The sequence below is a fragment of the Magnolia sinica genome, unplaced genomic scaffold, assembly GCF_029962835.1.
Source record: "Magnolia sinica isolate HGM2019 unplaced genomic scaffold, MsV1 ctg236, whole genome shotgun sequence".
Taxonomy (NCBI): Eukaryota; Viridiplantae; Streptophyta; class Magnoliopsida; order Magnoliales; family Magnoliaceae; genus Magnolia; species Magnolia sinica.
Genome location: NW_026682787.1, coordinates 4,389 through 148,567, shown reverse-complemented (window position 1 = coordinate 148,567; position 144,179 = coordinate 4,389). Strand labels below are relative to the sequence as shown.

At 43.5% G+C, this 144,179-nt stretch overlaps 6 protein-coding genes and 1 long non-coding RNA gene across 9 annotated transcripts in view; 6 read left to right on the top strand and 1 right to left on the bottom strand.

Annotated features, from left to right (window-relative positions):
* Positions 1-13,780, top strand: part of LOC131236121 (uncharacterized) — a 29,949-nt gene extending 16,169 nt beyond the window's left edge. For both annotated transcript variants that reach the window (XM_058233254.1, XM_058233255.1), the window contains 11 exons: positions 151-225; positions 2,024-2,115; positions 2,995-3,124; positions 4,580-4,669; positions 5,299-5,364; positions 7,204-7,295; positions 9,881-9,946; positions 10,057-10,123; positions 11,642-11,730; positions 12,287-12,413; positions 13,150-13,780. In XM_058233254.1, coding sequence (XP_058089237.1) covers positions 151-225; positions 2,024-2,115; positions 2,995-3,124; positions 4,580-4,669; positions 5,299-5,364; positions 7,204-7,295; positions 9,881-9,946; positions 10,057-10,123; positions 11,642-11,730; positions 12,287-12,413; positions 13,150-13,233 — 978 coding nt within the window. In that variant the 3' untranslated portion in view covers positions 13,234-13,780. The remainder of the gene's footprint in view (positions 1-150; positions 226-2,023; positions 2,116-2,994; positions 3,125-4,579; positions 4,670-5,298; positions 5,365-7,203; positions 7,296-9,880; positions 9,947-10,056; positions 10,124-11,641; positions 11,731-12,286; positions 12,414-13,149) is intronic.
* An 18,618-nt stretch (positions 13,781-32,398) lies between these two features.
* On the top strand, positions 32,399-104,664 carry LOC131236123 (cytochrome P450 93A3-like). Of its 2 annotated transcripts, XR_009166546.1 has the most exons (3): positions 32,399-33,453; positions 35,425-36,167; positions 104,462-104,664. XR_009166546.1 is itself a non-coding variant. In XM_058233257.1 (2 exons), the coding sequence occupies exons 1-2, from the start codon at positions 32,545-32,547 to the stop codon at positions 36,067-36,069; spliced, it is 1,554 nt and encodes a 517-aa protein (XP_058089240.1). In that variant the 5' UTR covers positions 32,399-32,544; the 3' UTR covers positions 36,070-36,443. The 2 variants fall into 2 exon arrangements, 1 of the variants encoding a protein (XP_058089240.1); XM_058233257.1 differs by lacking the exon at positions 104,462-104,664 and having other exon boundaries at positions 35,425-36,443.
* Positions 42,271-53,559, top strand: LOC131236124 (cytochrome P450 93A3-like). Its single transcript, XM_058233258.1, has 2 exons — positions 42,271-43,365; positions 52,536-53,559. Exons 1-2 carry the CDS (start codon positions 42,457-42,459, stop codon positions 53,175-53,177), a joined length of 1,551 nt encoding a protein of 516 aa, XP_058089241.1. The 5' UTR covers positions 42,271-42,456; the 3' UTR covers positions 53,178-53,559.
* Positions 100,742-104,452, top strand: LOC131236122 (cytochrome P450 93A3-like). Its single transcript, XM_058233256.1, has 2 exons — positions 100,742-101,808; positions 103,741-104,452. Exons 1-2 carry the CDS (start codon positions 100,900-100,902, stop codon positions 104,383-104,385), a joined length of 1,554 nt encoding a protein of 517 aa, XP_058089239.1. The 5' UTR covers positions 100,742-100,899; the 3' UTR covers positions 104,386-104,452.
* Positions 104,665-116,056: 11,392 nt separating the features above from the next.
* LOC131236125 (uncharacterized) lies at positions 116,057-126,938 on the bottom strand. The gene is made up of 3 exons (XR_009166547.1): positions 126,712-126,938; positions 125,195-125,256; positions 116,057-116,408 (listed from the first exon to the last, which is right to left on the bottom strand). It is a non-coding gene; the product is annotated as an uncharacterized LOC131236125 (long non-coding RNA).
* A 4,838-nt stretch (positions 126,939-131,776) lies between these two features.
* LOC131236120 (cytochrome P450 93A3-like) lies at positions 131,777-134,219 on the top strand. Its single transcript, XM_058233253.1, has 2 exons — positions 131,777-132,749; positions 133,575-134,219. Exons 1-2 carry the CDS (start codon positions 131,841-131,843, stop codon positions 134,217-134,219), a joined length of 1,554 nt encoding a protein of 517 aa, XP_058089236.1. The 5' UTR covers positions 131,777-131,840.
* Positions 134,220-140,873: 6,654 nt separating this feature from the next.
* Positions 140,874-142,676, top strand: LOC131236119 (3,9-dihydroxypterocarpan 6A-monooxygenase-like). Its single transcript, XM_058233251.1, has 2 exons — positions 140,874-140,924; positions 142,122-142,676. The coding sequence occupies exons 1-2, from the start codon at positions 140,874-140,876 to the stop codon at positions 142,674-142,676; spliced, it is 606 nt and encodes a 201-aa protein (XP_058089234.1).
* The last annotated feature ends 1,503 nt before the right edge of the window (positions 142,677-144,179 follow it).

The window sequence follows — 144,179 nt, the reverse complement described above, 5'->3', positions numbered from 1 at the left end:
TTGTCTTAAGAATGATTGCCTATCAAATTTGGTTTTGTTGATTTGATTGAGGTGTGCCCGGTTTAGGCATGTTAGTGTGACTTGATGGTTAAATAGTTTTATTTCTAGAATTTCAAGCCCTACTTATTACTTAGTTGTTTACTTCTGCAGGTTGCTTGCGCCTCTATGCAAAGTAACAAAATTCTTCTGTTTGATATTGGTTATATCTCTTCCGAACCAGTTGAAGTAAGTCATGCTGTTATTTTACACTCATAAATTGTGATACTTGCCCACTGTGCCATTAAGTTTGACGTTGTTAAACCTGTTCTCTATCCCTTTCCCCAATCAGTTTCTTCAATTGATGCTTGGGAATTACTTTCATGTTTTCCAAACTTCTAGACTCTAGTTCATTAAGTTGGTTACCCTATTCAATGCTTAAAACCATGTCCATTTTCATTGTTATGTGAGCGAAACTCATTCACAGACCTGGTCAGAAGATGCTAACACTTTTCATGCATAAAAATAGCTAAAGCTCATGACTGACTTGAACAGATGATATGAAAACTAATTGACTTGTTTGACTTCGTAAATTTAAATTAGGGTGCTTTTAGTTGCACTAAATATCATGATACTTTGAACCAAATTAGACTGATTAATCATGAAATATGCTGACGTTTCATGATACTTGGTGCGACCAAATGCGCCCTTGGTCAATTCTTAAGTTCTGCTTACTATTTGGTTGGGCACAATCATCATGATATTTTCCATCTAACATTTGGAAAGTTCTCCGCACAGAATTTGTCCTGTTCTTGTGCTGCACTGATCATGCATGGAAATTCCTTAACCCAACATACATCATCAGCATGTAAACCTTATCCAAACTAATTGGGGTCAGCTGCATGAATCTTGTTCTGCCGCTTCATGCGATCAAAGGCCGTAACTTCAATTAGACCATAGGTCATCAAGTCTTTTCTTACTACCTCCAGATCATCCACCCTTGTCTTTTGAGCCCCCCGCCCTTTTAGAGCCTACAACTTGCACCAACTCATTCCTAACCGGCGCAATTCTTAGTCTCTGTTGCACATGACCAAGCCATCTAAGTCTACTTCCCTTAACCATCTTATTACCCATTGGTGCTACTCCTAAGTAGTAAGTTCCCTCAAATGCATTCATTTTTAATTTTATCATTCTTCGTCTTGCCACTCATCCAGCTCAACATCCTCATTTCAGCTACACTCATCCTATGAACATGTTGTTCCTTATACTGCCCAACACAGTGTCCAATAAAGTACGGCTGGTCTTATAGCTATCCTATAAAATTTCCCCTTTAGTTTGAGTGGTGAATGGCAATCACATAAAACTCTCGAGGCACATCTCCGGTTCTCCGATCCAGCCTGAATTCTATGGGCAACATGCTTCTCAATCTTTCCATCTTCATGAGGTATTGAGCCAAGATATCACATGGAAATTCCTTAAGCCCAACATCCATGGAATTTTTTTTCTGAATTTCAGAGGTTTTCTTGGTCCATTATGGGACTCATAAAAATTGGCATGTGACAAAGTACTCGAATCTTACAATGAAAGTTAAGTACTCGAATCTTACAATGAAAGTTACTGTAAGTCAATCATGGTAAGAGAAATGAGTGTTCTAGAAGCTATTTCAAACTACAGAGAAATCAAGAGTGTTGTAATAACTGTTCCAATCTATAGAGAAATCAAGAGGAATCTCCATTCCCTACACCATACAGGAGACATCAGTTAAGATGTTTTTCTGCGAACTCTCTATATCAAATAAGGTGAACTACTAGAATTTGGTCATTGTTCTTTACACACACACACACACACACACACACACACACACACACACTGCAGTAGAAGAACGAATATATTCCACCTCTATGTAATCTGTTTTTACCAAGTTTCCATGCCCACGTCTTAATTTGTCAAGTTCTCAATATTAAGGTTGCCTTGTAGTTTGACCATAATAGTCTCGTTTTTATTCTCACTTTTGTGATGATTCCCTTTTGATTTTGCACTAATGCAGGTACTGAAAACAAGGCCTACCTTCACAGTGCATGGTTCTGAAGTATACAATGGTTTATCTGACATTGCTTTTATTTCATCTGACAAGTCAAGGTTGGTATCTCATCCTTAGATTGGATTATCAGCTCAAGACTAACTGGTTTTCCATTGAATGAAACTAGAAAAGTTCAGCACCTAAAAAGTTGTGAATATCCATTTCCATTGTGCCCTCTATCAAAAATTGAGTTTTGATTTGTATTAACAATTTGGGTAATGAAAATCACTAATATGATTATAATCGACTTATTTTGTTAAGATGCCAACTAGTAATTAAGCTCCCCGTTTCGGTAAGGGTCAATGCAGCATCCTTCACTACCGGAAACCACTTGCATGCTGAAGGTCATCATAGCCAGCATACATGCATTTTGACAATCCAATTCATCGGCCCCATTATGGATGGAGCGTAGCCTTAAAATTGCCATAATTAAATAATCTTAACTTTCTGATTTTGCCCATTGACTTTGGTTGGCTGATAGAACTTCTTCCAACTATACATTTGATAATAGCAGGTTGGATGGTTAGAATCATCCAATCGGTGCCTTTTGAGGCTAGCTCCATCAACAACGTGCTCGCTAGAGTGGTCTATATCAGGATGCATGTATTCCATGTTTAACATAGATGTGTCTCAGCACCATAATGAGGTGTGTCTTGTTGGATATCAGCTATTTGTTTTTCGTAGTGAAAATGTACCTACATAATCAGCTTGCTGTCCAATTAAGAGTTTTTGCCAAGCATGCATATGCTCTTCCATTATTGGCACCTACTGCTAAATTGGCATCTGCACTGCCCATATAACCTAGCAACATTTTACTTTCTAACTTTTAATGAAATGGAAATATTTGTTTTCCATGTTGTCATTCAAAAAAACTAAAAATAAATAAAAATTCCATGTTCTTTTGGGATAATTAAATGACTTCTCTGATTATTTTGTAGGTTGCTTGCATCGGATTTATACGGTGTTATTTATGTATGGGACAGGCGGATGAGTGACCATCCATGCCTAGAGCTTACCACAAATTTACGAAGCACACTCAATAGTATCCAATTAAATGTGGAAGATCGGGTTAGTAGTGTATACTGTAACCTTCTTTTACTCGGACGTGTGAACTTTGCCATGTGCAATGGTGATGGGGTTAGTAGTGTTTTAGTTTCATGCTGCCCTTACGGTGACTGAACTATCTAAATTTGCTCTTCATCATTTTATCTCCTTTTGGAACTTCTCCTAGGCTTCATCAGACGAGCTTATTCTTTATCATGAGTAGGCATCATAAAAATTATATAAAAAAAAGTTTGAAGAACAGTGCTTAACATTTTCTATCTTACCCAATCTGAGTAATATTTATTTATTGTGTTGTAGAGATGGATGTCTCCCGATCAAGAGGATTATAATTAAGAATGTGCTTATCCAAAGCAGCATAGGAGTTGGCACATTAGGAGATAAAATGATAGAGAGCATCTTGAGATGGTTTTGTATGTGCAACAAAGATATGAGGTGGCTCCAGTAAGGAGGGGAACATTGATTTGGGTTGAAAGGCCTGGAAAGTGGATGAAAAGAAGACCCAGTGGTCAAAGTCTCAGTACCACACTGTATTGCACCCTTGGAATATAGAAATTTTGTAGGAAACATTGCGAAATATTGCATGCATTGGATAATATACCGTAATTTGTGGAAAATTGGGAAAACTGAGAAAATGGTTGAATATTTTAGTGAAACTTCAGGAGATGTTCATAGTCACATGATTATTCACTTAAAACATTACCAAAAAAAAAAAAAAAGAATGAAAGAAAGAAAAGAACAGAAAAGAAAAGAAAAGAAAAAGAAAAAAAAACTATGCACACTAGTTTTCCCATTGCTTAGGGGACAATACCATCCGCTCTTGAATATAACTGATGTCATTATATAACTGAGTTAATATCATTCAAATCACCTCCTGCAATGCTCCTTCAATCCCGTCACTCCACAGCAAATATGATTGTGATAGTTACATGGAGTCATGGACCTGCATCTGTTTCCCCCCCAATCCACTTTCCATGTTGCCAACCGATGGCAGATTGCCATCTCCCGACATTTTAGACTAGTAGAACAAGAGAAGACTACAGGCATTGGAAATAACAATTAATATGGTTTTTCAAATTTTCGTATTTAAAAAATAATTTGTTTAATTAAATATTTTCAAATAATTAATATTTTTAATAATGCATATGTATAATGGTCTCCCCATTACATATTTGTTATATTGTAATCAGTAAATTTTGTTATTTTCTTTTTCAAAATTTTATTATTTTGTTAACGAACTAATTTCTTTGGAAAATAATAACATACAATTAATTAATAGAAATATGCAAGGGGTCACCTACTGCATATCTCCATTGTTCTTTTAAATATTTTTAGTTGTTTTGCAGGACGCCTGAAGTTATAATTTAATGAAGCATCTAACTCTTGCACTTTCCTCTCGACATTTGTATATTATCTTGTATATAAATTTAAAAAAAAACCTCACTACTTCTTGATTCGTAGATAGTTTATGGAGCAAGTAAACAAGGGATCATCTATGCCTGGGATCTTCGTGGCGGGAGAACATCTATTGCTTTTCAAAGTCACAAAGAGGTATACAAGAATGGACATATATGTTTTCTTCAACATCCAATTATGTGCTTGCAAAAAGTGGCTTTGTTCTATGTTCATGACAATGTGAACATGGCAATGACGTTATTATTCCAAGAGCCTAAGAGTCCAGGATGCCTAGAAACCTCTACCAACTCATGTGTAACAAGTGAATGCACTTGTAATTTAGTGAAATTAAACACATTTAGTGTCTAGGAATTCATTGAAAGGGATTAATAACATTCATGATTTAAATATTTAGTGGTCAAGTCATGCTCAATGAATCTCTAAGTCAAAGGGTCTTGGTCAGTTACTCTTCGAGTCAATAGATATTTCTTGGGTCTGTGCCAAAAAAAAAAAAAAAAAAAGAGTTAGAAGAATCCATAGGAAGGGGAAAATACGAAGTGAATTTGTGCACACAAAAGAGAAACTAAACTTGCCATATTTTCTTTAAATCGAACCGGCAGGATAATGTGTCAACTGTCAACCAATATGAACCTTGAAGATGAATTGGTAACATCTACAATCCAAGAACCTAAGTTATGATCATATATATGTCAAATTGCCTATTTGAATCTAGTTTACAGTTTCAGTCATTCATTGTATTTATGTCGGTTGGGCTTTTGGACCAGGTATATTATCCACCTGTAACATCTGTGAAGCTAGCACAGATGCTAGAGAAAATCACATCCTTGAAGGTATGCAAAACTAATCACAATTTATTCAGCTATTTGATTTATATTTTTGTATTGATTCCTGTATTTGACATCCACATCTTATGGTAATATGTTAAATATCTTCATGCAAGCACTTCAAAGTTGTTTGTAGTCTCTTTGCATTCACATCTCATTTTAATTCTAAGACTTTGGGCATGTATATGTGAAAAGATACATCCAAATTGATTAAAACAATTCCATGTCCATTAAAACAATATTCTGATTTTGTTTTGTCCATGAAATTTGGGACTTGCTTTTTGGCTGGGTATGGTGATGTGGTGGTACTCTGTAAAGCTTTGTGATAAATGGTTAAGGAAAAATAATACCAAATAATCAGTCATAAAGATGTATTCTCCTAATTCAGGCACCCAACCAAAAATCGGATTGCTGCTTAACCAAATGAACCAACAAAGGAACACATGAGATTGTTCTGTAGCCAATGCAGGAAAAGATTTAACAGGTGAGTTGAAATTTTAGGTTTTGGGTTATATGAGGCCTAGAATTAGTCGAATAAGAGTGGAGAGATTTTTGTGGTGGTCGATAATGAGAAAGAGAAGTAGAAAGAATGATAATTGGATGAGTCAACTTAGATGAATTCAAGATTGGAGTCACACCAATCAATTACATACATCGGACCTCTGAAGGGGGTTGATGGACTCACATTAGCAAGGAAGTAAGTGCTGGAAAATTTTGTTTCATCCATTCATGCTCAAAAGAGAACTAGTACATGGCTTTTTATAGAAGAGAAAACTTGCTAAAGAAGCTAATGGTCAATTTAGGAAATCTGCTACTTTATATTTACTACCTAATTGATTCATCTTCCTGGGAAACTAGATTAATTCCAATGCAACTTTGTTGTTTGAAAACCACATTCAAAAGTTCCTATGCATTTCGCCTTCTTAGTCACCCTCTTTTAATGACTTAAATATCTAACGGTCCCTAGGCACTTGGGCTTGCATGCAAGTTATGGGCATGGCCTATTCTTGGTTCTTGGGTTGGCTTTGGGCTGTTGCCGTCAGTAGCAATGCTTTGTAAATAACCACTAAAAAGGAAGAAAATCAGTACTTAGCAAGTAATTTATGCTACTGGATTAGTAAAGTTTTGTTTACAAAACCCTGAAGCTTGTCTCATCCATTTTTGAATTATTCTTGCACAATTCATTTCTCCTCACACTAGTTTACAAATGCAGCCATAGAGATTTCCTGTGCTCTGGGACCTCTTTGTTTTGTTGATAATTACTTTTTAGCACCCATGCTCTTGAGCTGGTCATGCAGCCCCACTAGAAAATATTTCACGTGGTTGAAAGTTATTTTTGTCATTCTAATAATCAAACTCTAGCAGCAGTAACATTTCTCTTATCCCAAGAAACATAAAAATATTCATAAATATTCATTTCAAGCTTGGAGGCTCTACTTTTGTTAACAAAGGTTCTGTTCTGAAAATAGGGTGCAACATAATTACAGAAATTTCAACATATGGTGACAGAAAATGTTTGCCCTTTCACTGGTTGCTTTACACTTTCTTTACAGATTGGTTTATTCTATTTAGTTCTACAGCATTGTAACTGAATCTATTTCTGATCAATGTTTATAGCAACATCAGTTACACACATCTTTGCAATTCTTTTGGTTAGGCAATTTTCTTTGATTCTCTTCCTTGTTTCCTTTTTTTTATTAGCTGAACCTGGAAAAGCACTTACTGAATGTTTTTAGTCTACCAAACGAAATGAAATAAAATAATTCAGAAAAAAAAAGAGTAAGCTTTGCAAATTACATGTTACCAAAACTTTAGTTGTACCAAATGTTTCTTGATATCTTGCAGGCACAGTCTGATATTTACTCAAAGGAAATACACTCAATTGACCTTGATCCATCTTGTCCATATCAGTTGGCATTCCATCTTGACGATGGTTGGTAGGTTGAGGAGATAATTCAATTTTCTCTCTATTCACAGCATCTTTGCTTGTTATTAAATGTTTTCTGGATAATCACAGATATGGCACGATTGCTGATGCTGGCCTTGAGATACGTGCTTTGGCTATCATGTTTAACTATATCCCATTTCATTAGGTGCATTCTATACATTCTGAAATTCAACATGCTAATATTGACAGCGTTCTGGCATGACTAACTCTATACTAAAGATAAGTGGGAGGCTGATATTTGGCCTTCTACTTGTTTGACTTCAGAACTGATAGTAAGCGGGAACTATTGGTTGTTGGTCGGTGAGCGGTGCATGCTTTTCAGACAAACATGCCGTATGGGATATCTACCAAGTTAGTAATGTCCCTCTGCATGTGCTGTAAAATTGATATGAAAAAGGCCACAAATTTCACTATTGTGCTGTGGATATGTTATTTGATGAGAGAGTCTGATGGTACACCCCTTATGGTAGTTAATTACCTGAGGGAGACTAATGCAAACCTAATAATAGGATCCAGATGCCTCTCCACCATAGTTACCCTATGCAATCCCTTGCAGTTCCTATGCACACAGTGCTTCCCTGCAAGCTTCGTTCTGCTCCTACATTTGCAAATGGCATCCTGTGAGCTTGAGATTGCAAGTTGCAATCATCAAGGGCATGACTTTTGCCTTCAAATATACCCCATCAGAGCAATAAACCATTGCTGTAATGTTTGACTGGATCGGGTTCAAGGGCTTTCTTACATGAATTGTTTAGCTTCAACTCGGTGCTCATATTGGGTATGTATCATTTACTCTTATATGTATAGATGTCTTGTGGCTGCTCCCTACATGTTCATATACTCTCTTCTGTGTCTTACATGCACATTGGTTTGTAAACTTGGCCAGAAACTCCCCTTTTAGGTTCATAGGTTTTGGGGAGAAATTTTGTCGCAAATACTATGTTGGGGGGGGAAATTTTGTTTACCTGAACCTTGTTTCCATTCCATAATCACCTTCCCATACCATGGTTCAAATCCAACCCCCATGTCCTTAACACAAATTCGGATATGCATCATGATGTCTATATCACAGTAACATTGACATACGAGTATAGATGATTGTCATCTGGGAGAGCTAGTAAGTTAATAATTGGGACTAATTATTGAATGAAACTTCTGCAGATAATGTCGCTTCCGCTTCAGAATCTCGTGATCGATCATATAATTAGCCCATTTATGCTTTTTTCACTGTTTCCTTCTGCAGCTGCTGCACTTCTTGTAAATGTTTTAGCAGTTGTCACCATCTTAGTTGCAAATCAGTGGCTCCTGTATGTGACAAGTGCAATGTCACATACAGGAGCTCATTTATGCTTTTTTCACTGTTTCCTTCTGCAGCTGCTGCAGTTCTTGTAAATGTTTTAGCAGTTGTCACCATCTTAGTTGCATATCAGTGGCTCCTGTATGTGACAAGTGCAATGTCAGGCCTGGCGACCAATTCTGTGAACAAATTAGTTAGTTGTCACCATCTTAGTTGAAAATTGTTCTCTGTACTCCTCTAAAGTTTAACTCATCTAATACCTTAATTTCAATCATTTTCCGTTATGCTTTGGCATTTTGGAGGAACTGACAAGATGTCAGTGATTGAAAATGTTGCCTGAGGACTTAACCTCTTCAAAGTAGGCATCTCCCATTTATTCCCATGTTATCAAAGAACTGAGTTCAAAGGTTGAATAAATGGAATTTATTTATTTTTGGTTACTTCACCCTCTTTAAAATTTCCAAGTATCTCATCATCATCTAAACCTTATCCCAATTAATTTGGGTCAGCTAGAAGTTAAAATTTCCAAATATCTACTATGTTGAAAAGATTGTATGGCTGGTGCATTGGTGGTTTTTTCGATTTATGCCTGTTATGCAGTGCATGGTTCTTCTGATGTAGCCTGTGGTTAGTGCTTGGAATTGTGAAGATCAAACACGTGAGGTTATGAGAGTCTTTTGTCGGAGATGACATCGACAAACTAACTTTTGACGTCATATTCCTTCAGGCTTTTCATATTCCATAAGATAATCAGTTTTTAATTGTTAGATAATCAGTTACAAATCTTTCTTCCTCATATATAATGCATGTGCATGGATCAGATTCTGATTGAGCAAATCTTATACGATCATCTTGAAAATTTGTTGTTTGCTGTATGTTGTTTTACATAGCTTGGTTGTAATAGAAGAGCCAGTGAAATTACTTGCAACATGAGCAATATCTAACCTTGGGTCTTCTCACAAATTTTGAGATGGGGCGTCAAGTGTCAACGTTTCCTAATTTGCAGTGTTGATTTGAATGTCATTGCCTTTATTATGCACTCTGATCTTTTGCACACTGATCAAAATCAGGTTTGATTTTTCATGATATGTATGAGTCTTACTGCAGTTTTGAAGTGCCACAAATCATAGCTATCTGATTATTGTAGTGATTCAAGCCATTCATGATACTTCCATTTTTTTTGAGTTTTTCACAAGATTGTATATAAATCCAAGTATGATTCCTTTGACACATCTGTTTGATCTTTAATTCATATTCTATCTACATTGTTTGTGTAGGTCTGGAGTTCTGAATATTTATAATTTTCAAGTGACACACATGCACTGCCCACCCCCTGCTTGGTTGTAAGTGAAGTTGATCTATGTACTTTCATATGACATGATATTTTAGAGGTCAGGCCAATTATCTGTCCTCTCCCATTAACCTTTTCTTCTCTTTGATTTGTGGGAATTAGGCACGGCAAAGACATGTCAACCAATTCTTTGCACTTGCGAAAACCAGCATGGTTAGGAACTTGTTCGGTAGGATTCAATCCGATAATTTTACCTGATTTTTATTTCTAATTTAGTTATTGAACTGTCGTGTTTCCCCCTTTAATACCCATTGGTGTCCATTGCCCTTAGAGCTCACATTGAAACCTTTGTTAGAAAGGACCTTCATTTTGGCATAAACTCATCTGCCACCTCTACTGCTAATCCCTCTCATCGTTTGAAGTATCTTTGATATCATCGAAATATCCTAGATATTATCCCTATCTCCAGCTCAGTGATATTGATAACAGCGGTAGTGATACTGATAACATTGGTAGTATAAGAAATTCCAGGTATGGGTTATGTATTGCTAAGTATCGCCAATGCATCGATATCGCCAATAATTTTGACCGTGCAAATTCTAGGTGTCACTTGTATTGCCAATGTATCGCCAATATTTTTTACTGTGTAAATTCCAGGTGTTGCTTGCATCGCCAGTGTATCGGCGATATTTTGATAATATTGCCAGTGTATCAATATCGCTAAAAATCTATTTTTATTTTATTTTATTTTATTTTTCATTTCAATTTTTTTTCTTCATGGGTGCATGGTTGCGTGCGGTGTTCAATTTGTCAGCAATAATGTCAATAATATCGTGCTATTATCATTATTGCAATATGGGCAATATCGAGACCACAATCTTCTATTTTCTTTCCAGTTGTTGACGATTTCTTGGTGAAATGTCATGTGTTGTCGATATTCTGAAATACTGATGGATGTTTGGATGGATAGATGGGACGGATGGGATGGTTGGACTGATTTCTTACGACTACACATGCTTTTAGGTCCCCCATTAAATGGAAACTTATTATGTATGCATTCTTTTTGTAATTTTTATTCCTAAATAAACAACTACGTGTATTTTAGCATCTCCTGAAGTTTCACTGAGAAATTCCACCATTTTCCCCATGTTTCCCGCACTACCGGTTATCGGCAATATTATTGGTGATATCGACATTGTTTCCGTATCCTCGGCCAATGAAATTTATTGCGATACCGATATTTCGAGCACTGGTCCTTCTACAGATACCAACCGAACCTTAAGCATCAGAATCAGTATGACTAGAATTAGGTTTATTATCTTTGCTTTTGCCGGACTGTAGGTCCTTACTATGTTTGACACAGCAGAAAGTTGTGACATAATTTGAGGTCATTGTGAGGCCTGGCACCAGTCTTTTATTGCTCTCTGAGTATCATTCTTTCAAGGTTATGAGCTTATAAAGTTCCAAATATAAGTATGTTTTGCATTAGCTTAAATGAAGGTTTTGTTGATTTTTACAACAATACTGTAGCATGCCAAAAGGAAGTTATTTGTCTATTTATTTTTGTGCACAAATGATGAATGACCAAAGTTAGCAACCTACGCATGTATATGAATATTGTGATTAGAGCTACACTCAGCAAGCCATGACCTTATGTGTTTGTGGTTTTCTTAGAACTATAGCAATAATTAACCATGGGATTCAGTTATAGCAAAAATATCTTGTAATGTCTTGTCTTCTTGTGCAGATATATGCAGTTGGGTCTTCATCTGATGATGGGATTCATCTGCTAGACTTCTACCCAGACTCCACCTCAGCATGCCATGTGGATTTCAAGTGAGCAATATCCAAATCTAGTTATCTACAATTATGAAGTTATACAAGCAATTGATCCCACCATGAGTATCACATTTTGAAAATCAGGACGATCCACCCATTAGATGGGCCACACCTGTATATTGAGTCAGAACATCGCTTATCTATCTGTTTTGATGGTGTGACCTGCTTGATGAGTGGATCAACTGATTTTTGCTTCAGGTGACTTTCATGATGGGGCCTACCATTTGCATGCTTGAATGTCCCACAGGTGACTCATTAGCAGGAAAGATGGAGCTGCATGCTAAGCTAGCATATAGCTGGCTGTAGGTGATCAGTTTTCTTTTAGTTGTGGAAGATAGTACAATTTATTGTTTCTGAATATTTGAGTTGAGAAATTTAATTTTTACGAGGGTACAGTTTTTATTTTTTATTTTTTATTTTAAGGTTTTAAATTTTTTTGGGCATCTGTGCGTTTGTGTGAAAGCCTTTTTGTAATATGTAAATATCTTTGAACAGTGTTGTTGTTAACTTGGAATTTTTTTTTCCATGTTGATTGTTCTCTTTGTTTCTTCAGCGAGGAAACTAAGAGCATTTCTGAGGAAGAGAATCAAAGAGTGCTTAACAAATTCATTCCGTTATCTAAAGGTGTTACTGCTTGTGCTGCACATCCACTCAATGGTACAATCATAGCTGGAACCAAGGTTTGTTTTTTTTTGGTTCTTCCCCTGCCAATGAGGATTAAATTTCTCTTAGAAATAAAGTAAAGAAAAAAATCACGATAGTATACCTATATACTGATTTCCATCAACTTTGCTGTCAAATTGCTTACTACAAGTCTTTTTCAAGTCCCTATGCTTTCCTTTGTTGAGGGCATCTGCATTGTTTTCATTGGTCGTTTCCTGGATTGAGTTTTGGCATTTGACACGCAATATGTATTATACATCGGATGAACAATCTGGAATTATGGAGTGGGGTATTTTCTACGAAGGGTTTGTCTTTCATAAATATCGCCAAGTAGGGTACTTCTTTGGTGGATCAACAGTGAAATTTCTACCCTTCAAACAAATGTTCAAATAGTCAACTGTCATTTTCTTTTCTTTTCTTTTTACCCCTTCCAAAGATTTCTTTGTCATTTGTTTTAGAGGTTCTTTTGATAAGAGTCGGGCTACTAAAAGAGATTTCTTCAAACTCCTATTGGTTGAAGAAATGTGGCCCACCTATTCTTATTTGGACTCCTTATTCAATGCATAGGTGGCTCCCATCATTTCGGGGTGGGTGACCCAACTGGCAATGGGATGCCCCATCTTCATTTCCTCTCTCCAGTAACGTGGCCCACCTTTCTTGTCATGTTTGATTGGTTGGGTCGTACTGCATTATCAAGTTGTAATTCAGTAAACTAGTCTCTCAAGCTAACGGTTTTTGTATGTTTGGCTATAGCAATCTTCCTTGGTTATGGTTTCTCAAAGGCATCAGTCCTGTAGCGATATTGAAGAATGCAGCTCAAGTGACAAGATATTCTGACAAAATCCAGCAGCAATCTTCTAAGATACAGCATGACATGTAAAAGCCTAAGAAGCAACTGCAACCTTGTTATTTCCTTCTACAAAGCCAGCTTCAGGAAAGATAAATGGGTGATGTCTGAATGCAAATACAGGGTCTGAGCTCCAAGTCAACAGACGAAAATGGAGAGTTACTATGTGGAAGGATCTCCATTGTGGGGGTTGATCAGACAGCTTGGCTTGAATTGGGAGCACCCGCAGCACATTGCAAGGGAAGTGGAAATTGGTTCGTGCAGATGCTGTATAGTATTTTTAAGTGAAATGCCGATTCGAATGCATGGGTCTGGTCCCAATCACGTTTCTACCATTGCTTTGTGGTCATGCAGTGCAGAAGCTACAAGTGCTGCTTCCTGCATGCCTTCCAAAAAAAAAACAGTGCTGCTTCCTGTTTGGGTTCTGGATTATTATCAAACCTACCATTTTGGGGTAATGTCTGAAAATTTTTAATTAATTTCTGGAAAATTGAAATATAGAAGATAGAAAATCATGGAGAACACCTTCACAGCGCCCATCCCATCTTTCTTGCTTTTCCCTTTTCTTTTTTTTTCTCTAATGTGTTCTTCCGACCTCATCTTTTCAAACACCTACCTTTGCAATCCTTTATTTATTGGAAAGATTTGCCTCCAGTTAGTCCCGTGGATAAAAAGGAGTGATTGTCATCCCTACCTCACGAGGTTGGTGGGGCGGTGGCCGGGCGGTCCTTCTCGTGGTCCTAGTCATGGATGGCCTGCCATTCAAAATTGGTCAAAACTGACTATGCTTTCAATACAAATAGCGGTCATCGAGTGGGTGGTAAAAATGGAAATTGTTGCCAGCCAACATACCCCATGTACATGTCTTGGACCATCATAAAATGTGATTTCAGTTGTAAGCGTCAACTTGACCTGCCAGATGGGAATGATCAAAGGCTTGAATGCAAATTCAATTCTGTTTTTTTTTTTGTCACTGTGTATGGGGTCTCGAGTCACTCATCAAGTGATCTACACTACAGTCTAGATAATTTGATCATTAACTGGCTCAAGCATGTTGGATTTGTTTGGTATTAGGACAATTTACACTGGTGAGATCATTTGCAACAAAGGTGTTATTATTACATCTTTTTCCATTTACTCTGCAGGGAGAAAACGGTACATAAATAAATGAATCCCGGATCCTTGCTCTTGCTTGGGAGGTAGACTCTTGGGAGTTTCAACACCCGGTCAAGGGTTCGAGTATCCATAGGTGGTGAAAACCCACTACGGCGTGGGTGTGTAAAAAAAAATAAAAAAATAAAAACAAATCCCAAATTTATTAGAATTCTTTAAGATCATATTTTGATTGTTAAAGACAGAAATGGAGTTGTAATATATTGTTAATTACTCTTAATTGAAACTGTCTTTTGTACCTAACTTGTTTATAATGTCAGCATAGTTTTTAGTGACGAACGCTAATCACCTGCTCATCAACAGATGTAACATTTACGTACGTGCAAGGTTTCATACGGTGCATATGAGGCACTCCCACTTGGCCATTTCAAACCTTTGATCATTGGATTATTTTCCTTGGATCAAGTGGGCTACACAAAGGTAAAAAGTTTGGAGGGTGAGTGTTGTCTTGTACACTGTTTGGAATCATGTGGTCCACTTAAATTACAGACGAGGCTGTACACTTTCGAATAGTGTAGTCCACCTGAATCATAAATGGGGCTGATTTCTAAGCCCTGAGCTTAACATTGGGTGACACACTTGGTGGTTTGGTGGATTTCACCTAAACACAGTAGGGCCTATCTCAGCCACCAACCCCTTTAGCAAGTGTGAAATAAATCCCATCTCCATGTCGCTATTTGCTAGCCGGTTGAACTCGAGAGTTCCTCACTCTGATTTATATAGAGGCATGCTCACCTGAGGCGTGTGTACCTTTGCACACGTGTCATGGGCGTCTAATCCAAACAGTCCATGTGATGCGGCATCCCATGAAATTCATGAGAACCAATTTTCACCCTGATATAAAACTCTGGTGGGCCATAGAAAAGAGATGCAAATCAAGGGAGGAAACTGTTTTCTTTTTCTATGGCCCACCAAAGTTTTGGATCAAAGTAAAAGTTGGGCCCGGAGAGTTTCATCAGGTGTTGCTTCATGTGGATCGTCCAGATTTTGGAGTCACATCATGTATGATGAGGTCTCCAAAACGTTTGCACGTTCTGTACGAACTAGTTTGCACGTCCAGATTTAGGAGTCACATCATGTCCGCGCGCGCGCGCGCACACACTAATCGCAAGGTGCTATTTGCACACCTAATTTTTTAGATTTTGGATTATTTTTAGTGGTTAAAATTGGGAGTTACTTTTGGAGTTAAAAAAGAACAAAAATACTCGGGTGTGAAAGCTCATGGAATCATATATATATATAAAATCTCACATGCACCAACCGCAAGGTGCTATTTGTGCACCTAATTTTTCAGATTTTGGATCAGTTTTAGTGGTTAAAATTGGAAGTTACTTTTGGAGTTAAAAAAGAACAAAGATACTCGGGTGCAAAAGCTCATGGAATTATATATATATATATATATGAGAAAGAGATATGATCTTGTTGAGGTCAAAATCTGGACCACTCTCCACTCAATGCGGCGAACCTCAAGCAAACTTTGGTCCTGCACAAAGGGGTGAGCAAAAGAGACCCTGGCTCAGCCGAGGGACCCTTTGATGCCTAAGTCATGCTAGGGAATCTGGGTCTAAATCGTGTAACGTAGAGAGAGTGTGCGAGATCTTTCATACCTGTGGCAATAGGATCTCCTGGTATTTATACCTGTGAGCAGAGAGGATCGCGTCCATTAATCTCGGCACGATTTACTCAATCACGTGGATATTGTAATCGTGGAGATATTATCAGCAATCTTTGGGTCATGTGGCATATCGTGTCTTAATGACATGTATCCTTGGGCGAGATCTTCGGTCACGTCCACATTTAGGCTAGTCTCCCGACTCGGCACTCGGAGTATCCTCACTTGGGCTCGGCCTCATCTTATCCAGACCTGAGGCCAAGTACTAGCACTCGGAATCAATCGAATAATTCACCTCGGGCTCAGATATACATGTAGTTCGACTGTTCATTAAATGCCGTATTCAGATGATGAGAACGAAGATGAGAGCTCGTCTCCGCCCGCTTATAGTCGTAATCCAGAGGTCGAATTGCACTCTCCTTCCGAGGCCTTAATAATTGATTTGGATAGCACAGGACGATCTTGATTGTCCTTATTCAGATTTCCCCATAATAGATCTCATGCGCACTGATCGTAGGGTGCTATTTTGTGCACCTAAATTTTAAGATTTTGGATTATTTTTAGAGGTTAAAATTGGAAGTTACTTTTGGAGTTAAAAAAGAACAAAGATCCGGTGTGAAAGCTCATGTAATTGGCTGGTGGGCTGACGTCACCAAGTTCTGTGTACCTCATTATGATACTCGTGTCATATCCACACTACACATCATTTTGAGATATCATTTTAGAGTATGGGCCCAAAAAAAGTGCTTTAGATCCAAATCTTAGGTGGACCACACCACTAAAAGCAGTGGGGACAATGATACCCACAGTTGATAAGCTTTCACAACCTGGATTAAGGGAAGTAATGAATATTTTGCGAGATCAAACCAAAACTTTTGTGGCCCGAGAAGTTTTCAATGGTAGGTAATCAATCTCACTTTTTTTTTTTTTTTTTGGTTTGATCCACGTGAGATTTAGATCTGCCTCATTTTGGGCTAAGCCCTTAACTGATCTCACCAAATGGATGAACTGGTTTGGATATACATATACAGGTCTACAGAACACTCCGTTTCCTCTGGTCACTGTTCTTCCCGAGGGAGCCGATTTGGTGAGACCACGGCCTAACCCAAGACTGTGCGGCCCTTACGTTAGGGCCCACATTGATGTATCTATTCGGTATCCATGCCGTTCATCTGTTTTTCTGGATCATTTTATGACATTATCCCAAAAATGAAGAATATCCAAATCTCATGCGGACCATACTCGAGGAAACAGTAGTGATTGAATGTCCTACCATTAAAAACTTCTCAGGGCGCACCTGGGTGACGGAAAAAAAATACAAATATCATCTTAATCCAAAACTTTTGTAGTACATTAATGGTCAATCACCACTGTTTCCCATGTTATAGTCCACTTGATAATTGGATTTGCTTTGTTTTTGGAATCATGCAGTTGGTAAAAAAGATGGACCGCATAGATACAAAATAGATATATCAAGGTGGGCCACATGGTAAGGGAAGCACCTTTTTAGGTGAGGCTGGGTTCTCACCAATCGCTCGCCCCTCCCTGTCTCACGCTGGCAGCTGATTGCCTGCCAGAGTCTTTTGCACGAACTTTCTGCGGGAACTAAGGTGGGCTCCACCGTGATGTCGGTGAGAAATCCATCCCCTCCATCTCTTTTTCCGGATAATGTTAGGATATTGGTCTAAAAATGAGGTAGGTCCAAAACTCAAGTAATCCACACCACACACGAAACAGTGACAATTGAACATCCACTGTTAAAAATTTTGTGGGGCCACATAAGTTTTGGATCAGGCTAATGATTCCGTTTCAGTTCATCCCAGTAAGAACGACCTTACGGATGGCATGGATGGCATGTAAACATCATGGTGGACTCAGTGAGATTTCAACAGCAGGCATTTCCCGGTCCACTTTTTCATACAGTGCAGCCGGTTTGAGTTTTGGATATAACTCATTTTTAGGCCAATATACTAAAATAATCTGGCAAAAAAAAAAAAAAAAAACCATCCATCCATTTGAAGAGATCAGTTTAAGTTTAAGGCATGAGTTAAAAAATGAGGCAGATTAAAATACGAAGGATCCTTGCTCTTGCTCCAGTGGTAGTGACTATCGGGAGTTTCAACACTCGATCAAGGGTTCAAGCATCCATAGGTGGTGAAATCCCACTACGGTGTGAGTGTATGGCGGTGTGTGTGTGTGTAAAAAAAAAAAAAGATTAAAATCTCAAGTGAACCATTAAAAAAAAAAAAAAAAAGGAAAGTAGGGGTTGCGCACCTACCATTGAAAACTTCTTTGAGTTCAAAGATGTTTTGGATCAATCCTATATATATATTTCTTCTCTTAATCTACATCCGTGACACTTTATGAACGGGTTTGATGGCAAACAAACATCATGGTGGGTCCTAGTAAGTTTTCACCGGTGACATCATCATCCCCACTGCTTTCAATCGTGTGGTCCACTTGAGATTTGGATCTACATCATGAGCCCAAAAATGATCTCTCCAAATGGATGAGTGGTGTAGATATGAAACATGCATCATAGTTGGGCCACATAACTTGGTAACCGCGGCACACCATGCAGTCAACTTTCTTGAACTTCCATAAATGAGGAGGAAGCATGAGAGTCCGGCGAGTCTCTCCCACCACCAAGCGGGTCAAAAATTTAGGTGCGCAAATAACACCTTGGACATTAGTGCACGCACGTGAGATCATCTCTCTCTCTCTCTCTCTCTCTCTCTCTCTGTTCCAACTGGTTGAACCTAAATCTATAATCTACCAAGCAAATAACTTCCCTTTTAATCGTATCCTTACTCTTGCTTCAGTGGTAGACTCTCAGGAGTTTGTGATATTCCACAACGGTAACTTCCCTTTTAATAATGTATGTGTTGGACTTGAGACCTTCTCCATCTTTACATATATAAAACCATTATCATATTGATTGGTAGAGTACATTCCAACGAGAATACATCGGGAATCTAGTTTCTTAATTAATCTGGTTTCTCTTCCAACGACTCAAATTATTTATATGATGGGTCTCACTTTGTATTGTGGTTTCAAACAAATAAAACTCCTAATTTAAATCATTTTGGTACTTTACGTTTGCATGTGACGGCCATCATGACCTTCCAATGATCAAACGATCAAGAAGAGCATTCACCAGTCATGGGAAGTTTTCGGTAGAAACTGCTCGGATCAGCTAAAAATCCAAGTCTATCGGCTAAAGTCCAACGTATTGTATTGTAATTCTCAGGGATGGATTGACGCAGGCTCAACCTTTATATATCGTTTCAATCCTTTCTGGCTCACGCGGACAACTTGCAGCGCCGCTGCAGATGATTCTTATACTGCAAAGCTATGTGGATCCTATCATTACCGTTCATCCATTTTCTCAGATCAATTTAGGATCTCAACACCTCACCATTGCAAAAATGTTTTGATTGAATGACCACCGTTAAAAATCTTTTTGGAGATTGGAGAAGTTTGGATCAAGCTGATGTTTCTGTTTTTCCTTCATCCAGGTTGGAGTGACTTTATGAACATGTTGGATGGGAAACAAACATCACATGTAAGCCCTAGGAAGGTTTTAATGGTGGGCGAGCTGTTTCCTGTTATGTGATCCACCAGAAGAGCTTTTGATTTGTCTCATGTATGATCTAATGCTGAGATGACTGCGTCTATATAACACATACATCGAAGTGAGTCCCACAGAGCTTATGCTGTAGGTAGGACGTCCTTTTCTGGGGGCCTTTGAATCCCGTTCCATTCTATATATATGTATTGTATAATCGTTTCTGTTGGGGACAAAACATACAAGTCCGCAGACTCGGACTAAATGCCTCGGGCCACCAAAGGATGTGTCAAATCCGAGGAGTTATTCGCTAGACCGAGGCAAAGGTTGAGTCGGCCCCGACGGGTCGTCAGTGTCGTCAGTGTCTCGGGCATGCTTCGGGCGGACCTCTTTATCGGATCGACCGTCACAAGATGAAGCCGCACTCCGGATGTCTTGGGATAAGATTCCCGATCCCGAAGCTCACGGGATCGGATGAAGGCACGAGACGGACACGATCCTGTTTCCGTGATCCCAGGAGAAGATCCCGTGATCCCAGGAGAAGATCTCGCGCACAATATCAGGAAGAGAATCCTCGTACGATTAAATGCCCCAGCAGCTATAAAAGAAGGGGGGGCCCTCACCTTGAGAGGGACGAAAACAAATTCCTCCTAAAGACTTTTCAATACTTTAAGACCCCGAGTCCAGGCCTGACTTTGGCATCGGAGGGTCCCCTGCGCTAGCCAGGGTCTCCTTTGTCCTTTTTCTGTGCAGGCATACAAGGGTCCAGGAGGACGAACCAGATAATTGCATCAACAGTTTGGCGCCGTCTGTGGGAACGTGCAAAAAGCCATCCCGTACCTCTATACTGAGTCCAATGGTGATGACTAGAAGGACGGTCCCAGAAGAAGATTTGAATGAGAACGCGATTACAGGGCCACCCGGTCCAATCGCCGTTCCCCCAGCCCAGAACGCACCTAACAACCGCCGACGAGGGGCGACCGGAACAAGCAACAATCAGCGGGGTCGCGACGATGGGCGGTTGGACAAGGAGGTTCAAGAAATCCGTTATATGAATACGATGAAGCAGATGCTGGAACGAATTCAGCAGCAAATGCAACCACTCCCGCATCCTCGAGGGGAGACAGCGCACGACGGCGGCGCTTGATCCTCAACCTTCTGCGCCGCACTCTTTCCGGCCGAGCCAACCCCAGGCGGGTCGGGAACCATCTCCGGCAGCTCGGCCCAACGCCTCCCTCCCCGACCGATCTTCGCACGAAATAGAACGAAGAAGGCGCAATCGCCCTTCCATGGAAGGCACTGCAGGAGAACCTTGGAAAGCCGACATTCAAAATTTCAAAAAGAAGTGCGGGAAGAGATGGCAAAGAGATGGCGGACATAAAGCACGGCCGGAATATATGTCCGAAGCGAAAGCGTCCCCCTTTGTGGACTCGGTAATGAAAGCCCGATTGCCCGAGAGGTTTCGATTACCTCAAATCACTCCTTTCACCGGCAAGACTGACCAGACCGAGCATATTGAGTGCTTCAGAACCTATATGGAACTCCATGATGCCTCGGATGCAGTAATGTGTCGGGCCTTTTCTCTTACATTGACCGATGTAGCTCGACCGTGGTTCAAACAGTTGAAACCAAAATCCATCAGTTCATTCGTTGAGCTAAGCAACGCCTTCCTCACCAACTTCATCGGCGGAAAGTAGAAATTAAAGCCCCCTGCACATCTGAATAACCTAGTTCAGAAGCAGGGAGAGCTATTGAAAGATTACATCAAGCGTTTTAATTTCGAATCCCTTCAAGTTCGGAAACATTCGGAAGAAACGGCCCTCAATGCACTCATGCAAGGAGTTAGGGATAAGCCATTCCTGGCATCTCTAGACAAAACTCCGCCCGATACTCTGGCAGAGTTTATGGCACGGTCCGATAAATATGCCAACGCCGAGGAAGCGCGAATCCTGCGTGAAACTAAAACCTCGGCCAAAGAGTCGGCCAAAAAAGAAGCCGACTCGGCCGGGGGAAGGAAACGCAAAGAGGATCAAGCGCGTGACGAGCGAAGGTCAGGAAAACGGCCGGATCGAAAATTTTCCACATATACTCCCCTGAATAAGACTCGGGAAGAGGTACTGATGGAAATAAAAAATGAAGGCTTTGTTAGCTGGCCCAGTAAGCTCAGGAGTAATCCTAATCGGCGGGATAAGGATAAGTACTGCCATTATCATCGCGATCACGGGCATAACACAAGTGATTGCCGTCACTTAAAAGAAGAGATCGAAAGACTCATAAAAGACGGCCGACTCAGAGAACATATGGTCAAAGCTGGGGCATCTGAGGCGCGCCCGACCGAGAGTCAGCCTATGGAAGAAATCCGGACGATTATCGGCGGTCCACAATGTGGGGGCGACTCAAACAACGCGCGAAGGAATCACGCACGAAAACTTAGTCAGCCTCAGTCCGAGCTCATGATTATAGATCGGCCATCAAAGGAGAAGAAAAGAGAAAGATATTGCATCTCGTTCACAGAAGAAGATGCCCGAGGCATCTATCACCCCCACGATGACGCATTGATTGTCACCCTGACTATCGCTAACCGAAAGGTGTTTCGTATATTAATCGATACGGGGTCATCTGCAGACGTGTTATTTACCCAGGCGTTCGACAAAATGGGGATCGAACGATCCACACTACGCCCAGTTCGGACCCCATTGATCGGTTTTTCCGGAGGACAGGTGCTGCCTGAAGGAACTGTCTCATTACCACTCACTGCTGGCAATGCCCCACATCAGACGACGATGATGATTGACTTCCTGGTCGTCGATCAACCCTCGGTATACAATGCGATACTCGGCCGACCTTCATTGAGTCTCCTCCAGGCAGTGGTATCCACATACCATCTTACAATGAAATTCCCGAGTCAGGAGTCGGAATTGTTAAGGGAGACCAGCAAGACGCAAGGCGATGTTACATGATAGCTGTAAAAGGAGCCGCCGACAAGAATCCGACCAACATATTAACAATCGAATCGTTGGACCCTCGGGGCGAGAATTATGAACGAGGACAGCCGGTCGAAGATCTTGTCTCAATCGCCTTAGTCGAAACAGATGGATCCAAGACAGTGCGAATTGGCTCATCTCTGCAGTCCCCTTTGAGAGAAAAGCTGATCGCCCTGCTCCGAAAGTACGCCGACGTATTCGCTTGGAATCATGAAGATATGCAAGGGATCGACCCCTCCGTGGTGACTCACCGGCTTAACGTCGATCCGTCATATCGACCGATCCGACAAGCGGCGACCGCTCGGCCCTGAACGATACGCCATCATCGAGAAGAAGTCAACAAACTACTCCAGGCTAATTTCATAGAAGAAATACACTATCCAGTGGGTCGCGAATGTCGTGCTTGTGAAGAAGTCCAACGGGAAGTGGCGAGTCTGCAGTATTGATTATACCGACTTGAATAAAGCCACCCCAAAGATAGCTTTCCGCTTCCGAGGATAGACCGGCTAGTAGATAGTAGCAGGACATGAGCTCCTTAGCTTCATGGATGCTTATTCAGGATATAATCAAATTGTAATGCATCAAACAGATAAATCAAAAACTACCTTTGTCACCGACAAAGGCCTTTATTGTTACCGAGTGATGCCATTTGGTCTGAAGAATGCCGGTGCAACTTATCAAAGGTTAGTTAACAAAATCTTTGCTCGACTTATAGGCCGAACCATGGAAGTATACATCGACGACATGCTTGTCAAGAGCATACACGCGGCGGATCATGTGAATGATTTGGAAGAAATGTTTCTAATCCTGCGGAAGTTCCGGATGAAGCTAAATCCAAGTAAATGTGCTTTTGGAGTAGGCTCCGGAAAATTCCTCGGTTTCTTAGTCAGTCAGCGAGGAATAGAGGCAAACCCTGAGAAGATAAAGGCTCTGATTGATATGGAATCCCCCAAAACCATTAAGGACGTCCAAAGATTGACCGGACGAGTCGCAGCACTTAATCGATTCCTGTCCAGAGCTACGGATAAATGTCTCCCTTTCTTCAAACAATTGAAAGGAAGACAAGCGATGGGTTGGACTGAAGAGTGTGAAGCAGCATTCCAGCAATTAAAATCATATCTCGGTTCTGCACCTCTCTTATCAAAACCCGAACCAGGGGAGTCGTTGCTCCTCTACCTAGCCGTGTCCGAGGCAGCGGTTAGCTCGGCTTTGATACGAGAATCTGAAGGAAAGCAACTGCCGGTTTACTATGTCAGCAAAGCATTACTGCCGGCAGAAACGAGATACCCAAGCTTGGAGAAAGTTGCCTTGGCTTTAATAACTTCCTCTCGGCGGCTTAGGCCGTATTTCCATGCCCACACCATCATTGTAATGACCGACCTTCCGCTTCGCCAGGTACTGCAAAAACCAGAAGCTTCCGGCCGACTCACCAAATGGGCGATCGAGCTGAGTGAGTTTGATATTCAATACCGACCAAAGGCAGCAATCAAAGGGCAAGCCGTAGCTGATTTTATCGCCGAAGGAACACCTTCAACCGAACTCTCAGTGAACGATACGCCGAAGGTCGATGCAGTGCCCACCTCAACCGCTTCCCCTTGCCCTATTCCATGGAATCTGTATGTCGACGGTTCTTCCAACTCGAAGGCCAGTGGGGCTGGGGTAGTGCTGGAGACCCCCGATCACACCTATATACAGTATGCCTTACGACTTGGATTTCAAGCGTCGAACAATACGGCGGAATATGAAGCGTTGCTACTCGGCCTCCGACTCGCCGCTAGCATGGAGGTCACGCACCTAAGCGTTTTCAGCGACTCTCAGTTGGTTGTTAACCAAGTTACCGGTGTATACCAGACACGGAAAGACCGGCTAAGGGCTTACATGGAGAAAGCGAAAGAACTTATCAACAGATTTCAATTCTGTCGTGTAACTCGGATACCTCGTACGGAAAACAGCAAAGCCGATTTGCTAGCAAAGCTCGCCTCGGCCGAAGAAGACGATATACCCAGGTCCGTCCCCGTCGAATACGTCGATAAACCAAGTGTAGACGAGCCAATTAGCGAGGCCGTCAATACAATCGACTCGGAACCATCCTGGATTGATCCAATCCGCCAATTCCTTGACGAAGGAAAGTTGCCAGAGGATCGCACCGAGGCCCGACGAATTAAGATCCGAGCTTCCCGTTACACCATACTCAACGGGACCCTTTATAAGAAAGGATACTACGCCCCGTTGCTGCGGAGCCTCAAACCCAGTGAGGCAAACTATTTGTTACGGGAAATTCATGAAGTAATCTGTGGAAACCACTCTGGAGGGCGATCCCTCGCCTACAAGGTCTTACGACAGGGATACTACTGGCCCACTATCCAACACGACGCTCGTGAGCTCGTTCAAAAATGCGACAGATGCCAACGGTTTGCGGCAATTTCGAGGCAAGCGCCCGAGGCACTGACGCCGATGACTGGTCCCTGGCCTTTCGCACAATGGGGCATCGACCTCATAGGACCGCTCCCTATGGGAAAAGGGCAGACCAAGTTTGCTGTGGTAGCAGTGGACTATTTTACGAAGTGGGCCGAGGCAGAACCATTAGCCAAAATAACCGAGCGGAATAAGATCACCGAGTTTGTATGGAAAAACATTATCTGCCGATTCGGAGTACCGCGCAATTTCAGACAATGGAAGGCAATTTGATAATAGGAGCTTTCGTGAGATGTGCAAGAACCTCGGGATCAGGAATATTTATTCATCACCGCATCACCCTCAAACCAACGGACAAGTCGAGGCAGTTAACAAGATTATCAAGCAACATCTTCGGACCAAGCTTGGCCGGGCCAAAGGAGCATGGGCCGAAGAGCTCCCGAAAATCCTTTGGGCTTACCGAACTACAACCCGAACGGCCACAGGAGAAACTCCGTTTTCACTCGCTTACGGCTCGGAAGCAGTCACTCCCGTCGAAATCGGATTACCTTCGGCTCGAATCACCTTATTCAATGCGGAAGAGAATGAAGAACTCCTTGCACTCGGACTCGACCTTCTGGACGAACAAAGGGAAAGGGCGAGGCTGCGCACGGAGGCTCGACAACGACAAGTGACTCGGTTCTACAATACCCGAGTTAAGATTAGAAGATTCCGAAGGGGAGATATGGTTCTTCGGAAAGTGTTTTCCAACACTAAGGAGTTTGGGTCGGGTACACTGGGACCCAATTGGGAAGGACCCTATATCGTCTCGGGCACCATTAGACCAGGAACATATCGGTTGGAAGACTTAAACGGACAGTCATTGCCTCATCCATGGAACGCTGAACACCTCAAGGTCTACTATCCTTAGCTTGCTATTTGATGTTTAAAGACCCCGAGGAAGAGTAAGGCCGAGTCAAATGAATAAAGACATGCTTTTTCATTCGTCCGAATATGTGTAAGTACAAAAGCAACCGAATACATCGAAGCAAAAAAATATATACATATAAAAAACCAAAGTCTTCATGCGTCGGCCCCGTCCCCGGCAGTTGTGTCTTCAGCGGCGGCGTCCGGATTCTCGGACTCTGAGGCTGCCCCGCCTTCGATTTCTGAAAGGTCAAGGTCAGGAAAAGACTTCTTTATATCCTTGACGCATTCCAGATATCCGCTCTGGAACAGGCGATCCCTCTCGTCCTCAAACTCGACCGACTCAAGGAATGCTTGGACGGCCTGGTCCCTAGCCGTCTCGGCCTCCCGAGTCTTCTCCTCGGCCTGCTGAATGCGCTCCGCCGCCTCAAGCTTAGCCCGAGCTAAGTCATCCGCGCACGAAGCATGGACTGCCAGAACTCGCTGATTCTCCTCTTCGGCTTTGGAGAGTCGAACAAGTGCCTGAGCGACCTCTGCCTTCTCTTCGTCCAGGGCCCTTCTGGAAGAAGCCGCCTCTGCCCTCGCGTCTTCTGCAGCTTTCCGAGCGAGGGACGCCTCGCCTGTTAGGACGCCGACCCGGATCTCGGCCTCAGACAGAAGCGATGAGTTGAGGATAGCTCCTTGCTGGCCTTGATTAAGCAAGGAGCGAGTTCAAAAAGCATCCGGGCAGCGTGGCTGACGGTCTGCGACGACGGGGCGTTGTAGAGTTTCACGAACTCTCTTTCACACCCATGGGCCAGGGCCCAAGGAACCATCCCCGACACCACTTGCTGCAGGATTGACGGCCCCTCCTGGTTCGTCTCTTCCCCTCGGGAGGACGCAGTCCTCGTCTCTTTCTCCCCCCTTGAGGTCGTGGCCCCGGTCTCTTCTTCCCGACTCGGCACCGTCGTCTCAACGCGTGCCGAGTCAGGTGCCGCCTGAGGATCCGAAGCAGCAATCGCCGTCTCTTCCGCCCTTTCGTCCGGGTCGGGAATCACGACGACCGGAGGGGCAGAAGAGCTCGCTGGCTCTTTCTCCTTCCGCGGCACCCTTTGCCTCTTCGGTGGCCGAGGCTCTGAAAAAAAAAAATACCCCGGAGGAGCCTTCAACTTCGTGACTGGTCTAAGGGCAGGACGAGCTCCAGTCATCTCCGGTTCGGGGACAATCCTTAGGTTGGGACGAGCTTCGGGCAGATCTGCAAAAACAAAAAAAAGGAGGGGGAGAGTAAGGCGAAGTAAGTCGGTGGAAATTTAGAAAATTCAGAACTTTCGTTCTTAATTACCTGTAACTTCCGAGTCCAGACCTGCAAGGTGAAGGCGCTCCGGCTGTAGAAGCACCTTCCAAGACCTGTCCCTCGGATCCAACGACTTCAACTCTTTGATCCGAGCCGAGGCAGTGCTGCCGAGCTTCGGCTTCTTCTTCGGAATATCTGCCAGACATAAGTTCGTCAGCTTCAGGGTATTAAAAAAAAAAAAAAAAAAAAAAAAAAACCAAGTCACCTGCTCTTTGGAAAGTCCGAGGGACACGAGCCTCGTGGGACCCGGACTCATCCGTCTCCCATCGACCACATGCCCAGAACCAACGCTCTTTCCAATGTTTGTTGGAAGTAGGAGGGTCGGTTATCAGGGAACCGCCTCCGCCTCGCCAAGCAGCAAAGACGTAGAAGCCAGGGTAGTTCGGATTTACCCGCACTTGGTACAGGTGGAGAAACTCGTCGACTGTGAGCGGTGGCTGTTCCATCTCAGCCCACAACACCGCACATCCGAGTAAGTTCCTCCACCCATTCGGGACTATCTGCCCCGGGGCAATCTGTATGCGAGATAAAACTCCCCGGACGATGGTCTGAAGGGGCAGACGCAAGCCGCACTGCATCGATACTTGGTAAATTGCGACTGCCCCAGCAGGAGGGTGATCCGGCAGGTCATTCGGGCGAGGAAGATACGTGATGACCGACTCGGGGATATGATACCCGACTCGGATTCTGTCCAAGTCCGCCTCAGTCAAGACTGAAGGAACCGGACCGCTTAAATCTTCCCCCGATTCTTCCCCTTCAGACTCGGCCTGCGCCGATTCATCAGCAGGAACTGGGTCAGGGGTTCCTCCGGCGATTAAAATTTCATCTTCTTCCTCTTCATCTTCCTCCATGTCCCTTGGTAAGTTGGGCCTCCCCGGGCGGGTTAATAAGGATGACCCGCCACGGGAAGGAACGACGGAAGCAGGGCGCTCCGCCTGATCGTCGGTGACTCTCTCAGGCATACAAGCAGCGTTGGCATCCACTGCTATCTCCGTTAGTAAAGAAGGCGATTCCGCAACGTTCCAAAAACGTTGCGCTTCGCCTTCGTCTCCGGAAACTCCCCCCTGGGGGCTTTGAGAACTCCTATCCGCCATTATTATCTAATAAAGAGGAAGGAGAAACTCACCGGAGAGAAAGGAACAGTGGCGGAAAGAAGCGCCGACGGTAAAGAGAGAAGAAAGGAAGGAGATGAAAGGCTACGCAAATCCCAGAGAAAACGCAGAGCGAGAATGGCAAGAGCAGTAAAAGTTCGAAGTGCGGGCCCCCTGACGTTTTATAAGGTCGCCCTACGGCGGAGACATTAATAGGGAAATGATTCGACGCCTGCATCGATTCCCCCACTCGACACGTGGCGCACGCCGACTAGCAACAATAATAGCTTTACTACGTGTCCAATCCTCATTGGCGGGACCTGCGATTTGATGGCTGACGGCGCATACGATGTCAGAAGCTGAACCGTCCCCATCAAAGGTCTCAATGAATGCGCTTAACGACTACTTCTCGTCTCGGACTAAGTTATGAACCGACTCAGCACTCGCTACTCCTCAGTGTCATATGGAAAATTCACTTAAATTTTAGGGGGCTCTTGTTGGGGACAAAACATACAAGTCCGCAGACTCGGACTAAATGCCTCGGGCCACCAAAGGATGTGTCAAATCCGAGGAGTTATTCGCTAGACCGAGGCAAAGGTTGAGTCGGCCCCGACGGGTCGTCAGGGTCGTCAGTGTCTCGGGCATGCTTCGGGCGGACCTCTTTATCGGATCGACCGTCACAAGATGAAGCCGCACTCCGGATGTCTTGGGATAAGATTCCCGATCCCGAAGCTCACGGGATCGGATGAAGGCACGAGACGGACACGATCCTGTTTCCGTGATCCCAGGAGAAGATCCCGTGATCCCAAGAGAAGATCTCGCGCACAATATCAGGAAGAGAATCCTCGTACGATTAAATGCCCCAGCAGCTATAAAAGAAGGGGGGGCCCTCACCTTGAGAGGGACGAAAACAAATTCCTCCTAAAGACTTTTCAATACTTTAAGACCCCGAGTCCAGGCCTGACTTTGGCATCGAAGGGTCCCCTGCGCTAGCCAGGGTCTCCTTTGTCCTTTTTCTGTGCAGGCATACAAGGGTCCAGGAGGACGAACCAGATAATTGCATCAACAGTTTCGACGGAGAACAGTTCTTAGGCGGGAGGGAAGACAACCTGCCAGTAACCAGACGCGGATTGGGTACTACCCCAGCTAGTAACTAGCTAGAGACCGCCGGTCCAGTCAGGGGCTCCGTGGGACCCACAGAGGTGTAAACGTTTTATCCACGCCGTCCATTTATTTTAACAGGTCCTTTTAGGATGTGAGCTAAAAAATGAGGCTGATCGAAGGCTCAAGTGGACCACATCACAGGAAAAAACTGAGGATTGAACTCTTTATCATTGAAAACTTCTTTAAAGGCCACCGATGATATTTATTCGCAACCAATCAGTTAATAAGTTCACGTAGACGTGGATGAAAAGAAAACATAGCTACCAAGAAATTTTCAATTATAAGATCCACAAGATTTTCAGGCGAGTGTCTTCATCCACACCGTTTCATGTGGTATGGCCTTCTTGAGTTTTGATTCTACATGAGTTAAAAAATTGGATGGACGGGGTGGATATGATACATACCCCGCGGTGGGCCACGGAGTTTTGGATCAACGCAAGTCGCCTTCGGCCGGAGAGGAACATCACAAAATTTCTGTAATTGTGCAATTAATTACACATGTGCCCCTAATTAATACCTGTTTTGTCTTTTCGAATGATATGACTTTGACGTGTTCAAAATGCTTCGACGTCCTTAAAATATCTGTCAGAGAAGCCTGAGCTCGTACGCGGGGACGGAAGTGGATTGGCTAGTGTACCTCACGCCAGGTATATAGCTGCAGTATTGCCTTCAACGAGGTCCGTGGGTTTGATAAGGAGGATATGTTTTATATCCAAACCGTCTATCCATATAACGAGGTATTCTTAAGTTTTGAAACGAAAAATAAGATAGATCTAACTATCAAGTAGATCACACTCAAAAAAGCAGTGGGAGATTGAACGTCTACCATTGAAACTCATTTTGGGGTCACAAAGGTTTTGGATCAATATGAAATTTTTTTTTTCCTCTTCATTCATGTCTTTATGACCTTGTGAATGGATTGGATGGAAAATAAATGTTATGGTGAGCCCTACGAATTGTTTAACGGTGAAAATCATTATCTCTATTGCTATTTGTGGTGGGCCCCAGATGATCTTCGGATATTATTTATTTTTCGGATAATGCTTTAAAATTATCTCTAAAAATAGATAATCAGTATAGATATAATAAATACATCACTGTATGGCCCATGTCACTTTAATCTCCTTTGAACCGTTGGTACAACTCGGAGCTCGATGAGCATCGGTGCTCGTAACGTACCTACAGCAGCTATATAGCTGCTTTGTGGTACAGCAACCAATATGCTTCCTTCCGGGACGCGCATTGCAGGACGAAGGATTTCTTGCTAAAGGCTTTCGCAGGAAAAAGGCATTCATGGGAAATTCTTGCGCCGGTAACCAATGTGAGCCTGCTATGATATTTTTGATAAATTCTATAAATTCATTACGTCCATTTTTTTTTTTTTTTTAGCTCAGCTTAGGACATGAGATCAAAATTCATTTGGATCGAAGACTCAAGTGGGCCACAGCAAAGGAAAAGGTGGATAGAAAAATTCTTACCGTTGAAACCTTCCTAAGGTTGAGAGTGATGCTGCTAGTGTACCACATACCTGCTATATAACTGCAATATAACCGTTGTAGGTACGTGCTGTGCGAAAACGAGCACTGACACTCCTAGAGCTCCGAGTTGTACCAACGGTTTAAAGGAGATCAAAGTTACATGGGCCCCACACTGATGTATTTATTATATCCACATCGTTCATCTAATTTTAGAGATCATTTTAGAGCATTATTCAAAAAACAAATCATATTCAAAGATCATCTGGACCACACCAAAAATAGCAGTGGAGATAATGATTTTCACCGTTAAAAAATTTTTAGGGCCTATCATAACGTTTATTTTCCATCCAATTTGTTTATAACGTCAAAAAGACCTGAATGAAGAGGAAGAAATTTTTTTATTATATTAATCTAAAACTTTTGTGATCCTAAAAAGAGTTTCAATGATAGACGTTCAATGTCAAACTACTTTTTGTAGTGTGGTCCAATTGATAGTTAGATCTGTCTTATTTTTCGTGGTCCAATTGATAGTTAGATCTATTTTATTTTTCGTCAAAAGCCTTAAGACGAGCTTACCAAATGGGCTTACCAAATGGATGAATGCATGGTTTGGATATAACACATTACTCATGATCAATATGAGGTACACCAGCCAATCCGCTTCAATGCTTACATGCCATCTATTAGGCTCATAAAATCATTATTACTGAGATGAATATAAAACAATAATATTACATAGAATCAAAACTTATGTGGCCCTACGAATATTCCAAGTGTAGATGTTCAATTATTTCCTTTTCAGCCCACTTGAGTCTTAGATTTGGATTATTTTTGGCCTTCAGTCATAAAAAAAAACTTGCAAAATGAATGAACGAAATAGATTTATCAAAAACATCATGTTGGACCTTGCATAGGTTACCAGCTCAGAAACTTCGCGCGGAATCTGCGCCCATGTGTAATGAAACTGTCAGTTCTTGTGACGGGGTTTACTTGATTTTTTCTTTCTTTTATTCTTGACTGATCTATTTAATAGATAAAAAACATACATTACAGTGGGCCCGCATATCCCCAGCTAAGACCTTCCGTCTCTAGATGCCAGTGGCGGTAATACCCTATCCGTCATTCGCGGGCAACAAGGGCCATTGTTCGGACGCATATTTTATCCCGAGTCTAGACCCTGCCAATATGGATGTACCAATAAGTCAATGCTGTTTGCCTCACCATCACCATGATGTATGTGTTTTATCACGCGGTCTATCCATCTTTACAGTTCATTGTAAGGACATGAGGCAAAAAATGAGGTAGATCCAAATCTCAGGTGGACCACGCCACAGGAAACAGGTGATTGATCACCCAACATTAAAAACTTCTCACGCGCAACAAAAGTTTTCTCCCATTTGTTTATATTTGTTTTCTCCCTTCGTACAAGTCTGTTTGACGTTATCAGCAAAAGTTAAATGATCCTTCATTTTCACTCTCATTTCATTCCTCCTGTAAAGTCCACACACCATTCCATCTGATCACCTCTTCATTCCCATTCCTCTCCACTCTCCGCCTAACCGTCTATCACACAAACCATGGCCAGCGATCTCCATTTCTACGCCATCCTCTTCCTCATCTGGCTCATCTCCACTGTCCTTATCCGGATCATCTTCTCTAATTCCCGAACCAGGGCCCGCCACCTCCCTCCGGGCCCGATACCCCTCCCCATCATCGGACATCTCCACCTCCTCGGTCCCATCCCTCACCAAGCTTTCCACAAGCTCTCCAAGCGCTATGGCTCGTTGATCCACCTCCGCCTCGGCTCTGTCCCCGCTGTCGTCGCCTCCAACGCTGACATTGCAAGAGAAATCCTCAAGACCCATGAGACCACCTTCGCATCCCGACCTCAACCATCAGCCATCCGTTACCTCGCCTACGGCACCTCTGGTTTCGCTTTCGCTCCTTACGGCCCCTACTGGAAGTTCATGAAGAAGCTCTGCATGTCCGATCTCTTAGGTGGGCGGACGCTTGATCAGCTCCAGCCCATCCGTAGTGAAGAGATCCGGCGATTCTTGCGACTTCTACATAAGAAATCCAATGGAGGAGAAGCAGTCGATGTTAGCCGAGAGCTCGTAACGATGACGAACAACACAGTATCGAGGATGGCAATGAGCTGCATATGTTCGGACTCGGAAGGGGAGGCGGAAGAGATGAGAAAGCTGGTGCACGAAGTGGCGGTGCTGGCCGGCACGTTCAACATATCGGATTATATCGGGTTATGTCGGAATTTGGATTTGCAGGGACTGAAGAAGAGGTACAAGGACGTGCACCAGAGATTCGATGCGATGATGGAGAGGATCATCAAAGAGCATGAAGAACAGAGGAAGATGAAGATAGGGAGAGGCGATGGTGTGAAGGATATTCTCGATATTTTGCTCGAGATAACGGAAGATGAGAGCGCCGAGATGAAACTGACGAGGGACAACATCAAAGCCTTTATCCTGGTAAGCACAATTCACCTTGTCTTTTCCAGACGGCTTGGGGTGGTAAGCTTACGGTGGTAAGGGAAGATGTGTGGCCCACGTGATGTATTCATCACATCCGAACCGTACATCAGATGCGTGACCACATATTACCAAGGGTTCCGAAAATCGGATCGATACAAATCACATGGGGGCTACAGCACAGGAACAAGTTGGGTACCTGAGTTGCAAACAAACCTAAGTTTTGGGTCTGAACATTTATCCATGCCTGAAGAAATGTCCAAATCGCCCAGTTTTCATATAAACAACACGGTGGACCCCACGCAAAACAAGATTGGGCGTCCCCTCTCGACTTTTTCCCTCTGTTGTGGTCCTCCTGCTTCATGGATCAGCCTGAATTTTGGGCGTTGGTGGTAACATAGACTGTAGGATCGGATGGATGGGTTAGATTTGTATGCATGAGTGAAGTTAGTGCTACATCTTCTCCGTACTACCGTAGCTTACGATAGTACCGGTACCACTGGAATGGACCCCGTTCCGGACTGGATAGGCGTGTCAATGGGCCGGGCTCGGGCCTTAATAATCTTAAAATTTGAATAGACCTAGCAGATGGCCCGGCCCGAAACAGTTCAAAATCCGTGCCGGGGCCTACCCCAAGCCTCGCCCTTTGAATTATGATCGTCAATCTTTCTCATCGGATGATCGATCACGGCCATTCATTAGGTGGTCTCTAATGTAAACATGCCATGTAGTAAAAATGGGATATGTTGAATTTGGACCGTTGGACTTTCATTCCACGAAGGACATGGAGGATAAGTGGAACCGGCCTTTTCAATATTCATTTTGTTTTATTTCTTCGTTTCTTTCCTTGTTTTGTTTGGTTTTAATTTGTTTTTTTCCCGGTAAGGTTTACAGATTTAGACAACTGGGATAAAAAATGATAATCCTAGTAAAATGGCCATCGAAAGAGTCAATTAGCTGCTGTATCGCACACCAGCGACCTAGCCCGGGAATGTACCTGGCGCATTCAAAAGAGCCCGGAAGTGATCAAGCCTCGTAACATTACCAACCACGGAAAGTGATCAAAGTTCTGTGGCCCCATCATGATATATTTATTATATCTACACCGTCCATCCATTTTTTGAGATCATTACAAGGGCATTTTCCCAAAAAAGAGTCATATCCAAAGTTCAAGTAGACCACTTAACAAATAGCAGTGTGGATAATGATTCCCACCATTAAAACATTCGTAAGACCCACAATATTTTTTTATTCCATCCAATATGTTCATAAGGTCACACAAACATGGATGAAGAAAGAAAAAACAAATATCAGATTGATCCAAAAACCTCAAGCAGGTTTCAATGATAGACGATCAATCTCCTGCTGCTTTCTCCAGTGTGGTCCACTTGATCTTTGGATCTGTCTTATTTTTGGATTCAACCCTTATAACGGTCTGTAAAAATGTTCAGATGGTTTGGATATAACACGTACCTCATGGTAAGGCCTACAGAACTTGGCGACGTCGCGAGGTCTCTGGTGTCCGGAACACCCGCCAATCCGCTTCCAATCCCAATTGCCGGAGTAGTGGACCGCAGCATATTCAACAGTGGATTGATCGAACTGTCCTAGCCGCCTACAAAGCCCTTCTTGTTATTGTGTTGAAGTTGGACCGTTAGTGGGAAATGATACAAAGGCACTCTGTACCGTAGTAGGGTAGCTAGGCGACAATGAGGGATGGGGGCTGATGTGATTGTACTCGTCCAGTCTCGAGTCGGGGGCGAATCAGCCAGGCTTAGCCATGACGCGTCTAGTTGACTCTTGGTGTCGAACCGGATCATGTCCGAACGAGTCCAAGTCGACTCGGATGGACATTCCAGTTTCTTAAAAACACTGCCTCAGCCCAAAGTTATAATCCCAATAGCCCATCCCAGCTTATACAATATTTGATCAGATGAGTATTTGATATTCCATCTTTTGAATCTTCTGCAGGATATCTATGTGGCAGGAACCGATACGTCTGCAATCACAACGGAATGGGCCTTGGCGGAACTCATCAACCATCCCGACATGTTCAAGAAAGCAAGGGTAGAGATCGATTCAGTCGTAGGAAAGAATAGATTGGCTGAAGAATCAGACGTCCCAAATCTTCCTTATCTCCAGGCAATTGTCAAAGAAACACTCCGACTGCACCCGAGCCCTCTGCTTCATAGAGAATCCACTGAAGATTGCAAGATCGGAGGCTACGATGTACCGGCTAACACCCTAGTGTTCGTCAATGTGTGGGCCATCGGAAGGGACCCTGAGCATTGGGTTGACCCACTTGAATTTCATCCTGAGAGATTCATGCCGTCTGATGATGAGAGTGATCGGAGTCACCACGTGGACGTTAGGGGGCAGCATTTCCATTACTTGCCGTTCGGGAGTGGTCGGAGAGGCTGCCCGGGCATTTCTCTAGCGTTGCAGGTCGTACAAACGACGCTCGCTTCCATGATCCAATGCTTTGATTGGACGGTTGGGATTGACGGAGAAAGTGCAACTGTTGATATGACGGAGGGCCCAGGATTGACACTCCCTAGGGCACATCCCTTGTTGTGTTTCCCCGTCGCCCGTGCAAATCTCGTTCCTTTTAACTGACTTATATGAAACACTTAAGTTTGTGATGCCCGCATGTGTGTGAAACCACCACACATGCCAGTGTGGGACACGTGTATGAGGTCCACGCTTTCCATGAGGTGGGCTACGTTGTCTAGTCAGAATACTACTGCACATCGTGTCCCACCCGATGGAGAATGTCGAATGTGGGGAGCATGCAACTTTGGCAAGTGCTTCTTTGCTTAGCAATGTGTAGCCTGGTAGGAGCTATTCCAATAAGGCCTGCGGACCTAATGTTCGTGTGTAAGTGTTACACGTGTTTTCCCTCCATAGTCAGCTTTTTCAATAATATTCTGATAATCGGAGTTTGTGATGGGAAAGATTATTGCCACTGAAATAAATGTTTTGATTAATCAGCAAGTACGTTCAATATCATTGGAAAAGTAGAAAAGCATATAAAGTTTCCAACATCACGGGTAGTTATCTAGAAGTCTATTTGGTCCCTCATGATGTATAATGGGTCATGGGTCGCGGATAATATCATGGCCAAGATGGATAAAAAAAGGCTTGATCGAAAGTGAAAGTGATCCAGACCATCCAGACTTTAAAATAGACGTATCTTGCAAACTACAATGAGTTATCCAATGTGCCATATATGATTTTTGGGTAGGACGATTTACTTGAGCCACCCAATCTACTACGCTAGATTGCTGATGCCGAATTTGCGAAATACCATCAGATCGATGGTCGAGTTCCTATTTTAATTTCATTTTTACTATTTTTTTTTTAATAATAAAAAGGTGGACATACTTCACCAGGGTAATCCAGTTTTAATTTTATTTTCACTGTTTATAGTAAGTTTTAGTTTGAATATAACTCTTCATCACTTGGGCTTTAGGAGTTGCGCCCAACATGAAAAGTGCTTAGAATAGTTAGGGGAATATCATGGTTTGGCTAAATAGGACACTTAGTATTTTTGGCTGAAAATCAAGCACAGTAGTAGGAATCATGATAGTCTATAAATAGTAAGTTTACTATTTATAGTAAGTCTCAATTTTTAGGAGTTTTAGTTGTAGTTTAATTCCGAAACTTCTTCCAAAGGCTTGTTATCCCTATTTGAAGGGATGTAGACTTGTTTATTTCATTCATCAATCAAATTTTGAATTTTTTAAAATATTATTTCTATTTTTCATGCTTTTTTCTCGTGGATTTGAGAAGTCTATGTGAGGATTCCAGAGAAGCTTTGTGGATTCGAAGTAGTTATCCTTGAGGAGGATGGTGATTGACCTCATCATGTTTATCCCTACTTCACCTCACATCCACCGTCCATCATGTGGCGCCAACCTTTGATGTATATCATTCATTGTGTAGGACCCACCTTTAATGTGGGTTATCCATCACGTCGGCCTACATTGGTTGTGGGCCATTCATTATTAGGGGTCGACCATTAAAGTGCATAGGTCATTAGGTAGGTCCCAGCTTTGATGTTAATTATCCATAATATGGGGCCCACCATCAATGTTTTTATCCATCATATGGGGCCCACCTTCAATATACACTGCCCATTATATGGAGCTCACTGTCATGAGGACCATCCATCATGCGTGACCCCCTTGAATATGGGCCACTCATCATTTGGCTGACCTTTAATGCAAATTGTCCATCATGTGGGGCCCACCTTGATGTGAATCATCCATCTTGTGGAGCCCACCATGATTAATTACCCATCATGTGGGTCCAACCTTCAACATGAGTTGCCCATCATGTGGGGCTAGCCTTGGATGTGGGCCATTCATTATTAGAAGCGGACCTTTGATGTGGATCATCCATTATGTGGGGGCGACCTCAATATGGGCCATCATCATGTGAGGCCCACTAGATAGTCTACCCACTTATGGGATGTTTTTCCAATCTCATGAACTTAGAAAGGATTTATGGCCATAAAAAGTATATTTCCTTACATAATTTACTAAGTTACCTTGTCATAAATGAAAATGAAGGAAATAAGTTACTTTTGTAAGTTTAAAATTAATAAAAAATGACTAATAGAAATTAGTTACTTTTAAAAAAAGTTACTTATTTAAGTTTAATTAATAACCAAGCTTATTTAATTAAAAAAATTAACTTATTAACTTACATAAGTTAAAAAAGCTACTTATTGGGTAGTATCCAAGTGGGCCCTAAATTCCATCAAAATGCTCATTTTAATTCTACCCTACCCAAGCATCCTCGAAGCACTGCAGAAAGAGGGAATTTAGTAGATGTTTCATGTTTCCACTGCGGGCATAATTATGGTTGGGTTACAATCACGTTGAGCGGAGCCATTTATCGGTTGGGTCCACAATCGAGGCCCAGCCAATTGTAAAAAAAACTCCTTCTGGGCAATCTAGGCCCAGCCAAGAGTTTTAGATAAGCTGCTGTTTGTGTTTTACTTTTCCCTTTCATCCAGGTCTGTATGGCGTTATCAACCCGTTGGATGGAAAATAAACATTATGACGAGCTTTTGAAAGTTTTTAACCATGCGTGTTCAATCACTGCTGTTTCCAAAGGAATTGGTTCACTTCATATTTGGATATGCTTCATTTTTTAGGGCGTGCCCTAAAATCAGCTGGAAAAATTGATGGACGGTATGATATGCAACACATATATCAAGTTGGACCCACCGTGTAGGCAACACCCACGAGATATTGCCCGGGTAACACCTACACACTTCAATCCGAAAGGTGACCAGTAATGGACCCCACATCATGTTGTGCACATCTGTAATATTTGCAAGTTGGATTGATTCAACTGTCCTGGCCGCCATTAAAGCCCTCATTGTCATCATTGAAGTTGGGATAGTTGACTTTCTTTATAATTGAAAATGAATAAATGATGCATGCTGTTACCTAGCCTTCAGGATTAAACAAGAGGCGGATCCAAAACTCAAGTTAGCTACACGGGTGAGGATTGAACGGGCACCATTGAAACATGTAGTCTCACAAAAGTTTTCCATTAGTGTTATATTAGTGTTTACCCTCCATGAATTGAGGTAGGAATCACCTTATAAAGGGGTTGGATGGCATCTACGTATTGGGGTGGGCATTAGAAACGTTTTCAACCGTTGGTATCTATATCCACACTGTTTCCTGTGGTGTGGTCCACTTGAATTCTGAATCTCCCTCAATTTTGAGTTTGTAACTAAAATGAGCTATCGAAACCGATGGACGGAGTGGATGTAATATAAACACTATGATAGGGCCACGGAGTTTTGGGTTACATGAGAGCCGTAGCCGGTTAGAGGCAAGTACTGATGTGCCTCTAATTTGGACTATGACCCGATCCTTCTCTTTATTAACTTTCGCGTGGTCCATATGACGTACTGAGTACTGAATTTCCTGTAGCTATGTAGGGTCCACATTGAGAACAAAAGTCAACTAGATCTAAAAACTCAAGTGGAACCCACCAGAGGAAACAGTGGCTATTATGCACACACCATTGAAACAGTGGGCTCGTCTTGTGAATGGTTTGGATGGAATATAAACACCATGTGAGCCTAGATAGGAAGATTTTAATGGTAGGTATCCACATCTCCACTGTTTCGTGGTGTGGCCAACTTAAGTTGAGATCTGGCCGGCACAACCGATAGACAAACTGGATATTACACAAATATCATGATGGCCCACAAAGCTTTTTGTTACATGGGCTCCTGATGTTGTGGCCATCGGGTTTCATGCTTCTCAGTGGCAGATGCAATAGCAACTGTGGGCTGCAGTTGGTAATCCAAGTATAAACACATCGTACTTGGGTTTTCAATCTATGCCATTGGGCACTGTCGCCACGGTAGATGACTCAGTGGGTGGTCATCTTCGCTATGGCATTATGATGCAGGGAGGGGCGTGATGAGGTCAGTCACTATCTTCTTCGGCGATAACTACTCTAAATCCATGTAGCTCTTTGGACTCCTCTCAAAGCTTTTTCAAAATTTAGGAAAAATAAAATAAATTATAAATTATAATAAATTGAAAATAAATTAATTGATGATAAAAATAAAATTACAATCATTTAAATAATGAGTCTAAACCTAGGATTGGAGTTTTAGACTTAGACTCCAACTCAAACACCCTAAAAACGCAACTTATTATAAATATTAAACTTACTATTTATAGACGATCATGATTCCTACTAGACTTCATAGTTTTTGGTTGAAAATAGTAAGTGTTCAATTTGACCTAACCCCATTATTTTTCTAATTTTTCTAAACCCTTTTCATGTTGGGCTCGACTCTTAAAACTAAAAGGATCAAAAGTTGTGATCAACCTAAAACTTACTATTTATAGTAAAAATGAAAATAAAATGAACTTTTGACCATCGATACGATGGAATCTTGCAAATCAAGCTTGGGCAACCTAGTGTAGCAGATTGGTTGGCTAAAATAGCTTCTCTTACTCCAAAATCATATATGATGTGTCGGAAAACTCATTTCAATTTGCAAGATATGACTGTTTTAAGGTTCTAGTAGTCCCAATCACTTTCACCTCCAATTGGGCCTTCTTTGATCCATCTTGGCCATGTAAATATCCATGACCCACACTACATCACATTAGCATGTGATAGTCCCCATCTTTATAATCAGACCACATCTTGTTTCTCCACCCCTATAAACTCAAGGTGCAATTATCCCATGCATGCATGCATGTCTATAAAGGGTTCGGCCTTAGCAGTCTCCTAAACTTTTTTGAATGAACAGTCAGATCCCCAAGCAACAGTTGTTTTTTTTTTTTCTTCACATGCACTGACACACTCCATGTGCCCGCACACTCACACCATAATGGGTGCTCGAACCCATGACTGTTTGGATTAATGTACATGTATCTAGGTTTTCATGGACACATACTAGAGTGTGGACCGCTATACTCTACCAATATAACTGTTAGTATTTTATGATTTATAGGGGCAATAGGTTATGTTTAGGCATGGCCCAGCATCCAACACTTAAATGGTCTAGGCCCAAATCTGGAATGGGCCTAGCACTAAGAGCCCAATCTTGAGCCCATCCCGGGTCCGACCATAAAATTGATAAAACTCTTATTTTTCAGTTAAATGTTCTCAATCTATCTGTTAAGCAATGGATCAGTCTGTGCTAATAAGCTAAAATGGCTAGAGCCCAAGCATGGCCTGAAAATTAATCCGATCATGTCTCCTTCAAAGTGAAAGGAGTTTTTTTTTTTTTTTTTTTGACACACACCCACGCACGGGCCGTAGTGGGATTTCACCACCTATGGGTTTCAAACTCAAGACCTCATGTTGGAACTCCTCTAAGTCTATCACTGAGGCAAGGACGGGAACCCCAAGTGAAAGCAGATTGGCGAGAGAAGTTGGGGCCATTTGTATTATAAACGGCGGTTCATGCGTGACTGAAAAAAAAACGGCGGTTCATGCATGACTCCTCAAAGGAAATAGTAGTCCTTTGAAACACATTAAACAAATTTTTTTTTCAAAAAAACAAAAATTCCCATCGCAAAGAAAACGTATTTATGCCGAATCGGGGGAAAATCTCAGGAAATCCGCGTCCAAATCGCCTTTGCTTCCCAAGAGCCCTGGAAATTGCTAATAAATTCCGTTGGATGAGAGTTGCATTTTGGATGGATTTTCAAACAACTGGAATAAGTCAAACAGGCCTTTCAAAGTCCTTGGGATTGGAGGATGCTTAACTAGGGATGACGTTTCAGACCTGGATACTTTATCCGCTCACGTAATATGGTGAAGGCACATCATGCAATCCGCTGCCTTTTCAACCGTCCATTTTGTTGGCTCGGTTGGCCAACTGCATTAGGTGGGATTAAGGTGGATGGAATTGTAAAGGTAAAGTAATTGCATGTGAAAGGTATTGTTGTATTGGGTGTATCTCATGTTTTCTAATATCATGTTTGGAACGGATGCACTGAAAAGTTAATCTCCAAATTTTCTTTCAAATTACACTTGGACTGAACTTGGATAAAAGATAAATTCATCATCCACCGGATATGAAATCCCATCCCATCTCACACTTTCCAACACAAAGCTCATTTTCAAAAGCCTCTAAAGTTAATTTTAATCACATCTCACACTACTTCCAAATATGTCATTCTCAATTTTGAATTGGGATTAGCAATACAATCCCATTTACTACAACTTAATACCACTGGCCAAACATGCCCTTAATGTCTATAAATGTGCGGTCAAACGTAAAATGGTGAATGTTCGAGATTTGAAGGAAAATTCAGATCCTCTGGTTGGGGGTATAAGTGCATTCTTGTTATTTCTTATTCCAGCAAGGGCAATTTGGTCAGCATTCATTTTCGCACTCTCATCTCAGATCTCGTTAAGAACTCCACAGGCCATTGCGTCTGATCACCTCATCATTCCCATTCCTCTACACTCTCCACCGGACCGTCCATCACACAAACCATGGCCGACGACCTCCAATCCTACGCCATCCTCTTCCTCATCTGGCTCATTTCCACTGTCCTGATAAGGACCATCCTCTCCAATTTCCGAACCACGGTCCGCTGCCTCCCACCGGGCCCGATAGCACTCCCGATCATCGGACACCTCCACCTCCTCGGTCCCATCCCTCACCAAGCCTTCCATAAGCTCTCCAAGCGCTACGGCTCTTTGATTCACCTCCGCCTTGGCTCTGTCTCTGCTGTCGTTGCCTCCAGTGCCGATATCGCAAGAGAAATCCTCAAGACTCACGAGACCGCCTTTGCATCCCGACCTGAATCCTCAGCCGTCCGTTACCTCGACTACGGCGGCTACGGTTTCGTCTTTGCTCCCTACGGCCCCTACTGGAAGTTCATGAAGAAGCTTTGCATGTCCGAGCTCTTAGGTGGGCGCATGCTCGATCAGCTCCAGCCCATCCGCCGTGAAGAGATCCGGCGATTATTGCGACTGCTACATAAGAAATCCAACGGAAGAGAAGCAGTCAACGTTGGCCGAGAGCTCATAACGATGGTGAACAACATAGTATCGAGGATGGCGATGAGCCGGATATGTTCGGATACGGAAGGGGAAGCGGAGGAAGTGAGGAAGATGGTGCATGAGATGGCGGTGCTGGCCGGCACGTTCAACGTATCCGATTATATCGGATTATGTCGAAATTTGGATTTGCAAGGCTTGAAGAAGAGGTTCGAGGATGTTCACCGGAGATTCGATACGATGATGGAGAGGATCATCAAAGAGCATGTAGAAGGGAGGAAGACGAAGATGGAGAGAGGCGATGGTGCGAAGGATATTCTCGATATTTTGCTCGAGATATCGGAAGATGAGAGCGCCGAGATGAAACTGACGAGGGAGAACATTAAAGCCTTTATCCTGGTAAGCCCATTCACCTTGTCTTTTTCGGACGGCGTGGATAGGATACATCCGTCATGGTGGGCCCACAGAACATTATCCAGTACTGGCAGCGTCAGTAGGCAATCCGTGTCCAGCAGTCGTAAGATCCTGGTGGGAGGGAAACGGATTGGTTACTCCCCCTGCCACCAGCCCCGTGGCTGGTGTTCGGTTCTCTGTGGGCCCTACCATGATGTATGTGTTTCATTCACTTTGTTTTTCCATTTTTAAAAATTATTTTAGGGCTTTATTCCAAAAATTAGAGAGACATAAATCTAAGGTGGACCACACCACAGGAGAACAATGGTGATTGGAGATCCACTATTAAAATCATCCCAAGGCCCACTGTACTGTTTATTTGACATCCAATTTGTTTATTAGGTCATACAATCTCAGATGAAGGGAAAAAACAAAGATCAGCTTGATCCAAAACTTTTATGACCCTCAAAAAGTTTTTAATGGTCTATCGTTGATTCAACACTGTTTCTGTAATGTGGTCCAGTTGAGATTGGGATATATCTCATTTTTGGTATCATACCATAGAATGATCTATAGAAATAGATGGACATACATCATGGTGGGCCCCACAGAGCACCAACTACCAGCCATTGGCTGGTGGCAGGGGGAGTAGCCAATCCGTTCCCTGATAGGGAGAGGGTAGAGCCCACGTGATGTATTCAGATTGGATTAGGTGTTACCCATGTTACCCCTGACCTGGCAGCATCGATCTGTTGATGTCCCTCAGAGGGGGTTCGAGCGCGAACCCGACGACTTCTGAAAGTTGATGGTCCAACCTGACAGCTTCTGCGGACCAATAATATACAGCCGAAACGGACTGGCTACTCCCCCTGCCACCAGCCAATGGCTGATGGTTGGTGCTCTGTGGGCCCCACCATGGTGCATCTGTTTCATCCATGCCGTCCATATATTATTCGAGATCATTTTATGGCATGAGACAAAAAATTAGGTATATCCCAATCTTAAGTGGACCACATTACAGGAAACAGCGTTGAATGAACCTCAACCATTAAAAACTTTTTGGGGACATAAAAGTTTTGGATCAAGCTGATCTTTGTTTTTTCCTTTCATCTGGGTCTGTGTGACCTAATCAACAGATTAAATGTCAAATAAAAAGTACAATAGCCTTAGGAGGATTTTAATGGTGGATATCCAACATTATTGTTTTCCTGTGGTGTGGTCCACCTAATATTTATATACCTATCATTTTTGGTACCAAAACTTAATATAATATTTAAAAAGGGATGAAACACGTACATCATGGTGGGCCCACACAGCACCGACCAATAGATAAAAAATATGATATACAGCCTGGATATACAACACATACAACGCGCTGGGCTCCAAGTCACGGAAACACCCACCAACGTGGCACCCGGGAAACACTAAATCCACTCCCTGACACATTTCAATCGGAACGGGGAGAATGGGCCGCAGTATTAGACCCCATAACTCGCGGAGCATATCTTTAAGTTGGATAGATCCAACTGTCATAGCCGCCTCGTAATTCTTCATTTTGTTGAAGTTGGACCATTGACTTTGACTTTTTTTTAAAAGTGGGAAATAATACTGTACAGCTGCTGCGCTGCAGCGAGTCGCCATCAATTATGAAGGGCAAGTGGCATATAAAGTCACCTAAACTTTCGATCAATGGCCCTCCCCAAATCAACGGTGACGGGGATGGTCTATACTCAAAGGAAACGACTTAAATGATGCAGGGAGGGATGTGATGAGGTCGATCACTATCTTCTTCAAGGATAACTACTCCAAATTCATGGAGCTCTCTATGCTCCTTAAGAAGCTTCCTTAAATTTACGAAGAATAAAATAAAAATAAATTATAATAAATTGATTGTTGACAAAATTTAAATTATAATAATTTAAATAATGAGTCTAAACTTAGGATGGAGTTGTAAACTCAAACTCCAACTCAAACTCCTTAAAAACATGACTTGTTATAAATAGTATAAACTTATTATTTATAAACAATCATGATTCCTACTAGACTTCATCGTTTTTGGCCAAAAATAATAAGTGTTCAATTTGACCTAACCTCGCTGTTTTCCTAATTTTTCTAAGCCTTTTTCATATCGGGCACTGTCGATGACTAAATCTGGACGATTCTCCAATTCGACCCATGAACTCCAAACTGCTTCAGCGTCTTAAACCTGCACACTCACAATGAGAAAAGGAGACCCTGGTCTAAGCAGGGGACCCTTCGATGCCTAAGTCAGGTCAAGAGAATCTTGGTGAAGAGAGTGCAAGATGTTGCGTACCTGTAGCAATGTAGTCTCATTGTATTTATACCTGACTATCGGACGGTCTGGGTCCGTTAATCTCGGGACGATTCGCTCAATCAGTGGGATTTTATAATTGTAGAGATATTGCTTGTAATCTAGGGATCGTGTAGCGTATTGTGCGTATCTGCGAGCGAAACAATCGGCCATCTCTGCTTAAGGTAGTTTCTTAGTTTAAAGCATGGAGCGTCCACGTCCAAGTCTGGCTTCGGCTCGGGCCAGAGAGGTCCTTACTTTGAGCCTCGGACCTAGATTAACATACACACGGACTTTTGCCATTGAGTTATTCCAATGGAGATCACGTCCCAAATCCGAACCGAGCTCTGACTTGGGCTCGTGGTGGACCCAGCTTTGCTTGTCTGTCGAATATTCCGAAGATCTCCCCTCCAAGCTCTGAGGTGGGCGGCGGACCTATCCTGTCGAGTTAAGTGTTCCCGTAACGGGTGATACAGATGTGAGTGGTCGAGTTATTGTTTTCTGGTCGGACAATAGTGGGACGGTCTGGAGTCTCAGGTTTGAGCTCCACACCGACTATCCCGGTCTTGGATCACTCCGACCTGACTACTTGCCTTGGAACTGGAACGTGACTGTGGCCGAGCCGGGAATCTTCCCTCTTCAGTAGTATTTATCATTCTAGATCGACTCTTATGTGTCCGATCGGGTTAAGGAGATGTCGGTTCTCCTCAGAATTGAAGTGGCTCGGATCTTCCCATAACAGGCACCACTCTTAAAACTAAAAGGATCAAAAGATATGATGAATCTAAAACTTACCATTTATAATAAAAATGAAAATAAAATGAACTTTCGACCATCATATAATGGAATCTTGCAAATCTGGCTTGGGGAACCCGGTGTAGTAGATTGGTTGGCTAAAGTAGCTTCTCCTACCCCAAAATCATATATAATACGTCGGAAAACTCATTTTAGTTTGCGAGATATGACTGTTTTAAAGTTCTGATGGTCCTGATCACTTTCACCTCCAATCGGGCATTCTTTGGTCCATCTTGGCCATGTAATAAGTGTTTGGGACCCACTCTGCATCACATTAGCATGTGATAGTCCCCATCTCTATAATCAGACCACATCTTGTTTCTCCACCCCTATAAACTCAGGGTGCAATTATCCCATTCATGCATGTCTACAAAGGGTTTGGCCTTAGCAATTGTCCTAAACGTTTTTGAATGAGCAGTCAGATGCCCAATTAAAAGTTTTTGTTTTTATTTTTATTTTTATTATTCTTCACATGCACTCGTACACTACATGTGCCCGCACACTCACACCATATTAATGGGTGCTCGAACCCATGAATGTTTGGATTAATGTACATGTATCTAGGTTTACATGGACACATACTGGAGTGTGGACCGCTATACTCTACCAATGTAACTGATAGTATTTTATGATTGATAGGGGCACTGGGTTGGGTTTAGGCCTGGCCTAGCATCCAACGCTTAACCGTCTAGGCCCAAATCTGGAATGGGCCTAGCACTGACTGCCCAAGCTTGAACCCATCCTAGGCTCGACCAGAAAATTGATAAAACTCCTATTTTACCATTAAAGGTTCTTAATCTATCTGTTAAGCAATGGACCACAATGCACAAACAAATGGACATTCATGAGGAATGAAATCAACGGTCTACATTCAAGATACATGTGTTGCCTAATCAATGATTCGAATGAGTATATTTGTAGGACATAAGGCATATGTACATTTGAACTAGTTGGGTCAGGTCAGGTCAGTCCGGGCTAAGCTAAAATGCCTAGAGCCTAAGCATGGCCTGAAAATTAATCCGGTCATGTCTCCTTCAAAGTGAAGGAAGATTGTCTACTGAGAAACTCACCAGGGAGGAGGGAGGACAAGAGAAGTCGGGGGCAAATGTATTATAAATGGCGGCCCATGCGTGACTACAGGAAATAGTAATCCTTTGAAACATATTAACAAAAAAATAAAAAAACAAAACAAAAATTCCCATCGCAAAGAAAACGTATTTATGTCAAATCGGGGGAAAATCTCAGCCACCTCAGTCTTTGCTTCTTGCTCATGGATTCCGTTGGATGAGAGCTGCATTTTGGATGGGCTTTCGAACAACTGGAATAAGTCAAACAGGCCCTTCAAAGTCCTCGGGATTGGAGGATGCTTCCCTAGGGATGACGTTTCAAACATGGATACTTTATCCGCTCGAGAAATTGACCATACTAGCCTCGTAAATTTTCCTAAAGAAATTCAACCTTCCAAATTGCATGAAGGCGGCTTAAGGCTGCTTTCTGGCGACTTTTAAAAAATATTTTGGACAAAAATGCCCTTATTCTTGGATAAGCAGTTGCACCGTTTGGACTGCAAATGAAGTAAGTGTTATTTCAATTTCGAAAAAGTGATGTGGATGAAAGCCTTTTTTAACATAGGCGAGGCCTAAGTTGTAGGGCCCACATTAATGTATGTGTATAATCCATGCCACCCATCCTTTTTGCCATGTCATTTAGGGCTAAGGCCCAAATATCAGCCTGATACGATGCTGGTGTGGGCTAGATAATAGGAAATAATGGTGACAATGACATCCATTGTTAAAACTTTCTAGGCTTATTGTGATATTTGTTAGAAGTGGACACTGCCCAAGTTAAGACTTTTTAACCCCACAATGAGCTGACTGACAAGGTGGATAGAATAGATCACCCATGGTGGGCCTCGACTCCTATTATTTAAAAATAAACAAGTAGATGACAAATCCATTCGAAGGGTCATGGTTTACATGCACTATAGATCGTTGTTGTCAACCACAACCCTTTGTGGATGAAAACCACAAGCCATTTTGCATGTGAACCACAACCCTTCGAATGGATCGTGGTTGTCATGTAGCAAGGGTCGAGGTTGTCATGTTATATGGGTCGTAGTTGTCATGTTATATGGGTCGTGGTTGTCATGGATCGTAGTTGTCATGTTATATGGGTTATGGTTGTCACGTAGGTCGTGGTTATCATGTTATATGGGTCGTGGTTGTCATATTATATAGGTCGTAGTTATCATGTTATATGGGTCGAGGTTGTTACGTGATGTGTGTATTTTGTGGTTGTAACGTAATAAGGGTTGATGTTGTCATGCTATAAGGATTGTGGGTCCTGTCGTGATTTTTGTGTCGAATCCAATTCGTCCATTGGATTTAGAATTTAATTTAACGTCATGGGTTAAAAAATGAGTTACATCTAAAATATTTATGCCCTAAAAGGTTTTCAATGGTAGGCTTTCAATTTCACTGCTTTCTATGGTGTGGTCCACGTGAGCCTTTGACATGCTTCATTTTTGAGCTAATTCCTTAAAATGATCTTTTAAAATGAATGGACGACATGGATAAAATATATACATTACAGTGGGCCCAATAAGACCATTCATCTATACATATATAGGGCCATGTAAGTCGAGTAACCTGACTTACTAAAATAGCCTTCCCGAGGTTTTGGGAGTTCGGACTCCTCTAGCTAACGTGACTTACTAAAATGAGATCAAATTTACATGAGTCCCAAAATGATGTATTTATTATATCCAAACCGTTCATCAATATTTAGAGATTATTTTAGAGCATTAGCCAAAAAATGAATCATATCCAAAGCTCAAATGACCGCAATCAATGAACCCTTGATGTGCTTCCAGCGCCCACCAACAAATCAGCTTTCATAGCCATCATCATCTAACCTTCCTGTCGACATCAAGTTGAGGCGAATGTTTGGAATGTGCCTCATATCCCTGAGAACTAATGTGCAGCCCACATCAGTATTCACACAAATATCACAGACCCCTACAATCTTTGATACGTCAGAATTTCCCATCTTTACAGTCTCAAAATCACCTGACTTGTAGCCTGTGAAGAAGTCCCTACGTGGAGTCACATGAAACGAGGCTCCCGAGTCTATCACCCAGTCGGTGTCCTGACTCGTAGCCGTGAGACAAATATCATGATCTGCATAAAGAATAGATACAACGACGCCATCTGAAGCGACCACAGTGAAATCTAATTCATGTTCCTTCTCCTTTCCTTTTTCTTTTTTGTCGTTCTTATTCTTACGACATTCATGCTTATAGTGACCATTTTTCAACAATTCCCGCATTTAACATCCTTTCTGGTGCTTGACTTGCCTCTTAATTTATCTCAGACCTTCCTACCCTTTCTGTTCTTTCCTCTCCCTCATTCTTGTGTTACAAGGGCCTCTTGTTGAGTAGGCTCCTGCGACTTTCTCATTGTCTCCTCATTGAAGAGACAGCTAGTTACCTGTTCCATTAATACATTTCCGTCTGACGCAGAGTTACTTAGAGATACCACCAATGTCTCTCAACTATCAGGCAATGAGCTAACCAATAATAAAGCCTGTAATTTATCATTCAGGACCATCTTCATAGCGGAGAGTTGGTTCAAAATATTGCTGACCTCATTCATGTACTCAGCTATAGAACCACCCTATTTGAACTTGAGATTCACAAGTCGTTGTATCAGGAAAATTTTATTGCTGGCTGTCTTCCTCTCCTATAGCCCTTACAGTTTCAGCCATAAGCTAGCGACTAAGGTTTCCGTAGACACATGGTGGAATACGGAATCGTCCGACCATGGTCTAATAAACCCCACCGCCTTCTGGTCCAATTTCTTCCAATCATTATCTATCATATCCTTTGACTTTGCTGATATGCCTTGAATTGGAGAATACAAGTCCTTGCAATAAAGGGAGTTCTCCATCTTATCATTCCATATGGTCTAGTTAAAACCATTGAGGCTGATCATCCTTGATGAGCCACATTCCATAATTCAAAATCGATCCCACTCTGTTCAATGAACTTCACTCTAATACCACTTTGTTGGGGGCCTTGCACCAAACCTTAGGATTTAGCCTCCCAAAAACACCCGAATTATGGGATAATAAAGCAATAAAATAAATCAAAGCATAACCACATGACACAAGAGATTTTTACGTGCAAAAATCTCAAAGAGGTAAAAACCATGGGACCTCGTCCAGATCAACAATTCACTATGAAGTAGAACGTTACAACCGATCATAAGCACACATCGCTTGGATTAAACCTTCTTCACTCACGCAGGAGTCGATAAACAAGAAGAGAATAAAAAGAAAATGGAGAGATCTTATCGATCACCAGGACGTAGAAGCGTTGAGACGTCGATTCTCTTCCACAAGCTTCCTCTCTCTCTCTCTCTCTCTTTTTGCTTTTTCTCCTTCTCACCTTTGATAGCCCTAAATCCTTTAGCAAACTCTTGCAAAGCTTACCTAGAAAAGCCCTAGGCACCCCTATTTATAGTTTAGGAAACTCCCTTTCGTACCCCTTGTGAAAGGGCCTCAAAATTCCGCAATCCTCACAAAATTGCGGAACGAATCTGCATAACCTCGACTGGTCGAGCGGCCCACTCGAGTGGTTGAGCACTTCCCTCGACTGGTCGAGCACCCCGGAGAAAATACATCAGATGGTCGCTGAATTTTAAGTCGAGCCTCACTCGATCGGTCAAGTGTCACCCACAACCGATTGAGTGGCCCACTCGACCGGTCGAGCAACATGGTGAAACACTTCGAATTTTCAACCCACTGCACTGTCTTTCCCATAAATTGAGGAGGAAAACTCCATCAAAGTAAGTGTTATATGAGCAACATATTGGTGGGTGTTGCCTTTACCCTGGGGCCTACCTTGATGTAGTGTTGTATATCCATGTCGTGAATTAGTTTTCCAACTTATTTTAGGGCATGTTCCATTAAATAAGACAAGTATTGAATGCCCAAGGGGTAAAAACTTGTTTGGAGCTACGAAAGTTTTAGATCAAGCTGTTATTGTGGTCTATGTGACCTTATCAATAGGTTGTATGGAAAATAAACATTACAGTGAGTCTTATCAATAGGTTGTATGGAAAATAAACATTACAGTGAGTCTTAGGAAGATTTTAACGGTGGGAGTTCAATCATCACCTTTTCTTTTGGTTTCATTTGCTTGAGATTTAGATTTGCTTCATTTTTGGAACCATGCACTAAAATGAGCTAAAAAAAAAATGATAAACGGCCTGGATATACAACACATACATCAAGCTGGGCTCCACGTCACGGAAACACCCTCCAATGTGGTACCCGGAAAACACCAAATCCGCTCCCTGACATATTTCAATCAGAATAGGGAGAATGGTCCGCAGTATTAGACCCCATACCGCGCCGAGCATATCTCTAACTGTCGTAGCCGCCTCGTTATTTTTTATTTTGTTGAAGTTGGACTATTGACTTTGACTTTCTTAGCGGAAAATGATACTGGAGAGCTGTACTGTAGTTAGTCGGCATCAATTATGAAGGGCAACTGGCATATAAAGTCACCTAAACTTTCGATCAATGGCCCCCAAATCGACGGTGAAGGGGATGTTCCATGGTCAAAAGGAAACGAATTAAATGATAGAAGCCTTAAAATTTTCCAATCTAAGAGTTTTACGATTGGGTATTCCCTATCGATGGCAAAGCCATTATTACACAAGTGCCACTTGGGCACGTGTGGCTGCCTTAGACGCTCGTGTGGTAAGGATGACCCCATCAAGAATTAGGAAATGCAGAGACGGGGTTGTAAACAGTCAAGCCATTGGGCTTGTCCAGATGACTCTTGGTTTCGAATCAAATCAGGTCCGAGTCGACTCGAATGGACTTACCTGAGTCCTAAAACCATTGCTCCACCACAAAGTTGTAAGCCCAAGGCCCCAAAGATAAAATGGGCTGAACTGGGCTTGTGATTACACATTGGGCCAACCAATCGAGCATGCCCATCCTAGCTTATTTAATATTTTGATCAGATGAGTTTTTATGCTATCTTTTGAATCTTCTACAGGACAACTTTGTGGCGGGAACCGATACGACTGCAGTCACAACGGAATGGGCCTTGGCGGAGCTCATCAACCATCCTGACGTGTTCAAGAAAGCAAGGGCAGAGATCGATTCAGTTGGAAAGAATAGATTGATTGAAGAATCCGACATCCCAAATCTTCCTTTCCTCCAGGCAATTGTCAAAGAAACACTCCGACTGCATCCACCAGGCCCAGTGATTTATAGAAAATCCACCAAAGATTGCAAGATCGGAGGCTACGATGTACCAGCTAACACCCAAGTGTTCATCAATGTCTGGACTATCGGAAGGGATCCCCAGCATTGGGTCGACCCACTTGAATTCCGTCCTGAGAGATTCATGCCGTCCGATGAGAGCGACCGGAGTCATCACGTGGACGTTAGGGGTCAGCATTTCCATTTCTTGCCGTTCGGGAGCGGACAGAGAGGCTGCCCAGGCACTTCTCTAGCATTGCAGGTCGTACAAACGACACTCGCTTCTATGATCCAATGCTTCGATTGGACGGTTGGGATCGGTGGAGAGAGTGCAACTGTTGATATGACGGAGGGCCCGGGATTGACACTCCCTAGGGCACATCCCTTGGTGTGTGTCCCCGTTGCCCGTTCAAATCCCGTACCTCTCAACTGACATATGAAATACTCAAGTTTGTGATTCCCACGTGTGTGGAACCACCACACATGCCAGCATGGGACACATGTATGAGGTCCATGCTTCTCATAAAGTAGACCACATTCTCTAGATATTCCGGTCTGAAAATCAGAAGATCTACTACACATCGTGTCCCACCTAATTGAGAAGGTAGAATGTTGCCAGCGTGCCACCTTAGCATGTGCTTGTGTTCTTAGCAAGTAGAAGCCTTGTACCTAATGTTCGCACGTGCGTGTTGCACGTGTCTTTGGTATACGTGCATTTTCTGTTCAATCAGCTTTTAAAGAGTTCTTATAATTAGAGTTCGTGATGGGATGGATTATTGCGAATCAAATAAATGTTTTGCTACATGCAATTACAACTTAAGGTCCTTTTGTGGAAGGATTCGTTTCAAATTTGGGATTAAGCCTAATCCTAATTTAGGTGGGCCCCACACCTTCTACATGTCAGATTCGCTGGTCTAAAGTGGTGCTTTCCTCCACATAAATGCAGCTAGCGAGGTAATTAGTTTGGTTAGAATAACGGTCAGCCCGAGCCGTTTATCTCGGTGGGGTCCACAATCTAGGCCGAGCCAATTGTGAAAAATCTACTCCTGCGCTATCTTTTGGTTCAGGAATTTCTCAAGGTACAATGCTTTAGTTGCATTTGGGACACTTAGCTAGTTCGATTTATTGATCCAGACTGTTCATTAGGTACAATACACATTTCATGGGCTACCATGCACACATCACTCTAATCTAACAAATATTTACCATTTGATCAATGGCTTTTAATATGGATGGCCAAGATCGTTTACACAAGTTTGGGTCCAATCAACAATTTGATCCATCTACTTGTTGGGTCCCATCATGGATTAATTATGATCATGAAGTATCACTTTTGCTAGGCGATAGTAAACCATCCCATCCATGGCTCTATAGAAGGATGGTCATAGAAAATAAGGGCAAATCAAGGATGGATTTGATAGTGTGATTTTTGCATAGTAGCTCATGAAATTTGTCCAACACTTAATAAACCGTTCAGATCTGCAATGTCTAAGTGAACCAATGGAACTAGGAGCACTGTAACATATAGTGCTGGTAGCACTCGGGAATGATCACATGGTAATAGAGTCCCACCTTGATGTGGGCCACACCGTGATAGCGTGTATATACAGATGCTGCATGGAGTTGCCCCACCGGGATGTTTACATGATATCCCATCCATCCCTTAGATGCTTTCCATCACACTAGGCCCAGGTCCTAAAATCAGGCTCATCTGTGACTCAGGTGCGCTGCACCAAGGGTAACAATTGAAAGGGGGCCACCTACCCTTGGTTTTGTATAGGGCCATCAGAATATGTATACCAAATCTGGACCATTCAGCCCCTTCATTTGGCGTGGACGAAGGGTCACTCCAAGAACCATACCATGGATGGCTTAGAAATGATGCACACAGCAAGTTGGGTGGGTGAAAAACCCCGCTTAGCCCAAGGTAGTGAATTTTAGGCGAGGCCCACCTTTATTTTTGAGAAGGTCCACTATGATTTAAAGGAGATCCACTGTGACCATTAGATTTCTAATCCCATGCTAGTCCCAAGGTCAAAGGTTAAAACGTCAGGCTATTTTGTGATTAAGGTGGGCCACGCTAAAAGAAATGGTGGGCAGAGCTCCCTTGATTTTAAGAAGCCCACAGCAATGATTGTATGAAATTCACCCCAACCATTCAATGCCACACCTAATATAAGCCTGGGTCTCAAAATTTACATCCATCTCTGATTCATGTGGGCCATACTAAGGGAAATGATTTAGAGGATGATTATTTCCATTGGGCCCACCTTGATGTATTTATCCTATATCAGCATCGTCCATCCATTGTGCCAGATTATTTTAGGGCATGAACCAAAAGAAGAAGCAGATCCAAATCTCAGGTGGACCAAACTATAGGAAGCACTAGTGATTGAATGCCCCACCATTAAAAACTTCATATGGCCCACCCTAATCTTTCCTTAACGATTATTTTCCATCCAGCTTAGATAAGGTCATACAGACGTGGATAATGGGAAAATGAAATATCAGCTTGATCCAGAACTTTTGTAGCCTACGAGTGGTCAATCACCATTGTCTCTGATGATATGGATCACCTGTGATTTGGATCTATTTCATTTTCCAACTTAGGTTTTAAAATAATTTTGAAAAATAGATAGACAACATAAATATAAAATAAATAGATTAAAGGGCCCCATGGTAAGGACCAAATGGTCTTGGAGGAGGCTAGGCCGCGACTAATAGGCTCCAATGGGGAAACGGGCAACACAGTGCCATGGCATCTGAAAAACTAATAAATAAAAATAAAATAAAATTTACAAACAATTACCTAATTAATAAAAACTTTACATGGCATTATCTTTTTCAAAATGACTTTTATTAATATTATTAAGGGAAAATTTGAGCCGAGCCCTGCCAAGGTCGACTTAGAGAAGTCGACGAGCCAAGCTTCGGACTGATAGCGTCTAAACTGACTCGATTCCACATTCTTTTGTAGAGTTTTAATACCGACTTGGAACTCAGAAGAAGCCATTATATATCCGACCTGCCAGCCCTGACCAGGATCAGCTCACTCATGAAGCTCGAATGGTTGTGAGCAAGACTCGGCCCGGATGGGAATGTGGCCGAGGATTACGCTGAAGGGTTAACTCCAGTAACACACGTCCAGAGGGTTATCCGGCACACGATCTCAGGATTACGGTCAATATCAGCGTGCGCGTGTCTCCCGCTTAATGGCATAGATTGTGCCGAGATTGATGAACACGTTTACCTCAATCCAAAGGTATAAATAGAGGACATTACGACCGAAAAATGTACGCAACATACCACACCTTAAGCTTACTCTATTCCACTTAGACCTAGATTCCTAGACTGACTTTGGCATCAGAAGGTCCCCTGCTTTAGCCAGGGTCTTCTTTGTCTTCCCTTTGTGCAGGATACAGGGTTTGGTCAAAGTACTCGGAGTTCGGTAAAGGGTGAGCCAGATTTTAACATCAACATTTTGACGTCGTTTGTGGGAAACGTAACAAGAAGTCATAATAATCAAAGATGGTTCGAGGAAAGAAGAAAGCACTTCCAGTAACAGTGGCGGAACCTGAGCCTATTGGGCAACGATGCTCGTCTTCAACGATTCATGTTGAATCATCTTTGACCAGGCCGTCCCAATGGACTCGGAGTCAAGGAGACAAATATCATGCGTTGCAGAATCAAGTACAAGCATTGGTCAATGAGCTCAACCAAATGAAACAGCAGTAAGCCGAACAATAACCACCCCCTGGTCAAGAGGAGGTCACTCCGAGGGGGACAGAATAACTTGTCCTTCTAAGTTCATGGGCAGGGGCGTCCTAGAATATCTTAGCTCAAGCACCGAATCATGCACGGAATGTAGCGACTCGGGCTCCGACCTATGTGTCTGAGACCTCGGCGTTAGCCCCAATCGATCTTCGACACGAATTGGAAAAGAGAAGAAAGGGGAAAATGCCTGAGGTCGAGGTTCCTCGCGAGATCGTTGCTGAGAACAAAGATCCATGGGAGACTCAGCTTGATGAGCTTCGAAATCAGATTAAGAGCCTACAGCGGGATCACCAGACGTCGACTCCGACCACGGTGGAAGCAATGATGGAGGAGACCGAGCCTCCGTTTACCAATGATATCATGGGCGCAGCAATGCCTCTGAGGTTCAGGATGCCCCCTATCATTTAATATTTGGGTTCTGGGGACTCGACAGAGCCTATGGAGTCCTACCGTTTGTGGATGCAAATCCAGTCCGCATCAAAGGTGATGATGTGTAGAGCGTTCTCCACAACCCTCACAGGGGCCGCAAGAAGTTGGTATCAACAACTGAAGCCAAGGTCGATTAACACAATCGTCGAGCTCAGTAAAGCATTCCTGATGCAATTCATTGTCGGGAAGAAGAGTTGCAAATCGTTAACTCATCTACTCACTCTTAAGCAAAAGAGTGGAGAGTTGCTGAAAGATTATATCTCTCGCTTCAACGAGGAGGCTTTGCAGGTCGACCTCTACTCAGATAAAATGGCTCTGACTGCGATGATCAGTGGGCTCAAAGACGGAAGGTTCCTTTTTTTCAATAGGAAAGAACCCAATGACTATACTTGGAGAACTCATAAGCCGAGCTCAGAAGTATATGAATGACGAGGAGTTCTTCAGCTCGCGGAAGAATAATCAGAGCTTAGAACATTCATCCAAAGAAAAGAGGCGGAAGGAGGAAACACCGCTGCAAGCAAACAAAAGGAGGTCAGACGACAACACCTCTTTTGATCGAAAAACGAGCAGAAGACCGAAAAGCAAGTTCAATTCACATATGTAACGCCTCGTACTTTTCAGTACTCGAGTGTTCCCACGAAGACGTAGATTAGTATAAACACAAATCTAACTAAATAGAACGCTCACCTTTATTCTGATATGTAGTCAATTGTTTGGAGTAATTTTCATCCATAGACCAGGCCATCTGATCGTGAGTTATCAAATCAGACAGTCAAATCATCATTGCATTGAAAAACTGAAATTATACACAAAGTTTTACATATAACAACTCAATCTCAACAAGACTTAGCATGACACCTTATTAGGAAGGGTGAATGGTCCACTTTCAACATTAGGTCATGGATCGTCCTATTAACCGCACATCTATAAATTTGGCTCTTGATTCATAAGATCCATCGATCATTGAGTCCACAACATCCTGCATAGTAATCCACTACGTGAACACACTAATCGAATAATATAGGATTAAATCAAGCATTAAAGTCCGCTTAGGTAGTTCTTAGGACTACTAGGACCATTGGTAAATAATTTTGAGGTAAACCGACCGTTGAATTATAGAGCAAACGGTACGGTTGAGTGTACAACTATGGAGATGCACATTTGCTCAAAATAACTTAATCAAATGGTTGGATGGAGAGATGCACTGGAGCCTGTGAGTTTGATAGCTTAAGAATCATAGGAAGGTGACTATTCAGATGCACCTATACTAGTCCATGACCCCTAAAACCACTCTATGTCAAGTTAGAAGCTATCCGCCCATCGAATTGATAGAGATCAACAAATTAAAATCAATTAAATCTTTAATTTTCAAAAATCTATAATTTATTATTAAAATCTATAATAATAATAATAATAATAATAATAATAATAATACTCTGTGTGGCTAACTTAACCGTTAAAATAACTTTGAGAATTAGACGCACGACTTGTAAATTTTGATCTACCGCAAGGGCGGCTCTATTTAGAAGTAGGCCCTATAATTCTAAATTAAGATAATAATAAAGTAATAATAAAACATTAAAACTATTAATTGCTTACTAACATATGATGAGGGTCTTGAATATACATAAGGTCCATTAGTACCTTTTAACCGTCGACGATCGAATTGGAATTAATCCGACCATCGAATCATCACAATAGACATTTAAAAATCGTTTTTCAGTTGGTATGACCCACCTAAGTCTTGGATCTGCCCGACCTTTGGCTAGAGGACCTGATTGGGGGCTCCAAAGGGAATGGGTAGAGTGGGTATCAAGAAAATTCACAGTGGGCCCACCTTAGTGTGTATTTGTACTGGTGCGTGTGCACCAGCAGTGCACTGGACCAAAGAGTCCGGTCAAACAGAGCTTTACCGAGAATTTCCGAAAGAAGGAAATTCTCTTCTTTCTTTCCCGCTCCCTTTTCCTTTCAAACGATCGGACGATGTCCGTTTGCATCGATGGAGGCTCACCATATGGTCCCATCCTCACAATCTGGACCGTCCATCTGGTGCGGACGCTCCGTCTGACCAAACCCCAATTGACCCCACACCTTGGAACACGTGTGCATGCACACGATTCTCGGTGCTAACCAGCCCTACAAACACACGTTTCTAAAAACGGAAACTTTCCGTTTCTCTTACTGTGTCCAGACGGGCGATCTGTATGAGGGAGATCTGTACAATCTCAGCCCTTCCTCTTAGTTGGATCTCGACCGTGCTAGCTAGGGCTTCACTCCCTCAATACCAGAGAGAGAAAACCACGGCCGGTTTTCTGTTGCCAGCGGTATAGGGGAGCTGTTATAAAACAAACCTTATCCAGACCGGTCATCACCATCCAACGGTTTAGCAACATTAGGGCAAGCCATAAAAGGAAGGTATTTTCGAGCTAGGGCTCTCCATTCCTAACAATAGCTCAAAATGAAAGAAACAGCCGTTTTCTTCTCCATTCGAACCCATCAGCCCGGCCTCCTTTAACCTTCGAAACCCCTGTTCCTCGAGCTCCTCTAAGCCCATCTGGACCACTCAGCACCTCCAAATCAAAAGGAGCTTTCGTTTGGAATCCACCATTAGAGCCTGAATATCTTCCTTGTTCAAAACTGCACCGAGTCGCGGTCCAAGTTGGGCCAGTTCGTACCATGCTGGGGTCCCTGCAAAAGAAAGGAGAAAGGAAGATGGAGAGATGACGAGAGAATGAGAAAGAATAAAAGACGGAGAGGATTTGAGGGGTGCTGCTGTTGCACCACACTGAATCAGACCGAGTCTGTCCGAACTCGACGGCCATGCTAGATACTTCCAGCAGCAGAAAGAGAGTCCACTCCGGTCATCAGGATAGCCAAGGTGCATGTCGAGTGTGGACTGTTATCTTAGCCGTCCTTCTGTTCTTCATCCAGGTTTGTGACCCGAACGACTAGGAAGGCCTGATCCTTGTGCCATGATGCACTCTTTTTCTACCAGATGAATAGCCCAAAACCAGCCTCAGATCAAGGTTGGAATCAGCCTCCGATCAGGGCCGAAACCAGCCTCATATTCGGCTGAAATTAGACCTGGGCCGTAACCAGAAACCAGGTCCAGCTCAGCCACAAAGTCTGGGCCGAGCCAGACTACCAATGGGCATATTGGGCCGGCCCAGATTCAACTCAAGGAGCGGTAATGACTCCTTGAGCAGCTGCAACGGTGGGTGTTGTTACATTCGTCTGGTATTTTTGCCATCCATTGGCTGGGTCCCAGCCACTAAACCAGCAGTAAGGTGGGCCGAGATCAGCCCAAGTTTGGGCCGAGGGCAGCTACTAATTTAGGCCATGTGATGGGCTGAAATCAACCCTGGAACTAGGCCGAAATTAGTCCCAGAAACGGGCTGAAATCAGCCCAAGTCTAGGCCAAAAATCGGGTCAAAATCGCACAGTGGGTCTGTGCTAAGCCAGCCGCATAGTGGGCCTGGACTAGGCCCAGCCTCAGTTTGGGCCCAGTTTGCATAGGTTTGAGCCCAAGTTCATAAGTTAGGTAAATCCCTATAAGCCCACCTAGTTGTGGTTAACCATTAGTAGGTTAATTTTGCTAGCATTAGTTATTATGGATACTTGATATTAATAATTATCATTATTAATACTATTCTTATTTTGTCATTAGTAGGTTATTGACTATAAGATTAGTGTTGTTAGTATCAATAGACAATTATTATTTATTTTTACTTTATTCTAATATTATTATAAATTAATAATATGAGTTAGATTTCAAATTCTAAACCAAGGTCTAAGATTAAATTAATGGATAAAACCCTAAACCTAGGTAATCCAACCTAAGTTAAGACCTTAACCATGGATATTGTATAAAGCTTGGATATAACTGTATAACTTTACAATTTATGGTAGGATTTGATTTTAAGGAAACACGCATTCCCTAGCAATGCTGGTAGGTGATTCAAATAATAAGGTGATGATTTTTTCCCCTTAAGCTTTCCATTTTCCCATTAATTAGCTTAAGTGATAGTTTTTATTTTAATTTTGATTGTTAATTGATATCTTTAACTTATAATCACATGTGTTAATTGTTGGAATTGAATTGCCAGGTAACATGCTTAATACTTATCCTGCATATTTTCTTATGCCTGTAGATTACTTGTAGATTATTTATGGAACCTAAACTGGTACATCAGTGGGAAACTCCACTTATAAATGTACACCCATGCTTGGGATGTAACTCGATTGATTGTGATTATAATAGACCTTCGACTTAGTGGTTATTGAATGATGATTTAAATTGAATATTGATGTGGGCTTACCATCCAGGGGTTGCTGTGTCTAAGTATTTTTTTTTTTAAAGGATGGTCTTTTATCATATGGTTTTGATATTGCCCTATGTGGCTTAGATTTGATAATTGACCTATGTGGCTTAGTTTTGATATTCGCCCTAGGCAGGTTTGTTTTGGTATTTGCCCTATACAGGTTTGATGTATTATTTTGTGCAATCATGTGATGGTAAGCCCCATATACTGAAATATGATTGACCAATAGTCGAAGGGTTTCCATTAAACATCCTAAGGTGGTAATCTCATGAGCCGGGGACGGTGGTTTAGGACCTATGCCCGAGCTGTTAGCCTACACTGGGTGATGAAACCCTCGTAGTGACCTTTGAGATTTATTAAAATGGTTGGTTGTAAATTGAGTAATAATGGTTGGGTTAATCATGCATTCATAGCATTCGGGTGATGACGGGTGGCTAATTCTGGATGCTGTAGCACGTGCCTAATAGGATTTAGTTGGGGTATCGTTTCGCTAGCTCCTAGATCATCGACTATCGACCCCACGTCGATGAGTTTGACACTACGCATGTACTATGTACTTTCGCTAGTGACTAGCCACATTGCATGAGTTTAGCCCAAAAGCCAACTGAATGAGTATCTGTAACACCCCGAACTTTTCAATACCCGAGTATTGAAAGTCCTCGAGTGTTACCATAAATTTAGCTCATTATGTACACGTGTATGGTACCAATTTAGTCAACCTAACCCTACATCCATCCTCCAACATGAATCTGACCGATTATGAATGATATTCATCCATAAATTAAGTCATCCGACTATTGATCATGTGGTCTGATACATGTACCTTCCCTTGACTAAGTCGGTGAATAACTCTTTAACCATAATGATTTAGATGCAAGTTCTTTTGTAAGAATTGTTTAGAAATGTACATAGAACCAAGTAGGACCATTAGATTTCACAAAACTCTTATATCAACAATAATTACAAAAATGTCACTAACCCAGACTGCTGAATCCTTTATTATATGGTTCCTATTATCCGTTTAATGTGAAAATTTATACCATGCCTATGTATCATAAATTAACCATATACGTTAAATTTCAGCCCTTAGATCATTATAAAAGTGACCTAATCGACAGATCAACCCCTTAACCGTTGATTTTGGTGTCCATTGAGTGAAGAAACCTCATGGGTAGTTGTAGTTTGATATTTTCCTTCATAAGAACAACTTGGATTGCCCATCACATGGACCAAGGGTGAAGTATGAGGACCCCACCTTGGTAGGCCTTTTCTTAGGCGAGAAGTTATCCTTTCGAGCTTATCAACTCCTTATAAATTTAGATCTTCAGATCTAGCCACTTCCTGCCATCTATTGCAATTCAAACTTGGACCACACCTTGACCTTACATGACTACGAGGTTATACAAAATTTGGGCCACGATCTATGATCCTACACCGTTGAACGCTGAAGTTAGTTCCTTTCTTTTAACATAAAAAGTGATATTTTAGATTTAGGTTGTTCCTACCATCCATTAGCCACCAAATTTGGTCTAAAGGTTTACCTATCCTAACTACGCATTTCTTCCAAACTTTGGGCCCTGATCATCAAGTATTGACCGTTAATTCAGATCAAGTTCGTTTTGGGTACCCACTAGGGCATTTTTAAGATAAGCCCCGATCAACTCCATACTTGGGACCATGGGCCGTCACGGCATGCCGAAGTCAATGAAGAGTGTGGATCTTCTTAAATGTCATCATAGTGGACCCCACATTATATACAAAGACAACCGGTGTGCGCATCTAAACTACCCCACGTACTGAGACGTGTTGAGGGAAATTTCCTTCTCTAAATCCCTAATTCTGGAAGATCCTCTATCATATTAGTGTGACTTACCTAAATCTTAGATCAACTCCATATTTAAACACATGGGCTTACATGGTTCGATCAAGAGGATGAATGGAATGGATTGATCAAACAAACATCACAATTGGACCCCACTTGGCCCGTGACTATTTGCTAGTTGTTATAACCAACGTGAAAGGAGAAAAAAAAAAGGGAATCCCATATTCATCTCCGTCCATTCCGGCCACGGATTCGTTGGCAAAACCAATGAGGAAACTCCCTCCTCAATCTCGGCCAGGCAAACAATCTTAACCCTCTGATAACATAGGACGCCTTCTCATAGATATCAATTATGTGGGCCACCCAATACTCGGATCAACATAATATTTTGGCCATGGCCTAATGCGACCTTACAAAACAGACAAACGGCGTAAATTCCTCATAAAATACCCTTATGACCCCACATCCAAATGCATGTGCATAAGGTGTGGGTACACCCCAACACGTCGAATCGTCCAACACAGTTAGACTAGGTTAAATCCATAAAATCCCGAAGGAAAAGGAGAATTTCCTCCTCGTTTCTCACAACTTAAACGGACAACGTCCGTTTGGAGTTGTTGTGGCCCATTATCATGAACATCATTAATGATCCAAGCCGTCCATCTTGTAGACGGGTCAAAACCGACCAGACCCTAGTCCGCGCCACCTATTTCCAAGCACTCATGCACACACAGTTTCGAGTACAAACAACCGACTGTAAACGAATCCACGCCATGATGAACTATGCAGACTATCCAGAGCATGGATCCACCTCATATTTTGAGTTATGGACCGAGGCTTCTTGAGGAATCTGATGGAAGGAGTGGATTCCTCAGACATTGGAGGATGTGGACCCCACAGTTAATGCCAAAAATGGCTCGTCCGCAGCAATACGCAAAAAAACAAGAAACCCGGAACGATCCGGATTTCTCTGCGCATTGGATGACCCACCTCTAGATCCTTTGTCCAATCCAGACCATCCAAATCCTACCAAAGGGAGCTCCGACCACTCCCAAGAAATCAGGTTAGGAGGATCGAACCGATGGGCACCTCGATCTCAGTTGTTACACAAGTCATCCTCCCGGTTTTCGCTACGCAGGAAAGAGACTGTGTAAGCCAGACTGGCGAAAGCTTTCGCAAGAAGAGTCTGGAATACTCATTGATTTGTTATAAAAGGTTCCCTCGCCCAGTGATATGAGAAGCACCGTAGGAAGAAAGGAAAGAGAAGAGAAACATGAGGAGAGGGAAAGACGGCCAGCCCTCCTGCTGGACCTATCGGCAACAAAATAAGAACAGAGAGGGAAGAAAAGGGAAAAGAGAGAGAAGAAAAGAGAGAAAGAAAAGAGAGGAGGATTGTGTGGGTATGCGAGTTGCTACCCTCTAACTCCAACACAATCGAGTCAAGTAATCAATATTATTTTGTATAATTCATATTATTTAATATTAAATATTTTCAATTAATAACACACACACACACACATATATATATATATTTATTATAATTATAATCTTTAATTTTATATCATGTATGATTATTACAAATTATTCCACAATTTTAATACTTTTACATTATTTAATTTGTTATAATTTTTAAATCATATTATCAAATATTTGAATATATAATATTACTACTTTTTAGAAATCATATATAAATTGATATCATTAAGTAATAACACACACATATATAAATAATAAAATATTAATATTTATTATATTTGAATAATATATATTATTTTTCTATTGTTATAATAATTCATATGTATAATAAATATTAATATTAATATATAATATTGATAATTTAATAATATATAATTAATTATTATATCTTTATATACTAACATATTATTTGTATATCATATAATATTATTCATGATTACTCCATTTTTAATTATATATATTTATATTACTCTTATTTAAACTTATTTATATAACATTAATGATAATGGGCCACCCTTTGGACCACCTGGCTAGGTTGAACCAGGCCTAGTTCGGGCCTTGAATGTTGGGCCAATTCAGGCCTAAATTTGGAGCAAAATCTTAGGCCCAATCTGGGCCATTTGAAGAACAAAAATTTGGTGGGCCCAGCCGCTCTAAAGCGAGCCCAAGTGATTCTATTCATGGGCCTTTCAAACCTTCAATATGTTTAGAAGTTATTATCTAATGCAAGCTAATTCTTTAGGAAGCTACTCACGTAACTTGGGGCCATTAGTTGCACACGGGGATTCAAATCAAGTGCAGGATTACGATGACTCACCTTCGACATCTCATGGCTTGGTGTAACGACCTTGGAAATTTTTGTGCTAATCTTTCCTTAAGTAGTTGTTTTTGGGGTAATTAGCGCTTTACTTGATTGCTTGTGAAATTCGCATCAATCACTTTAAATTACATCTGCATGGCTCTAAACGTGTAGATTAGTGAGCGCTACGTTACTCTGAAATCTGGGATCCATCGCTAAATCCAGTTGTTCTGGGGAATTTTTGGAAGATCTGGATCGGACCTAGACCGCGCGTCGAAAGTCCGATGGCGATGATCTTAGGCTGTTGCGGTCACTGAGTTGGGCTTGGTCTTCACCTCAAAAATCAAGTCGATCTGATGTTCTGGGTCGATTTGGTTGAGTTCGGAGTGAAGAGTGTGAGAACGGTTGGAATTTAATAAGCTTTTTATGAAATCTGAGTCGTGTCGCTTGCGTGACGATTTTAAGCATTCTGACCGTTGGATTCTGACCCAATTTCACCCTCTGATCAGGATGGTTGGCCCAGGCATATCCTAGTGCTTGTGGACCTGATCGAGTTTCCGTGACCGTTGAATTGAGTGTGGTCCGCCACGGCTGATCTGAAGAGCCGGTCGGTACGAAAACTCAGCCTGACCTAGATCCATGGTCAGTGAGCTTAAGTCCGACCTTTCGTGGTTATAGGCCCACCAGAAGTGCTTCGTTGGATCGAGAAAGGCGTACTTTGGTTATAACCTAAGTATACCTTGACCCTGGGGTTATTTCCATCATTTTAAGGCCTATATATAGTCCTTAAACCCTAGCTCTCATTTCCATACGAATTTTCTCTAACCCTAGCTTGGAGAGAGAGTGGAAAAGAGAGAGTTAGTGAGAGAGATTGATTGGTGAATCATCTTGATTCTTCCTTGTTCTTCTTCACCTTTGAACCTTCACTTTGAATCGTTCCTCTGACGATTCTGAGTTCTTTTGGGGTAAGTTAACCTAACCCTAACCTGTGTTAGAGCTTAGATTAGACTTGGTGTTGTTGTATCTCATTTCTATCCTTATTTTAGGGTATTCTTGCGCCGTTGACGAAGACAACTCGTCTAAATCAGTTCGGCGGTTCTTTCTTCGCTTAAGGTGAGGACTTTAAGTGTATAGGTTATGGTTTTCAAGGCTTTCAATCCCAGTTAGTGATTTATTCTTGTTATGGATGAGATTTCACATGCCAAATGTTGTGTTTACATCGCTTTCCTGTTATGCATATGCTATATTGAGATTTGTGTATTCTAAGTGTATTTATAAAGTACCGTATACGTATAAAATACGCACTTGTGTTTGCCATGATTATTTGTCATGTATGTATGCTAGATGCATGTATGACAGCTCCTTGATAAAAGGAATTGTCTAAGTGCATGTTTTTCAACATGCGTCATGTATGTTGTTCCATGAATGCTAAGTGTTTGTAGAAATGCATGAATGATCTACGTGTAACTGATTACACTAAATGCAGGCGTTGAGAAGTGGTTCTCAATACTTCTATGGATGCGCATGATTTCCTTTATGCATTTACATTCCAAGTTATTTAAATTCAAGCATTCCTATGCTTACATTTATGTTAAGTTGATATTCTTCAGATGTGTATGCACCATGATTTGAGTGGTTGTTCCATTACTGTTTTACATTCCATATGAATACCTGTAGTAGTGTAATGTGTTTGGGACTATGCCTTAGTCCAGGAAATCGGTAATTGACCCTATGAATCGTGGTTGAGATTGCTTTCGCCACGTAGGACGTATTAGACGAACCCGAGTCGTATTAGAGTTGTCGGCAGTAGTTTGACCACGCGGAGTGTTTGCGCGCTTCATGTCGTTCAATTCAACGTGCGCTCGTGCTAGTCGAGTTCGTCAATTAACCCGATTGTCCGATGTATGTTAACCATGTATGGACGCTACTGCTTGAATCTAGGATACCGAACTTACCAGTGAAATCCTAATAACTATGGTACCTGATCCGCTAAGACTCATGAGCCGGACATGGTGGTATGGGACACCGTGGTCGAGCTGTCGGCCTACGCTGGGGTGACGAGCCTCCCCGTAGTGACCAGTGAGCAACTAAACTCGTGAGCCGATTATGGTGGTATGGGACACTATATTCGTGCTGTCGGCCTACATTGATTGGTGACGAGCCCTTTGTAGTGACCTCGAGCATACCTGGATACCGCAAGGAGGTGACGAGCCGATCTGTGGTAGTAAGGGCATGAAAGGCGTGCATTGATTGGTGACGAGCCCTTTGCTACGACCTCAACTATATGATCGTATGCAATGTCTAGGATTGACGACCCTAGTATGGATCACTGTTTGGATGGTGATATGAGGAAGGTATCTTAGCTTCCCAATCCTGCTGTATGAATTGGACTAATAACAACTTGGTAATCATATCCATGCACCGCATTTGCATGTGCTTTGTAGATGTGGCGCACTTTGAGGCGATGTCATGCGTAACGTAAGAGGAAGACGCTGAGGGTGTACGCGTGAGGGCACGCATCATACCGCATTCATACTTGCATTAATAAGAGTACTTAGGATTTCTTTAATTGTCATGCTTTATCATTCTTGTTTGATTGAACCGATAACATGTTAACCATGTGCCTTATTGTTCCACCGAGTTGATCACTCACTCCCACGTTTCAGGCGGTGTTGCACACCCACCGGACTGCCTTAGGCCCCGATGTTGCGAGATGTGGATGCGACGGCGTGAGGCAGAGCGGGAGCCGGATGACGACGAGGCCGCCTTCTCCTATATGCGGTTTTGAGACGGGTTCTAGCGAGCCTCGGACTGCTGTTGCGCGGATCTATGGGATTACTATTTTGGGAACTGAAATGATGTAACTTGTACTTATAATTTTGATAAATAACACTTTTACACGATCTGGTTGTATATGTAATTCAGGACTTACACTTGTACACATATTTTACTATAAGTCTTCCGCTTGCTTTATTCACTTACCCCTGAATCATATCTGTGTTTTGGCTTAATCTATCCCATGTTTATGTGCTAATACAGTCAACATACATCATTCATTAATTATGTTGCATAAGTGATGTTTTGGAACTCGGGAGCTGAGTTATGCTCGACCCCCGAATTTCAGGGCTTTCCCATTGGGCTTTCCATCTCTATGTTAGCCAAACATAGTATACATTAAATTGCTACTACTAGTTTAAGGTCCTAATACTTGTCATAAATTTCTAAGTTTTATTAGCTGTCTTATCTCAAATTCATGATTAATGTATTATGTTCATATTGCATGCTAGGCTCATATGCTAGTTAATGAGTACCATTCATGAATAATGATCATTGTTCTTATGTTTAGTATTGTATCGATTGATAGTTGGTACTATAGTCTCATGATGACACATTAAAATTTTTACCTTGAACATGTAATTTTATACACCTTCATATAAGAACTTATGGTTGTGAGTCGCCTTAATAACTAACTCACAATACTACGCGTGGAGAACTCTACCATTGTATGTGAGCTACACTTGGGGTGTAACTAGACGGATTTTATATGGAAAATAAGGCCCTTAACCTAGTGTCATTTTGATCAAAGGGTTTTATATAACATCCCAAGGTGGAAAACCTCATGAACAGGGGATGGTGGTCATGGGACACTATGTCCGAGCTGTCGGCCTACGCTGTGTGACGAGCCCCCCGCAGTGATCATTAAGTTACTTAAAATGGCTGATTGTAATTGGAATAATAACGGTTTGGCTAATCATGCATCCATACCATATTGACGATAACGAGTGACTAATTTTGGATGCTGTAGTATGTGCCCTTAGGATCATTAAGGTATTATTTTGCTAGCTCCTGACCACCGACTATCGACCCATTTGTCCGACTGGAAGAGCATTTCTAGGTCGATGATTGCATGGGTGACAAGCCCAAGTCCGACTGGATGAACATCCCCAGGTCGATGTGCATTCATACACCCATGCATTTTAATAAGACTATATCTTACCTGTTTTGGATTATTTCCTTATTTTTACTTAAACTATGTTTGTTAAGGCGGCGGTGTGTAATCTTAAGAGGAATTCACACTGAGTTGGCCACTTATTCATCGAATATCCAACCGTACAGAGTATGCAGGTGTAGAGCGAGCCGATGTTGTTCACTAGATTGCTAGATTAGATCGAGTAGCTGAGGAGCTAGACAGGGGCCTTGCGGCCCATATTGAGCTCTACCATTAGTTGATAGATTCATGTTTTTGCTTATATGAACTTTGTTATTTGGGATTGTATAAGTCTTGTATGGGTGCTACATTTGGATTTTATTTATGGTGGTTGAAGTGCTTTTATACAATGTATGGTTTACTCTAACTTCATTGCTATTAACTCTGATTAATAATAAGCGGTTCAAATTTACATTGAATTTTATAGGCTAACACTTGAGTTTTTGGAGGACGAGTCGTATACTCGGGTTCCAAAAATCGGGGCGTTACGAACATCGGTTTGTATAAGTCATTATGGGTAGCCTCTTGTATATTCTAAATGTAATTGTAAATTTTCCTTTATGTTGATTTGTCCATTTTACGCTAACTGCTAACTCTGATAAAAGAAGAAAAAATAATACATGAAATTTGGCTCTCTATAGGTTACCACTCGGGTTTTTGGGAAATGAGTCATATACTCAGGTCCTGAAAACATGGAGCATTACAGTATACGCCCCTAGATACATCTCCAGAGCAGATCTTGTTAGATATCCGTGATAAGAGACTACTACATTGGCCGAGCTACATGAAGATAGAAGTAGGCCAGCGAAACAAGCGCAAGTACTGTCGTTTTCATCGCGACTATGGGCACAACACTAGTGATTGTGTCGACCTGAAAGAAGCGATAGAGACCCTTATCCACAAGGGGAATCTACGACAATATGTGAAGGAGAAAAAGCAACCTCGGAAGGATGAATCCTCGAGCTGAGCAGTAGATGAGGCCATCGAGATTCGGACGATATACGGGGGCCCATTAGGAGGTGGGGATTCGAACCAGGCTCGGAAGGCCCATGCTCGGATCACTGACCTCGAGTATTATATCCACCTCGCTGAAAGACTGAGTAAGGAGCCTTGGATGAGTCTGTGCAGCCTAACGTTCGCGGAAGACGACGCGCGAGGGATTCGACATCCTCATGTCGATGCATTGGTGGTCACGATGACCATAGCTAATTGAAAAGTGTATCGAATTCTGGTCGATACCGGAAGCTCAATTGACATCCTCTACTCCAAAGCATTCGACAAGATGGGGATTGCAGGTTACGTCTCTGACCTGTCCGGACTCCATTGCACGATTTTACTGGTGATAAAGTGATCTCGGAAGGAGCGATCTCCCTACCGGTCACTGTTGGTGAAGGTCAGAACCAGGTCATTCTATTAGTTGACTTTCTGGTAGTAAATACCCCCTCGGCCTACAATGTAATTCTTGGCCGACCCTCCCTCAACTCCATGAGGGCGATGGTATTTACATATTATTTAATGATGAAATTCCCCTCGTTGGGAGGGGTCGGATGCCTCTGAGGAGATCAGAGGGAGGCACGGCACTGTTACTCATGGTAGTCAGGAAGGGCATAGTAAAACAGGCCCTTACAATCAACATACTCGACCCCAGAGAAGACGCTTCTGAGGGATCTTCAGTAGAAGACTTATAGTCCTTCCTCTTAATGACATGGAGCCGACCAAGACAGTTCAGCTCGGATTGTCATTGTATGATGACCAACAAACCCTAATGCTCGACTCCTCAAGCAACACCAAGACGTCTTCGCTTGGAGTCAGCACGATATGCCAGATATTCCTCCTGAGGTGATCATCCACAGGTTGAACGTGGAACCAAAGCATAAGCCAATAAAGCAGAAGAATAGAGCCTTTGAGCCTGAACGGTATGTTGTGATTGCTGATGAAGTTTCCAAACTCCTCAGCGCTGGCTTCATTGAAGAAATCCATAATCCGGATTGGATCGCGAATATAGTGCTTGTGAAGAAGTCCAATGAGAAATGGCGGATCTACGTAGATTACTCCGACTTGAACAAAGCGTGCCCTAAGGACAACTTTCCTCTCCCTCGGATCGATCAATTAGTTGATAGCATAGCCGGGCACGAGCTCCTTACTTTCATGGACGCATACTCTGGCTACAATCAGATAGCGATGTATCCTCCTGACAGACAGCAGACGACCTTCATCACTGACAAAGGGCTCTACTATTAGCGGGTCATGTCTTTTGGCCTGAAGAACGCTGATGCGACGTATCAGAGGCTGGTAAACCAAATGTTCGCCAAACAGATTGGTCGGACTATGGAGGTCTACGTCGACGACATGCTCGTAAAGAGCATTAAAGCATCTGATCATATCTCGGACCTCAGAGAGACTTTCTCGATTCTACGGAAGTATCGTATGAAGCTGAACCCGACTAAATGCGGTAAATTTCTCAGTTTTCAAGTTAGTCAGAGAGGCATTGAAGAAAATCCTGACAAGATTAGGGCTCTGCTTGACATGAGCTCACCTCGGATAGTGAAAGAGATCTAGTGCCTCATTAAAAGGGTCGTCGCGCTCAGCCGATTCATCTCCAGAGCCATTGATGAGTGCCTCCCCTTCTTCCAACAATTGAAGGGCCACAAGAAGGTTAAGTAGACCTCGGATTGTGAGCAGGCCTTTCAATAGCTGAAGCAATATTTGGGATCGCCACTATTACTATCCAAGCCAAAAGAAGGGGAGCCATTGTTCCTCTACTTAGCGGTTTTCGCCTCGGCCGTCAACTCGACTCTTACCAAAGAAGCTGGAGGAAAGCAACATCCTGTTTATTACACCAGCAAGGCCCTGGTTCCAGCGGAGACAAGGTATCCAAGTATGGAGAAACTGGCCTTAAGTCCGGTCATCTTTGCACGTAGGCTGCGTCCATACTTCCAAGTGCATTCCATCATTGTCATCACAGATTCACTGCTTCAACAAGTGCTCTAAAATCCGAAGGTGTCTGAATATCTGACCAAGTGGACTGTCGAACTAGGAGAATTCGATATACAGTATCAGTCGAGGACCGCGATTAAAGGCCAAGTAGTGGTCGATTTTATAGTTAAATTCACTACTCCAAACTGCGAACTTGGAGGAGTCAGCTTGGAAGCATTAACAGACTCATCGGCGAGCCCTGCCGACCCCCCAGTCCTTTCACCTCTTGAGGACGCTGGGGCACAGACGAGGTTTGACAAATGGACCCTGTTCGTGGACGGGTCATCTAATTCGAAGCGAGGAGGAGCAGGGGTCATCCTGGTCGCACCCGACTCGACCACCATTCAGTATGCGATCAGGCTCGACTTTAGAGCGTCCAACAATGAGGCAGAATATGAAGCCCTATTAGCTGGGCTCAGATTAGCTATCACCTTAGGGGTTCAGCTCATTGATGTCCGATGAGATTCCCAACTCGTTGTGAACCAAGTGTCAACAGAGTACGAGGCAAAGGAAGCAAGAATGATAGCTTACTTGGGTGAAACCCGAAAAGTAATAGAGAAATTCAAAGATTGCGCCATGATTCAGATACCGAGGGTTGAAAACTCTTGGGTCGATGCCCTTGCAAAGTCAGCCTCGGCAACTGAAGGGAATATCTCGAGGATCATCCCCGTGGAGTTTCTAGATAAGCCGAGCATCGACCGAGCTGACCAAGACACTATCAACCTAGTGCAAGCGACGACGTGTTGGATGGATCCTATCGTCAGATACTTCACAAGCGGCGAAGTCCCACGAGATAGGTTGGAAGCTCCGTGTCTAAGGGTCAGGGCAGCACGATACACGATTATGGGCGACACGTTGTATACAAAAGGATACTCCCAGCCATACCTCAGATGCTTCCGACCAGATGAAGCGGATTACGTGATTCGAGAAATTCATGAACAAATTTGCTGAAACCACTCCGGGGGTCGTGCTTTGGTCGAGAAGATACTTCGTCAAGGGTACTTTTGGCCGACTATCCAAGAAGATGCCAAAGGTTTCGTTCAGAGGTGCGACAAGTGCCAAAGATTTACCGCCGTCCCGAGGCAGCTAGCGGAAGAGTTGACCCCTATGAGCGAACCGTGGCCGTTTGCCCAATGGGAGATCAACATCATTAGACCTCTGCCTCGGGGCAAAGGGCAGACCAAATTTGCGATCGTAGTGGTCGATTATTTCACCAAGTGGATAGAGGCCGAGCCCGTGACAAAGATTACCAAGAAGAAGATAATAGATTTCATCTGGAAGAATGTTATTTGTTGGTTCGGCATCCCGCATACCATCGTATCCGCTAACGGGAAGCAATTTAATAACGACAGATTCATGGGTATGTGTCGAAGGCTCGACATTGTCAACACATACTCATCCCCTCGTCATCCTTAATCCAACGACCAAGTGGAAGCAGTGAATAAGATCATCAAGAATTACCTCAAGACAAAGTTGGAGAGAGCCAAGGGCAACTAGGCCGAGGAACTCCCATTCGTTCTGTAGGCATATAGAACTACTGCTCGGACAACTATAGGAGAAACTCTGTTCTCCCTCTCATATGGCTCGAAAGCTATCATTCTAGTCTAGATAGGACTTCTCACCACTCGGGTACGGACCTATCAAGATGAGTAGAATACTGAACTGATCACAACAAGTCTCGACTTGCTCGAAGAGTTGCGGAACACTGCAGAATTACAAGTTGCCGCTCGACATTAACAGGTTGCGCGTTTTCACAATTCTAGAGTCAAAACAAGATAATTCCGACGCGGTGACCTCGTCCTTCGCCGTGTGTTTCAAAACACTACGGAACCTGAAGTGGGGTCTCTCAGACTGAATTGGGAAGGACTATACCAAGTAGTTGGCTCAGCCAAACAGGGGTCTTACTGTTTGGAAGATTTAGAAGGTCAACCATTACTACATCCCTGGAATGCCGAGCATTTGAAGATCTATTACCCATAAAGGGAAATAATGTATGGGTCGGAACTACTTGTTGTGACGACATTGCTAATAAAGAGTTATTTTCTATATAACGTTGCTCTACATGGGATTTCCTTCGAGGAACATGACCTTAGTGATGAGCCAATCATTTAAAAATGTTCTCCTCGTCACCCTAGTGCGCCACAAGGGGCCATTTCTCATGTGCAGAAATGGAACCCTTCGGCGAGCCGACTCTTAGAGAAGAGGTCGACTCGTCATTCGACAATTAATTAAATAGATCCAACAACGCATCCACAACTAATTAAATCATTACTAAAAAACAGAGAGATGAAATTATAAAAACTCCAGCGTTTTACTATAAAATTTTAATATAAAAAAAGAGAGAAATTTGCGGGGTCACTCTCCCCGAGGAGCTGGGTCGGCCGCGGGTTAGGGAGGTTGAGCAATAGAAGTCTTCTCAGCTTCGGGCAGTAGTTGGAGCATTCTCGGCCTCGGCGGCAGCAGGAGCATCTTCAGCATCATTGGCCATCAGAGAGTCAAGGTTCAGATCTGGATAGAGACCTCTGATGTCGCCCAAGAAAACATTGTAAGCAAAGTAGTAGACTCTGTCCAGCTTGACGGACCGCTTCGCCGACGACATAAACTCCTCAAGGGGCACATTAGCTTGTGAAGCGGCCAAGGCTTCAAGCTCCTTAGCAGCATCACGCTTGGCCATCTCGAGCTCAACTGCAAGCCGTGCCTTGTACTTCCTCCACGCGCTGGAGGAGAGCCTTTGAGCTGACCAGCTCGGACTTGGCCGAATCCATACAAGACTGGAGCTCATTGATTTCTCCCTGGAGCATTGGCTCTCTTAGCTGGCCTTCTCCTACTAGGCCCTTCAATTCCTACCTCCTCGACCGAGGCATTCAAGAGCCCTTTAAGCTTGGCCTTCTCTCCCTCCATCCGAGTCATCGCCCTCAGCCGTTCTCAGATCTGAACAAACATCGACAGCGCCTAAAAAAGCAAAGGGTTAGAGGATAGAAATGACAAACAGAGCTAGTAAATAACGCTGAAAGCATACTGTGTAGCAGACCGAGGAAAAGTCATTCACGACCGACTCGGGAAGGCGTGTGATAGTCTTGGCTATCGATGCCTCAATCGCGTGCTTGGCTGCCTAGTCGTTCAGTAGGGACATGTGGTAGCTAGGCGCAAAAGTCTCCGGTCCCGAGGGAGGGACCGGACTGGCGGCTCTCCTGATGCCTCTAGCAGATGAGGCCTAGGGTTAGGCCTTTGGCGCAGCAGAACCTCCAACAAATGTGTTGGTTTGGTCGGCTAAGAAATCCACCTCGGCGGCGGTAAGCACGATGTCCCTGGGCTCACCCGAGACATCACGTGAAGCACATTCTCTACTCAGTGTCTAACTCCAAGTGTGTTGCCCATGTTAGTGTGTTGTTGAGGGAGCCTCAAAGGCTAGAACGGGGGTTATGGATACTTCAGCCGCAGTCGGCTCGGCCGCAGAAGGGGTGGTCTTCTTCTTCTTCAACGTGATTTTCACACTGGGCTCGGATGTCATTATTACACTGAGGGGAGGACGTGGTACTGACGCCCTCTTCCTCTAGGAGCCTAAAGCCTCGGCCATACTTGGTCATAGGAGTTTGGTTCAGATCTATGTTTACAAAGGAAAACCAAAGCTATGTACGAAGCCGTTAGACTCACCTAGGGCGGTAGGGAGAGGCTTGAATTTGTAAAAACTGGACTGAATAAGATAGTTCGGGTTGATGAGGCTGTGCTAGACGCGCTCCTCTTCCTTGAGCAATCGAGCCCTGGCCACTTGAGCTTAGAGAAAAGATGACAACTCCAGAGGACCTCTTGGGTAATCTACAAACATGAGGCACATGTCAGAGCAAAGAATGAGCCAAAAAAGTAAAATGCGATATGGATCTTGAAGGATTCTACCCAAGTTAGCAAATTTTGTGGGCACTCTGACCCACAGATGTTCGAGCTCGGATGCCAACGCCTCCCATTCTCCCGAGGCCCAAAACCATTTTCCCTTCCAATCCTTGTGGGAAGAGGGGAGTTTAGCTACGAGGCTCAGAGTACATTAGGCTCTTGCTGAAAAATAATACAAGCATGGCTCGGCCGAGTTGTGCTTGGCTTATTGCATGGCCAAAAATTCATCTGGCGACAAATCCTAGTTCTTTAGCTAGCGCCAGATTATATATGAATAAACCAAGATTCGCCAGGTGTTTGGGACGAGCTGACCTAGTGCCAGCTTCAGGCATGTGGTCATCATACACATGAAGGGAAGGATAGGAAATTGGAGCCCGCACTGGAGTGCATAGATGAAGATAGCAACTTCTCCATTAGCTGGATCTCTGGGAGTGTCGAGGGCGGAAGGGGCCCTGATGTGCACGGAGTCAGGGATTTGGTACTTGGCACGGATCTGTGCCATCTGGGACTCGACCAAAACTGAGCATCCAGGGATAGCTACTTCAAATCGACCTCCTGAAGGCCCGGCAACAGCCCTTCTAGCCGGATTCTGAGGTATCCTCCTTGATCCTTCTGTACGACCCTTAACCTTTGGACTAGTGGTCTTCTTTGCTGGAGGCCGAAGAGGAATCACCTCAAAGGGACCTTCCGAATCCTGGCGCTCGTAGTCTGTGCTCTCCGGTTCGGACTCATCTCTGACTCCAACTATCCGAACTTCATCTGAATCGTTCAATATTGCGAGACTAAAGGAAATTGAGATAGAGTTGAGAGGAACTCACAGGAGACTCCTCTTCGGGACACATGAGACTTTTCTCCAGAAGGCGTCTCGCAGCGCAAGCACTCTAGGAAAATGAAATGAAGAAAGGAACTCAAATGGGATGCAGGAGAGTCCAAATGAGAGAATGGAGGGGCTTATATAGCCATTGCCAGCCGGCTGCAATCATGACAGACAATTGTTTCTGAAGCTGAAACGGCTCAGTTCCGAACCTGACTGTATATGTGGCAGCAAGTTAGTCGTCCGAGCTGACATCCTTCGAGCCGTGCACTGCTAGAACTGAACAACATTCAATGTATAGATGGCTTTCACCTCTTGATGTCCACGTGGTGTCATCCGGTTCATTTGGTCGATTCGAATCCTCATCCGCTGCCACGTGTTCGACGCACATTGGCTTGTACCCAAAAAGTGGCTGTCATCATACGGCGCCTGGATCACGAGGGGCCATCATTGCAACTGTTCACCTCGGCCTTGAGGGCTAGTCATCATGAGGGAAGCGGTGGTTCATTTTTCAAGTCGTTTACTCTCTGAGTCCGAGCTCAGACCCAGAAAGTAGGGGGCTTCTGTTATGGAAAAATTTGAGTCGAGCCCTACCGAGGTCAACGAGCAAAGCTTCGGACTGATAGCATCCGAACCGACTCGATTTCACATTCTTTTGTAGAGCTTTAATGCCGACCTGGAACTCGGAAGAAGCCATTACACATCCGACCTGCCAGCCCCAACCAGGATCAACTCACTCATGAAGCTCGAATGGTTGTGAGCAAGACTCGGCCCGGATGGAAATGTGGTCAAGGATTACGCTAAAGGGGTAACTCCAGTAACGCATGTCCAGAGAGTCATCCGACGCACGATCTCAGGATAATGGTTAATATCAGCGGTGCGTGGCTCCCGCTTGATGGCATAGATCATGCCGAGATTGACGGACATGTTCACCTCAACCCAAAGGTAAAAATAGAGGACATTACGACAAAAAAGGTACACAACATACCACACCTTAAGCTTACTCTACTCCACTTAGACTTAGATTCCTAGCCTGACTTTGGCATCGGAGGGTTCCCTGCTCTAGCCAAGGTCTCCTTTGTCTTCCCCTTGTGTAGGATACAGGGTTTGGTCCGAGTACTCGGAGTTCGGTAAAGAGTGAGCCAGATTTTAGCATCAACAAATGTTATAATTATCATTCCACTGGCTGTAGGGATTCTTGCACTACTAAGCTCTGTGAGATCTTGTGATGTATGTATTATATCCACTCGGTCCATCCTTTATTTCCAGCCCGTTATAGGTGTCAGGTTAAACATGAGCTATATCTAAAGCTCAAAGAGGCCACACCATAGGAAACAGTGGGGACTGAACACGTTGAAAACATATTTAGAGACTAGAGAAGTTTTAGATCAAGCTGATATTTATGTTTCCCATCACCAGGTTAGAGTGACCTTGTGAATCGGTTGGATGGCAAATAAACAATAAGGTGGGTCCTAGGATGGTTTCAATGGTGGGCGTCATTATCCCACTTTTCTTATGGTATGATCTACTAGAGCTTTGTATCGGCTTTATTTATAGGCTCATGCTAAAAAATGACCTACTGAAATGGATGGACGGTATAGATATAACACATACATCACAGATGGTCCCACAACTTTGCTGTAAGCAATCCACTCTTTGAATTTTGTTGATGCAAAAAATCTGGTCGTCCCTTCGAATACCTTCGGGTACCTGCAAAGGAAGAAGACAAATGAGACCCTGGCTAGAGCAGGGGACCCTCCGATGCCAAAGTCAGGCTAGGAATCTGGGTCTTATAGTATTGAGGGGGTTTGGGAGAGAGTGTTTTTTGTGTACCTTTCATCCATGGAGTCTCTTCTATTTATAAGAGGAGGAGGTTCCCGCCGTACGGGGATTCTTTCCCGATCCTTTGAAGATTTGATTTAGGTGGTATTTTGTTTTGGATACTTTCCGATCCCGAGATTTTTGGGATCGGGGATCCTTCTACAAAATTCTCGGGACGGTGTTTAAGATTACACCATCTCTCCTTTACTTGACTTGGCCACAATAGATCCATAATCTCGGCTGGCTCACATAGGAGACTTTTTGCCTACTATCGGACGAAATTGGGTCGGTTCAGGGTCGATGTTTTCCTTTTATCCGATAGCCGATACTGCAACCAACCATACAAGGGTTGTTTTTATAGTCGGTCAGGTGGTTTTCTGATTTAGGACCTTTAATAGGTCTCTTTAGACATTACTGCCTCATTAACCGAGTCAACTTGATGTGTCCTATACTTGCCTAAGGCTCTCGACTCTCAACTTTGGTTGAAATTCATTTCCTACAAATCCGAACAAGTATCTCCTTTGAATTTATCTTGCTCGATCCGAACTATTGGCTCGGATCCTTCGGTCGGTTTTAGTAGAGTTGGTCCATTTCATAACCGAGTCTCCAGACTTGTCATATTTTTTCCCCAACAGTAAGCCTCCTACTCCTTATGTCAATTACATTGGCACTAAGGAGTGTTGTATTGCAGACCGAGGTTATGATGGGGTATTTATTACTTCTTGTGTCGTTCTTGACGTGCGACGGATCGTTACTCGAGGTCGCACGAGCGGACAGCTGTCGAGTCGTTTCGTCCGCTTATGAGCGCTAGACACGTGGCGAAGACGTTACTTGCGTCAGTCGGCGTGCGCCACGCGTCGGGTGGGGGAGTCGAAATAGGCGTCGATTTGACTCCTCCTTAAATGCTGTTGCCACGTGGTTCTTCTATAAAAAGAAGAGCGGGATCGACTTTCACAATTTCGTCTGCCCAATTCATTTTTCTCTCCCATTCTCCCTTCTCTCTTCTCAACCGTGTTTGCGGTTTGCCATTATTCTTTGTCTTTGCCTTCTTCTCTCCTCAACTGTGTGCTTATCGTCCTTCCGGTGACTCTTATCTTTCTCCCTTTTCTTTTCGACGTTTAGTGACTATGCATTCTTCAAAACCCTAGGGGGAGATTTCTGGTGATAAGGGTGAAACGGAGCATTTTTGGAATGTTTCGGAATCGCCTTCCTTATTGGCGGAGATGTCGGTGAGTGCCAATGAGGCTTTCCAGCTCTCCGCTGGGATGTCCAGCAGGACCCCAGCGGAACGCCCTACCCTGAAGGATCCCTCTGTCTTGAGACATGCCCTAAGCAGGCCCACCCCTTTTTTCCCAGGGGATGACTTAGAGGAAGAGGAGGAAGGATTAGGAACCTCTGAGTCGGCTCTTCCTAGGAGACCGACGAGGGCCAAGTTTGGGGGAACCACTGAGTCGGTCCCCTTACAAAGATTGGCTCGATTTGCTGAGTCGGTGGCCGAAGAAGGAGAGGCTACCGAGTGTGAGGAGGTCAGAGACGAACAAAAGGGGCCGGTTCCCTCAGTTTTGACTGAGATGGACTTAAATAGGATCCGAATAGGGTATCATGTCCCTGACTCAGTAATTCTTCAACTTCCGCTTCCGAATGAATTGCCTGACCATCCCCCTCTTGGGATGGTCGTAATTTTTCAAGTCGCCATGCAATGTGGCTTGCGTCTACCCTTACAACCTATTGTTCAGAATTTTCTTTCCCGGCTCAGAATTACTCTCGGGCAGATAGTCCCGAATGGGTGGAGGAACTTGTTTGGATGTGCAATGTTGTGGGCTGAGGCCGAACAGCCCCCACTAACTGTAGACGAATTCCTCTATCTATACCAAGTTCGGCCAAATACTTTGCAGCTCGGCTGGTATTTTTTGAGTGCTTGGCGGAACAAGGGTGGTTTTTTGATAACTGACCCTCCTACCTCTAACAAGCACTGGAGAGAGAGGTGGTTCTGGGCTTGCGGTCGCTGAAAAACTGCTGAGCTTGAGCTGTTCGAATCTCTCGTTCCCCGGGTGTTCTCTAAAGCAGGTGACTCGGCATGCCTTTTTGCTCATCTTGTTTTGCTAAACTCCTCTTGAGTCTTACTGAGCATCTTCTGCAGATATCTCCAAGAGAAAGCCAAGGCTAGCAGCCAACGTATTAGCTTAGATTAGAGACCTGTGGACATTGAGCCCGAAAGACAGGTCTTGGAAGTCCCTCTTACAGCCGGAGCATCTTCTTCTCTCGGGTCTGGACTCGTCCATAACAGGTAACTCTGAATTACTCAGGCACTTCCTTCTTGAATTTTTCTGATTTCACGTTTTATCTGACATAGAAATGGCTGAAACTCGACCCCTCCTGAGGCCGTCAAAGTTAAAGGGTCCCCCTAGGTTAGTCCTTCTATCAGAGCCTCGACCCTCGAAGAAGGCTAAGACTGCTCCCTCGATCGCGGAGCCTTCTGCCCTAGTCGCCACTACCTCGGCCGTCCCACCCGTCGTCGATCTTTCTGACCACCCCGAAGAGAGGGCGGAGGATGTTCCTGTAGAGTCCCAAGCGACTCCCGAGCCAGCACAGGTCGCCGGACAAGTCTCGGAGCGAAGAGAGGAGAAGAGAGGGGAGAGTTCAAGGGAGGAGTCGGCTCCACAGGAGCAATCCTCCTTCCATTGGGCCGTGCCTTGGGCTATTTCTGCAGGGAGCGAAAGGGAATTCGCTTCCATCTTCGAAGCTCCTGGGAGTTGGATACTCTCCCATGCTGCAAAGGTCTTGCTCCAGGTGGGGTTTCAAATTTTATTCTCTAGCTCTTTGTCTCTTTCAGCTTTAATCAAAATTTTTTTTATTGTGCAGCTCGCTCCTTACCTACTGAGAGCCAGTATAGACTTGACTGAGGCTGAGAAGGCTTAGAAAAATGTGGCGGACGTCGAAGCAGCTCAGAGACGGGCAGCAGAGGCAGAAGCCCAATTTGAGATCACCTCTACTAGGGTTGGCCGTTTGACTGGCGAGTTGAGCTTGGCTCGGAAGGCGACTGAAGACGCTAGAGCCGAATGTGCTCGGATGGCTCAGCTGCTGATAGGGGCTACTGATGAGAGTCGGTAAGTTCGTCTGGCTCGTGATGCCTCCGAGGATAAGCTAACCCGGCTGAAGGCCGATACAAAAACGGTGCTCGAGGTGGCCAAGAAAGACACGAGAGAGAAGGCCATAAAAGACTTCCTTGAATCTCCGGAGTTCGAGGACGAGAGAGACCGCCTATACGCGAGCGGGTATCAAGCTTGCATCCAAGTGGTGAAGTAATTTTTTTCTGACCTTGACCTCTCAAATTTTGAGGATGGGCCTCCCGAGGATCTAACGACTGAAGTGGCTGAGCCTGTCGATGTTGCAGTTGGTACCGGGGTCGAGCTTGAAGTGGCTCAGGCTCCAGAGGTCATTCTGAATGACCCTTGAGAGCCCTGGAGCTAGGTTTTAGGTACCATCATCAGCTCCATTTTTGGCACTAACATCAGCTCCGCTGGGAACTCAGTTTTTAGTACCATCATCGACTCCATTTGTGGCACTAACACTGGCTCCAGACAAGCTCGAGAATAGCGTTAACCGAAGAAGACATTCGCATGTTGTGGCCGATCTTTCTTTTGCCCCTTTCTAGTCTAACAATGTATTGCCGAAACAAGATGTAACTCGATGTAACATACTGATAAATGAATATGATCAGTTTCAATTTATTTATTTTTGACTCAGTTTACATGCCTGTTTTTTCTGAGTCTCTTTCATTGCTTTGCCGTGCGGACTTTAGGGGTAATAGGTTTTCAGATGCTCGGCGTTCCACGGGTGAGACAGTAGTCGTCCGGTTAGGTCTTCCAACTGATATATCCCTGGTCGAATGGTGGCTAAGACGATATAGGGCCCTTCCCAGTTGGGTCCCAGCGTTCCTGAGCCGACTTCCTTAGTATTGAGGAACGTCTTTCGGAGAACCATGTTTTCCACTTGAAAACGTTTGACCTTGACTCGGGCGTTGTAGAACCGAGTAACCTGCTGTTGCCGAGCTCTTTCTCTTTGTTCGTCCACAAGATCGAGTCCGAGTGCTAGGAGTTGTTCATTATCCTCTTCGTTAAACGAATTGACTCGGGCTGAAGGCAACACAATCTTGACCAGAGTGACGGCTTCCGAGCCATAAGCAAGGGAGAAAGGAGTTTCGCCCATTGCAGTTCGTGCTTTAGTTCGATATGCCCATAATACTTTCGGGAGTTCTTCAGCCCACGTTCCCTTGGTTTGGTCGAGCTTGGTCCGGAGGTGGTGTTTGATGATCTTGTTAACTACCTCAACTTGCCCCTTCGTCTGAGGATGGTGGGGCGATGAGTACACGTTTCTGATCCCGAGGTTGTCACACATTTCTCGAAAGCTATTATTGTCGAACTGTGTCGTATTGGATGGTCAGCCAGTAGTCCGAACCGATAGACAATGTTCTTCCACACGAAATCAATGATCTTCTATTCAGTTATTTTCGCCAATGGCTCAGCTTCGGCCCATTTCGTGAAGTAATCTACGACCATGACAGCGAACTTAGTATGGCCTCTTTCAACTGGGAGTGGCCCTATGATGTCGATTCCCCATTGTACGAAGGGCCAAGGACCGGTCATAGATGTCAATGCTTCTGGAGGTCGTCTCGGGAAAACTGCGAATCTCTGACATCTGTAGTATTTCTAAACGAGCTTAGGAGCGTCGTGTTGGATGGTCGGCCAGTAGTATCCCTGACGCAATACCTTATACGCGAGTGACCGTCCTCCTGAATGGTTTCCTCAGATTCCTTCGTGGATTTCCCATAGTACATAGTCCGCTTCGCTGGGGTTTAGACATCGCAGCAGTGGAATATAATAACCTTTCTTGTATAACGTCCTGTTGAATATGGTATAACGGGAGGCTCGGACCTTTAATCATCGGGCCTTGTCGCGGTCTTCAGGCAACTCACCCTTATTGAGATATCGGACGATCGGATCAATCCAAGAAGGTATCGAGTCGATCGTATGTACGATTGAGCTAGCTGGTTCCTCGATACTCGGCTTAGCGACGTACTCGACCGGAACAGACCTGGGTGTATCGTCTTCGTCGGCGGAGGCGAGTTTTGCTAACAGGTCCGCTTTGGCATTCTCTGTTCGAGGGATCCGAGTAACAATATAACATTGAAAGCCTTTGATCAGTTCTTTCACTTTCTCCATATATGCTTTTAATTATTCTTTTCGTGTTTGATATGCACCGGTAACTTGGTTAACAACTAGCTGAGAATCGCTGAAAACATTTAGATGCTTAACACCTAAGCTAGCCGCGAGTCGAAGGCCAAGCAACAACGCTTCATATTCTGCTGTATTGTTCGATGCTTGAAATCCGAGTCTTAAGGCATATTGCATGTAAGTTTGATCTGGAGTTTCCAGAACTACTCTTGCCCCGCTTGCCTTAAAGTTAGAGGAACCGTCGACATACAGCTTTCATGGTATCGGGTCAGGCGATGATATGGGAGAAGCAGTAGTTAATTTTTCAACGGGCTCGGCAGTATGCCCATTCATTGGGTTGGCATGTGGTGTTACTTCAGCAATGAAGTCGGCCACAACTTGCCCTTTGATTGCTATTCTCGGCTTATATTGAATGTTGAATTCGCTGAGTTCGATCGCCCATTTCGTAAGTCAGCCGGATGCATCCGGTTTCTGTAGAATCTGACGCAGTGGGAGATCGGTCATTACGACGATGGTATAGGCTTCAAAATATGGTTGAAGTTAGCGCGAGGAGACTACTAGAACTAAGGCCACCTTTTCCAAGAGTGGGTATCTCATCTCCGCCGGTAATAGTACTTTGCTGACGTAGTAAACCAGCAACTGCTTTCCTTTGTGCTCACGTATCAGGGCTGAGCTAACTGCTGCCTTGGACACTGCCAGGTACAGCAGTAGAGCTTCTCCTGACTTAGGTTTCGATAAGATTGGGGGAGATCCGAGATACGACTTTAACTGCTGAAATGCTGCTTCGCACTCTTCCGTCCAATTCAACGTTTATCGTCCCTTCAATTGTTTGAAGAATGAGAGACATTTATCCATGGCTCTGGACAGGAAGCGATTAAGTGCTGCTACTCATCCAGTCAGTCTTTGTATATCTTTAATCATTTTTGGAGACTCCATGTCAAGCAAAGCTTTTATCTTTTCTGAGTTAGCTTCTATCCCTCACTGACTAACCAAGAAACCGAGGAACTTTCCCGAGCTTACGCTAAAGGCGCACTTATTCGGGTTCAGTTTCATTCGGAACTTACATAAGATGAGGAACATTTCTTCTAGGTCGGCTATGTGGTCGGCCGCACGTACACTTTTGAGGAGCATGTCGTTAATGTACACTTCCATCGTTCGGCCGATCAGCCGAGCAAAGATTTTGTTCACCAATCTTTGATAAGTTGCATCAGCATTTTTCAAACCAAACGGCATTGCATGGTAACAATAAAGGCCTTTGTCAGTGACAAAGGTTGTTTTAGATTTATCGGACTGATGCATTACAATTTGATTATACCCTGAATACGCATCCATAAAGCTAAGAAGTTTATGCCCCACGGTACTATCCACCAACTAGTCTACCCTTGTAAGAAGAAAGCTATCCTTCGGGCAAACTTTATTTAGGTCGGTATAGTTGATACAGACTCACCTTTCCCGTTAGCTTTCTTCACCGGTATGACATTTGCTACCCATTCTGGATAGTATATCTCTTCTATGAATTTTGCCTTGAGGAGCTTGCTAACCTCTTCTCCTATGACAGCGTACCTTTTGGGGCCGAGAGGTCGTCGCTTCTGTAGGATTGGTCGGTAGGTCGAATCGACATTGAGTCGGTGGGTGATCACTGACGGGTCGATTCCTTGCATATCTTCATGGTTCCAAGCAAATACGTCAGCATATCGTCGGAGCAGGGCTATCAAATTATCCCTCAAGGGTGGTAGTAGAGACGAGCCAACCTGCACTGTTTTGGACTCCTCTGTGTCGACCAAGGGCACCGAGACAAGATCTTCAACTGACAGCCCTCGTTCATGCGTCTCGACCCAGGGGTCTAGTGACTCGATCATTGATACTTCGGCTGGAGCTTTCTCAGTGGGTCTCTTTACAACTGTCATGTAGCAACGCTTCGCGTCTTGTTGATCTCCCTTGACGACTCCTACTCCCGACTCAGTTAGGAATTTTATGGAGAGGTGGTACGTAGATAGGACGGCCTGGAGGATACTCAGAGAGGGTTGACCGAGTATAGCGTTGTACACGGACGATTGGTCGACTATTAGGAAATCAACCATTGTAGTTGCTTGGTGCGGATGATTCCCGGCTGTGAGCGGCAGGAAAATGATCCCCTCCAGGAGTATCTGTCCCCTCGAGAATCTGACCAATGGGGTACGAACCGGTCTTAACGTCGATCGTTCAACACCCATCCTGTCGAACGCCTACTGTGAACAACACGTCAGCTGATGACCCTGTGTCGACAAGAATGCAGAACACCCTTCGGTTTGCAATGGTCAGAGTAACGACCAATGTATCGTCATGTGGATGATGGATCCCTCGGGCACTTCATCAGTGAACGAGATACAGTACTTTTCCTTCTTCTGTTCTTTTGAAGGCCGAGCTATGATCAGAATGTCGGACTCAGGTCGGCTGAGGCTTCTGGCGTGGTTTTTCTGGACGTTATTTGAGTTGCCTCTGCACAGGGGTCCTCCGACTATCGTCCGGATTTCTTCCGTAGATCGGTTGTCACTCTGTCGTTCTTCCGTTGTTCCTGTTCTCTCGACATGTTCTTTGAGCCGGCCTTCTCGGATAAGCCTTTCGATCTCCTCCTTCAAATGATATCAATCACTTGTACTATGACCGTGATCGCGATGAAAGTGATAGTACTTGTCCTTATTCCGCCGGTTTGGATTACTCCGAAGCTTATTTGGTAAACTCACAAATCCTTCACTTTTGATTTCCATCAGCACATGTTCTCGAGGTTTGTTAAGTGGGGTGTATGTAGAGAACATTTGATCGGGTCGCTTACCTGACTTGCTTTCGTCGTGTGCTCGGTCGTCCTTCTACTTTTTCCCTTCGGCCGAGTCAACCTCATTTTTGGTCGACCCTTTGGCTGTGGTTTTTGTGTTCTAGATGGCCTCGCCCAAATTCTGCGTTTCTTCAGCATCTGCATATTTGTCTGACCGAGTCATGAACTCCGCCAAAGTTTCGGGTGGATTCTTGTTTAAGGACGCCAAAAATGACTTGTCCCTTACACCTTGCATGATGGAGTTGAGTGTTGTCTCCTCCGAAAGTTTTCGAACTTGGAACGATTTGAAGTTGAATAATTTGATATAGTCTTTCAACAATTCTCCCTCCTTTTGGACTATGTTGTTCAGGTGCGCTGGAGGTTTCAGCTTCTTCTTCCCGCCAATAAAATTGGTAAGGAAGGCGTCACCAAGTTCTGTGAAGGTTCGGATGGACTTTGGTTTCAGCTGTTTAAACCAAAGTCGGGCTACGTCGGCTAAGGTGAGGGAGAAGGCTCGGTACATCACGGCATCCGAGGTATCATGCAGTTCCATGTATGTTCGGAAGCATTCGATGTGCTCGGTTGGGTCGGTTTTACCCGTGAAAGGCGTAATTTGCGGAAGACGGAAACATTCTGGTAATCGGGCCTGTATTACTTCCTCCATAAACGGGGACGCTTTTGTCTCAGGCCGATTCTGACACAAATCACGACCCTGCTTCACGTCTTCGATCTCCTCCCGTACCTCCCTCCTGAAATCTTGGAGGTCGGCTTTCCAAGGTTCGTTACTTTCGGCCATTCCCTCGATCGGAGGCCGACTTCGTCTTCGCCGATCAATTTCATGTCGAAGGTCAATGGGGGGCAGAACGGTAGTAGTGGAATGAGCGGGGGCCGGCTCGGACGGACCTTGGGGCTGACTTTTCTAGGGGATTGTCGGCTGTGGAGCATCAGGCTCGGGATCAACAACTTGCTGTGGGGTGTTAGCCGTCTGAACACCCGGCGAAACTTGCTGCCGGTGTATTTGTTCCAACAGCTGTTTCATGTTGTTGATGTCGGATCTGAGTTCCTGTACCTCTTTATCCAGTCGCTCATTACCTCGGTTCCGCTGAGTGTTCCTCGTCCCAGCAGAGGTCGCTGGTCGAGCAGCGAAATTCTGGCCTTGAGTCCCTCGAACAGCGTTTGCATCCGACGGCTCAACGACGGCAGCCTCATTTGGATCTTCTTGGATCGTTCTTCTAGTAATCACCATTAAAGCACGTTTTATGGCCTCCGAATAAAGCGTAGGAAACAAATTTTTGTATCAATAGAGGAGATTAAGGATTGTTGATGTAAAAATCTAGTCCACCCTCTTTAGACCTAGGAGTGAACAGCTGCACAGAAAGAAGACAAAGGAGACCCTGGCTAGAGCAGGGGACCCTCCGATGCCAAAGTCAGGTTAGGAATCCGGGTCTTATAGTATTGAGGGGTTTTAAGAGAGAGAGTTTTTGCATACCTTTCATCTTTGGAGTCTCTCCTATTTATAAGAGAAGGAGGATCCCGCCGTATGAGGATTCTTTCCCGATATTTTGGAGATTTGATTTAGATGATATTTTATTTATGGATACTTCCGATCCCGAGATTTCCGGGACCGGGGATCCTTCTACAAAATTCTCGAGACGGTGTTTAAGATTACACTGTCTCTCCTTTGCTTGACTCGACCACAATAGATCCGTAATCTCGGCTGGCTCACATAGGAGACTTTTTACCTACTATCGGACGAAACTGGGTCGGTTCAGGGCCGATGTTTTCCTTCTATCCAATAGCAGATACTACAACCAACCATACAAGGGTTCTTTTTATAGTCGGTTAGGCGGCTTTCTGATTTATGACCTTCAATAGGTCTCTTTAGACATTACTGCCTTATTAACCGAGTCAACTTGATGTATCCTATACTTGTCTAAGACTCTCGACTCTCAACTTCGGTTAGGATTCATTTCCTACAAATCCGAACATGTCTCTCATTTGGCTTTATCTTGCTCGATCTGAACTATTGGCTCGGATCCTTCGGTCAGTTTTAGTAGAGTTGGTCCATTTTATAACCGAGTCTCCGAACTTGTCATATTTTTTCTCCAACAAATTTGATTCCATTTATTTATCATCGCAGGAGGTAGATAAGATCCTCGGCCTGGGGGGGTATATGCAAGTTGCTTCTATCTGAGAGTTATATCCTCTCGTCCATATCGGCCTTAGCGAGAGTGGAACAGGAGTTGCATTGGTAACACATTAGTGAGTGTTGTCCTGACTGTGGGCCCACGTTGATGTATGTGTTATTCATCCATGACGTTCATAAGTTTTTTTCAACTCTTTTTAATACATGATCTCAAAAAATGAAGCAGAATTAAATCTCAAGTGGATCATAGTCGGGATTGAATGCCCACGGTTAAAGACTTGGTTACAAGAGTTTCATATTAAGCTGATATTTAAGCTTTCCCTTCATTTAGGTCTGTGTGACCTTATCAACAAGTTGGATGACAAATAAACATTACAGTGATCCTTAGAAAGTTTTTAGTGGTGGGTGTTCAATTACCGTTATTTCCTTTCATGTGGTCCACTTGAGATTTGGGTCAGCTTCATTTTTGGAAACATGCCCTACATTATACCGCAAAACTGACGAACAACACGGTTACAGAACACGTACATCAAGGTGGGCCACGCCAGGGTAACACTCGAGAGGTGTTACCCGGGTAACACCTGCACACTAGAATCTTAATGGTCTCCATTAGTGGACCCCACCTCACGTATAACATACGCTGCCGCTGTATCTGTAAGTTAGATTGACTCCACCGTTCTAGCCGCTTATAATTAAAGCCCTCATTATTGAAGTTGGACCGTTTACTTTTTAGTTGAAAATAGTAACGTATGACGGACGCGGATTACCTACTGACTGGTTGAGCAGCAATCTCGCTAAGTGACATCATCAGAATTTTTGGCCCATCCATAATGTATATGTAGTATCCACACCGTCCATCCATTTTGAGAGACCATTTTAGAGCATGATCCAAAGATAGAGGCAAATTCAAAGCTCCAGTAGACCCCACCACAAAAAAACAGTAGATATTGAACGTCTACCATTAAAAACATAGTGGGAGCCAAAAAAGCTTTCCATCGAGCTGATATTTGTGTGACTCTTTCCCTTAATCCATGTCTGTGTTGACTCATGGACAGGGTTGACCTCAAATAAATATCATGGTGTGCCTAAGGATGAGTTAAGGGTGGGCGTTACTATCTACACTCTTTTTTACAGCGGGGTTGACATCTGATCTGGATATGATTCATTTCTCGGCTAGTGTAACACACACACGTCATATAAGCTGGTGTATTAACGTCGGCATCGTGAGTGCCATGATGAGGTACGTGTTATATCTAAACTATCCATCCATTTGGCGAGCTCATCTTAAGGCTTGATTGGAAAAATAAAACAGATCTAAGATTAATTGGACCACACTGCAAAAAATGATTTAGATCGAAATCAGATTGCCTACTGAGTTACTCAGTACGCTCCCATCAAACTGAGTAAACTTAGATGGGCCCACCTTGAATGTATGTTGTTGGGGACAAAACATACAAGTCCGCAGACTCGGACTAAATGCCTCGGGCCACCAAAGGATGTGTCAAATCCGAGGAGTTATTCGCTAGACCGAGGCAAAGGTTGAGTCGGCCCCGACGGGTCGGCAGGGTCGTCAGTGTCTCGGGCATGCTTCGGGCGGACCTCTTTATCGGATCGACCGTCACAAGATGAAGCCGCACTCCGGATGTCTTGGGATAAGATTCCCGATCCCGAAGTTCACGGGATCGGATGAAGGCATGAGACGGACACGATCCTGTTTCCGTGATCCCACGAGAAGATTCCGTGATCCCAGGAGAAGATCTCGCGCACAATACCAGGAAGAGAATCCTCGTACGATTAAATGCCCCAGCAGCTATAAAAGAAGGGGGGGCCCTCACCTTGAGAGGGACGAAAACAAATTCCTCCAAAAGACTTTTCAATACTTTAAGACCCCGAGTCCAGGCCTGACTTTGGCATCGGAGGGTCCCCTGCGCTAGCCAGGGTCTCCTTTGTCCTTTTTCTGTGCAGGCATACAAGGATCCAGGAGGACGAACCAGATAATTGCATCAACAGTTTGGCGCCGTCTGTGGGAACGTGCAAAAAGCCATCCCGTACCTCTATATTGAGTCCAATGGTGATGACTAGAAGGACGGTCCCAGAAGAAGATTTGAATGAGAACGCGATTACAGGGCCACCCGGTCCAATCGCCGTTCCCCCAGCCCAGAACGCACCTAACAACCGCCGACGAGGGGCGACGATGGGCGGTTGGACAAGGAGGTTCAAGAAATCCGTTCTGATATGAATACGATGAAACAGATGCTGGAACGAATGTATCAGCAGCAAATGCAGCCACTCCCGCATCCTCAAGGGGAGACGGCGCGCGTACAGACGGCGGCGGTTGATCCTCAACCTTCTGCGCCGCAGTCTTTCCGGCCGAGCCAACCCCAAGGCGGGTCAGAACCATCTCCAGCGCAGTCAGCCAACGCCTCCCTCCCCCCGACTGATCTTCGGCACGAAATAGAACGAAGAAGGCGCAGTCGCCCTTCCATGGAAGGCACGGCAGAAAGCAGCGAACCTTGGAAAGCCGACATTCAAAATTTCAAAAAAGAAGTACGGGAAGAGATGGCAAAAGAGATGGCAGACATAAAGCACGGCCGGAATGTATATTCAACCGGGTCCGAAGCGAAAGCGTCCCCCTTTGTGGACTCGGTAATGAAAGCCCGATTGCCCGAGAGGTTTCGATTACCTCAAATCACTCCTTTCACCGGCAAGACTGACCCGACCGAGCATATTGAGTGCTTCAGAACCTATATGGAACTCCATGATGCCTCGGATGCAGTAATGTGTCGGGCCTTTTCTCTTACATTGACTGATGTAGCTCGACTGTGGTTCAAACAGCTGAAGCCAAAATCCATCAGTTCATTCGTTGAGCTAAGCAACGCCTTCCTCACCAACTTCATCGGCGGAAAGAAAAAATTAAAGCCCCCTGCACTGAATAGCGTAGTTCAGAAGCAGGAGAGCTATTGAAAGATTACATCAAGCGTTTTAATTTCGAATCCCTTCAAGTTCGGAAACATTCGGAAGAAACGGCCCTCAATGCACTCATGCAAGGAGTTAGGGATAAGCCATTTCTGGCATCTCTAGACAAAACTCCGCCCGATACTCGGGAATTTATGTCACGGTCCGATAAATATGCCAACGCCGAGGAAGCGCGAATCTGCGTGAAACCAAAACCTCGGCCAAAGAGTCGGCCAAAAAAGAAGCAGACTCGGCCGGGGGAAGGAAACGCAAAGAGGATCAAGCACGTGACGAGCGAAGGTCGAAAACGGCCGGATCGAAAATTTTCCACATATACTCCCCGGAATAAGACTCGGGAAGAGGTACTGATGGAAACGAAGGCTTTGTTGGCTGGCCCAGTAAGCTCAAGAGTAATCCTAATCGGCGGGATAAGGATAAGTACTGCCATTATCATCGCGATCACGGGCAAAACACAAGTGATTGCCGTCACTTAAAAGAAGAGATCGAAAGACTCATAAAAGACGGCCGACTCAGAGAACATATGGTCAAAGCTGGGGCATTCGAGGCGCGCCCGACCGAGAGTCACCTATGGAAGAAATCCGGACGATTATCGGCGGTCCACAATGTGGGGGCGACTCAAACAACGCGCGAAGGAATCACGCACGAAAACTTAGTCAGCCTCAGTCCGAGCTCATGATTATAGATCGGCCATCAAAGGAGAAGAAAAGAGAAAGATATTGCATCTCGTTCACAGAAGAAGATGCCCGAGGCATCTATCACCCCCACGATGACGCATTGATTGTCACCCGACTATCGCTAACCGAAAGGTGTTTCGAATACTCGTCGATACGGGTCATCTGCAGACGTGTTATTTACCCATGCGTTCGACAAAATGGGGATCCGCGTTACGCCCGGTTCGGACCCCATTGATCGGTTTTTCCGGAGGACAAGTATTGCCCGAGGGGACTGTCTCATTACCACTCACTGCTGGCACTGCCCCACATCAGACGACGATGATGGTTGACTTCCTGGTCGTCGATCAACCCTCGGTATACAATGCGATACTCGGCCGACCTTCATTGAGTCTCCTCCAGGCCGTGGTATCCACATACCATCTTACAATGAAATTCCCGACCGAGTCAGGAGTCGGAATTGTTAAAGGAGACCAGCAAGACGCGAGGCGATGTTACATGATAGCTGTAAAAGGAGCCGCCGACAAGAATCCGACCAACATATTAACAATCGAATCGTTGGACCCTCGGGGCGAGAATTATGAACGAGGACAGCCGGTCGAAGATCTTGTCTCAATCGCCTTAGTCGAAACAGATGGATCCAAGACAGTGCGAATTGGCTCATCTCTGCAGTCCCCTTTGAGAGAAAAGCTGATCGCCTTGCTCCGAGAGTACGCCGACGTATTCGCTTGGAATCATGAAGATATGCAAGGGATCGACCCCTCCGTGGTGACTCACCGGCTTAACGTCGATCCGTCATATCGACCGATCCGACAGAAGCGACGACCGCTTGGCCCTGAACGATACGCCATCATCGAGAAAGAAGTCAACAAACTACTCCAGGCTAATTTCATAGAAGAAATACACTATCCAGAGTGGGTCGCGAATGTCGTGCTTGTGAAGAAGTCCAACGGGAAATGGCGAGTCTGTATTGATTATACCGACTTGAATAAAGCCTGCCCCAAAGATAGCTTTCCGCTTCCGAGGATAGACCAGCTAGTAGATAGTACAGCCGGACATGAGCTCCTTAGCTTCATGGATGCTTATTCGGGATATAATCAAATTGTAATGCATCAAACAGATAAATCAAAAACTACCTTTGTCACCGACAAAGGCCTTTATTGTTACCGAGTGATGCCATTTGGTCTGAAGAATGCCGGTGCAACTTATCAAAGGTTAGTTAACAAAATTTTTGCTCGACTTATAGGCCGAACCATGGAGGTATACATCGACGACATGCTTGTCAAGAGCATACACGCGGCGGATCATGTGAATGATTTGGAAGAAATGTTTCTAATCCTACGGAAGTTCCGGATGAAGCTGAATCCAAGTAAATGTGCTTTTGGAGTAGGCTCCGGAAAATTCCTCGGTTTCTTAGTCAGTCAGCGAGGAATAGAGGCAAACCCTGAGAAGATAAAGGCTCTGATTGATATGGAATCCCCCAAAACCATTAAGGACGTCCAAAGATTGACCGGACGAGTCGCAGCACTTAATCGATTCCTGTCCAGAGCTACGGATAAATGTCTCCCTTTCTTCAATCAATTGAAAGGGAGACAAGCGATGGGTTGGACGGAAGAGTGTGAAGCAGCATTCCAGCAATTAAAATCATATCTCGGTTCTGCACCTCTCTTATCAAAACCCGAACCAGGGGAGTCGTTGCTCCTCTACCTAGCCGTGTCCGAGGCAGCTGTTAGCTCGGCTTTGATACGAGAATCTGAAGGAAAGCAACTGCCGGTTTACTATGTCAGCAAAGCATTACTGCCGGCAGAAAATACCCAAGCTTGGAGAAAGTTGCCTTGGCTTTAATAACTTCATCTCGGCGGCTTAAGCCGTATTTCCATGCCCACACCATCATTGTAATGACCGACCTTCCGCTTCGCCAGGTATTGCAGAACAGAAGCTTCCTGCCGACTCACCAATTGGGCTATCTATCTGAGAGAGTTTGATATTCAATGCAGACAAAAGGCATCAATCAAAGGGCAAGCCGTAGCTGATTTTATCGCCGAAGGAACACCTTCAACCGAACTCTCAGTGAACGATACGCCGAAGGTCGATGCAGTGCCCGCCTCGACCGCTTCCCCTTGCCCTATTCCATGGAATCTGTATGTCGACGGTTCTTCCAACTCGAAGGCCAGTGGGGCTGGGGTAGTGCTGGAAACCCCCGATCACACCTATATACAGTATGCCTTACGACTTGGATTTCAAGCGTCGAACAATACGGCGGAATATGAAGCGTTGCTACTCGGCCTCCGACTCGCCGCTAGCATGGAGGTCACGCACCTAAGCGTTTTCAGCGACTCTCAGTTGGTTGTTATAGTAGTTACCGGTGTATACCAGACACGGAAAGACCGGCTAAGGGCTTACATGGAGAAAGCGAAAGAACTTATCAACAGATTTCAATTCTGTCGTGTAACTCGGATACCTCGTACGGAAAACAGCAAAGCCGATTTGCTAGCAAAGCTCGCCTCGGCCGAAGAAGACGATATACCCAGGTCCGTCCCTGTCGAATACGTCGATAAACCAAGTATAGACGAGCCAATTAGCGAGGCCGTCAATACAATCGACTCGGAACCATCCTGGATTGATCCAATCCGCCAATTCCTTGACGAAGGAAAGTTGCCAGAGGATCGCACCGAGGCCCGACGAATTAAGATCCGAGCTTCCCGTTACACCATACTCAACGGGACCCTTTATAAGAAAGGATACTACGCCCCGTTGCTGCGGTGCCTCAAACCCAGCGAGGCAAACTATGTGTTACGGGAAATTCATGAAGGAATCTGCGGAAACCACTCTGGAGGGCGATCCCTCGCCTACAAGGTCTTACGACAGGGATACTACTGGCCCACTATCCAACACGACGCTCGTGAGCTCGTTCAAAAATGCGACAGATGCCAACGGTTTGCGGCAATTCCGAGGCAAGCACCCGATGCACTAACGCCGATGACTGGTCCCTGGCCTTTCGCACAATGGGGCATCGACCTCATAGGACCGCTCCCTATGGGAAAAGGGCAGACCAAGTTTGCTGTGGTAGCAGTGGACTATTTTACGAAGTGGGCCGAGGCAGAACCATTAGCCAAAATAACCGAGCAGAAGATCACCGAGTTTGTATGGAAAAACATTATCTGCCGATTCGGAGTACCCCGTACCATTGTCACAGACAATGGAAGGCAATTTGATAATAGGAGCTTTCGTGAGATGTGCAAGAACCTCGGGATCAGGAACATTTATTCATCACCGCATCACCCTCAAACCAACGGACAAGTCGAGGCAGTTAACAAGATTATCAAGCAACATCTTCGGACCAAGCTTGGCCGGGCCAAAGGAGCATGGGCCGAAGAGCTCCCGAAAATTCTTTGGGCTTACCGAACTACAACCCGAACGGCCACAGGAGAAACTCCGTTTTCACTCGCTTACGGCTCGGAAGCAGTCACTCCCGTCGAAATCGGATTACCTTCGGCTCGAATCACCTTATTCAATGCAGAAGAGAATGAAGAACTCCTTGCACTCGGACTCGACCTTCTGGACGAACAAAGGGAAAGGGCGAGGCTGCGCACGGAGGCTCGACAACGACAAGTGACTCGGTTCTACAATACCCGAGTTAAGATTAGAAGATTCCGAAGGGGAGATATGGTTCTTCGGAAAGTGTTTTCCAACACTAAGGAGTTTGGGTCGGGCACACTGGGACCCAATTGGGAAGGACCCTATATCGTCTCGGGCACCATTAGACCAGGAACATATCTGCTAGAAGACCTAAACGGACAGTCATTGCCTCATCCATGGAACGCCGAACACCTCACGGTCTACGATCCTTAGCTTGCTATTTGATGTTTAAAGACATGCTTTTCATTCGTCAGAATACGTGTAAGTACAAAAGCAACCGAATACATCGGAGCAAAAAAATATTTACATATAAAAAAAAAAACCAAAGTCTTCATGCGTCGGCCCCGTCCCCGGCAGTTGTGTCTTCAGCGGCGGCGTCCGGATTCTCGGATTCTGAGGCTGCCCCGCCTTCGATTTCTGAAAGGTCAAGGTCAGGAAAAGACTTCTTTATATCCTTGACGCATTCCAGATATCCGCTCTGGAACAGGCGATCCCTCTCGTCCTCAAACTCGGCCGACTCAAGGAATGCTTGGACGGCCTGGTCCCTAGCCGTCTCGGCCTCCCGAGTCTTCTCCTCGGCCTGCTGAATGCGCTCCGCCGCCTCAAGCTTAGCCCGAGCTAAGTCATCCGCGCACGAAGCATGGACTGCCAGAACTCGCTGATTCTCCTCTTCGGCTTTGGAGAGTTGAACCAGTGCCTGAGCGACCTCTGCCTTCGCTTCGTCCAGGGCCCTTCTGGAAGAAGCCGCCTCTGCCCTCGCGTCTTCGGCAGCTTTCCGAGCGAGGGACGCCTCGCCTGTCAGGACGCCGACCCGGATCTCGGCCTCAGACAGAAGAGCCTGCAGCCGATGAGTTGAGGATAGCTCCTTGCTGGCCTTGATTAAGCAAGGAGCGAGTTCAAAAAGCATCCGGGCAGCGTGGCTGACGGTCTGCGACGACGGGGCGTTGTAGAGTTTCACAAACTCTCTTTCACACCCATGGGCCAGGGCCCAAGGAACCATCCCCGACACCACTTGCTGTAGGATTGACGGCCCCTCCTGGTTCGTCTCTTCCCCTCGGGAGGACGCAGTCCTCGTCTCTTCCTCCCCCCTTGAGGTCGCGGCCCCGGTCTCTTCTTCCCGACTCGGCACCGTCGTCTCAACGCGTGCCGAGTCAGGTGCCGCCTGAGGATCCGAAGCAGCAATCGCCGTCTCTTCCGCCCTTTCGTCCGGGTCGGGAATCACGACGACCGGAGGGGCAGAAGAGCTCGCTGGCTCTTTCTCCTTCCGCGGCACCCTTTGCCTCTTCGGTGGCCGAGGCTCTGAAAGAAGAACTGACCGTGGAGGAGCCTTCAACTTCGTGACTGGTCTAAGGGCAGGACGAGCTCCAGTCATCTCCGGTTCGGGGACAATCCTTAGGTTGGGGCGAGCTTCGGGCAGATCTGCAAAAACAAAAAAAAGGAGGGGGAGAGCAAGGCGAAGTAAGTCGGCGGAAATTTGAAAAATTCAGAAGATTCGTTCTTAATTACCTGTAACTTCCGAGTCCAGACCTGCAAGGTGAAGGCGCTCCGGCTGAAGAAGCACCTTCCAAGACCTGTCCCTCGGATCCAACGACTTCAACTCTTTGATCCGAGCCGAGGCAGTGCTGCCGAGCTTCGGCTTCTTCTTCGGAATATCTGCCAAACACAAGTCCGTCAGACAAAAACAAAAAAAAAAAAAAAAAAAAATGAAAAAGGGCGAGGGAGAGAAGACCCAAGTCACCTGCTCTCTGAAATGTCCGAGGGACACGAGCCTCGCAAGACCCGGACTCGTCCGTCTCCCATCGACCACATGCCCAGAACCAACGCTCTTTCCAATGTTTGTTGGAAGTGGGAGGGTCGGTTATCAGGGAACCGCCTCCGCCTCGCCAAGCAGCAAAGACGTAGAAGCCAGGGTAGTTCGGATTTACCCGCACTTGGTACAGGTGGAGAAACTCGTCGACTGTGAGCGGTGGCTGTTCCATCTCAGCCCACAACACCGCACATCCGAGTAAGTTCCTCCACCCATTCGGGACTATCTGCCCCGGGGCAATCTGTATGCGAGATAAAACTCCCCGGACGATGGTCTGAAGGGGCAGACGCAAGCCGCACTGCATCGATACTTGGTAAATTGCGACTGCCCCAGCAGGAGGGTGATCTGGCAGGTCATTCGGGCGAGGAAGATACGTGATGACCGACTCGGGGATATGATACCCGACTCGAATTCTGTCCAAGTCCGCCTCAGTCAAGACTGAAGGAACCGGACCGCTTAAATCTTCCCCCGATTCTTCCCCTTCAGACTCGGATTCATCAGCAGGAACTGGGTCCGGGGGTCCGCCCGCGATTAAAATTTCATCTTCTTCCTCTGCCTCCTCCTCCATGTCCCTTGGTAAGTTGGGCCTCCCCGGGCGGGATAAGCCGTATGACCCGCCACGGGAAGGAACGACGGAAGCAGGGCGCTACGCCTGATCGTCTCAGGCATACAAGCAGCGTTGGCATCCACTGCTATCTCCGTTAGTAAAGAGGGCGATTCCGCAACGTTCCAAAAACGTTGCGCTTCGCCTTCGTCTCCGGAAACTCCCACCTGGGGGCTTCGAGAACTCCTATCCGCCATTATTATTATGTAATAAAGAGGAAGGAGAAACTCACCGGAGAGAAAGGAACAGTGGCGGAAAGAAGTGCCGACGATAAAGAGAGAAGAAAGGAAGGAGATGAAAGGCTACGCAAATCCCAGAGAAAACGCAGAGCGAGAATGGCAAGAGCAGTAAAAGTTCGAAGTGCGGGACCCCTGACGTTTTATAAGGTCGCCCTACGGCGGAGACATTAATGGGGAAATGATTCGACGCCTGCATCGATTCCCCCACTCGACACGTGGAGCACGCCGACTAGCAACAATAATAGCTTTACTACGTGTCCAATCCTCATTGGCGGGACCTGCGATTTGATAGCTGACGGCGCATACGATGTCAGAAGCTGAACCGTCCCCATCAAAGGTCTCAATGAATGCGCTTAACGACTACTTCTCGTCTCGGACTAAGTTATGAACCGACTCAGCACTCGCTACTCCTCAGTGTCATATGAAAACACTCGGAGTAAGGGGGCTTACTGTTTGGGACAAAACATACAAGTCCGCAGACTCGGACTAAATGCCTCGGGCCACCAAAGGATGTGTCAAATCCGAGGAGTTATTCGCTAGACCGAGGCAAAGGTTGAGTCGGCCCCGACTCGGTAGGGTCGTCAGTGTCTCGGGCATGCTTCGGGCGGACCTCTTTATCGGATCGACCGTCACAAGATGAAGCCGCACTCCGGATGTCTTGGGATAAGATTCCCGATCCCGAAGCTCACGGGATCGGATGAAGGCATGAGACGGGCACGATCCTGTTTCCGTGATCCCAGGAGAAGATTCCGTGATCCCAGGAGAAGATCTCGCGCACAATACCATGAAGAGAATCCTCGTACGATTAAATGCCCCAGCAGCTATAAAAGAAGGGGGGGCCCTCACCTTGAGAGGGACGAAAACAAATTCCTCCAAAAGACTTTTCAATACTTTAAGACCCCGAGTCCAGGCCTGACTTTGGCATCGGAGGGTCCCCTGCGCTAGCCAGGGTCTCCTTTGTCCTTTTCGGGGTCATAGAAGTTTTAGATCAATATGAAATTTATTTTTCCTCTTCATCCATGTATTTGTGACCTTATTAACAGAGTGCATGGAATTTAAATGTTATGGTGGGCCCTATGAATTTTTTAACGGCGAAAATCATTACACTCGCTGCTATTTTTGGTGCGGTCCATTTGAGTGCTGAGATGATTCATTTTTTGTCTAATGCTTCAAATTGACCTCCAAAAATAGATGAACAGTGGATATAATAAATACATCATTGTGGGGCTCACGTAACTTTGATCTCCTTTGAACCATTTGTACACACGATCTACCCCAGCCAATTCGCTTTCCATGCGGAAGCCTTTGGCAGAAAATCTGCGTCCGCAGAGACGAGCGCCAACGCGCTTGGAACTTCCATTTGTATGAACGGTTCCAAGGATATCAAAGTCACATGGACTTAAAACGATGTATTTATTATATCCACACTGATTCATCCATTTTCCAAGATCATTTTAGAGCAAGATCTCAAAAATAATCATATACAATGCTTAATTGGACCACACCACAAATAGAAGTGGGATAATAATTTTTACAGTTAAAACATTTCTAACACCCACCGTAATGTTTATTTTCCATCCTATCTGTTCAAAAGGTTACAAAGACGACCTGGATGAAGAGGATAAAAGAAATATCATAAACTTAGTGATGTCAACACATCAGCGATACACCAGCTATATCGCAGGTGTATGGTATACCTGCCAATCCGCTTCCCTCGCTGCTGGTTGTGTCGGCAGGCATTCCGCGTCCAGTTGGCGCGGGGGACACAGGCAGCTGGCGTCACATTATTACAAGTGCATTCTCGTTATTTCTCAGCTCGACAAGGGCAATTGGTCGGCTTTCATTTTCCCGATCGTATTTCAGTTGACCCCGTGGCATCTGATCAGCTCTTCATTCCCATTCCTCTCCACTCTCCACCCAACCGTCCATCAAACAAACCATGGCCGACGACCTCCAATCCTACGCCATCCTTTTCCTCATCTGGCTAATTTCTACTGTACTTATCCGGATCATCTTCTCCAATTCCCGAACCACGGCACGCTGCCTTCCGCCGGGCCCGATACCGCTTCCGGTCATCGGACACCTCCACCTCCTCGATCCCATAACTCACCAAGCCTTCCACAAGCTCTCCAAGCGCTACGGACCATTGATCCACCTCCGCCTCGGCTCCGTTCCTGCTGTCGTTGCCTCCAACGCCGATATAGCAAGAGAAATCCTCAAGACCCACGGGACCACCTTTGCATCCAGACCTCAATCCTCAGCCATTCAATACCTCGCCTACGGCGCTTCTGGTTTCGCCTTCGCTCCCTACGGCCCCTACTGGAAGTTCATGAAGAAACTCTGCATGTCAGATCTCTTAGGCGGTCGCACGCTTGATCAGCTCCAGTCCATTCGTCGTGAAGAGATCCGGCGATTCTTGCGACTGCTACATAAGAAATCCAACGGCGGAGAAACAGTCGATGTTGGCCTAGAGCTCATAACGATGATGAGCAACATAGTATCGAGGATGGCGATGAGCCGGATATGTTCGGACACAGAAGTGGAAGTGGAGGAAGTGAGGGAGATTGTGCATGAGATGGCGGAGCTGATCGGCACGTTCAACGTATCGGATTATATCGGGTTATGTCGGAATTTGGATTTGCAGGGGCTGAAGAAGAGGTATGGGAACGTGCACGGGAGATTCGATGCGATGATGAAGAGTATCATCAAAGAGCGTGAAGAAGAGAGGAAGACGAAGATGGAGAGAGGCGATGGTGTGAAGGATATTCTCGATATTTTGCTCGAGATATCGGAAGATGAGAGCGCCGAGATGAAACTGACGATGGAGAACATTAAAGCCTTTATCATGGTAAGCCCATTCACCTTGTATTTTTTCGTAAGGCTTGCGCTCGGAAGCTGGGCACGGCTTCGATGGATCCCCGGATCCACCGAGGTCATTGGATACCCGACTGCGGGGGCCAGCTTGATGTACATGCCTTGAATCCACGCCGTCCATTCGTTTTGATAGTTAGTTTTAGGGCGTGTTAGTAAAAGAGAAACAGATCCAAATATCAGGTGGACCACACCATTGGAAACAGTTGTGATTGACCATTAAAAAATTCTTGTGGGCCATAAAAGTTTCGGATCAGCTGATATTTGTGCGGTCCCTTCATCCAGGTCTCTGTGATCTTATCAACAGGTTGGATGGCAAATAAACATTCCGGTGGCCCTCAAGAAGTTTTAAGTGGTGGGTATTCAATCACCAGTATTTCTTGTGGTGGTCCACTTAATATTTTGATTTGCTTCAATTTTTGGATCATGCCGTAAAACTAGCTTTCAAAACGTCGGACTGTGGATTTAAGGTCTATTCACTGTGAACCCTATAGTCAGGGTCCCACCACCTAGTGGATCCGGGGTCTCACCAATCCGCTCCCCGTGATGGGGGAGTATTGATGGATCCGGGGTGGATCCTTAAACAGTGGGGCCCATCATGATGTTTGTGCCTTACATCCACCCGTCCATCCGGTTTTACAGCTCATTTTACGGTATGATTAAAAAAAATGCAGCAGATCCAAATGTGAGGTGGACCATACCGTAGGAGACAATGGTGATTAACTGTTAAGAACTACTTGTGAGCTGTAAAAGTGATTGATCCAGATGATATTTAAGTGGCCTCTTCAAACAGGTCTTTGTAAGCTTATAAACAGGGAAATAAACATTCTTATGGCCCCAAAGAAAATTTTAATGGTAGGTATTTAATCACCACTAACTCCTTTGGTGTGGTCCATCTATATTATTATTATTTTTTTTTTTTTAAATCCGATTTATTTTTGGGATCATGGCATAAAATTAGCTTTCAAAACAAATGGATGACATAGATGTAAGTTACATGCATCACGGTGGGTAACATAGTTAGGGATCCACCGACCTCCCAGCAGGCGTCACGTGGTCGGTGGTCCACGTGATTATTCAGCACATACGACCTGTACATCAGATGTGTGACAACGAACTTGATTGCGTAGCATAGCACACAGCACCTACGTTGATGCTAGAAAAACAATATGGGCCCCACCATGATGTATGTGTTATATACATGCTGTCCGTACATTTTTCCAGCTCATTTTAAGGAAAGAGTCCAAAAATGAGTCAGATCCAAATGCCAGGTCGACCACATTATAAAAAACAGTGGTGATTGAATGCTCTCCATTAAAAATTTACCAGGGGGCTATCAAAGTTTTGGATAAAGCTGATATTCATGTGTTCCCCTATTCCAGGTCTGTGTGACCTAATCAACAGGTTAGATGGCAAATAAACGTTACAGTAGCCTTAGAAAGTTTTCAACCGTGAGCGCTCGGTCACCACTGTTTACCGTGGGGTGGTCCACCTGAGACTTGCATCTGCCTCATTTTAGGGCGAGCCGGTAAAATGGATGGATGGCATGGATTGTAAACAGTCAAGCCCTTGGGCCAGGTTGGCCCTCCATGCGATTGTATTCGTCCAGTCTCGAGTTAAGTTGCGGGCGAGTGGGGGCTGAATCACCGGGCTCTACCATGATTCATCCGGGTGACTCTTGGTGTCGAATCGGATCAGGTCCGGCCGAGTCCGAGTCGACTCGGATGGACTTGCCTGACTCTTATAACCATCGCCCCACTCCAAAGTTCTAAGCCCAAAGGCCCCAACTATAAATAGGCTGAATTGGGGTTTTAACTACCCAGAGGCCCAAAAATTGGAGGAAGCCCATCCCAGCTTATTTACTATTTGTTCAGTTAAGTATTTATGCCATCTTTTGAATCTTCAACAGGATATCTTTGTGGCGGGTACTGATACAACTGCAATCACAACAGAATGGGCTTTGGCGGAGCTCATCAACCATCCTGACCTGTTCAAGAAAGCAAGGGTAGAGATCGATTCAGTGGTTGGAAAAAATAGATTGGTCGGAGAATCCGACTTCCCAAATCTTCCTTACCTCCATGCAATTGTCAAAGAAACACTCAGACTGCACCCGACAGTCCCAGTGATTCCTAGAGAATCCACTAAAGACTGCAAAATAGGAGGCTACGATGTACCAGCTAACACCCAAGTGTTCATTAATGTGTGGGCCATTGGAAGGGACCCCGAGCATTGGGTTGACCCACTTGAATTCTGTCCTGAGAGATTCATGCCATCCGATGAAAGTGACCGGAGTCATAACGTGGATGTTAGGGGGCAGCATTTCCATTTCTTGCCATTTGGGAGCGGACAGAGAGGCTGCCCAGGTACTTCTCTAGCGTTGCAGGTTGTACAAACGATGCTCGCTTCCATGATCCAATGCTTTGATTGGACGGTTGGGATCCGTGGAGAGTGTGCAACTGTTGATATGATGGAGGGCCCAGGATTGACACTCACTAGGGCACGTCCCTTGGTGTGTGTCCCCGTTGCCCGTGCAAATCCCGTACATCTCAACTGACTTATGAAACACTCAAGTTTTTGATGCCCACATGTGTGTGGAACCAGCACACATGCCCGCATGGGACACATGTCAGGTGGGCCACATTGTCTAGATCTTCTGGACTAAAAATCATTCGATCTGCAACACATGATGAGATCATTCTTCCTTTCTGTAAGGCCACTATTTATATCTTGATTGTGCAGGTTTGTATTTTGAGGGTCTGATAGATGAACTTTAAAAAGGAACGTCCATTTTGAACTTATATAGGGGCTGTGCTCTTCTATTTCGAGACATTAGTAGCCTAAATTAATAAAAGAAAGTATATTAGTATAGTTATGCTTATCTGAATCCTCTCATGCTGTTGAATTTGTTATTCAGAATGAAAGACCAATTGAAACCAAAATCTGGAATAGTTTTATCTGAGCAGTGATTACAAGGGTAAAAGGAATTTGGATCCCCGAAATAGCCACCCTCTAGTGCTGGTTTTTAAAGCTGATTTTGACAGCTGCTCTCTCCGCAATCTTACCTTTTCCGATCAGATTGGAGAGATTCAAATTATGCGGATGCCGTGGCTCATCTTAAAATGGTTAGGTCCATTGATTTGCTGAATGCTATTGGTTGGGCCTCATGCGGAATTTACCATGGAGATTTGCATACGTGGAGGAAGTTACTGATCTGAGTTTCGGCCAGCAGGTTTTCTTTTTGCATGTCCATTGCCAGGCAAATGGGATGCAGACGCTGTGGCCAAATGATGGGCAGCTAGCTCTTGCTGTAGCCAAAGAGAGACAGTTAGCTCTCTTCGGTCTGTTTGAGCTAGTATTGGGCTTTTGCCGTTGCTCTTGCTCTTAACCTGTCTTCCGTCTCTAGTACTTTTTTATTTTTTTATTTTTTTATTTTTTATTTTTGTGCGGGGCTACATCTGCTATTTTGTTGAATTAAGTTAGTGCATTGCCCATCCCGACGAAAAAAAGCACCTACTCAAGTAATTTTGGGGGAAATACTACGAAAGTAAACTATTTATCTCAAACATTATTACTGGTTCAATAGTCATTTGGGAGAATCTAGTAGAAAATAAACGAAATTAAAGCAAATAAATGTCGTTAGCTTTCAAAACTAATGTAGAGGGGGTGGCGGACACTTCCATGTCCAAGATGGACCAGAGAAGGCTTGATTGGAGGTGGAAGTGATCCGGACCGTTAGAACCTTAAAATGGGGTATCTTGCAAACCCAAATGTGTTAGTCGATGTACCGTATATAATTTTGGGGTAGGAGAAGCTACTTTAGCCACCCAACCACACTATGCCAGATTTCCCATGCCGAATTTGTGAGGTTCCATCAGATCAACGGTTAAAAATCCATTTTATTTTCGTTTTTACTATTTATAGTAAGTTTTAGTTTCATTGCAACTCTTCATCCTTTGAACTTTAGGAGTTGTGTCCAACATTAAAAGTGCTTAGAAAAATGAGGAGATCAATAACATGGTTAAGCCAAATATGACACTTACTATTTTTGGCCCAAAACCATGAAGTCTAGTAGAAATCATGGTCGTCTATAAATAGTAAGTTTACTATTTATAGTAGGTCACGAATTTTAGGAAGTTTGAGTTGGAGTTTGATTCTGAAACTTATTCCAAAGTTCGGTATCACTATTTAAATGGTTGTAAATGCGTTTTCATCTTCCATCAATTAAATTTTGAATTTCTAGAATTTTTTCTATTTTCTTATTTTCCCTCATGGATTCGAGGTATCTCTGCGAGGAGTCCAGAAAAGCTCCATGGATTCGGAGTAGGTATCCCCTTCAGGAAGATGGTCATCACGTCCATCCCTGCATCAAAAAATCAAGGAGAAAATCATCTGTTCTATGCTCGCACTGATTGAAAGATGCATTGTCAAGAAACCAAGTAGAAGTGGTGCCCCATTTATGTTTTATGACCATTTTAATATAGATAACAGATTATGATGATTTCTCTATTGAAACTAGATTATGAAGATTTCCTTGTTGAAACTCAGATGCCTCAAATCTGTGTTAAAATAGGACCCTTCAACCGATCGATAGTCTGGTCAACTGATTGAAGGATATTGAATTAAATCATTTTTTTTTGGCAAAACTCTCTAGATAGCTTTTGGTGTTTTTGACAGATCGAAAACTTTGGTCGATAGGTCCAAAGATTTTAACCGGTCGTGTCACCCCCCGAAATTTAGTATCTGAGTTGGCTAGGCCTGAATTTGAATTCACGGGCTATGAGTTGACTTTGAACAAAATATACACCACAACCCACATTATTTTTCATGATTTTCAAGGCAATTAGAGTAACTAAAGGGGTTAAAAATAATTATCATTAAATAATATCTACAAATCAATTCTTGAATATCTAATTACATTGATATTAAAAAATAATTAATAATAACATACATTGAATTTTAATTAATTTCTAATTAAATAAGGAAAAAAGTCTTCAATCTTACCTAACTGAATCTTCATATACAAACCCTGTAAAATAATCTATACAGGTGTGAGCGCAACAGCTCGTAGGGTCACATCCTTTCCAAAATTGAAAATTCTATGATAATATCAATATATTAATAACATAAACATGACTAATGACAAGTATTGAATCAGAATTTTACATGACAATAATAATGATTTATAATAACAAAATAATATAAGACAATCATTCAAAATCTTTTTTGGTTCAATTCAAGACAGAGCACCCACATGTGTTGATCTTTTCAGAGAATGATCTTTGGCAGAGCACCGGTGTTGATCTTTTTAGGTAATGACTCTCGGCAGAGCACCGATGAATAGACTTTTAGGGTAAATACCCAGGACAGATCACCTGTGCTGATCCTTTCAAGAATGACCTTGGGCAGAGAACCTGTAACAAAATAATGTAATGTTCCTTTTAGGACAAAGCACCAATAACTTAAATACACCATAATCATCAAATAACTTCATTGTCCAATATGTAATAGTAAACAACTAAATTTAATTTACAAAATATAATAATGATGAAATAATTCCAATCTATAACATATAAAAATAATGATAAATGCAGTCCACAACATATAATTATAATACATTAAATTCAATCTATACACGTAATAAGAGTTAAACAAATTTGATATACAACATGTAAATACAATTTAAGGAATTCATTATACACTTTGATAATTAAGAGAAGAATGTAAATTTACATACTAACGTAAGTTTATAGTATAACTGTAGGGTTTTCAACCAGGAAGATTACCTACCTGATTTAATGTGTTAGAATTTGATGTATGATTGGTCTTAACATGTTCGCGATCTGACTCTGCCCGTATCTAACTTAGTTGAACGCATTATACACTAAGGGACTTGGTGCAACTCTTTACAGTTTCTACGTAAATTAGTGAAGGCATCTACATGAAATTAAAATTGTTGGTCATACATAAATTAAACTAAAGTTTCTATTCTCTAGTGAAATTTAAGTACTCAACCTAATGACTCAGTGAGTTGACTCAATGAGTCAATAACATCAACCCTAACTAGCATACTGTTTTGAATATAAGATGGGTTAAAGGAGAGTCTACCTGTCAGGGATCGCATATAAGGTTTGTATTAAACTTGGAATTGTTTTGAATGTGAAGACTCAACGGGTTGTTGGTTGACTCGTCAAATCAACTCTGTGAAACTTCCTTCTCTCCTCTGGGCTCTCCTTCTTTCCTCTTCTATATTACTCTCTCTCTCTCTCTCTCTCTCTCTCTCTCTCTCTCTCTCTCTCTCTCTCTCTCTCTCTCGCTTCTAATCTTATTCTTGGTGTTGCAGGCAGATGAATTTCAGGACGTTCTTTCCTTTCTTTCCTTTCGAGTTGTCCATTTCCTTTCTGGGTATAACTATTTTTCTTCTTTTTTTTTCCGCTTTTCAGTTCTCTTCCTCTCTACTTCGTTTTCTTTCTTTCTATGGTATTTTTCTTCTTCTTTTTTCCTGCTTTTCACTTCTCTTCATCTCTCTCCTCAAATATTCTTCCTCTGCCAAACAGGTCAACAACAGATAGATGCACCGACTCTGCAACTCAGTGACTCGCTCATTCTTCGCCCACTCCCGTGATATCTTCTTTTCTAACTATCTTGGTGATGAGGCGACTCGCTGGAGGATTAAGGACCACTGAATGGTGAAATGGAGAGAGTAGCAGTGGAGATGGGTTGTCACTAGATTCTGGAGAAGAAGAGGAGAAGATGCAGAGCGTGGGTCTAGTTTCTCCGCAATGTATGCTGGCTGCAAGAATTGAGTCCACCACGGAAGTTAGGTAGGGTCCACTAGGATATTTGAGAGAGATCTAAGCGATTGATTATTTAGGTTGCGTTAAGGCCTTGGCTCAAGAATGAGGCAGATCGAACTTCAAATAGGGGCGCACATTGAAGATAGTGGGGGTTGGACACCATCCGTTAGAAAGTTATGGGCCACTTGATGAATAGTTCAGATGATGGTGGGTCCTAACATGATAGACGGTTGATGGTGGCACACTAGGCCAAAATCGCAAATTTACGACGGACCAAATCCGTCATAAAACCAAATAAACGACGGATATCATCCGTCGCTGTTTACTGAGTCGTTTTTTCCCGACGGATAAAATCCGTCTTCTAATCTGCGACAGATAAGGTGAAAAATCTACTCCGTCCATCAGTTTTCTCATCCATATTAGGGCATGGGCCAAAAAATGAGGCTGATCAAAAGAGTGGGATTTAGTTCCCACCATTAAAAAAAAAGGGGGGGTTGTTATAGATCTAGCGGATAGATTGACGTGTTACACAGTTTTGCATAAATTATTTTTATTTCTGTTTTTACTTAAATAGGAGTGTGTAAATGGGCTTAGAATAAGGAAGAAAACATGCTAAAGGGTTGAGAAGGTTTCGGAGAGAAGAAAAGTTAGGGTTTTCTTCTCAGGGGCTTTGATCGGCAAGGTTCCATCTCTTGTATCTTTGTTAATCCTAATGCATTCTGGCATTGTGCCGTGATTTTTATCCTGCAAGAGTTTTTCTATATAAATTTGGATTGTTCTTTATTGGATTTGATTGTGTGATTGGGATTACTTTGCTTAACTTGACTCTGTATTTATGCAAGTCCCCAACATTCTCGACGATAGGTTACAAATGTGCCACTGGAATATGTACCTTGCATTAGCTGACTGCACAAGCAACACTTCATTTGATGTTGAGGAATTATAAGATACATTACCTGAGGCTTTGCACTTGTAATCAAGTTTCTAGCTCTGTCATCTCTGCCACGGATGGACCATGCCCCCAAAAGCTGTTGAAAATTATACTGATTAATGTATTTCGTATAATGTGGAAACCGAAAAGTGCAAAATAATCAGAAATCAGGACGAGCAGCATGTCTGAAATGCCATCCTTAAAGCGTTATTTGCCCTTACTCAAGTGAATTGAGTATGCCGATAGGTTACAGGCAAATACTTCTAGGATATGACAAGCCTGGTGTGGATTTGCATAAAGAAACAGAAGGCCCACCAAATGGAACTCACTTTTACACACTTTCTGGCAGTATTACGGTATAAAGGAAAAAATCCTAAAAGAAGAAGAAAATAAGAGAAAAAGAGTTTTGACTTCTGCACAGGTTAGTTCAAATCTTCAGCCACCGGTTCAGTTGAACTGTTCTAGACCACACTGCTGGCCTGTTCTTCAAGCTAAGGTTTAATCCTTACTATGTTGCTTGGAAACACTTGAATATATGAGTGGAGAGGGGTTGGTGTCTCGGTTCGTATGGGTTTGCCGGAGTGAGTTGAGATGGTTTGGAAACCCATCCAGGTCCTCCTTTTATAGGCTAGGATGGCTAGGGGTTATGGTCCTAGACTTAAATTCCAATAAGCCATTTCTTGTTGGAAAACTAGCCATTTTATGGCCATTTTCCGATCACAGTGCATGGACCATTAAGTGCTGATGCCGATCGTTGTGAGACAACAACTAGCCGTTTTTCTAGCTATTGGGCTAGCCATGCAGCGATTACAATGGACCCTAAACTAATGGCTCAGTTATTCGTGAACGGCTCTTTTTAGTCCTTTTATTTATACCGAGAGATTTCTCTCTTAGTCCTTTAGTCTCTCTACTAACCACCACCCGCCATAGCCACTTAGTCGCACCGCGACTCGCTCCGGCTCGCTCAAGGTCTCGAAGGAGCGATCCTCTGCGACACGATGCGGACATGCGAAGTGCGAAGTGCAAAGTGCGCCACTAGAGCCTCTACAACCACATGCCCTCACACCGAGCCCGAGCCCGAGATCGAGCCCGAGCCCATGCCCGCGCCACTAGCGCCTCTACAGTCACACCGCCTCACATGCCTACACTCGCACCGAGCCCATGACCGAGACCGAGACCGTGCTCGTGCTCACGTCGAGTGCGCGCGCACTGGAACACGCAAGGTCCATAGTCCACCGATTATGTAGGTAAATATTATAATACTCCACATCCTTCATATAAACCATGATTTTTCTTCTCTTTCCATGTGGGACTATTCCTAAAAAACCCGTAGAAAAGTGTTTTTCAAAACAACTTTTTATATTATATTATATTTTATTATTAAAATATATTTTTTATTAAAATCAATATTTTTGCAACAATAAGTGTTATCACACACCTTGAACCAAGCTTGGTTCTCTCTCTGTCTCTCTTTTTTTTTTTTTGGCACTTAAAGAGTGTGGGCTGTTGCTGTGTCTCTTCTTAACCGTGTATATGTAGACCAAGAAATGGAAGTTCAGGGTTTCCCTACTCAGAATTTCCCTACCCCAAAATGCAAACTGGAGTGCAAAACGTCAATCGGGTAGTAACTATAATTCCTCTTTAATTTCTGTTTCATGTGTTTCTCTATATATTAATGGATGACACAACTGAACAGAAATGATATTTTCATGAATATTGTGTAAGCCTTTTCCTTTTTACGAAGCTACCTTTGGCTCGATCAATTGTGTGTTGATCTTCCTGTCACTGTACGATATCATTTACTCGCACATGCATTCAGAGTATTTCTTTCAATCTCATTTTATCGAGAGCTAAACCCATTCAACATGGTTATCTGACTCAGAAACTCGGACCAACTTTTCCCCTAGTGTTCCCCTTCTTATCCATGTAGCCCACGTGTCTCTTGAGAAACAAACCATAAGTAGCTTTTTAAGGACACGGATTGAATACTGACGCTGCCAGTAGCGAGATGGCTACTGGACAGAGCTGTGTGGGCCTCACCATGATGTATATGTTTTATCCACCCCGTCGATCTATGTTTCTAGATCATTTTATCTCACAAGATAAAAAATGAGACAGACCCAAATCTCAAGTGGACCACACCACAAGAAAATAATGGTGATTGAACATCCACAGTTAAAATCTTTCTAGGGTCACTGTAATGTTTATTTTCCATCTACCATATTGGTTAACTCAGACCTGGAGGAAGATAAAACAAAAATACCAGCTTCGTTCAAAACTTTTGTGACCCGGGAAGTTTTTAATGTTGGACGTTCAATCACCACTTTTTGTGTGGTGTGGTCAACACCAAATATGGATCTGCTTCCCTTACGGGATTATGCTATGTAAAAACCGATGAACGGCATAGATAAAACACATAAGTCATAGCTGGGGCAATAGAGCACTGTCCAGAGTACTGGCCACTTCCAGCGCGGAAACGGATTGGCTACTCCCCCGCCACCAGCCAATGGCGGGTGGTCGGTGCACTGTGGGTCTCACCATGGTGTATGTGTTTCATCCATGCTATCCTTCTATTTTTATATTTTTATAGATCATTTTATATCATGAGAGGAAAAATGAGGTATATCAAAGTCTCAAGTGGACCACATTACAGGAAAGAGTGTTGAATGAACGTTGACCATTAAAAACATTTTGGGGCCATAAAAGTTTTGGATCAAGCCAATGTTTATTTTTTTCCCTTCATCTGGGTCTTTATGACCTAATAAATAGATTAGATGTCAAATAAACAGAACAGTGGGCCTTAGGAGGATTTTAATGGTGGATATCCAATCATTATTGTTTTCCTGTGTTGTTGTTCACCTGAGAGTTATATCCCTATAATTTTTTGAAGCAATCCCTAAAATAATCTGTAAAAATGGATGAACGGAATGGATGAAACACATACGTCATGGTGGGGCCCACAGAGCACCAGCCATCAGCCAAGGGGCTGGTGTTAGGGGGAGTAGCCAATCCGTCTCCTCATGCAGCGCCACTCTGCAATCTGCCTGAAAGTTCCTGCGCAATTATGCTGAGTGGAGCCCACTACAATGTACGTGAGAAATTCATTCCGTTCATCCGTTCTTCGAACTCATTTTCGGACGTGTGACCAAAAGTTTGGTGGATGAAAAACTCAAGTGGTCACACGGAGGGAAAATTGGGAAAAGAAATTCTGACCGTTGAAACCTTTCGGGGATAGCTCCACCTATGTTCATATGCTATCCAAGCTGTTTACGAAGTCATTCCCAATGGGATAAAGTGAAAACACAAAAAATATAGCCTGATACCAAACTTTTATAGCCGTAAGAATGTTTTAACGGTGCTCATTGAATGTCCACTATTTCCTCTCATGTGGCCGACTTGGGTATTGGATACACCTCATCTTTGGTCTCACATCCTATAATAATCTCTCAAAAAAGATGAACGGGGTAGATTCATCACAAACATATCAGTGGGCCCCGCCCAACATGCTTGCACAGAAACTTCCAGCTGAAGCCTTTTGCAGGAAATCCGCATCCCTGCATCTGCTTTTACAGCCGAAGCATATTCGACCAGCACAGGGAACCACTGCAATGTATGTATTACAGGGCTCCAACCAGCGTAGAAAATTACCATCAATTAATGTTAATAAATGCAATGTAAAGTAGAACATGTTGTTAGCTGGGTGGAGCCACCACGGCACGGTGTTCGTGTCAAATTCACCTTGATTATCATGCGAACCACGCATGCTAGGCTGAGGACCCAAAAAATCAACTCCATCAGTGCCTGAGGGAGGACCACACAATTATAAGCAATGAATATGGCAAAGCTGACGACAGGATGAACGTGATGAGCTCGATCACCGTCTTCCTCAGGGATAACTACTTTGAATTCATAGAGTCACGGAGGCCGTTCAAATCCACGAGAAAAAGACAAGAAAATAAAAATAGTATTTATAAAAATTTGTAAATTGAATGACGAATGAAATAAATGCATCTACAACCCCTTAAATAGGGATACCGAGCCTTGAAGAAATTTCAGAATTAAACTATAACTAAAACTCCCTAAAATTTGTTACCTACTATAAATGGTAAGTTTGTATTTTTATAGTGTCATATATGGCTTAATTACATTATTCTTCTAATTATTCTATGCACTTTTCATGTTAGACATAACTCCGAAAGTTTAACAGATGAAGGGTTATGATTAAATTAAAACTTACTAAAAATAGTAAAAATGAAAATAAATATAGAATTTGACCGATGATATGATGGAATCTCGCAAAATCGGTGTGGGTAACCTGGATCTGTCGAGTTAGTTGGCTAAAGTTGCTTGTCCTACTCTAAAATCATATATTGTAAGTTAAGTAACTTGTTCAGTTTTGTGAGATATGCCTGCTTTAAGGATTTGACAATCTTGATGACTTCTACCTTTGATCAGGCCTCCTCTGATCTTGGACGTAAATGCATGACCTACTCTATATCAAAAGCTCACCTCCCAAACACAACGACAAATAGGCAAGGACTTTGCTCGGGCTGCTGAGCTTCCCCTTCTGCCTTGAGGAGAACTCATTGACCGCATGGGGCTCGGATTCATTACAGACTTGTAGTCCTATCTCTGACCCTGCATCTTAGTTTTATTTTCTGGTCTCCTCTTCTCCTTCTTGTTTTGTTTTGTTTTTTTTTTTATGTCAAGGAGGGCGCCAATTTTATTACGTATATCCGTAAACTTGCCCCAATATTGAAATATGCAAAGATCTTTGTTTATTTTTTTTCTTTTCTTTTTAAAGAAAAATAAAAAGGGTGGGCAACACAATTATAAGCAATGGATAGGGCAAAGCTCACCTCCCAAACACAAATAACAGCTTGATCCAAAACATCTGTAACCCCACGACCCCACGTTTTATGGATTACAACGTCAAAGTAACACTTTGGTTTAATGGTTGCGACCATGAGCTCTACGTCTCATGAGAAACATGCAGTTGTAACAAATTGGGTTCATTCATGATTTATCGGCTAATAGGAGCGATTCTTGCACCATGGTCGGCTCCCGTTGGTACTGGACGCGGATTGCATCCTACGCCCGCCCCTCTCTAGCCCTGTAGGGGCAGCTCTGTGGGCCGGCCTACCGTGATGTATCCATACATCTAAGTCGTTAATCTATCTTCTCATATCAATTTAAGGCATGAACAGAAAAATGAGGCTGATCCAACGCTCAAGTGGACCAAACCAAACAATAAACCTGGTTGCATTAAATGGACAGAGCATTAAATGACTATTGCATTAAATGTAAGAGTCACCTGTGGTGTGGTCCATTTGATCGTTGGATCTGCCCCATTTTTGTTTTGATGCCTCATTTTTGTTTTGATGCCTTGAAAGCAATCTGAGAAAAGGGATAGACGGCTTGGATGTAAGATACATCCCGGTGGGCCTGCCCATAGAATTGCCCGTTCGGGGTTACGGACGGGCGGGGGTAGGACGCGATCCGCATCTACTGGTACTGTTGAATCAGTCGTTTTGATTGATGACTGGACGTGAACTGCGTCATTCAAAAGGTGTGGGATGTAGCTATGGTGTCACAGGGGTGGGGACATTAGCAAAACCCCTGCACGGTGGGAATGAAGGCCTGAGGATTACATTATCATAGTCATCCCATCAGTGGCCATAAAAAAGACTGAATAAAAATTCCACGTTCAAGTAGCAAAATTGATTAATTAGATGGTTAATAGGTTTAGTTGTCTAATCACAACAATAATGGGTCCAGAACCCAAACTTTCCACACATGCTCGCTGCACGTACCGTGAGGAGAAATGTACCACACCTTTCCTAGGGTCCATACTATTTGGATTGATGTGCATCCATCTAGGGTGTGTTTGGCCGGACCGATCCCATGAGATTAGGAGGGATGGGATGGCTTTTAAGGTAATGATGGCGTGGATGGTTGGACGTCCAATGGGATTCTTATATCCTGGGACCAAAACCCCCGCCTGTTTGGATTGTCACAGCCATTTGGATGCAGATGGGATTGGATATGAAACCAACTGTATTTCCACCCTGCACGTTTGGATGTCAGAGTGGTCCCAAGCGGACTGTGGGATCAGCCGTTCGCATGTATGGCTTTGACTGGTCTAAATCGGGTTGCCTACCACACCCAAACGAGTCCACCGTAGCTAGTGGCCGGTGCTCTGTGGGACCCACAATGATGTATCTGTTTCATCCGAACTGTCCATATGTTTTACTGGATCATTTACGGCCACACCACATGATCTCATCCATACGCAACATTCGGTATGAAATATGTGCATATGTGTAGAAGTACTATATCAAATCTGCATAGATGATTATGATATCAGCTAATATTGCAGCACCTACCTTGACTATATTAATGTCTTGAAATCATGCAAATTAAACAAGTTGTTCACATTCCCAACAATATATATAATTTAATAATAATATACATTGTAAAAAAAAAACTCATAATTCCAATCAGGAGTGCCAAAAATCTCTTTGCTGCTGAAGGGGGGAGATCATCAGTGGACGTGGGCCTAGAAATAGTAGCCCGGGTTGTCTGTTGGATAGACAGCGTTGCAGAATGATGGACATCAACTGTGTCCACTGATGTGGCCACATCTCCCGAGAGAGATCCACGTCCATGTGTTGGCGGTGCACTCGCCAGACTGAAAAAACGATCCCAGCATGTCATAGCCTCTCTCAAATTCTTGAACGCTCGATGACGGCCCCCACTGTATCCCTCCACCTCGACTCGCGCATCATCTCATGTAAGATAAATTCCTGGCCGATGCCCAACCAGGACAACATAGTATTTTTCCTTCGCCATCTGTAAAGAGAGGCCCATTATCGCAATGAATAGTAACAAATTGAAAGTCATATGCATTTACAAAGAAAGAGGCACATCCAATCGTATGAAAAATATATAATATAATAAAACCATTTGATATATGTTTGGGGAGCATACCTTTTCTCCATATGAAGTGTGTGGTCCTATCAGAAAAAAAGTTACATAACAAAAGCAATTGATCCAGAATTAGATTAAATAATTACAAATCAAGGATATCATCCCAGGAACGGTCAAAGGCCAGTGTATAACACTATCCCTACCAGATATGAGGAATCCAAAAATAGAAGCCGTAACAAAAAATATGTGAAAGTTATTATATGCTAAAAAAAAAAGTTTCTTGTAGCAAATATTTGACCACCTGAATTACTATATAAACTGTACCCAACTTGCAAAGTTTTGAAATCCCAAAGATCAACAACCATCAAATAGAACCACCGTCATCATAACTCTTCAAATCGGATAGAGTTTTTTTAAGCCAATCAACACAACGTTCCTGCCGTAGAGCAACAAAAAAGGATGCAAGCTTCTCATCCTTATTCAGGAATTGACCAACCTTAATAAACTCAGCATTGGTTAGCCCTTAAACCTCTTCCAGTATGTCTAAGTCCTTACTCGTTCAATTGACCTCCTTTCCAAGTCTGAAGTTACGCAGAGCCTTTGCGACACTCGTGAGAGACATGCCTACGACATCATAGGGTCGGAGGGTATAGTTGGTGGCTGCTAGTGTTCGAAATATCAATATCGCGCAATATATCGCACCCTTGGGATACAAATACGTATCGGTTATCGCACGGGATATATCATTTGTATTGCATAATTTATAGCACTTTTTTGGGAAACATGGGGAAACATGGGGAAAATTGTTGAATTTTTCAATGAAACTTCAGGGATTATTTAAAAAGACCTTAATACACACTTTTAAATCACAAAATCTCAAAAAAAGGCGTGGACATAATAAGTTTCCTTTGTATATGGTACTAAGTTATGCGCTATTCGATTAAACTAAGGTAAATATATTTAAATATGATGCATACCATTTATAAATGTATAAAGATATATATGAAAATGAGTCACATCCAAACATCAATTGGAATTCATTTTAACATGTCATTTTAGGGCATGGGCTGAAAAGTAAGGCAAATCCAAATCTGAGGTGGACCACACCACACAAAATAGTGTTCATTGAATGATCACCATTAAACTATTTTGGGGCTATAAATTTTTTGGATAAAGCTAATATTTTTGTTTTCCCATCCAGGTTTGTCAAACCTTATGGATAGATTGGATGGCAAATAAACATTACGGTGAGTCCTAAAAAGCTTCAATGGTGGATATCATTGCCACCACATTTTCTTATAGTATGGTACACTTGATCTTTCATTTGTCTCCTTTTTGGGCTCATGCCTTAAAATTACTTATGAAAATGGATGGAGGGTGTGGATTGACTAGTGTACCACATGAGGTATGGGCATGTGTCATGCGTAGATGGGACGCGGATTTCCTACTAAATCTTTTCACAGGAGTGGGGCACACCGTGATGTTTGTGAGAAATCTACTCCATCCATCAGTTTTGTGAGCTTATTTTAAGACTCGAGGCAAAAGTTGAGCAGGATCCAGGACTCAAGTGGGCCGCACTAAAGAAAAAGGTGGGTAGGGAAATTCCTACCGTTGAAACCTTCCTGGGTCGACAATGATGTTTACATTCCATCCATACCATTCATTACGTCATTACTACTAGGATGAATTGAAAACCCAAATATTAGACTGATTCAAAACCTGTGGCCCCACGAATATTTCAATTGTGGACCTTCAATCCTCACGTTTTCAGCCTACTTGAGTCTTGGATCTGGCTCATTTTTTGCCCTATGTCTTAAAATGTGCTCAAAAAACGGATGGACGGAGTGGATTTCTCACAAACATCACGGTGGACCCCACCTAAGTTTCCAGCGCATGAACTTCATGCGAAGCCCAGACGAGCGCTACAATCATCCACCTCTGAGTTGTACAAACAGTTCAAAGGAGATCAGAGTTACATGGCCCCACCAATAATGTACTTATTATATCCACACCGTTCATCCATTTGGAGAGATCATTTTAGATCATGAACCCAAAAATGAGTGACATCCAAACCTCAATTGGACCACACCACAAATAGCAGTGAGGACAATGATTCTCACCGTTATAACATTCGTAGGGTCCACCATAACGTTCGTTTTCCATCTAATCTGTTCATGAGGTCACAAAGACCTTGATCATACGATCCAAAACTTTTGCGACCCCAAAAGGGTTTCAATGGTGGACGTTCAATATCCCGCTGCTTTTTTCCAGTGTGGTCCACTTGATCTTTGGATCTGTCTTATTTTTCGGATAAAGCCTTACGACGAGCTCGCCAAATGGACGAACAGTTTGGATATAATATATACCTCATGACTGGACCCACATAACTTGGTAACGTCAACACAGTCGATGACGTGCGATGCACCAGTCCATTCGCCTCCTCTGAATAAGGGCTTGGGGCCCTTTTTTTCGAAGCAGAGAGGGTTCCGGAACGCCGGAATGCTAAAATCTCTCCCAAGGGCCGATGATTTCGGGGATTTCGACGGAATTTGCGCCCAAATCTCTCTAAATCAGAGGCTTCTATTCGAATGGCCCATCAAACACAGCTTCCGATCAGGGCGATCTTCTTTACAGGTACCGAAATCTACCGTTGAAAGTTTTTCTTTCTTTTTTTGGATAATGATACTCTCCCAAGTGTGCGATATCGACGATAATATTGGCCGATATTTTGGATTTTCGGTATCTTCCGGGGGTTATCGGAGGAGTTTCGTCTCGCTAGGGCCCGATACCGATAATATCGGCTGATATATCGGCCGATAGTATCGATATTTCGAACACTGGCTATACATAGGATTACACAATCTAACCAAATAGGTTCTACGATTGGGAGTGTCCTGAAATGGCTTATTTTTCCTTATTTGACTGTCAGTTGATTGGCAATAATTGTTAGGTGATTCATAAAGATTTTCTTCAGATAGGTCCACGGTAGCATCTATGTCATCGTCCAGCTCTCTCCACGATTCATTCAGGTCTCTATAAACGCTAGACGAGGATGCCGCAATGTTTTTACTTCCTTACGCATATCTGCCTGTAACCTGGTCAGATTCGACAATCACCGATAAATCATCCATCCGTTCAATTCACTTGCCATGCAACCTCTCAGCTCGCGGATGAGACTATACACATGATAATTTTGAATATCAGTAAATGTCAGTTGACTTTCAAAATTTTATACAACCAAAACTACAGTTTATGTTACCTTTAAATACTCCTCCCAAACATCGTCTGGGGCTGTCACCACCATGCGCTCACTGTCCCAATCGAAACCGTTCGCAACCAGCATGTCCTTTATATCACCGTACTCCCTCTTATGATACCTTAATCTATTTTGGACATTTTACTAGGTGACAAGAATCTGTGTACGTTTATGGACCTTGTCGGCGGCCGCTTGATATGCTTCTCATTTGAAGCCATTATCTTTCTTTCGACCTAGCGCAATTTGCTCAATCAAGGTGTCGAACAAAACTTGATCCATAGTTCTAGTTCATTTGATCTTGGTAGTGCAAGAGGAAGGCTCTGCCAGAGATTTTATGGACTTTTCATGTGGTGAGCAACGTGTTTGTAGAACCGGGCTAGTAGTGGCGACTGCGTCGGAGTCGGAGTGGAACCTTCCAAATTAGCCGACATATCACATATGTATAAATGGGAAGGCAGTTACACAAAGAGAATCATGCGGATGCAGTATGTGTCAATTAGAAGATTTTCCAACATTATATGTAGATAAATAAACAGTTATTGACATTTGCAGAAATTTTTTTTATAACAAGTTGTACAAATAGCAAAAACTAATATTTTGAACGTGTATAAAAAACTCGGTGTATCCATTAGTTCAGTCATCTAGTATGTCATTATTATCACCAAAACTGAGTAGGTCTATCGAATCCTACTATTGTTTTAGGCGTCTGCCTACATGCGCTCTGCGATCTTATCATGAGTTCTGATCCACTCATCCTTCGCTCGTTGAGTGACTTGGACTAGCCATTGCCTTTCATCAATTGTTGATACCTCATTTGAGGTGGGATTAGCCTCAACGTCACCCACTAGTACACCTATGTCACACAAGTTTTGGTCCGATCTATCTTCTTTTCGTATGAAATTATGTAGCACATAACAAACAATGACAATTTTAACCTATGTATCAAAAGGATATTGCATAGCCGTCTTTAAAATTGAAAATCTTCCCTTCATCACACTGAAACATTGCTCAATCATGTCGATAGTTAAATAATTCTTTCATATTCATGGGTGGTCTCCCGGTACGGTACTCTTGCAGATGGTATCGAGCTCCATGATAAGGGGCCATGAACCCTGGTGAATGAGTGTAACCAGCGTCGACGATGAAGTATTTTCCTATACAATTGCAGAAATGATTCTTTCAGTTTTGCATGAAGATGATAATACTCACCAATTAATCCGCGAATGATAATGAATATTAGTTACCGTGGGGCACAATAAGAGGATCGTCAGTTCGCGTCAGGGCATTATGTAGGCCCCTCGCATCCGACGCTAAATATTCCCATCTAGCTAACATGTACAATATTGACATATCAAAGGAATAAGCAGCAAGTACATTCTGCGACAAGATACCCTTTCGGTTGCGGAAGCTTGCATGTTTTGATGTTGCTATGTGTGCTTGAATATATGTCCCGTCGATTGCACCTATGCAATCCTATAGTGGAAGAGTTTTCGAGCCTATAGGATTAGTATCAAATGATATATATTTTTATGTTTAGATTAATGAACGATCACTTGGTCTATAATAATACCTGGAAATAGTTAGCCCAATGTGTATTTTCCTGAATCTCAATCAGTGTTTGTGTGCCTACTTGCTTAACATACTCAGCGTACAGGAAAACAACCGCATCTAGAACTCGGTGAAAGTGACGGCTTATAGTCTCACTAGAACGACAAAATCTGTGTCCTATCACACAATTTCGGACGTTGTGGCCGACTTTATGCAGGAACACGACTAGTTGTTCCTCCAAACTAACGTTACGTGTATCACGTAAGGTTGTCTTATCATGCATTACTTCACATAGATGGAAAAATGCGTCTTGCTTCATCCTAAGTTGAGTAATGCAATCTCTATCACCTATTCGAATAATGGAATTGATAAATCTGGCACGTGCATCATCCCCTATTCGAGCCTGTTCTCTAAACAAGTAGTGTCGACAGTATTCCCCAACAGCTACAACACATGCAACCATTGCAAGAACCACAATGGAATCAGCCATCTCTTCCTCATCTTCATCATCCATCACCTGTCACCCACCTATGTATACAGGTGGAAGTAAAGGACTTTAAAATTAGAGTGAACCTCCCAATTAAAATTACTTCTTTTTTTTTTTCAAATCATATTGTGAAATTGTTTCCCTTAGTGCTACCTACCTGAAAAATAGATGGGTATATTTTTGAGCACCAGGTCTAACTTTTGATGTGAAATCTAAAGAGAACACATAAAAACTGTGGATCATGTACAAATAAGGGTTTCATCCCTTTCTCAACTGCTTAATTCCCTTAGAGTGTGCTCACTTGAATCACACATTTACCTAGTTTTTTGACCCTGTATGGGCTAATATGGGTCATGCACTTGAAAGTGAATTGCAAGAAATTTAGAACCACACCATGGAAGATCCCACCTAAAGCCCAAACTCTTTACTTGCTTGCAGGAGACCATCACTTTTTTATGTAAGCACTCTTAAGGAAGGCAACGTGCCATGTTAGGGTCAGACCGAGCTCCAACCCCGTTATTACTTGGGAAGTAGGCCTGAGCCTAGCTCAGTTAATAATCAGGCCTTTGATTTTAGCCCCATTGTGTATGTTTCAATCGTAGCCTTAGACATTCACAAGAGGCAGAAACATGAAATCGTCTTAAAGATTATAATAAATCTGTTTTCAAAATACAATAAGCTAACCTTTCTAAGGATCCACTTGTAGAGATCAGGGAGATCTTATGCCTGCATCAAGTATTATGGAATTTAAACTGAACTTACTTGTTCTGGTTTTCAAGAGATGAAAGGTATATGAATTAGAATGGATTCCATCACCAAACCATGCCCAGGAGACAAAGTAAACAACAGAATTAAACTAATTACCAACCAACCAACAATGTATGAAGATCAGGAGGGGTACTGTCATCCTACCATGCCCATGGAACAATGATGAACAACAGGGCTTCCTGACTTCATAAACATTAAAAGGGAAAAGAAATACTCAAAGCCATTGCAAACCCATTGTAATTTCAGTCACAACCGACCATTAAAGACTAAGAAAAATATTCCTTTAATAATCAACTAAAATCAAATTCAGTTTATGAATTTTAAATTAAAGGCACAAAATAGAATCTCCTATCTTGCTACAGGCTTCACCTCTTAGCCCTAGCTAAGAGGTTTAGCCACACACAGGCATGATGCGGCTGGATCCTTTAAACAAAGTAAAATAAAATAAAAATAAAAAAAGAAATAAACAAAAGAAATACCAAACTCCACTACTCTTTCTTTTGTGCCATCGTCCAAGCCAAACCGTTGCTCACGTGCCACCCTTCTTTTTTCTTTCTTTCCTTTTCTTATAGGTAAAGCAGGCCCTGGAGAGGTGTGCTGCCGTCCGTAATTGAGTTGGAGTTGCCGCAGCGCAACTAGGTGAAGTTTTTAATAAACTGACCCTCCAAGAGTGAGATCTGAGCCGTTCAGGCTCCTTGGCGATGATCAGCCAGCCTGAGAGACTGATTTGGGTAGCTAGGATCGGCCGTCCGATCCTAGCCAAGCTCGCATTCCATCCCGGATCGTCCGGATCCTTTTCCTGATGCACAGTCCTACGTAAATCAGCTTCCGTTGATTCTCGGTGGACCCTATTCTTGATGCCAAAGGAGAAATCCACACCGTCAGCCAAAATCCTCTCGAGATTCCAGTTAGAATGGTATATTTTTGGCTGTCAGTTGATTTGGCCCATGGGATCTTTCTTTCTTCCGTCCGTTGTCTTTCAAAGGGTTGGAAATCACCATAAAGTCTTCTTTTGGAATTCTTCCGCCTAGGCCGTGATCCGTAGGTCCCTTCAAGCTTGATGGACGGTCCGGATTATCTGGATCATGGACCATGGTGGCCCACTAATTTCTTCCGCAGGCTCTGTTGCGTAACAGAGGTGCGCACGTCACGCTGTGATGTGCGGTGTCCCACTGAGTGTCGTCAGGAAGAAAATCCACATCATCCATTGAAATGCCCTTGAAAAACCGTTTGGAAACGGTTTGTGTGGCTTGGATTAGGTGTGGTCCACCGATCTTTCTACTCCGCCGTCCATCCTGTGTTTAACGACTAGGAACGTGAAGAAGCTTGCATGATGCCAAAAGGAAATCTAGGCATGGGTTAAACCCCCATTCCGGATGCAATGGATGGTTCAGATCTTCCAAAGGGGTGATGGGTGGGGCCCACTAGCCAAAAATGGCCCAAAAATGGCCAGCCTGCGTCCGTCCGCTGGACGCGGGTGCGGAAAGAAGATGGGTCAACCGTCTGTGGACCGCTTTGGTCGTCTGGTGTGGCGCGCGCACGTACCCTATGTACACGCGCTGTACATGCAGGGTTTCTGAAAAATCTGATCCGATCATCTATTTTATCTCCTCATGTAATGGGTTGACACCAAATTTGAGGCATATCCAAAGACCATGTGGGCCCCACTTAAGGAATTAATGGGCTGATCAGTCCGTTGGGCCACTTCCAGAGGTATCCAATGGATGAAATTTAATACGTACGGATAATTTATGGCCCCCATCATATGTATGAAGTTTTGAGTCAATCGGATGACAGGAACCCCGTGATCTTGCATTCTGGACCATTTTCGAGCCTCTTTAACATGAACGGTCTGATTTTCTCGGATCTCTGGCGTGTAAATCCATTGATCTCAGTCCTCTAGAGTTCGTCCCTTGCCTTTAGTGTCATCAGAGCATTAAATCCATGCTTTAAGCTCCCTTTTCAGTCCATGCTCGTAAAAATACACTCTGCATCACAAATATGATTAAAGCGGCCATTAAACGGTTTTATGTAAGCACTCTTAAGGAAGGCAACGTACCATGTTAGGGTCAGACTAAGCTCCAACCCAGTTATTACTTGGGAAGTAGGGCTGAGCCTAGCTCAGTTAATAATCAAGCCCTTTTAGCCCCATTGTGTATGTTTCAATCTTGGCCTCCTGCGATTCATAGGAGGCAGAAACATGAAAACGTCTTGCAGATTATAATTAATCTGCTTTCAAGATACAATAACCTAACCTCTCTAAATAAAGAGTGTGTGGAATTTCAGTTTTAAGATGAAAGCAACCCTCCAAACAACGCAAAATATAAACATGAAGTTGGCCTCAGGTGACCATGCCAAGTAAGACCCTAGAATTACTTTGATTTTCATAAAAATAAAATTTGAAATTTGAACACATGGTCCAAACCTTTAAAAAATCATTTACTTTATTTTTGAAAACCTAATCAACAGAAGATGCATGCATACAAACTTGTAATTGGTGGCATCTGTTTATAAATTTCTAATTGTGAGGAAGTAAAAAAATAAAAAATAAATAAAATTGAGTATCAAAGGGGTATGCATATGAAATTCACATATTGTCTATGCACATTATCAACCTGTCCAAATTGAGTAGAATGTATAAGAACATACCGAGACTACGTGTTACAGGTATATGAATGCTGTGTCGCTATAGGCGAATGTCTCACCATAATCTACAAAAAAGCCAATCAAAAATATTGAAACATTAACAGTGTTTAAACCAGTTGACCATCAAAATATATCTCAAAGTGACATCAGAGCATTCACAATATCTGTTTGAAGACATAGCACTAATTCTCCCAGTCAATGCATACATACCTGCATTGCTGACTGACTTAAAGCGCAAGATCAAATACAAATATGTCCATCCTACTCATTGGTCCACCTTTTGGATTGGATGAAATCACTTCATCATACACAATGAATCAATCTTAGATGGTGATTCTATGATCACTATATCAATACAAGTTTTCATATAGGTTCCCATATGAAACGTACATCGAAACAGATTGTTAAAATAAAATCCCCAAATGACACAAACATCGATTTTGCATCCACATGAGCCAAAAGGGGAGGAATACCCACTTTTGACATAATTAAAGAACTTATAAATCAAACTCTACTATGAGTTGCAAACTATTAAAAATCACATCAAATCCTTCCCATCCATAGAAGGACGAGAATCTCAAAAATAGTCCTAATATAGTAATCAACAAAGATTTAAGCCTCCAATCATCCCAACTCCAACCCCCTGATCCTAAATGAAACATGCACCACATGCATATTAAGAAGGCTATCATGTACAACTGGTGATCATAATAATGAGAACTAGGAGACCTTCAAACAAATTTCAAAGTTTAAGCCATTTACAAAAACCGTCTCCAGATCCAATTCCACGCATTAAAATAGATAACTGGTGCTGGTAATAGAGAGCAGCTATCAGAACATTTTCCCCCACAAAAAATAAAATAAAATAAAAAGACTTTTATGGAACATCTATCGAGTTTAAGTTCCAACAGATGTCCTTGGCCCTTCACGAAAACCATATTGTTCGATTATGTGACAACAGGACAAAACTAGAAGACACTAATAGTAATAAAGTAATCTTTGAAACTAACTGTAAAAAAAAATAAAAAAGCTTTTTTTTTCTTCCTAATTAAACCAAATCCATTTTAAGGCATCACCATGTCCATCCGCGAGGTATACACCATAAATTTCTGCGTCATGCAAGAAGTCGAGCTTAACAACGCCCACTGATACGGTATGAAATACCAACAGACGGAACAATTGTGTGTAGAAGCCCTTTTATGATGGATTCCATGCTCAAATCCGTTTCCTATCCAACTCCTCTCAGCCAAAAGAGGCCTTTAATGTGCATGCATGCCAAGCTACAACTCCAACGGCCGTACCTTCACATTGCAATGCATGTGGGTGTCGAATGGATACTAGAACTCAACTCCTCCCAATCACACATGAAATTCATTCCAAACATGAATTCATGAGAGAATTACAAGTTTTGAAAAGAGACGACATCCGATCCAAGTCAGAATAACAATAGAAAGTCCTGAAACGGCCAATCCATATCCAGGAGACAGATTGGAGGAAAATCAGGGTATAGGGAGACATACCTCAATCACGAACGATAACCCTCTTCGAGAGGCTGGACCTTACCTTCTCCCCTTGCTTTAATCAATGGAGCTCCACAACATGCATCCATGGCTATATAACTGGAGATGGTCGTCACTGACGAAAGTCAATACCAGAGATCATTCATCTCTGCCTTGTATGGATTTGAAAGCAGGGACGGGTTGCTGCAGGCGGCGTCGTCATTTCGTATCTCTGTATGGGCGAAAAATCCAGCAAGAGATCACAGCCAGCAATCCCACAGGATTTGGATGGTGGGTTCGAGGAGACAAGAGAGACGGGATGTGATTTCTCATCATTATCCCACCGTATGCGAGTAATAACCGCAGGATAAAGACGGGTTGTCTGGATCTTGGCCGAAACAAATGCGTACGTGGGATCGCGTGATTCCATCCCTTGTAATCCATCTTAATCCTTCTGCCCAAACACGCCCCTAGGTTTACATGTGCGAGCACATGTTGGAGTACATGGTCTACCATACTTTACCAATGTAATAGATAATATTTTATGATCTAGAGAGGCAATAGAGGAGGTTTAGGCCTGACCTAGCATCCAACAATTAAGGTCCAGGCCTAAATCAGCTGGCTGTTCACACCCCAAGTATAGGGTTGTGATGTAGTGATAAACTCGGTAAGACTGATGTCGAATCCACAAGGACTGAAACCTGTACGTAATCTAAGACTAAGTAGAACTAGAACTAGACTAAGACGAAATATAAATCGAATAAAGTTGAGGTAATAATGGTAAAATATTAATCTAAAACTTAAAGAATTCAAAGGTAAGAAACTAGGGATTCAGAGGATCCACTTGTAGAGATCAGGGAGATCTTATGCCTGCTTCAAGAACTTAACTAGACTTAGAGTCTCATCTTCATCCAGTTGAAGGGTGTAATCAGGAAAATTGAACTAAACTTTCTTTGATATAGTTGTCAATAGATGAAAGGTATATGAATTAGAATGGATTCCATCACCAAACCATGCCCAGGAGACAAAGTAAACAACAAAATTAAACTAATTACCAACCAATCAACAATGTATGAAGGTTAGGAAGGGTACCGTCATCCGACCATGCCTAGGAGACGATGGTGAACAACAGGGCTTCCTGACGTTATAATTATAAACAGGAAAGGAACATGCTCAAAGCTATCACAGACCCATTGTAATTTTAGTCACAATAGACTATTAAAAAGCTAAAAATATTCCCTTAATTAAACTAAAATCAACATCAGTTCAATCTAAACAAAAGGCACAAGCAAAAAGTCTCCCATCAAGCTCCAAGCTTCACCCCTTAGCCCGAGCTAAGAGGTTTGACCTAGCAACAAGATTAGGCTAGATCCCTTAAATAAAAACAAAACAAACAAAAAATAAAAATATAGAAAAGGAAAACCAACTCTACTCTCTTTCTCTCTGACGTCCAACTGATCCTTCACACGGCTGATGATGTTTCTCTCTCTCTTCTTTTTCTTTTATAGGAGGGAACTGTCGGTGGAGACGACAGATATATGCAGTTGGTGAAGAACCGAGTCCCTACATACACAGCCAGGTGAAGAATCTCCTGCCGTGCGTAAGGATTTTCGCATCGGGGAAATCAGAGATGTAATCCCCGTCTTTCTTACTTTCTGTCATAAAAAGGAAACGTCCCCTGGGGCTTTTTAACTGAACTTCTGTCAAACAACCATTTACTCCAAAAGCTTAGGCTGTCAAAGTGTGGTGTATCAATGTATATCAAGGGACTTTATCACTTCCACGAACAGAGCTGCAAGAAACGAAAATTTCCGTTTTCGTGGCTGAGGTCGGTGGGGTCCATTGATGGAGAGGAAATCCACTCCGTATATTGGATCGACATCGTAATTTTGGCCCAATAAAGTATGTTCTTGATCCGAGTTCGGTGTGGTCCACAGATTTTTCAGTCAGCCGTCTGTCCTGTATTTAAACAGTTAAAAACTGATCTATGTTGTTCTCTGAAATTTCATCACCTAGGAGTGGGTTGTGGCTGCCCCACGGGACGAATTGACGGTCTAGATCGTTTATCTGGATGATGAGTGGGCCTCACAACTGAAAAAAATGGACGGACAGTGAACGACGTTGTCCGTTCTTGTGCAGAGGATAGAGAGAAGTCGGATCAGCCTTGTGTTGACTGGACTCTCGCTCCGATGCGGCGCGCATGAAGGTGTGCTATGTACACACATCCCCATGTGGGGTCTACCGTGATGTTCTTGAGAAATCTGCTCCATTAATCCTCTCTGGAACTTCATTCAAGGGGTTCAGACTAAAATTTATATATATCCAGATATCAGGTGGGCCTCAAATAAGGATTTTGGCATCTGATCTCTCTGTTGGGACACTTTCACAGGGATCCAATAGCTAAAATTTAACGTGTACGGTTAATTTATGGTCCTCAGGCTAAGTATAAATTTTTAAACTGAAAGGATGGTGAGAACCCTGTGATCTTGCATTCTAGATGATTTTTAGGCCCGTTGAACGTGAGTGGCATGATTTTCTCGGATCTTTAGCGTGTAAATTCTTCAATCTTGGTCCCATGGAGTCCAACCCTTGCCTTGGTGATTTATGAGCATCAAATCTACGCTTTTAGTACTATTTTTCAGTCCAAGCTCCTAAATACACCCTGCATCACAAACACGATTAAAATAGAACGTTAAGCATTATCATGTACGTAAAATTAGATAATAATTGAGGTCTAATATGCAATATTCGACCCTCAACACTGGCATGGGCCTAGCACCAAAGGCCCAAGCTTGAGCCAGCCCCAGGCCTTATAATTTTTTTTTTTTTTTTTGATAAAACTCCCGTCTTCAACTTAAATGTTCTCAATCTTTTTGTTAATCAAGTGGGGCTACACTTGCATAAACAAATGAACACCTATATTGCCACACTCTGGATTATCGAGCACATGGGGTGGCCAGACTTTAATCCTGCATACTAAGATATGAGATACAATTTAAACAATTCACAACCATTAATATTTCATAAAACCGCACATCACAAACTATAATTCAAATAAAATTCTTAAACGTCATTATAATTTCAACTCTCATATAAAGTCCGCTGTACATTTATTATTATTATTGTTGTTTTTTACAACTGATACAAACTAGAGAGGTAAATCCAGCTTTAGGCAGATTTCTAGGTCTTCACTCCACTACATTATCCGGCCAAACTTTGCATTTTGAAATTTTGCATCCACAATAAAGGATGCACTATAATGAGATAGCCTTGCCTGTATAGTTTAACATGTGGAATCAAAATTTAGAGATCATGTGAAGAGATTTTTATACAAACATAAGTCATTGAGATTTAACTGAAAAGTTATATATCAACCATGCTTTACAAACATATATGCAATGTAGGGAACACATCATCACAATCTTAATCACACTTCACTCTACGGTTAATTATTAGAATTCTCATAATTTATTTGATTTGATTGGCCAAACTATTTTATAACACCCCACCTCTTTTGACAAAGGGAACCTTTCATGGAATCTTTTTTAAGAACCTAGAGAATTTATAAGATTCTTCATGATGCATCTAAGATATTTGAAAATAGGTCCAAACATATCCTGGTATAAGATGTAAACTAGTACATTCATTAAGGATTGTCTATATATCAAAACAATGTTTTTATGAGATTTTCAGGCGGGTCATCTAGCAGATAAGATGCAAAATATGATGGACGATGAATATTATGAATTAAGTTTCAAAACTGATAATATATGACTCGATTGAGCTAAATAAGTATTATCTGAAATTTCATCACTATCTTATTCCTATAAATAAAATTTCTAAGATTCAGTGTTGGATATGAACTTATATATCATGGAAAACTTAAAATGATCACTGGTATATATGTAACCATTGGAATTAGATTTTAAGGTGTAGAATACTCTTAATTATATTAAAATTAGGAGAAAATATTCAAAGTCATAGATGACCGGGTGTAAATGACTTAGATTGAATCTTTATATATTTCATAATGATATAATGGTCCTGATCAAAAGTAAACAGTTGAATAGCTTAATCTAAATCTAATAAGGTATCTTTACGGTTGGTTGGTGAATGATTGCGTGTATGAGTAAATGTGAAGATTGATGAATGAATGACCTAAATTTAGTGTTAAAGTTAGGGAATTTGTACACATCAGTTAAAGGCAATAATTTAGGAATTAGTTCATCTTCATGATTGGATTATTTTTGAACATGGTGTAACCATTGGATATGAACTTAAATTTAATGTAGACCAAGGATTAGCGAGTGGTACCATGAGTATGAACGTGGATGTTTACACAAGCTTCATTTTCAATCATCTAATTAATGTCCGTTAAATGGTTGGTTAAACGTGAACATCAGTTAAAGGCAATAATTTAGGAATTAGTTCATCTTCATGATTGGATTATTTTTGAACATGGTGTAACCATTGGATATGAACTTAAATTTAATGTAGACCAAGGATTAGCGAGTGGTACCATGAGTATGAACGTGGATGTTTACACAAGCTTCATTTTCAATCATCTAATTAATGTCCGTTAAATGGTTGGTTAAACGTGAACTAGTGAGTGGTCCAGATTCGAAGGGAAACGTCACATATTCTGGTGGCAGGTGCAAATGCATTCTCTTCATTTCTCAGTCCTACAACAGCAATTTCGTCGGAGGCGAATTGCGTCCTAACCCGCACGTCTTTAGCCACGAACGAGCCCACCGTTAAGGCATGTACAAAAAAAAAATGAGTCAGATCCGACGCTCGAATAGACCACACCAAATAATAAGCATGGTTGCTTTAAATGCAGCATTCATCTTTGGTGTGGTCCATTTAAATGTTGGATCTGCTCAGTTTTGTGAAAATTCCTTAAAATGATGTGAGAAAAGGTATGGACGGTGTGGATATAACGATACATAACGGTGAGCACACCCACAGAACTAACCGTTCGTGGCTAGAGACGGGAGGGGGTAGTACGCGCAATCCGCATCCAATTTTGTCGGTATTTATTCCGCACTGCAATATCAGACCTCTTTAAAAAGTCCACACACCATTGCATCTCATCACCTCTTCATTCCCATTCCTCTACACTCTCCACCCAACCGTCCATCACACAAACCATGGCCGGGGACCTCCAATCCTACGCCATTCTCTTCCTCATCTGGCTCATTTCCATTGTCCTTATCCGGATCATCTTCTCCAATTCCCGAACCACAGCCTGCCGTCTCCCTCCAGGCCCGAAACGGCTCCCGATTATCGGACACCTCCACCTCCTTGGTCCCATCCCTCACCAAGCCTTTCACAAGCTCTCTAAGCGCTATGGACCGTTGATCCACCTCCGACTTGGCTCTGTTCCCGCTCTAGTCGCCTCCAACGCTGACATCGCAAGAGAAATCCTCAAGACACATGAGACCACCTTCTCATCCCGACCTCAATCCTCAGCCATCCGTTACCTCGCTTACGGCACCTCTGGTTTCGCCTTCGCTCCTTACGGCCCCTATTGGAAGTTCTTGAAGAAGCTCTGCATGTCCGAGCTCTTAAGTGGGCGCACGCTCGATCAGTTCCAGCCCATCCGCCGTGAAGAGATCCGGCGATTCTTGCGACTACTACATAAGAAATCCAACGGCGGAGAAGCAGTCAACGTTGGACTAGAGCTCATAACGATGTCGAACAACACAGTATCGAGGATGATGATGAGTCGGATATGTTCGGACACGGAAGGGGAGGCAGAGGAAGTGAGGAAGATAGTGCATGAGGTGGCGGCGCTGGCCGGCACGTTTAACATATCGGATTTTATCGGGTTATGTCGGAATTTTGATTTGCAGGGACTGAAGAAAAGGTACAAGCACGTGCACGGTAGATTCGATGTAATGATGGAGAGGATCATGAAAGAGCATGAAGAAGGGAGGAAGATGAAGATGGAGAGAGGCGATGGTGTGAAGGATATTCTCGATATTTTGCTCGAGATATCGGAAGATGAGAGCGCCGAGATGAAACTGACGAAGGAGAACATCAAAGCATTTATCCTGGTAAACCCATTCACCTTGTCCTTTACGGACGGCTAGCGCTCGTAAGCTTATACGGTGGTAATGGGAAGACGTGGGCCCACGTGATGTATTCAGCACATCCGACCCGTACATCAGATGCGTGACAAGGGAAGCACTCTTTGTGATACTGGAAAAGCTCTGTGGGCCCCACCATGATGTATTTGTTTATCTACGCCATCCATCCATTTTTCCACATTTTAGGGAATGAGCCAAAAAATTATTTAGATCCATGGCTAAGGGGTACCACGCAATAGAAACAGTAGTGATTGAACGCTCACCATTAAAAATTTCTTGGGGACTACAAATATTTTGGATCAATCCAGGTAATGTGTAACCTAATCAACAGGGTGGATGGCAAATAAACATTACAGTGGGCCCTAGGAAGTTTTAATGGTGGGTGTTCAATCACCGTGTGGTCCACCTGAGGTTAATTTGGATCTGCGTCATTTTATTACCTAAAATGAGCGAGAAAAATAGATGGATGGCGTGGATTGTAAACAGTCAAGCCCTTGGGCCTCAAAGCAATTGTACTCGTCCTGTCTCGAGTCATGTTTCAGGGCGAGTCGACGGTGAATCAGCCGGGCTCGGCCATGATTGGTCTTGGTTACTCTTGGTCCGAGTCCGAGTCAACCCGGATGGACTTGCCTGAGTTTTAAAACCATCGCCCCACCCAAAGTCCTAAGCCCAAAGGCCGGAAAGATAAAATGGGCCGAACTGGGCTTATAACTACCCAAAGGGCTAACAAATCCCAGCCTATGTAATATTTTACTAGATTAGTATTTATGCTATCTTTTGAATCTTCCGTAGGATATCTTTGTGGCCGGAACCGATACGACTGCAATCACAACAGAATGGGCCTTCGCGGAGCTCATCAACCATCCTGACATTTTCAAGAAATTAAAGTTTGAGATTGATTCAGTTGTCGGAAAGACTAGATTGGTTGAAGAATCGGACGTCCCAAATCTTCCTTACCTCCAGGCAATTGTCAAAGAAACACTCCGTTTGCACCCAACAGGCCCACTGATTTATAGAGAATGCAGTGAAGATTGCAAGATTGGAGGCTACGATGTGCCAGCAAACACCCAAGTGATCATCAATGTGTGGGCCATCGGAAGGGACCCCGAGCATTGGGTCGACCCACTTGAATTCCGTCCCGAGAGATTCATGCCGTCGGAAGAGAGGGACCGGAGTCACCACGTGGACGTCAGGGGGCAGCATTTCCATTTCTTGCCGTTTGGGAGCGGACGGAGAGGCTGCCCAGGCACTACTCTAGCATTGCAGGTCGTACAAATAACGCTCGCTTCCATGATCCAATGCTTCGATTGGACGGTTGGGATCAGCGGAGAGAGTGCTACTGTTGATATGACGGAGGGCCCAGGAATGACACTACCTAGGGCACATCCATTGGTGTGTCTCCCTGTTGCCCGTGCAAATCCCGTTCCTTTCAACTGATATATATATATATATATATATATATATATATATATATGAAACACTTTGGTTTGTGATGCCCACATGTGTTGGAACCACCACACATGCCTGCATGTGACACATGCATGATGTCCACGGTTCCCATCAAGAAGGCCACATTGTCGATCTATGACACGTCGTGTCTTGCTTGATGGAGAAGGTCGAATGTGGGCCCCTGCCACTTTGGCATGTGCTTGTGGCTTTAGCAATGAGTGGCCTCGTAGCTAATGTTGGCGTGTGCGTGTTGCACGCGTCTTCCATCCACGCCATGTACTTTTTAATCAGGTTTTTTTTTTTTTTTTTTTTCCATTGTCGTTCATATAATTGAAGTTGTGATAGTAAGAATTGTGAAATAAATGTTCCGTTATTATGCTGCTTCATGTGAGTAAAGGTCAGTGCGTGTTTGGATTTCGGGCCCAGGTGGTAGAGTACTTTATATTTTAATAAAATATACATTTAATGAGGTTCGAATCCAAACACCAACACGTGGTTTGCTGGCGGCCGAGTACGTCGCCCGAACCATTTTGGGTCGTCCACGCGTCTCCGCGATTAGATGACAAAGCAGGCTGCTGTGCATAGTTTTCATTGCACTGCACCGCCGTATCAGAGAGATGTAATCCTGCCCTCCACAAGCTCAGGATCTCCAAGATTTGTCTCAACTGTACTTTCCTTTGACATCATCACAAATCTGTTCCATCCTTCCGTTGCTGAATTCCAATCTGTTTCATTTTTCTGGCTTTGATGAAAAAAAATCCAAAAGATCGATTTTCTCGTAGTAGCGCATTATCTTTCTCTTCTTTGTCCATGCTTCCAATCTCGTAACAGCGCATCTAATGCTGATGCGGCTAGTTTTCTCGCTTTCCAAGCTCAGGGAATGACGGCCAAGGACATTGACTGGCGTGTCCAAACTCCATACCTCATCCAACAAGATTGATTCATAACCGTCCATTACCACACCTTGCATCAGATTGTAGCAATCCAACAGCTTCTCCTACAAACCCAAGCAAAAATAAAAATATAAAAATTGGAGAAATTTAGATAAAAGCTGTGATTTTTTTTCCTGAGTTTTGCCTTACTTTATTTATATATACACAGGAAGAAATCGCCTTTTGAAAACAAGGAAATTGCCCGGGAGAAAAGCGACCTAAGTCCGAGATCCTGATTTTTATCTAAGCCGGGATGAAGATACTGTATATCGTTTACCGATGAAGATGCTCGGGATATTCATTATCCGCATGATGACGCATTAGTCGTTACCCTCGCTATAGCAAACTGCAAGGTGTTCCATATTCTCATTGATACAAGATCGTTCGTAGATGTACTGTTTACTCAAGCATCCGATAAAATGGGTGTCAAACGATCGGCTTTACGGCCAGTTCTTACCCCAATGATCGGACTCTCAGGTGGACGAGTACTCCCCGAAGGAGTCATATCATTGCCACTTACTGCTGGAAACTCTCCATAACAGGCGACAGTAATGGTCGACTTTCTGATAATCAATCAATCATCAGTCTACAACGTTATACTTGGCCAACCGTCTCTATGCATTCTCCAAGTTGTGGTGTCGATGTACCATCTCTCCATGAAATTCCTGGCCGAGTCGAGAGTAGGAGTCGTCAAAGGCGACCAACAAGACGCAAGACGTTGCTACACAATGGCTGTAAAAGCTCCAGTCGAGATAACCACAATTAAGTCACTGGACCTATGGGTCGAGACTCACGAGCGAGGATAACCGGTAGAAGACCTTATCTCAGTACCTTTGGTTGAGGCAAACGAATCTAAGACAGTTTGGATTGGCTCTTCCTTGCAGTCACCCCTGAAGGATAAGATGGTATCCCTTCTCCGACGATACACTGATGTATTTACATGGAGGCATAAAGATATGCCAGGAATTGATCCCTCGATGATGACCCACCAACTCAACATCGTTTTGACCTACTGACCGATCCGAAAAAAGGGAGAGCCCCTCCGCCCCGAAAGGTACGCCATCATTGAAGAAGAGGTTAGCAAGCTCCTCAAGGCCAAATTCATCGAGGAGATATACTATCTAAAATGGATAACTAATGTTGTACTCATTAAGAAAGCCAACGGGAAGTAACGAGTCTGTATTGACTATACCGACTTAAATAAAGCCTGCCCAAAGGATAGCTTTCCTCTTCCAAGGATCGATTAGCTGGTGGATAGCACAGCGGGTACGAACTTCTTAGTTTTATGGATGCTTATTCTGGATGTAATCAAATTCTAATGCATCAATCAGATAAATCTAAGACTACCTTTGTTACTAACAAAGGGCTTTATGGTTATCGTGTGATGCCAATTGGTCTAAAGAATGTAGGAGCGACCTACCAACGATTAGTAAACAAAATGTTTGCTCAGCAGATCGGCCGAACCATGGAAGTATACATTAATGACATGCTCGTCAAAAGCGTATACGCGGCCGATCATATTACCGACCTAGAAGAAATGTTCTTTATCCTTCGTAAATATCAGATGAAGTTGAACCTGAGTAAATGCGCCTTTGGAGTAAGCTCGGGTAAATTCCTCGGGTTCTTAGTTAGCCAACGAGGGATAGAAGCGAATTCGAAGAAAATCAAAGCATTGCTTGACATGGAATCCCCAAAAACTATCAAAGATATGCAAAGGTTGACTGGACGAGTAGCCGCACTCAACTATTTCCTCTCCCGAGCTACTAATAAGTGCCATTCTTCAAACAACTGAAGGGACGAGAAATGAGAGATTGGACGAAAGAGTGTGAAGTGGTGTTTCAGCAGTTAAAGTCGTATCTTGGATCTCCACTCCTCTTATCAAAACCTAAGTCTGGGGAAGCTTTGCTGTTGTACCTGGTGGTTTCCGATGCAGCTGTAACCTCGGCTTTGATACGCGAGCACGAAAGGAAAGCACATCTACCGACGAAAACTAGATATCCGCTTCTGGAGAAGGTGGCCCTAGTCTTAGTTGTCTCCTTACGATGACTTTAACCATACTTTCAAGCTCACACTATCATCGTCGTAACTGATCTCCCTTTGCGTCAGATTCTTCAGAAACCGGAAGCTTCCGGCTGACTAACAAAGTGGGCGATCGAGCTCAACGAATTCGATATTCAATATAAACCAAGGGTAGCAGTTAAAGGACAGGTTGTGGCCGACTTTATAGATGAAGTTACCCTGCAAACTGACTCATTTACCAATCTCACAAATGTGTTAGCCAATCAGCCAATGACCGCCACTCCCAAGACAATGCCCGACCCACCCTACTGGCAGCTTTTCGTAGATGGCTCATCCAATTCTAAGGCAAGTGGGACAGGAGTCATCCTGAAAACTCTCGATCAAACCTATGTGCAATATGCCTTAAGACTTGAATTTTAAGCCTCAAACAATACAATAGAATACAAAGCCTTATTACTCGGCCTTAGACTAACAGCCAACATGGGTGTGATTCATCTCAACATATTTAGCAACTTGTAGTTGGTCGTCAATCAGGTTATAAGTGTGTATCAAACATAAAAGGAGTAGTTGAAAGCCTACATAAAGAAAGCCAAAGAGTTGATCGACGGTTTTCAACGATGTATTGTCACTCAGATCTCTCGAACAAAAAATGTTAAAGCCGATCTGTTAGTAAATCTTGCCTCTGCCGACGAAGACGATATACCTAGGTCCGTTCCAATCGAGTACGTCGCTAAGCCGAGCATCGACGAACCGCTTAGTTCAACTGTACACTCAATTGACTCGGAACCCACTTGGCTCGACCCAATCGTCCAATATCTCGACAGTGGAAAGTTGCCTGAGAATCGTGTCGAGGCCCGACGGCTGAAGATCCGTGTCTCTCATTACACCATACTCAACAGAGTACTATATAAGAAATGATTTTTCACTCCTTTGCTACACTGCCTAAATCATGAAGAGGCTAATTATGTATTGCGGGAGATCCACGAAGGGATTTGCGAAAATCACTCAGGAGGACGGTCGCTCATACATAAGGTCTTACGACAAGGGTATTACTGGCCGACCATTAAGCACGACATGCGCAAGCTTGTCCAAAGTTGCGACAAATGACAACGATTCGCAGCCGTTCCAAGACAGCCACTTGAGGAGTTGACTCTTATGATCGGTCTTTGGCCTTTCGCGCAGTGGAGAATCAATATCAATCTGACTGCTCTCTATGGGGAAAGGTCAGACCAAGTTTGTCATTGTTGCAGTGGATTACTTCACAAAGTGGGCTGAAGTCAAGCCATTGGCTAGGATAACTGAGCAAAAGATCACGGATTTTGTCTGGAAAAGCATCATCTGCCGATTTGGGATACCTTAAACCATTGTTACCAACAATGGAAAACAGTTCGATAATAGGCAGTACCGAGAGATGTGCAATAATCTCAGAATTCAGAATATCTACTCGTCTCCCCATCATCCTCAGACAAATGGACAGGTTGAGGCAGTCAATAAGATCATCAAGCAACACCTTCGAACCAAACATGACCGAGCTAAGGGAGCTTGGGCCGAAGAACTTTCTAAAAATATTATGGGCATACCGAACTACCGCTCGAACAGCCACGAGAGAAACTCTTTTCTCCCTTGTGTATGGATCAAAAATCGTTACTCCAGTTGAGATCGGACTATCTTTAACTTGGGTTAGCTCGTTTAACGAATGAGACAATGAAGAACTGTTAGTTCTCGGAATCGACCTTTTAGCCGAAGGGAAAGAGCTCGGGTACGGATGATGGCTCGGCAATGACAGGTAGCTCGGTTCTACAATGCCCAAGTTAAGGTTAGGCGCTTTCGAGTAAGACACACGGTCCTTCGAAAAATGTTCCTGAACACTAAGGAAGTTGGTGTGGGTACACTAGGACCCAATTGGGAAGGACCCTATGTAGTTTCGAGCACCATCCGACCTGGAACGTATCGGTTGGAAGATCTAACGGGACAATTACTCCTCCATCCTTGGAAAGCCGAGCATTTTAAGATCTATTATCCCTAGGTCGGCCATTGGGCAATTAATTGTATTCATTTGTCAGAGGAGCAAGCAATGAAAAAATGTAAACTGAGTCAAAAGAATATGAAGGTCAAATATATTCATTCATTAGTGCAAGTTTTACATTAGAGTACAGTAGTTCTTACTTGGGAATTACATCGACAAAACGACAAGAACGAATGTAAAAAAGTGTCGGCTGAGACACACGATGTCCCCTCTCAGTAGCGAATGCTCTCGAACCTGGCTGAAGCTTGGTGTGTTTGAAGTGGTTAAAGCTTGGTATGCTTGAAGTACTTGACACGCTTTGTAATCTAAAATTAACTTAAGGTTCACCAGGAGCTAACTCGGGAGGTGGCTTGGCTTCACCTGCTGCGGCCACTCGGACCAACCTTTAGCGCAGCCTCAGGAACAGTCTCAGAAGCAACCTCAAGATCAGCCGCCGTCGCATCAGCAGACCCAGCTGCCTCGGCCTCTGGACCTCAGACCCAGAGCCACTTTTGTCAAATCTCGAGAGATTAAGGTCAGGGAAGGACTGCTTCATCAGGTCAATACACTTAATATAACCATCCTGATACAAATGGTCCCGCTCCTCCAAGTACTCTCAGGACCCAAGAAAGGCCTCTACAGCACAGGCTTTGGCTTGCTCGATGACAACCTTAATCTCGGTCTTGAGCCGAGACAACTTCTCCTCGGAAGAAGTAAGGGCCTGGCGATTCCACCAACTCTTATCCCAGGCCTCTTGCAATTGCGAGGCCAAACGAGCACCCTCGGCCTCGGCTTCCTTGACAGCCTTCCTGGCAAGCCCTAAGTCACCAGTCATTATGTTGAGTTGAGTCACGACGGTAGCAAGTTGTGCTTCCACCTCCCCTACCCGTTTCTGAGCATTGGTCAGATCTGAGCTAGCCCTGAAACAGATAGAGAAACTCGTCGATAGTCAGTGGGGGTTACTCCATCTCAGCCCATAACACCAAGTATTCGAACAAGTTCCTCCACCCATTAGGAACTATCTGCCCAGGCGCTATCCAAAGTCGGGAAAGCAGATCCCAAGTTATCCCCTGAAGGGGCAGACAAAAACCGCACTGCAAAGTGACTTGGAAAATAGTGACCATCCTAACTAGAGGTCGGTCAGGTAACTCACTCAGAAGGGGGAGGTGAATAATGACCAGGTCTGGGACGTGGTACCTGACCCTGATCCTGTCCAGATCCGCCTCGGTTAAAACTGAGGGAATGAGACCCTTCTTCTCATCTCTAGCCTCCCCTACCTCGCCTGCCGACCTAGCGGCATTTGCCGATCTCCTGTCATGGACCGACTCACTAGCCCCTTCGGCGAACTCATCCTCTTCCTTTGTTTCCTCCCTAGGAGGATTGGGTCTACCAGGGGCAGTCGCCAACGACGCCCCTCTGTGAGAGGGATCTGCCGAAACAGGGTGCTCCCCTAAAAATCCAGCCACCCTTTCGGAATGCCGGAAAGCTGCATTGGCACCTACAACCATCTTCGTCAGCAACGAAGGTGATTCTAAAACGTCCCATAGACGCCTCGCTCCTGGGGCTCGAGAAACCTTGCAGTGTTACTGAAATTGAAAGCGAAAGGGAGGGAGAGAGTTAAAAACTCACCGGAGATAGCGAGAAAGAGGCGGACATGGGAGCAGAAATTGAAAATGGAAGGTGAAAATGGCGGAGAATGCAAAAATAGTGAAAATGAAAAGCAGGGAAGAGGAAAATGTGCGCGCGAAAATGGGAGGAGCATCCCGCTCCCCCTTTTATAGCTCTGCCACGTGGCGAGGGTATTAAGGAGGAGTCGAGTCGACGGCCGCTTCGACTCCCCCGCCCGACACATGGCACACTTCGGATGACGCGAGCGCCGCCCTTACCACTCGTTTAGCGTTCATAGGCTGGAAAGACGTTCTAACTACTGCCCACTCATGCGACCTCGAGCAACGAACAGGTGCATGTTCTGGACGATGAAAGACCCCTGCAAGCATTAAATATTCAATCATAAAGTCGGTCCCAGCTCAAGCCGACTCAACAGCTCTCTGCTCTTTTACGTCAACATGGTTGAGGCAAGGAGTAGGGGGGCTTATTGTTCAGGAAAAAAAGACAAGTCCAGGGATTCGGCTATGGGATGGACCAACTCTGTTGACACTGCTTGGGATCTCGAGGCAACAAGCTCGACCAAGGCAAGTACACCAAATGCCTAAAGGAGAGACTTAGCTTGGATTGTAAGAAATGAAACGGTGTAAAGAAAAACACCTTTCCGAAGTTCTAGTAAAAGGATCCCCGATCCCAAAGACCTCGGGATCGGTTGGAGTCCGAAAATGGATTGACACTGGATCTCCGAGATATCAGGAAAAGAATCCTGGCATGATAGGATCATCCCTTTCCTATAAATACAGGGGACCTCCAAGATGAAAGGTACGTAAAAATAAAACTGTCCTTGAAACCTTTTCGAACGGTCCTAGCCTTGACTTTGACATCAGAGGGTCCCCAGATCTAGCTAGGGCCTCCTTTGTTTCCCTCTTGTGCAAGTGATAGGTTGGCGGAGGGGCACGTCATATTTTTGCATCAACAGTACCCAATAATGGCGTGGCCATTATTAAACGGTTTGGATCATCAAACATGACCTCAAATCTATATATATCATGTACCAATACATGAGGATTGTAGCCATTATGAGGAAGGTTATCATGGCTCCCGTTTTCGTTACCAGAGTCCGGTCGGAAGCAGATTGCGTGGTGTGCTACACACCACTAACCTCGACGGGGTGTCGACGTCCCCAAGTTCCATAGACCCACCAAAGATAAATTGGGTTGAACTGGGCTTAGAATTACCTTGTGGCCCAACCAGTCGAGCAAGCCCATCCCAGCTTATTTAATATTTTAATTAGATGAGTATTTATGCTATCTTTTCAATCTTCTACAGGATATATTTGTGGCAGGAACCGATACAACTGCAATCACAATGGAATGGGCCTTTGCAGAGCTCATCAACCATCCTGACGTGTTCAAGAAAGCAAGGGTAGAAATCGATTCAGTCGGTGGAAATAATAGATTGGTTGAAGAATCTGACATCCCAAATCTTCCTTACCTCCTAGCAATTGTCAAAGAAACACTTCGACTACACCCACCAGGCCCAATGATTTATAGAAAATCCATCCAAGATTGCAAGATTGGAGGCTACGATGTACCAGCTAACACCCAAGTGTTCATCAATGTGTGGGCCATCGGAAGGGACCCTGAGCATTGGGTCCACCCACTTGAATTCCATCCCGAGAGATTCATGCCGTCCAATGAGAGCGACCAGAGTCACCACGTAGACATTAGGGGGCAGAATTTCCATTTCTTGCCATTCGGGAGCGGACAGAGAGGCTGCCCAGGCATTTCTCTAGCATTTCAGGTTGTACAAATGACACTTGCTGTCACGTCCCAAAATTCAGGTACAGAGTATGCACCCTTAGACCCGAGTTTTGGTTCGTAACTTATACACAAAGTATACTAACTTAATTCTTTAATCAGTTTAATCACATGTGATATTTGCATTCAATATAAAGACCACCATAATCTCAATCACACATACATAATACATAACACTAATCAACTAAGCATTTATAAATCTTTATAACCCTTAAAATAAAATAAACCTTAAAATCATTCATTTATTATACCATTATATTATAATGAAATTTATTTCATGCTAATATTGATCTAAAGAAATAATGCTAAATAATTTCTTAAAGTCTCTAAATAAATACCAGTATGCAATATTCGTTAATTAAGCTGTGCTAACAAAATAAAATATATAATCAAAATTTTTCTAATGCAGCCACTTCATCCTCAGATAAGTATGGCCATGTTTCAGGTGGGTTGTGTTCAGGTACAGTAGATCCTTCCGGTTCTTACGCCACGTCATCTGCTAATGACTCCTTTGTATGATTTTTCCATCAATAAAAAATGTAAGCTGGCCAGGCTTAGTGATATAACCCAGCATGGTTCATAATCATAGCAATTAAAAAAATGTAAAAATACATGTAAAAAGATATGAATGTAAAATGGGGTATGAATGCATCAGATGGGGTGATCGTCCATCTACTTGGGTTGGAGGTAGTCAACCCGCATCCACCCGTTGGGTAGGCTTCCACCTTTCGGTAGGCTTGGGTATAGCCCGCATCTGGTAACGCTCTACCAGGATCGACATTTCTTCCAAGGAGAGCCCCTAGGATCGACCATGCATTATGCAATGCAATAAATGAGGGATGATATGTAAATGCATATTTTTCATATTTGGCATAGTTGTCTCGATTAAAATATTCACATATAAATTTATCGTACAATTATTATATCAAAATATTCAAACCAGTAAATAAATCAAACAATCACAATGATTTATTTTAATTTTAATGAATTATGAGACAAGTTGGGTCACTCACCTAAGTTTGGTAGTATTGACTCTGCAATGTAATTAGGTTGATTTGAATATCAGAGTCCTATCAATTATATCAACGGTATTATTATTCATTTATTTGTATTACATGGTGGGGCCCACCTTTGATTAACATCTTAGGTGGCCAGATCCAAAATAATTAAATAATTCAAATTTTTATTCTATTTTTTCTCCTTTATAAGATTTTAAAATTGAATGATAATTACTTGATCGGGGTGGTCCATCGGATGGTCAGATCATTCAGATTCTTGAGGTCTTGTCATGTTATACCTCTATGCATTTGAGGAGTGGTGTGTATCTAATCACACATTCACCAATGGCCCATCTTGATCTTCTACGCTAAGTGATAGCAACACTTGCGCAAAATATCTAAGATTCTTTTATCAAACACTTCTAGGTCTAACTAATATGGCCCATCTGATGGTTAGATTGATCTGAATATTAAGGCCCTTGTATATTTTGTCCTTGGGGATTATATGATCCGTACAGACCAAATCTAATTTGATCAGATGCACACCAACTGCAATTACATATTTTTAG

Excerpts from the sequence above, each read along its gene's own strand:
- LOC131236123 (XM_058233257.1), top strand. The coding sequence starts at position 32,545 with ATGGCCAGCGATCTCCATTTCTACGCCATCCTCTTCCTCATCTGGCTC. Across the intron at positions 33,454-35,424 it reads ACATCAAAGCCTTTATCCTG|GATATCTATGTGGCAGGAAC; the intron begins GTAAGCACAATT and ends AATCTTCTGCAG.
- LOC131236124 (XM_058233258.1), top strand. The coding sequence starts at position 42,457 with ATGGCCGACGACCTCCAATCCTACGCCATCCTCTTCCTCATCTGGCTC. Across the intron at positions 43,366-52,535 it reads ACATTAAAGCCTTTATCCTG|GACAACTTTGTGGCGGGAAC; the intron begins GTAAGCCCATTC and ends AATCTTCTACAG.
- LOC131236122 (XM_058233256.1), top strand. The coding sequence starts at position 100,900 with ATGGCCGACGACCTCCAATCCTACGCCATCCTTTTCCTCATCTGGCTA. Across the intron at positions 101,809-103,740 it reads ACATTAAAGCCTTTATCATG|GATATCTTTGTGGCGGGTAC; the intron begins GTAAGCCCATTC and ends AATCTTCAACAG.
- LOC131236120 (XM_058233253.1), top strand. The coding sequence starts at position 131,841 with ATGGCCGGGGACCTCCAATCCTACGCCATTCTCTTCCTCATCTGGCTC. Across the intron at positions 132,750-133,574 it reads ACATCAAAGCATTTATCCTG|GATATCTTTGTGGCCGGAAC; the intron begins GTAAACCCATTC and ends AATCTTCCGTAG.
- LOC131236119 (XM_058233251.1), top strand. The coding sequence starts at position 140,874 with ATGGCGGAGAATGCAAAAATAGTGAAAATGAAAAGCAGGGAAGAGGAA. Across the intron at positions 140,925-142,121 it reads AAAGCAGGGAAGAGGAAAAT|GATATATTTGTGGCAGGAAC; the intron begins GTGCGCGCGAAA and ends AATCTTCTACAG.